This window comes from Peromyscus leucopus, chromosome 11 (assembly GCF_004664715.2).
Source record: "Peromyscus leucopus breed LL Stock chromosome 11, UCI_PerLeu_2.1, whole genome shotgun sequence".
NCBI lineage: Eukaryota > Metazoa > Chordata > Mammalia > Rodentia > Cricetidae > Peromyscus > Peromyscus leucopus.
In genome coordinates, this window is record NC_051072.1 from 20,918,813 (window position 1) to 21,062,991 (window position 144,179).

The window sequence follows — 144,179 nt, forward strand, 5'->3', positions numbered from 1 at the left end:
GGTTCCAATAGCACTGAAAAATTTAAATTCACATATAATAATTATATCTGTGTATGAGCACATGGTGATATTTTGATACATAAATACAACGTTCATGTATCAAAAAAGAGAAGGTCAGGGTATCTTCCTCAAACAATCACAGTTGTTTTACTGGGAACACTCAAAATCCTTTTTGGTAGGTATCTTGAAATATACATTAAATTGTGATTAGCTACAATTCTCCTATAGTATAAAGCATTCGAAATGATTCCGCCTGTCTTGAGTGTGTTTCCGTACTTGTTAATCTCTTTCAATGTCTCTTACCTCTTTACTCTCTCCAGACTCTGATCATTCTTTTACTCTTGGCTTCTACGAGGCCAAGAGGACACTGTTCTTGTACAAATACTGCTTTGGGCAGTCGCGACTCTGTTGCACCCCGATGCTGGCACCTCCATGGTCTGTTTCATCTAGAAACATTATTCATAGACCCCCTAAAGACATCAGACGGGGCTTCTGTATCAGTACACTTGCTAAGTGGGTTATTCAATTCTCTGCAATACCACATAGCATAAACCATAATCCTGTCCAGTCCTGATGCTCCAAGTGACGTTCCTTACTTAACACAGCCTCTCTTATAGCATGAGGAAGGACAGTTCAAGGAGGAAAGAAAGGGAAGGATGAAGAAGAGTTGCATGTACTCTTTAATAATAAAACCCCAGCCTCTCTAGATACACATTGAGCCATTTAAAAATAACGCATTGACTGGAAGACATCCCACAACACTAGCTTCTTAAGACCTCTTTGTATCACCACCCAACCTTGGCTGTCAGACTCTCTTGTGTACATCATAGTTCCTCCTCTCTGCACAATCCCAAAGAGATAGGCTTCTCTCTGTTTCCTTTATGTTTCTGGGTTTCATTGTAAAAATGCTCCATGATTTCTCTTTATTTTCTGTTTTAAATGCTCTCTCATCCTGTTCTTCATGTTCTAAATCTGCCTACTAGGAATGACTTGGGCTTGCTGGAAACGAAACTCTCAGGCTTTCCAAAGAGATATGTAATAGTGAAAGTTTGCTGCTAGAATTTCTCAGGAACGTGTGAAATGCATGCTTGCTTCTCAGCTAAAGGGCGGTTTGTTTTCTTTTGGTGTTGAATTTTTAGACTTGGCGTAATCTCTGGTTTATAACAGACAATGGATGAATGCTGAGCATGTTGTAACAAGTGATCTGGACCGGTGCAATTCCCTGCGGTGGGATGCTTGATGAACTGAAACTAGAGAAGATGTGATTTTCAGGCTCTTAATTTTTTTTTTCTAAAGTAGAAAGTTTGTTTGTACCAGAAAACCAGTCACCATAGTCCTTTGGTATTGGAGTGTGGAGCAAAGGCCCTCTCCTGGAATGGAGTGGTGTGAGCAGATGTTTTCACTAGTTGTGTACACAGGGGCCATTTCTGAGGGCAGAAGCACCTTTAGAGCAAGTTTTTATATCACTAACTCCCAGGCATGTTCCAGACACTGCAGCCATGGAATTCCTTGTTCTTAGACAGAAAGCAGAGACCCAAGAGTCGCAGACAAGGACTGTGAAGGACACAGTCTTTTCTTTCTTTGTGCTGGAGGAGAGAGAGTGCCAAGGAACACTGCTTAGGGAAAAGGGACTTGGATGGGGTCATGGTGCATCCTAAGTTGTGAAGGACTGAATGGTCTTTTTGGCAAACACATGCCAACACAGAAGTTGAGGGTCAGTGTGGACAAGGATGACGATCATGATATCACAGTCAGCAAATGGCAAAGTTTCTGTTCAGTCCTCAACCGGGTTGGCTTCAAAATGTATTCATTTCATCCTATTACTTGGTACCCATAAACTTCCTTGTACTCAGATAGTGAAGCCCATGGCCTGACTGGCACTCTGCAAAACTCTCTACCCATACATTAATACCAACAGAGGCTCAAATCATTGATTTGCTTAATGTTTCTGAATTCTTTCAACCTTTTTCATAAGAGGTACTAGAACAGATGACATTTTAAAGTGAGAGATAATGCGTAAGTATCGTTTTGTTGTAACACAATTACTAACTCATTTTAAACTGTGCAAATAGATTTGCCCAACTCCATATTCTTTCAGTATGACCAACTTCATGGAAGTTTTCACACAGAGATATAAAATGTTGACAGAACGTTTTACTCTAAATGTGTTACTATTAAAGAAAAATTCTTTGGATTTCTGACCATGGAAGTTAAGGCTAATTATATCTTATTTCAGATGAAACTAAACATTACAGAAAGGTTTCTGTGAAGCCAGCCTATACAGACTAAGTACATTAGTCAGTGTTCTATTGCGGTGAAGAGACACCATAACCATAGCAATTCCTATAAAAGAAAATATTTAATTGGGGGTTGCTTATAGTTTCAGAGGTTTAGTTCACTATCCATATGGCGGGGGGCATAGCAGCCTGCAGGTAGACATGGTAGCTGAGAGTTCTACATCTGGATCCACAGGCAGCAGGAAGAGAGAGACTCTGGGCTTGGCATGGGGTTCTGAAGACTCAAAGCCCACCCCTAGTAACATACTTCCTCCAAGGCCATGCCTCCTAATCCTTTCAAATAGTGCCATTCCTCATGACCAAGCCTTCAAATCTACGCGTCTATGGGGGTCATTCTCATTCATACCACCACATCATCCAATCAGAATCAGCTTGGTATTGGAATGAATATATTTAAGGTTGCTTTTTTTTTTTCAAGGATGATATGAGAACTATTCTCTGAAACATTCCTAGTACTATTTGTTTATTTTCTCCACTGTTCTTATAAACAAGACATACTTATAAATCTAACAATGATAATTGAAATAATTCTCATTGGAGACTGGAAAAAAAAGAGGCTTTAGGGGAAGGGTGGAGAAGAAGGAGGAATACTTGAGGGAAAAGGTATTGCAGGGAATTGGGGTCAAGGAGCTGAGGGAGTGGGGTGGGGAATCAACCGAAATGAAATATGTATAGAAATTCCTTGTGGAAATCTGTTACCCTTAATTCTGGTTTGTTTGTTTGTTTCTTTCTTTATTGGCCTGTTTGTTTTCTAAAGAGAGAAAGAAATCATAGCATTGGATGGATTGGGTGATGAGGAGGATCTGGAGGAGATAAGACATGATCAGAATATACTGTTTAGAAAATATTTTCAATAGAAATATATACTCACAAAAAGTTTTTTTTAAGTAGTTATCATTGTTATACTATGAATGGGCACCACTGTTAGTCCACAAAATGCTGGTTAAAAACAAAAACAAAAACAAACCTCAAACAAACAATGGAGATTCTTCTAGAAACAAAATGAAAATTTAAACATTCTTACAGAATTCCTACTTTTATAGCATATAGGAAAGTATTTTTTAAATAAGATATTTCTTTTCAATTGTAAGTTTTCTGTCCCTGTTTATTAGATGCTACAATTCGTCATCTGACCCAGCCTTATAGTTTAGAATGATATTTGAATTAATTAATGAACTCAATGCATGAAATGTCTGGTTTTGTTGAGTTCATCTTTTTAGATAAAGCAAGACTTCTCCTAAGCCTTCAGAATTATTTTAGTTAAGAAGGAACATTTAATTACACTTATCAGAAATCTAGAAAATGATTAGCTATTGATTGTTATTGACATGCTTATTATTCATCACATACCTCACAACTGAAGGCATTATCTGAATCCCAGGAAGGACCATGAAGGCAATTTATGTGGTTTTTCATACCCTTTGACATTGATGTTAAGTCATTTTACATGCAAATGTGTTAGTGGAAAATAAAACAAAAATGGATATACTTACAGAGTCAGGAGCTTTCAAGCATTAAATAGAGACTGTCAAGAGACTAGTGGGTGTGTTCCCTCTGCAGATAACAATATGCAGAACACCAGGGTGTAGGAGCTATTAAAATGGCTATGGAACTTCTACACCAGCTACACGTCAAGGAACATATAGCTCTAAATGGTTCTAAGACCCTTCGAAGAGTTCCCCTTAAGAGGCCCCACACTGATGAAGCCTCCTTGTGAATGTTTCTAATGTGCACCTATGGCTCCAAGTTGATCTCAACAATGGAATGTCAGCGTGTTATAAACCATCCGGGTGACCATTTCACAACTGAGTCTTGCCGGGAATTTTTAAGGCCGCCCTCTTTGCTTTTATGTTTCCAGTTCGACATCAAATCATACGACTCTAATTATCATGGGTTAATAAGAAAAGAGTGGAGGCTTGGTGAGAAGAAGAAAAAAAAAAACTGAACTAAATAATGACCTAGTCCTGAAGTTAGCAAGGCTCCAAGTGGACTGATGGGGTAAGCTGGTGGGAAAATCGAGTCCTCACTGCACCCAACGGCACAGCCCATCCAGCTCCTCTGCACGCACATCGATGGCAGCCCCTCAATTTCCACATCACCTGTCATGTTAAGCTTATGCAGAAAGTTTGAGTGACACCGTTTTTGTCACTTGGTTTGAATTGCGTCTTAAAATTTATCGTGGCTTTAAATTTTATGTGTTATTTCCCGCCTGGTTGCACGTTTATACACACCGAAATTCCAGAGCAATAAAAAGTAATTTAAGGCAATATTAAATGTCTGCGAGAGCTTTTTCTTTAAATTTACTTATTTTTCCATTAAACGTGACCGTTTGTGAAATAGGGCTTTACGTACCTTGGACCTTTCCTTTAGTACGGCCTCTATAGTGCATTCCTTTGAATGTTTTTGGTAGTATAAATCTGGCTTCTCAGATCATGGATACATTAAAGTTACTACGACAGACATCTGGGTTTTTGTGCCCAGCACCCATAAAACCTCTTGGTTTTTTATCCTCTGTTTTCCTTTCTGGAAAGCAGTCTTGGTGACCTGTCAATCATAAATACCTCCACCCCCACCCCAGGCCCTGTCCAAGGGTAAGGGCTGGACAGGCATCCCAATGGTGTCAGTCAGCCTCTCACTGGAATGTGAGGCTCGAGGAGAGTGACCTAAGAACTGAAAATAGTTGACGCTGATTCATTCCAGTGGTGGAGGCTCAGAGCCCTGTCAGTCGGCTCTGGCTACTGTGTTTTCTGGTTTTGCCTGGATTCTGTTTTTTTTTTTTTTTTTTTTTTTCAAGGTGTGCTGACCACCTGTTGCTTTAGTCCTATGAGCCCACTTTTCATATTTTAGCAAATGTTTTATTTCCTATTGGTTTAGCCAGAGTAGATTGATGTTACACACCACTGTTGACTGAATCATGAAGAGAAGACATCTTTCGGAAAGGGTTGGTGATGAGACTGGGGAACTTTGAGTCAATAAAATTAAGTGGGAACAAGGTCATAAGAACTTAAGAAAATATGTAGCCCTTCGAGGGGCTTCTCACCTCACCATTTCCCACAACACCGCTGAAAGAAGCTTCACAAGCTTAAGGATTCTTAAGCCCACAGCTTAAGAATCAGACAGAACTGGTTTTGCCATCAACTGAATACAACTTTGAACATGATACATCAATTCTTGAAGCCTCAGCTGCTGGTGGTTTCTTCATAATATTGGCGACAATAAGAGTTCAGGAGGCCATTTATATTATCAGGTTCCATGTTCTTGGATTCAGGCAACCTCAAATTGAAAATATTTGGAATAAGAATGACATTGTACTCAACATGTGTAGACTTTCTTCTTGTCACCATTCTTTAAATGATAGCACTTATTTACATAAAAATTATTTTGCATTAGGTGAAACAGTGATATAGAGATGATTTAAATATCCAGGAAGATGTGTATAGGTGTATTAGTCTGTTTTCTGTTAGTATTGTAATAAATAACTGATTAAAAGAAAAAATAAAAAGAAATTCATGAAAGCTTTCGTTTGATTTTAGCAATCAGTTGAGTATAGTGTATAATGATAACCCTGAATGGTAAATAAAGAAAAGACTGTAATCTTTATACAATGATGTAACTTCTCAGAGCCTCATTAATGTCTTCACGATACTCAAGATAGTGGTGGAGAAGTGAAGTAAAGGAGTGGGCAGGACACAGGGAGATGACATGGTGGTGGGACTCAGTTGCTACAGCAATAGGAATGTTCTGTAAAGAGTAGGCATGGTGTTGGGTTTCAGAGACACTTCCTTTCAAGTATGTCATGTATTTTGACCATAGTTATTGTGACCCTAAATGGTACAAGAGCAATGTGATGAGGCTACGGACACAACATTAACATGCACACAAAGACCTTCCTTAAGCAGAAGGTCTCCAGATATCTTTGGAGGAACCCTTCATCTTCTGTCATTGGGGGGTTGGTGCAGCTGAGGAGTCAAAGGAAAGGAACAGTTGTAGCACCAAGTGAACACTCGAACCTGCTAGATTTCTTCCCCTAGGATCAAGGCCCCAGGGGGATTTTGAATAGGACATCTGTGCAGGCATGGACAAGGCTGAGAATGTTGGGGCTGCGCCTGCTCAATAACTCTCTTGTCAGCAGAAGAACAAACTCCTCCCCAGAAGACCTTTAAATAGGACACTTGGCACTGGTCTCGTTGCTATTGGTACCACTCACCATCTCTGTGTCATAGCAAGCTCCCTGATGATGGTGCCATTACTTACTCCTGTGTCCATGATAAGAGCTCAGATGGCTCAGCCATCAGCTGGGTACCAGCTACAATGCCCAGTCTGGGAGGAGAATGTGTAGACACAGTTTACAAGAAGTCCCTGATCAGTGTGGCAAGAGTCAAGGAAGGACAACAGTCTTGTTAAGGGACAAATGGAGATGGAAATACAGTGACTTTGCCAAGAAGAATGTCCTAAAGGAGCAGCCTTATTACACCTTCCTCCCCACTTTTTAATGGTAGTAGAGGAGGAGGGCAAAATTCCATCTGTCATCTATCTTTATAATAATGTAAGAGTCCCAAAGTTAGTTTTATTTCTGCCATGTAGGTGACTCATCCACTGACCCGCCTCATTGGCACTTACCAATGTCTCGTACAGAACCACACATAACACACATCACTGATAAAAATTTCTCTTTGTGTTTTTTTTTTGTAAGACTTGACAAATCAAATGATAGTTTCACTGTGAAGTTTTGTTTTGGTTAACCCTGCTTAAGAACCCTGCTTGATAGTTGTATTAATAATGCTTATTTTACTTACAGTGTTTTACTCTGGTATGTTGCGGCATTTAGAAAACGATTCCCATGTTGGCATACCTTTCACGTCCAAACCTAACAGTCCCAGACATGGATTCAAACACATCCTTTCTCCACATCTTTCTCAGACCACTGCGAGGCCAGGCACCAGGCAGAAAGCTATCACGCCAATAGCCCAGAGCGCTCGGAAATGGTTCCACCTTCTTCAGTTCCAAACTCACCCACGCTTGCTTCTCCTGCCCCTCCCATCCTTTCTCACAGCAACAACAAAAAGAAATCAAAGAGATGGGGTCCAGCAGTGATGACTCCCTCAGAGAACATGCCTCATGCTCGCCGAGGATCTCCTCCATCTCTCCTGGAAGAGGAGAAGAGGAAACACAAGAAGAAGCACTCGGTGCAGAGCCCCAGTTCCTGCTTCAGGACCATGAAGTGGCCAGGATACCTTTTAGCCATGCGCAAGAGGTAGTCCTGTGTAGTGCCTGCAAACTGTCTTCTGTCAGCTGATGGGAGGAAGCAAGGCCAATAGAGGATGTTCCTTCAGGAAGAGGCATCACTAAACGCACCTGGGTCAAGATGAGTAGGAAACTATAAACACATTTTTGATATATTTACATCTGTCTGTCTGTCTGTCTGTCTACCTATCTATCTACCTAAGCTCCAGGCTAGCTTTCTTCACTGTTCCTTCAATTTCTGGCTGGTTTGGTGTCTCCCTGTGTGGGCCTGCATGGTGCGGCATGTCTCATTTTCTTGGGAAATGTAGGTAAAGAATTCTTTCAGACACATTTGTCTTCGAATCTATCTCCTTATCATATAGGATAAAAGCAAAACCCCGGGGACATTTTATAGCATTGTGCTTTTCTCCTTAAGCATAAACACTAAGACTTCTGGGGGCCTCCCAGGCCTCTGCTAGTTCTTTGCATGGTCTCCCAGCATGCAGTCTTAACCACTCTGGGCCGGTATGCATCTGAGGTCTTAGATGGACCCAGTCTGTGGTTCTGTGCACTGTGCGGACAACGTTTTCTTCCATAATACAGAACATCCTTTGAGTATTGCAATTTATTTTTGTTTTGCTTGGATTTTAACTGGGTCTGCATAATGTTTCCTTGTTCAAAAGAAGAAAACAATATATTATTTTGCTTCATTATCTTTGAATGGCTGCCTGAAATAAGAGGCCCTCTGGATTTTAAATGATGAAACTATGTCTGCAGCCACCCAAATGCAAATTTTAAACAATGTGTATCATTCCCCAAAGCCCAGTAACTGGATGTGTAAAAGATGTGTCAACTAGTGCCTCTTTGAGCTCCACACTTTGACAGCTCAGAAATAACTTCTGTCGAGAAATAGAAGAGTGTCTGCTCCAAGTGAGGCTCCCCAGACAGTGAGTGATTTACTAGCAAACAGTGCCTTAAACAGCAGAGTCTAAGGGACTAAGTGTTAAAAACGATTTTCCTGAAAACTATTAGAAGATTCACTTTACTGGCTTGTCGGCCATAATATCGTCTACACACTTCAGACACCATGTGATAACTCCGGAAGCTGCATATGTTGAGGCGTGATAGGCCCATGAAGTCTTAGTTTTTGGCTTGTCTGTGTTTGGTGGCAGAGAGCATTCGCTTAACTGTCTAGGTCCCTCTTCACTTATGAATAGATTGGATTGACTTAATTCTCCCAGTTCTAAATTGCTAATAGTTTACTTGGGATTTCTTACATGATCTTTTCGAGTGACTTCCTTTTGATTTTCAAGTAGAAAATCCCACTGGTTGAAACTTTTGTTGTTTATTTTGGTGTGCCATGGTCTCAAGCCCAAAGCCTCGTGCCTGCTTGACAAGCACCCCAACACTGAGCTTCACCCCCAGAGACTTCTTGACTAGTAGTACCTAACAGTTTCAATTTATATCGAACCAGGTCCTTTCTGTTTTGTTTTGTTTTGTTTTTTTGTAATAGAAAGAAAAAGCTCCTTGACAATGGTTTTCTAAAACATAGAAGAAAGATGACCCCTTGCTCAGTAATGGAGAAAGAGAGCATGTTGTTAGCAGGCAGATGGAAGTGTGAGTTGTTCTCCAGTGTGGGGTGACAGTTGATGTGGGCAAATTCTATTCTAGTGTTGGCTGAATTGAACCCCCACCCCCACAACCCCATGGACCATTCTTTAGGTAATTGGTTTTAGAGTTGGATAAAATCCAGATCCCATCCCTGCCACACACTGCCTGGGTTGTTACAAATACATGATTCAGGTTTTGGAATGTTTGGTTGCAGCATCTCGGAACTGGAGTTGATAATAATGCTTGTTTCAGAAAGCAGCCCTACCAGTTGAAGGATAATGGGTGAAGACTATCTCACAGGGCCTTCTACTTAGTAAGGGAATCCTTCAGAAGTAGTAGGGGCTGGAGGTATAGCTCAGTGGTAGAGTGCTTGCCTATCACGCACAAGGCTCAGTTACTAAGAGGTATTAAGTGCTCTGAAAATGCAAATTAGTTTCTTGGATCTCAGCTTTATGCCCTAGTAATCTTGCAGGATTAGGTAAAACTCAAGAAAAATGTGAAGTCTGTTTGATAAATAAGCTAAAGGAACTTGAGTGGAAAACAAATCCAATAAAGGCAAAGGTGAGCTGTTCTGCAAATAGAGAAAACAGATCATGGTGGGTTTACAAAGGCAGAGGGGTGGACTTAAGGAGTGTCAGCTTACCAAAGCGAAATAAACCAGTGTTATATTGAGAAAGAACATGGCATTTTTGTTCCCTTGAAGCTTAACTACACAGATACCTTGCTAAGCACAGGATAAAGGATGTGAGAATCATTTTGTTGGCATCACGGAAAACAGCCAGGTGGCTTCATTATCCTCTTCATGATGACGAAGGTTCTTGGCATGGACGGCCTTCAGTCAGGCTTCTGGGCTTCTAGATGCCCATCTGTGCACTGTCTTGTCTAATCCAGTTTTAGCAAAGAGCCCAGCTAAGTCAGTGACTCCCCTTGAATATGGCTGATGACCAACCTGCAGGCCATCAGTTTTTGATCTATGTATCTCCTCAACCCACCCCCTTCCTCCCCAGAACATGTCTGATCGCCTAGGCCCATTTCAGCAAGATGGCCATTAGGCCAGTTTAGCCAGAATCTCCTTCCCCTGAGCTGCTTCCTCAGTCACATTCTGTCCACACATCCCTACTCTGACCTTTGGTCTGCATTCCTGTACCTGCTGCAATGCCTTGCATATAATTTGCCTTTCTCTGCTTTAACAAGAGCCAGTGACTAGTTCTTCTATATCCATATCTAGAAACTAAGGCACCAATTAAATTATTTTCTGCTTGGAGTGGATGTGTACCATTTTTCTTTCCTCCCCCACCACCACAGGAGTCCAACCCTTCATTATAACAGCTGTGAGCTGACAGAACAGATGTTCCCCAGTGCATGGTCTTGATGGGATATGGTATCCACCAGCTCCTTGGAAGTCAAAAAGATCATTTTCTCTCTTCCATTTGCACCCATCTTGAGGCAGACTGTGGCTTGGACTCTGCCACTGGACACGTCTCTCAGTTGCTTCTTTGTGAGGGCCACTGACCCACAGACTCGGCTCTTCCACTATCTCTTCAGGCTTACCCTTCTAAGTGTGCACGATCTGCCTGTTTCTCCCCAGCTCTTGTTACTCTCAGCATCCGAGCCACCAGCATCCCCCTGTCTTGCTAAACAGAACATACTGAGTTCTCTTCCTCCCAGAGAAAATACTTTGGATGCAAGAAGCTCATTTTGGGGTCTTCAAGAGAGGAGAAATGAGATGGTGATGAGGAGGAGGCCGAGGAAGGGTATAATCACAGCTCTCACTAACTTTGCAGTTAGTTTTGAAGAAGGAAACTGTAGGGACCCATGTCTTAGAGAGCCATCTTGCTGGAGTTGAACAGCACCAGACATTTATGTGCTGGCTTCTGTATGTGCTGGGCTGAGGGCTGCTCCCGGGCTTGCCCACTGTCCCGTCTGTGCGGACTCCATTAGCATGGGTGGGCAGCCTCCTGCTTTGAGCAAAGACTCCATTCAGAGACGCAGGTTCTGACAGTTGGTTGTTGACCGGCAACAGAGATGGTAGGGCCCGGAGGACATGGTTGAGTGGGGAAAGCGTCTTCCACATGGCCTGAGCTACTCGGAGGTCCTTGAGAGCCAGAACTGTGAGACATGTCATAGCAGAACTACAGCTAGGCCTGCCACTTCCAGGGAAGTGACACCACCCTATTACTGTCTCTTGGCATCTCCACATTCTCCTAATAGTTCGTTCACCTAGGCGTCCCTCTTTCTAGGCTCCTGGTTCCTAGTAAGAATAGATCGCATAGCTTGTGTGCTGGCTGCCAGGGCCTAGGACAGGGAAGGCTGTCTCTGATGGGATGTCCACAGTGGGATGTGGAGTACCGCATCTCTCTTGCATCATTCTGAAGCTGAACAAGAAGAGTTGGGACACAGCAGGGGGAATCCTGATCTGTACTCATTGCAGCAGTCACTTTGACAGCTTGATTTTCACTTGCATGTGTACTATACATCCAAACAAAAAAGTCACATGTCCAACATGGTGCATTCCTCAGTCAGTAGAAATGCACTAACCAGCCGGGCGGTGGTGGCGCACGCCTTTAATCCCAGCACTCGGGAGCAGAGGCAGGCGGATCTTTGTGAGTTCGAGCAGCCTGGGCTACAAGTGAGTTCCAGAAAGCGCAAACTACACAGAAAACTGTCTCGAAAAAAAAAAAAAAAAAAAAAAAAAAAAAAAAAAAAAAAAAAAAAAAAAAAAAAAAAAGAAATGCACTAACCATTCACCCTAAAGGGGGACATCCATAACTAAACATTTGTAAACAGCTTCTGGGTCAGCATTTCTTTGTAAGGACATTATTTCTCTATTTTTCTAGTGATTCTATTTTATAATTCATGGACTATATTGCAAAGCTGCCAATGAGAAATCCACCTTAAATACTTGTGTATCCTTATTTATTGCTGCTCTGCTCACAGTAACAAGGAAATAGAATCAGCCTGGATATCCATCAATGGATGAGTGGATAGTAAAAATGTAGCACATTTACCCAATAGAATTTACTCACTGGTAAAGAAAACAAGAATGTTTCAGGAAGACAGATGAACCTGGAAATTATTATAGTTAGCAAGGTCATCTAGCCTCAGAAAGACAGAAGCCACATGCTCTTTCTAACCCATGGCTCTTAGCTTTCACTGTTTAGATATGCGCGCAGAAGTGGATATGAGTATGGATAGAGGTTAGAAAACTTGCAGCTCATGTGAATGATGTGAACTTTTGGCCAAAAGCTTAGCCATCTCTCCAGTTCCTCTAATATTACTGTTACTATTTTTAAGTTGGAGTAGAAGCAATTTCTTTTCAACAATACAATCACTTATGACTTGCATGTCATTACAGTGCAGGTTAATGCTAATTAGATAAATGTAGCACAGGTTGGAAAACACAACTAAAACAATCTGTTTCGCAGGGGCTGGGACAGCATCAGTCTAGAAATCTGGCTTCTCTTTTCACTTGCTCTAAATTACTGGTGTGGAATGTTTCTGGCCCAATGCCTGATAAAAGTCCCTTGTGTTTGAAATACCTGTAGCAAAACATGACTGGGGCATGGAGGAAAATCAGTCTCAAAGAGAGAAGGGTAAGAAAGAAGATACATTTATTGGCTTTTCTGGCTTCCAGTTTGTGAAATCTAATTGACACCCAAGAGAACCATCTAATAATTGCAGTAGCCTTGGCTGTGCATCCCGGACACCTGCAGGGGTAGAATGTGGGAAATACCATAACTTTGTTTTCCATTTTAGATAGAGAGGAGGAGAAACTTGACTTCAGGACCTATGAATTCTAAGCCCAGTTTTCTCTTTGGAAGTAGGGTGGGTGGAGAGCTTGGGAAGGAATTAGGAGGTCAATTTTCATATTCCTCTCAGGCTGCCGTAGAGACAGGAAAGTGAATGCTGGCGGGATGGTGAAGGCCTCATAGATCTGGAGGGATTCTAGGAGAATATTTTCTTTCTTATTCTTTTTGCTGACATAGCATCTCACCTCTGTCACCAAGATGGCCTGGAACTCACTACATAGGCCAGACAAAGAAATGGAAACTTAGAGCCTATTGTGGAGGGTGGGGTGGGTGGGGCATAGGTACCTCAAACTAGGGTTTTCATGTTCCCCCTCCTCCCATCCTAGAGACCTACAGTCTCAATTCCAAGTGCTTGGGTCTGAGGAAGAACTCTTTAGCATAGATCTAACTGGTGTTCTTGTTCTCTCATATCTACCAACTCTAAGAACTGGCAAGCCAATGCCCCATTTCTGGCTTTTCCTGCCCAATCAGAGGCTAACAAAGGATGAACATGTAACTCCATTGCAGAAACTTTCATGTTTCAGTGGAGTTTTTTGTTTTAGGCTTATGAGAGAGGAGATTGTTTTCCAACAATGAAATCTTACTTTGGACCCTGCCTTGACCAGAAGATCCACAAGTTTCCTTAGTCATGTGTACCCAACTTGATTATCCCTAGTTATTGATTTCAGTGAAACTCTTTTGACTTGGCATTTTAGGGTTATATCTTTTAATTAATTTTGATTAATAAATTGATTATTTTTGTGTACAAACATGGCTGTGTGTGTCCAAGTGTATATGGAGGCCAAAGGACAGCCTCAGGTGTGGTTCCTCACATGCTATTCACCTTCATTTCTTTTGAGACAATGTCCCTTATTGTCCTGGAGTTCTCCAAGCAGCTATCCTGACTAGTAAGCATCCAGGCATCTGCCTGCCTCTGTCTCCTAGTGCTGGGGTTATCTGTTAGTCTTATTTTTATGTGGGTTCTGGGGATCCAGTTTGGATCTTTATGCTTGTCAGGCAAACACTTTACCAAATGAGCCATCTTTCCCTGGGTTGTATCTTTTATGACTTAAAAGGCATTCTAGTTTTTTTTCTATTGATGTGATAAACACTGTGACCTAAAGCAAGAAAGAGCTTATTTCAGCTTACTGTTTCTAGTCCATCATGAAGAGAAGTCAAGACAGAAACTTAAGGCTGGAATCTGGAAGTAGGAACCAAAGCAGAGGCCATGGTGGAATGCTACCTATTGGCTTGGTCTCCATGGCTTGCACAGCTGTCTATATATATGTATATGTCCCAGGATTTTCTGTCCAGGGGTGGCACCATCCACAATGTTCTTGGCCCTCACCCATCAGTCATTAATCAAGAAAATGTCCCACAGATTTGCCTACAGGTGATCTTATGCAGCCGTTTTCCCAGTTGAGGTTCCTCTTTCCAGATAATTCTAGCTCGTGTAAAGTTGTCAAAAACAAAACAAAATGCAACACTAAGCAGGACAGAAGATAATTCAAAGATCATCCAGGAAAACCCTCACGAAAGCAGACATTTGCTCTCTGACACTTCAGGCTATGTTCTTGTGAATCATGCACAAAGTTCTACCTCCTACTGGTTAGGCCTACTCAGTCAGGACCATTACCTTTTTGATGAACTTGAAACAACTGATTAGGAACTGTAATTGCATTTGCTAGATTCCTCTGATGCAGAGAAAGAGTTAGGTTTGCTACAGGGAAACCCGGCAAACAGTCTTAGCTCACCAAGGTTAGTCATGTTAGTTGAATGCACCCCTGAAAACACCGTTGTGGATTCTTTATAAACACACAACTCCAATATAGTCATGAGAACATCAGAAAACTAGAAATTGAGGGACATTCTACAAAATACTTGATCAGCATGGCTTGAAACTGTCATGATGATCAAAATAAGGAAATGAGAATTGGTGACAGCTAAGGGAAGCCTGAGCAGACAAGGGTACAAATGCCTTGTGCAACCTGAATGCATTCTTGGGGCAGCAAAAAAGCATTAGGTAGAAAATAAGGAAATCTAAATAAGGTATGGACTTTGATTAATAATGATATATAGATATCCATTCATTCTTTGGTAAATAATAATATTTACATATAGACCCATTTCTTATAATGTGTGTCAAACCAATGTAAGATGTTACAGTAGAGGAAATGGTGTGGGCACTGTAAGAACACTCTGTCATATCCTTGTAGCTTCTCTGTAAATATCTGAAGATGCTAAAATAGAGTTTATTATAAATAAATGTGCTCATTTAAACAGCTGGTTTATATGAATCACATTCCAAACTAATTGCATCCCCCTTGTTATAATAAAGTTGCCACCCTCGAGTCATTTTTGATCAGGACTTGGTGAATTACTTGGGAACTCTTTAATAAAAACCTCATTAACACCCCAAGAAACAAAGCTGAATGTCACTGAACATCATCCCATGTGGAGTGCCGCCCACTTTTCCTACAGGAGGCCTGCACTTCAGTTACTCCTTTTGGTTGTTGTTGTTTTTTTTTCATTTGCAACTACAAAAATTACTTTTATTGTTGACTTTTAAAAAATGAAAACAAACCCCAATCAATGTGACTTCACAGGACACATTTGGAACACCGGTGATGAGAGGTCACAGCATCTGTACCCCAACAATTCTACCACATTTGGTGGCACCCTCCTCACCAACCTGAAAGAGGCTGGATGTGAGGCCAGGACACTGAACAGGGAAAGGAGGAGCCGTGAAGATGCGACAGCAGGTTCCTGTCTTCTCAGCCCACCTTAACATGGAGCCCGGGATGCTTCTGACCGCCTTTGTAGGAGAAACCTCTCCTTCCGGTCACAGTTTGTCTGGGTCACCTTGTCCCACACCATTCCCACACACCCCTGTCATTTAGGGAAGTTCAGGATATGCATAACTCACAATATGTTTCATTACGAAAAAGAGGCAAATGTTTTCACCACGCATCTCTTCAGCAGCCTGGGTAGGACAGTGGAAACAGAAGGCCAGGGGGTCTGAGTAGATCATGCTGCAGCACACAGTCAGAGTCTCTGGAATCAGTCCAAGAGCAGAGCCAAAGGCAGAGTCTTGGGAAATTGGGTATCACTGAACTGGTGGGCGGGCGCACTGGTACCGTGCTAGACGCTGAATCAATGAGGGATAGGCAGGCTGGCATAGATGGGCATTTAAGTCAGGGACATTCAAGCCTTACAGTGCAGCAGCCAACTCATTCAAAACACTCCTGAATCACTGTAGGAGCCCTGCTGGAGGAGGGATGAAAAGTCCCAGCCCAAGGAAGATCAGCCCCAGCACGAAGCCTCTGATGCCGCTCAGCATCTTGCTCTGGGCAGACTCGGACTGTGCACGCCGCTCCACAGTGACAGGGCTCTGCAGGCTAGGATGTTCCACATGGCAGGTGTAGATGTCTCCTCGCTGAGGGGTCATCTCCAGCATGACCAGGACCTGGAAGGTCCAGTCCCTGTTCTTAATAAGCTCCGTGGACACGACCTGGCCATTCCGGAACCAGCGCATTTTGATCTGGCCTGGGTAGAAATCTGTCACCGAGCAGACCAGCAGGTTGTGGTGGTTGATGACCTCTGTCCTGGACAGGGAGATGGTTACCTTGGGCTGCTCGAGCCGCCGCAGGGAGGTGGGGGCCTCCGTCTCCTCGAAGTTGTGTCTGCACACTATGTCCACTGTGGCCCGCGTCTGCTCCAGGAAGTCCTCCAGGCTGTTCCAGTACTTTAGCCCACGACTGCCCCAGCTCGGTCACCACGCGGTGCTTGCCCACGTTGCTGTCGTAGCGCACAAACTCCTCCTGGTTGTAGAAGTATCTGGTCACCAGCTGCATGTGCTGCGTCCTGTTGATGGAGTAGCCGTAGGGCTTGAATTGGTACACGAAATCCCCTGCGGACAGATGCGGTCAGCATGGGGCGGCGCTGGGCAGCAGAGACCCCCGGAGCCCGCGGTCTGACGACGCGCCAGCGCTTCAGGCTTCCCTTTTTGTTGTTTTTAAGGCTTAGGAAAAACATTATGCTTATTATCCGACTGACTGGTCAAAATACCGATCCAGTATTTTGTAGAATGTTCCTCAGTTTCTAGTATTCCGATGTTCACATGACTATATTGGAGTTGTTGGCTTATGAAGAAAGCCACAAAGGTACTTTCAGGTGTGTATTCAACTACCATGACTAACCTTGTGAGATCTGATTGACTCCAAGGCCTGTGATCTTTAAAGGCTGGTTGTGGTGAATTCAAGACCAGCTTGGTTTACACAATGAGTTCAGGACAGACAAGACTTCATTGGGGAGGCCCTATCTCATAAAAACAAAAATCCAAAAATCTAAAACTGAGCTAACCAATCAACCAACCAACTCCCATCTATACAATTCCCCACCTTTCAGTTTTAGAATAGTTCCAAGAATAATCCAGGGAGCACTGGTGGATCCAGCTTTCTGACTACTCAAATCCCATCTGACTGTGGTCCGAAACTATGAGATTGTCAACATTGCTATTAACCCATCCCTGGACTTTGCTAATTTTTCAACAGGGTTCCCACCTTTCTCACCTTGGGAACCAATTCAAGAGAGCCCAGTTAACTTAGTAGGGCTTACCATTTTAACTACTCTTGGTTTGTTCCATAGAACAGCTTCTACACCAATAAAACGGTGTCAGACGTGGGTGACAGGGATTTTTAAGGTTAAATCTCTTTCATTTAAAATAACTTTCAGATATGTGTTGTGGTACCTGATGTAAACACTTGGATTTGGCAACAACTTCCATGGTATCTTTTTAGTTCTTCCTTTAAAAAAAATTCCAAATAGTTACAGCAGAGTGAAAAATTACTTAGTAGTTTGAAGTCATTGATGTCCATTCTCCTTTCCATTGTCATCCTGTCATAGGGATGTTCTCTCTCTCTCTCTCTCTCTCTCTCTCTCTCTCTCTCTCTCTCTCTCTCTCTCTCAGATTTATTTATTATGTATACAGCGTGTATGACTGCAGGCCAGAAGAGGTTATTACAGATGGTTGTGAGCCACCATGTGGATGCTGGGAATTGAACTCAGGACCTCTGGAAGAGCAGTCAGTGCTCTTAACCTCTGAGCCATCTCTCCAGCCCCCAGGACTTCTTTCTTTAGTGTTCCTCTCTTGTTCACCATTGCTGTTGCCACCACTTTAGTCCATCTGGGAAAATATTATTTCATATTTGGAATATTAGAAAAAGCAAGATTTTCCATATGGTTAGACTCCGTTAGCTATAAACACTCTACTATCAGGCTGATATTTAAAATTCATTAGTTTCCTCATTCTATCCTTTTGCTCAGAAATTGTCAGGCTCTGCTCTGTAATTCCAGGGGGCGTCAAGCTCCAAAACACTACACATGCCTTCTCTATCTTCTTTCTGCTCTTCTACACGAACAAACTTCTCATGGCTTCCCAACATGAACCTTTTCTCCTAATGAGTTCCATTCTTCAGCGTCCAACTGACATACCACACCGATACAAAGCTCAGTGCTATGCTAACAACCGTATTTGGAGTATGTTTTGTTCCCTAGTTTCTGTGCTTTCTCATTTCAGGCTTTGTCCATAGTTTGTAGAATAGCTCAAGGCTTATCTGATGATTCCCTGGAGTCCATAAAGAGCGTTTACTTCTAGTAATTCAGATGTCCAATGTTTGCCCCGCAATGCATTCAAGTGAAAAGAAGAGTCCACTTTGTGGTCTTAATTATGCTCCCTCATGTGTCTTCTCATTTTGTTATTCCCACCACAAGACTGACCCCTTGACAAGCTACACTCTTTGTATAGGCAAAGTCCTCTCCCCTTGCACTCCCTGGGTACAGTGAAACAATTGCAGAGTTTCAAAAGACATTTCTATGTAACAAGAAAGAACAAAAGAAAATAAACACCAAGTTTCAGGAAGCCACGGACAACCCAGTTTATATAATACAAGTAACATCCATCTTCAGGCGTCCCATCAGTCAGGGTTAGGATCCGATGTGTTGGCTTCCAACTCAAAGAATAGCATAAAAATCTATGAATTTATCCATCCTTGTAAAGAAGACTATAGATCAATCAATAGAGGATCAAAACACTGGTTTTTCTTCTATATGACCCCTAGCAGAGGGCCCGTTATTCCTATCAGGTGAGAATAAGACCACGACCATGATTTTTGAGCCAAATTTGAATCAAATTTTATTAAATACTGGTCAGGTCCAGGACCCCCGGGGTACAGCACTGAATTTCATCTGTCAGGGCCTTATAAAGGCAAAACTCACAAGGCTATATACTTCCTGACTTTGTCCAATCAAAGGCAAGCACACATCTTGACGTACTTCCTGCCTACACACCTCCTGCCTATGTATGATCAAGCACCTCCTGTGCCATTGGGGCAATCAAACTTGTTTATAGAAGTGAAAACTTGGGTTTGTTATCTTACATTAACAGCAGCCCCCAGCATTCTAGGAATTCATCTGTCCTCGGTCAGGTGATTATAGGTATTTTTGTTTTGTAGATCTCTTAAGCATAGTAATTTAAACTTAACATGTAACTTCAGCCACCACAGGGCAAAATCCCCAAGGTAATTTCAGGATATAATATGACTGCTATGGTTCCAGCTATCACATACACATTCCAGGAATGAAGAAGAAGAAGAAGAAGAAGAAGAAGAAGAAGAAGAAGAAGAAGAAGAAGAAGAAGAAGAAGAAGAAGAAGAAGGGGCCAAAAGGCCTTAGCGACTGTAGGCATTTCCTGAACAATGTTCACTTCATTTGATTAGTCATATTTAGTATCAAGGGGGCATGCCAGTAAAGTTTGTAAGCAGAGTATATTGTTGCCCTGAAAAAGTGAGATTGTCTCCTAGAAATGACAAGGAAACTACATACATGATATAGTAACAATATGGCTGCCTAAATAAGACCTGAACAATGATGTCACCAGCATAGAAGGTGGGAATCTCATGGTGTCCTAGCCCTACCCTACACAATAAACTATAAGCAATTATTGACTGCTGAGAGAGAGAGAGAAAGAGAGAGAGAGAGAGAGAGAGAGAGAGAGAGAGAGAGAGAGAGAGAGAGAGAATATTAGCCTTTTTCTGGGATGAGCCCCCTAATTGGTTATTCAATACTCAGAGAGGAAAAATTAGTCTTTGCCAAGGATGAGCCCCCTAATTGGTTATTCAATACAGAGAGAGGGAAAATTACTCTTTGCCAGGGATGAGGCTCCTAATTGGTTATTTAATACTACGTGGTGAGTCTTGAAATCATATGGATATAAGTAATACCAAACAGACTCAGCAGGTTGTGTTCATGTACTTATGTGTTCATATATATCTAGCAATAATCATCAAAGGAAAAGAAGCTATGAATTTGAGAGGGAGTAAGGGGGAGCATGGGGAAGTGTCAGAAGGAGGGCACATGGGAGGAAATGGAGGAATGGAAGGGAAAGGGGGAAATGATGTGACTGTTTTTAATTAATTAAAAAAAGGAAAAGTGGGATTCTGTTCAGCAAGTATAAAGGGGAGAACAAGTATTGACTGAATGTACAACTAGCCATTTCTAATATCTCTGACTGTGTCTATAGACGCCTTCCTCAGTAGATGTCTCCAGCTCTAAAACTCTGGTTCAACCTAAAACACCCATTGTCTTTGTGTTTTGAGTTTTTTTTTTTTTTTTGCCAGTAGCTATGTGGCTACATCACCTTAGAAACCACTACCTTGGTGGCTCCTCTTTATACTATGTGTTGTCTCGAAATAGGAAGGCCAAGTGTTTGTCTGGGATAGTCACAGCTGTTTTCAGTTATTGGCTTAGCACTCAGGCAGTATCACTGGTGACTTTCTGTAGGTTGATTAATTACTTGTTCTGTTGTGACAAAATACCGACAAAAGCGACTCAAGGAATGAAGGAAGAGTTTATTCTGACTTACAGTTCCATGGGGAGTACAGTCAACCATAGCAGGAGATGTATGGGGGCTGGAGGAGGCAGTGGCTAGTCCCACGGTGTCCACAGTTGGAAAGAAGAGAGTGAAGGATGCTGGTACTAAGCTAGCTCTCTCTTTTACATGCAGTTGGGACCCCAGCCCATGGAATGGTGTCAACTACATTTAGGATTGATCTTCCTACAGTGATTAACCTAATATAGATAACGCTTGACAGACACACCCAGAGGCCTATTTCCATGGTAATTCTAGGTCATATCAAGTTAATAAGATTTACTATCACAGTGGAACTGGCCATTCAGTGCAGGGGGCCGTGGAACTGTCCTCCATGGTATACTGTTATGTTAGTGTTCTCCACGGCATCTTGTTGCTAACACCTTTCTACTTTGGGTCATGTGATGTGTTGTGGCCAATGAGACATTAGCTAGTGTCATGCCAGAGGCTTGAGAAGCACTTGTGCCCCCTAAGTGGCCTTGCTGAGTGGCGGCACCACTCTGTAAGAAACCCAGGGTAACCGGATGGAGCAGCTGCCTGGCTGAGAGCTGGAACTGTGCAGTTGCTTCTCCTAGCAGCTTCCAGGCAGTTCAATGAGGCTCTCTTTGACTTCAGCCACCTTCAGCAATCTTAGAGGAGACTCCAGAAGAAATGGACCGCTCAACTTCTCTGCTGAAGTCATGTAAATAGATATAATTGATTATTGCTGTTTTAAGACGCTAAATGTTGAGGCGGTTTGTTATGCATAAAAAGAAAATGGAGACACCTTGGCTATTGCTCAGAGAAGTTATGGTTTGGACTAGGTTATGGGCTAGTCATATAGATGCCTGAGTACAAACTGTGGTTTGAAATACAGACAGCTGCCACTTTCTACCGCTGCTTCTGTACCTGTGGGTTCAGCCAACGATAGATAAATGTACGCAGGAAAATACTGCATCCAGGTTGAACGTGCACATGCTTTTTCCTTGTCATTATCTCCTAAACATTGCATCACAACACTATTTGCACAGCGTTTACATTTTCATATGCTACAGGTAATCAGGGGATGATTTAAAGTGTATAGATGTGTGGGTCAGATGACAGCATTAAATCACTCTCTATGGCGTTTGAGAAGTCCCAGGACCCTTCACTGTGGGCACAGAGGGACCATTGTACTCAACAGTCAGCCTTTGGTTTGGGTCACTCATCATTCATTTCTTCATTTTTTTTTCCTTTGTAACTACTTAGGGCAATCAATTATTTAATTACTGTATGGAATTCCTTTGGCTCCAGTTTTTGAACAGAAAGAGGAAGTTGACCTAATTCAAAACAATTAAAGGTCAGGGCCAGGACTCAGGATCAGATTCTCCTTTCATTGAAGCTTCAGTGGTGTAGTCAGTCAGTTAGTATGTGGTGCTTACACAAAGTCTCTTTTCAGAATACAGACGCTGGAGTTCGGAAGGATCTCAGGAGAATGATTCCTTCCTTATCTTTGATACCGGGGACACCCTCAAATCAGAGAGACCCTGAATTCAACATGTAGCAAATGGTCATGTAGAGCTTGGGATGTGCCAACTGATGTGCCTGTCTTCAGAGTAATCTGTCTATGCTCAGCAAAATAAAAACAGATGTCCCCAAAGCAAGCAGCCACTTTCTGATTGGAACTATGGCCTACTCACCAGGAGGGAGTTCATATTTAGGACCATAAACCTGGTTAAAAGTCGATGAGGTCATAGAGCCTAGTGAGGAGGCTACAGCTGTTGCTTTGTTAAATGGACATGTTGCGTCCATCAAATTGCCTTCTAAACAATTATGCTAATCCTAGTAGATGGATGGGATTGTCAGTTTTGGTAAGAGAAGTTTCCTTTTCCAGTTGGCAGACGTAACTGCTGAGACCCACATCTGGCCCTAAGAATAAATGGCGGTTGAATACTCAGCCACAAGTGAGGCATCCATCTTGTCTCTTCAAGGCCCAGGGAATATTTGGAAAAAAAGATGGAAACAATGCAAAGAGCCAAAGGATGGAGTAGACTGTTGTGCAGTTCTGTCTTCTGTGTCAAGCGGCCTTTGCGCTCTTGACTTCACAGTGGCTGTGATGACCTGTACAAGATTAGGCCCTTCAACACCCAGTCATAGAGTTGGGAGAGGCTTTGAGACTCCATCCTTCCCCGAGGATTTATAGGCAGTTAACACTAGGCAGGGGGAGTAAGAGATCTTTCTTTTTAGTGGTGTAGCTACCGGTAAGGTGCCCATGCTCTCTGGTAAATAATCTCTACTTTACTTCTGTAATCAACCCTAATAAAACTCACAGGCTCATCGACCCCCCCCCCAAAAAAAGACATGAAAATAGAAGGGGGATAAGTTGGCAAAAAAGGGGATTTGCAGGAGTGGGAGAGAGACAAGAGACGGTAAGTGGAGCACGGGGGTGGTGGTGGTAGTGGTGATGGTGATGATGATGATGGTGGTGGTGGTGGTGATGGTGGTGGTGGTGATGGTGGTGGTGGTGGGTGATGGTGGTGGGATGGTGGTGGTGGTGGTGGTGGTGGTGATGATGGTGGTGGTGGTGATGATGATGGTCATGGTGATGGTAGTGGTGGTGATGATGGTGTAGTGGTGGTGATGGTGGTGGTGGTGGTGATGATGGTGACGGTTATGGTAGTGGTGGTGGTGATGGTGGTGGTGGTAGCAGTGGTGATGTGGTGGTACACCTTTGTTCCAGAAAAATGTTTCTATAAGTCCATAAAGGAGTTCAAAGAAGTCTTCATCAGGGCAGTTTCTGGTAGCCTAAAATTACTGCAGGTGTCAGCTGCTGGAGAATGTATGAATAACCTGTGGTAGAATATTATGTATTTTGTAAAAGATGTAGATTTTACATTGAACATTAGTGTGAAAATAAGAAGTACTACAGTATAATTTCCACATCTGAATGATGCATGCACAAGAAGCACACCCTCTCAAGAATATTGATTTATTTGTAACACATATTAAGCATATTTAAAAGGGGGAGGGATATGAAGAGAATTTAGAGCAATGAAGGAAAGAAGTCAAAATAAGGAATGAACCTTGAACTGTGGAAATAGAGTATGCTGGTAATTGGGGTTGTGATTGATTAAAAAGTTTGTAGCTGAAATTCAAGAAGAACCCCAAAGAGTTCTCGAGGGCATGAATGGTTGGTGAACTATTTGCCATTGGAGGTAATTTGTACACTTGCATTCACTTGATCCTGAGTAACTTCCCAAGCAGAGGATCATTTACATGTCAGATTTCAAGATAACTAATAGTGTGCAAAGCAACAGGATTCATGTTCAATGGAACAGAAAGCGTGACAACTGGGTGAAGCAATCCTCTCCACTAACTCGAGGGTGAAATTCGATGTCACAACATGATTACCAAAAATATGAGAGGGCAAATGTCAAGAATTTTCCTGATGTTTTCCTCATGGCATTCTCTTCTATTTTAGTTTCGTGTATCAGCTATCCATGTTTTAATCCCGAGTGGAATGGACTTGCTGGAAAGAAATAAAAAAATCTGAGAATGTTTACACATTATAGTAACAGATATTTTCCATATCATCCTTAATTCCTGGTCAGAGCATGATAAAAGTGCATAGATGAAAAAATATGCTGACTAACTTTTCTCATTAGTGAAGAGGGATCAAGAACTAAATCTGAATGATGAGGTGCTGGTAGCTCAATGCACTAAAACCACTTGAAGCTGACATTTAGGATCTTTGACCTCTTATGTCATTTGCACTGTCTGAAATCCAACAGGGCACCGTTGAAAACTATGATTTGGGGATTCTATGTAATTTGTGTTATATGAGCTAATTCTCTCCAAATTATCTTTTCTTTAATTGCTTCATCGTTTCTTTCCAAAATCTTCTGTGTAGTTGTCTTTACCTGTAGCTGAAAGTTTTTCTGTGTCCTGCCCAGCTGGTGGTACAGACAAATCTCTCCCATTTGTGTCCCTCAAGTAAACACACAGAGGCTTATATTAATTAAAACTGCTTGGCCATGAGCTCAGGCTTCCTACTGACTAGCTCTTACACTTAACTTCAGCCCATTCCTATTAATCTATATGTTGCCACACATGTTCTGTGGCTTTACCTGTGTGTCATACATGCTGCTCCCTGGACAGCAGGCTGGCGACTCCTGACTCAGCCTTCCTCTTCCCAGAATTCTCCTTGTCTGCTTATCCTGCCTATGTTTCCTGTCCTGGCTACTGGCCAATCAGCGTTTTATTAAACCAGTGTACAAAAGCATTATCCCACAGCATTTTCCTTCTTCAGACTTATCATCGTTAAAATGGAAATTTAAGTGGCTCAAAATTGTTCTTGAGTGGGGCAAGGATTCCTATCCCTATGGAGTTTATATTTTATTGGCTTAATTCTGGTTAGTTTTGAGTATAAAATGTTTAATATTATGATACAATAGTATCAGAAAAATGATTTTTATACGGTACTTTTGAAACTCAGGTAAATTTTTGTCCTGATACTGGTAATCTGAACCCTAGGGTATTTGACTGTTGTGACATGTCTGCCTATAGCACAGGTTTAAATATAACGGGTCAAATTATATCTCTAAACAAAAGAAAAGATATCTGGAATAATAGAGTAAAGCTGTAGAATGCTAACGTTTTTGACATTCATTATTTATTTTTTAAGAATGATTTCTTTATTTTTTGAAATTGTAGTATAATTATATCATTTCTTCTCTTTGCTTTTCTTCTTCCAACCTCTCCCATCTCTCCCCCTTGCTCTCTCTCAAATTCATGGCCTCTTTTTCTTCAGCCATTTTTACACACACACACACACACACACACACACACACACACACACACACACACACATCCTCCACTCAGTCTGTATAATGTTACTTGTATGTATGCAAATTGTTCCAGGGCCGGTTACTTGGTATAGGCTAGCAAGTTGGAGGAATTTTCCCTGGGAAAGACTGTTTCTCCTGCTCTCAGCATTCTTGAGTTATCTAGAGTTCTTTGTCCAGGGTTCTTTGCATTTTAATGGGCTGTGGTTTTCTGTGATGTTCTCCATCTGTTCCAAATAGAAGTTTCTTTGATGAGGGGTGAGGATTTCAATTGTCTGTGGGAATAAGGATAAATATTTAAAATGTAGTTAAAGATTATGCTGGCTCAGTAAAGTGGTGATTGTAGGTTCTCTTCCAAGTTCTGAGTTCTCTAGCCTTGGGTAGTTGGCTAAGCTTCCATTATCAGACATGATTTTATTCTTGCTAAGTGGGTGGGCCTTAAGTCCAACTAGAAAGCTGTTGGTTGCTGCCAAGATGTGAGTGCCACTATTTCATCCTTGGGGTTATTGTACTGTGCTGGTAATTGTTGTGGTTCATACACGTCTTTATTTTTTAAATCAATTTTTTTGGAGAATTTTCATACATGAGTATTGTATTTACATCAATTCCAATACCCATCCAACTCCACCCATGTCCCCTCCCACTTCTTAAATTATTGACCTTATCTTCTTTAATTATTATTACACACACACACACACACACACACACACACACACACACACACTTTATTCAGCAGGTTTATTCAGTATTACTTGTATATATATATATCTGTTTTGGGTTGACCACTTGAGATTAGGTCACCTATCCGGGATCTCATCTCTGGAGAAGACTGAGTCTCCTTCTCTGAGAAGCCATTAATTGTTTATAGATCTTCACCTAGGGGTGGATCCATATGAAATTTACACCATGCATATTGACATTTTTTTTTTACATCCTTTAGATGTTTGAAAGGTGTATCTTTCATTGAACAAGAGCAAAATGTTTGATGCCCTAAATTTTTATAGTTTGGGCATTTAGTACATTGAGATACATTCTAATCTTTTCTCATTATTGTTACTTAAAAATTTAAATACATTAATTTATTTTATTTGTGTGTGTGTGTGTGTGTGTGTGTGTGTGTGTGTGTGTGTGTGTACTTATGTGCATGTGTGCACAGGAATGTCTTGGCAGGTGTGTAGGTCAGTGGACAACTTGTGGGAGTTATTTCTCTCCCTCCATCTTGTGTATACTGGGCATTGGAATCAGGTTGTCAGGCTTAGTAGCAAGCGTCTTTTTCCACTGAGATCTGTCATTATTTATGGCAATGTCTATGATGTATGAAGTAAATCCTCCCAATACAGTCTTGTTTGCATCTCATGCAGTTTGCTTCCTGAACTCTTTCCCATCCTGAAAATCCTGGGCCTTGTACTTTTTGTCTCCTCCATGTTCATTGTTTCTCGGTTAGTCCCTGTTTTCTCTAGTTCTTTGAATTTCTGAGGAGTGTTGTATCAGTTACAGGAAGTTGTATGGCGGAGGAGCAAACGAGCTCCTATAGAAAGGATATTGAACAAAGCTCTTCTCAAGCTTACCAGGAAGTATCTGGGTTGGGAATATCAAAGTGATATTGCCAAACAGTTCCATCCATTATAAATTAGTCATTTGTAGCAGTAGGTTATTTTAGATGTTACACATAGGCTAGATATTTTAGCGTTCTGAACTGATTTCTTCATCCTTCCACAATCACTAATTAAGGCATTAAAATAAATTCATAACAAGAATGACAGTTTAATAATTTCTAAGTGTACATCAAGATTTAGTTTCTCCTTTCCCTCGATCTTACTTATACAAAATCAGAATAATATCTACATTTTAAAAGCAAGAAAATTGCTGTGTGTAGTAGTGCATATATATGATTCCAGATCTTGGTAGACAGAAGCCGGAGAATCAGGAATTCAAGGTCATCTTTTGCTACATAGAGAATTCGAGGTCAGCCTGGGTTGCATGAGATCCTGTCTCAAGAAATGAGCAAACAAGCAAACAACCAAATGAGAGAACTAAAGGTTTAATTTGTTGGATGACAACGTTCAGGTCTGTTTGTGAGGTTTCTAAGTGCATGCTCTTCCCATAGTACACTAACTACCCTGGAGACTGAATCCCAACCTATACCTAAATAAATAAATCAGTAGATAGCAATACAACTTAGTGTGATCACAGACCTGAGGAATGCTGTGGAACTCAGATGAAAGAGCAAATATCTCTGAGGACCAGGACCAACTCTAAAGGCTTAAGGAGAAGAAGGCCCTTAGATAGCAAAACCCAAGAGAGGAGGATATGTATATGCCTAAAATTCCATTTTATATATTTATGCACTTTCTCAGATTCTTTTCCAAAGAACACAATATACAGCTAAAAGGAAAAAAAAAAAAAAAACAAAACAAACCAAAGCCCCAACCAAATATAGTCAGTATTGCTATGTAAGAATTTAAAGCAAACATACTTTCCAGTTTTTTTTTTTTATATTTACATATTGTGAGCCGGGTGGTGGATCTCTGTGAGTTTGAGGCTAGCCTGGTCTACAGAGCTAGTCCAGGACAGGCTCCAAAGCTACAGAGAAACCCTGTCTCGAACACCCCCCCCCACAGAAAAAAAATACATTTTGTGTGTGTGTGTGTGTGTGTGTGTGTGTGTGTGTGTGTGTTGTGTGTCATGGGACGTTTGTGGAGATCACAGGGCTACTTATGAGAGACTATTGTCTCCTTCCACTATGTGTGTCCAAGGGTATTGAATTCAGGTCATCAGGCTTGGTGGCAGGTACCCTTACACACGTCTCCCTGGCCCATATACTTGTTTTTACTACGTTAGACAAGTTGTCTTTAAATTAACAACACTATATTGTTTGCATATTTTATGTCAATCCTCGGGCCAAGTCACAGATGGGCGATATGGGTTTCAGAAATCTTTCTACTGTCATTGAGCCTCAGAACATCTTCAGAGAAATGAAAACAATGTTGTAATACATGGAAAGCTCTGTCCTTTCAAGAGAAGCCCCTGAAGCCACATTTAATTATAGCTTCTAATTAAATTGAGTCATAAATTTAAGTAAAATACATACTATTATTTGTAATATTGGCAAAAAAAAAATCACAGATTTGTGTAATAGAAAGGGTCAAGTTAATAGAGTCCCCCTAAGGAAAGCTGAGACCCAGAGGCAAAATTTTAATTTAAGTTTTTTTGTGTTCACTGATTTCTTTCTCATTTCTTGAATAGCTTCCTCTAAAACACCAGCTGTGGGTTAAAACATGAAAATCTCAGTTCTCATTAAACCACAGAAAGCTTCTTGGGTTGTGTGCCATGCCCTTTCAGCTTTCCTGCCTCTAGGGGGAAGTGTGTTTTCAACAATTCTGTCTCCAGGAGGTGAGTTCTTGTGCGTTAAGGCTTCACTGTGGTGTTATCTAGTGTGACTTCGGATCGGCTGGACAGTCTGCAAGGACCCTCACTTTACAGGTGTTAGCCAGGGTTCTGAGGCAGGGGGATTGTAAAGAAAATGCCCCAGATATTTTTACTGCGTTTCAAAATATCATGGCAACGTCTCCACGTGGCAGTCTTTGCTGGAGACAGCGAATAAACATGTGGACACGAACTTCACTCCATAGAACTAGAAACACAATAGAGCCTGGATATTGATGAAAACATCTCTGAATTCTAGAAAAGCCTATGAGTGTCTGTAATATCATATTTAACAATAATGTGTTTAGGCTTTCGACTGGCTAATCTTATCCCTTTGTTTTCTTTGACAATTGAAGTTGATAATTGAATTCTGAATGTAAAAAACATGGTCCCCTCCCCCCAAAGAGCAATACTTCAAACCTGAATTCAAGGCAATTTCTGTTTTTCCCTTTTCTTTCTTCCTTCCTTTCTCTCTCTCTTTCCTTCCTTTCTTGTTTTGTTTATAATTATGATTAAAATATTATAAAAGTTATATTATCAAGTGGTGTTATTTTCAGTTTTACTCTTCTGGAAAGCCTGAAAACTTATTTTTACACAAGTGGGTATATGTATGTGTATGTGTGTGAGTGTATGAGTGAGCATGTGTGTATGAGTATGTGTGTATGTGTGACTGTGTGTTACTAGGCACTGAACTTATCTCAGGCAAATTCCATATCCCCTGCTGTCTCTCTCTCTCTCCTTCTCCCCCGGCTCTCTTTCTTTCTCTCTTCTTCTTCTTCTTCTTCTTTTTTTTATTTTTGGTTTTTTGAGACAGGGTTTCTCTGTGTAGCTTTGCGCCTTTCCTGGAACTCGCTTTGGAGACCAGGCTGGCCTGGAACTCACAGAGTTCTGGCTCTGCCTCCCGAGTGCTGGGATTAAAGGCTTGCGCTATCACTGCCTGGCTCTCTCTTCTTTTTTAATCTTTTATTTGGTGACAGGATCTTATAAAATTAAATCGCACAGGTTGATCTTGAATCACTGTGTGGCCCAGGCAGCCTTTGGATTTGATACCTCCCGAGTAGCTGGAGTTTCAGGCCCTGGGTCACCAGGTCCGGCTATAAGTGTGATGATACAAAGAATGCCACTTACAGTGGGAATCAGCTTGGTTACCAAAAAATAATCCTCAGGGGACAAAGAGGCATTTAAACATACCTTGTACACCCTTTGAGCCACGGTTCTTCAACTATAGAAGCAGAGCTGTCTTTTCTGGCCTCAGAAGGCAGAACTACCTGATAGTCACACATGTTAGTTCCCGCCGGTGCCTAAAGAACTCTCTGAAGCAAATAAACCCTCCTTTCTTAAACCCATAGGCTTGTCTCACTGTTTATAATCTCGTGCTTGTTTGCGTTTGAAGACTTTGTATTTATTTATTATTTTCAAATCCCAGCTTCTGTTCTTCTGGAATCTGCAAGGATGTGTTGAACACAAGGCCAGCAACATTGTGACCCCCTCCCCGCTGTTTCTGGGCGGATCCACAGCTTCCTCTTGTCTGTGCTCTTTAGTAACAAGTTGGAAGCTGAGCGCTCCTACCCAAAGGCCACAGGGAGGCTATGGCCCTAGCCATAACGTAATCGCACTGCCCTGCTGTTGACCCAAGGGCGAGGCTGGGCAGCGCCTGAGATGTGAGAGGCACTCACACAGGGTGCCACTGAAATCCCAGACTCTTCTAGCGAGCCCACACCGTACCCTGCAGAATCATATCACTGTTGGCTGGTGTTCTCCAGACACAGGGCATACCGGGTGGTAATAGGAAACCTCCGTCCCTCATGTCTCCTGGCAACCAGTTGGAATCCACTAAGACCCTTGGAATCCAGGATTTAACTGTTGTCTTTTTTTTTTTCTTAAATAACTATGAGCCTATAAACAAATGTTTGCTCTCCCAAGAGTTCAGGAAGGATTTAATTGCTGTAAAGCGCTAAATGTCAGCTTCCACTGTGCGTGGATAACTCTTCAGAATTAAATTTTATATAGAAGCCTCTTTTAGTACTTGTTAGCAGCTCTAATTAAATAAACAAAAGCTCACTCAGGATTTAGAAACTCCTACTTAACAGCGAAGGTTTAGGGAGCATAGTGCAGAACTAAAATCTTAATGGCTCCGGGTACGCAAAGTTACCCGGAATTACATTTTTACTGCTAGAAAGGGCGTTGGAGGTCGGAAGTGCTGATGCCCGGAGTTGCCATGTCCCCAGACACCTCAGTTTGCCATTTCATAGTCACAGATGAGAGCAAAGACACTTCGGGAACGTGTGTGTGTGTGTGAGTGTGTGTGTGTGTGTGTGTGTGTGTGTGTGTGTGTGTGTGTGGTGTCTTGGAATTAAAAAAAAAAAAAAAAGCACCCGGGGCAGCGGGTGAAGAATCTCTAGCAAGTTTCTGCCGAAAGAGGGCGTACGTTTTAGCCTAACAGAATGCTTGCACACACCGACGCCCAGCTAAATGAAGAACTTTTAAAAACATTTTACATTAACTTTAGTCTGCGGGACTTTAGTGTCAGAACTACCTCGTGCAACCCAGCCTGTTCCCACCGCAAATGTCTTGGCTGCGTGACCACGAAAAGAGGGTGCACGTCCTTTTGGACCTGCGCAGCTGCGCGGTCCTGCGCGCCGCGCCTCTGGTCTGGGACATCGCCACAAGCGTTTTCTATTCGGTCTGCATCGCTGTGGTAGTTGTGACCAGTGGGAAGATTGGGTCTCCCAGGCAGGACCTTTCTGGGCATCCTGGAACAGAAGCGGCTGGATCTCCCAGCACTGGGGTTGGAGCAGACTGCTGTTCGGTACTTAGGGATTCTCTGGGGAAGATTTTTTTTGAGGGTGGGGGACGACAGTCCCTTTTAGTTACCGGATTTAGCAAATAGAAACTTGGGGGGAGGGGGGGTGCTTTTTAAGGTCTGTGACACTTCCTGGAATGGAATCATTTACCCACCATTGGAAGCAACAAGTTTCGCTTTTCTGGTCTTGGTGACCCTCCCTGGAGAGGGTCTGTGCCCTGAAACACGGCGACGGCTGCGGTCGCTGAGATTTTAGCGTGCCCCAGCAGCCCGGAGGGAGAGGACCCACGCCGGGTGGGGGAAAGACGGGTGCGGAAACCGCCCAGGCCAGATGGGCATACCAGGTCGGCAAATGAATCTTCCTGCACTGGGACCGTGTTCCTTGCTCCCCGACCTTGCTCCGGGGACCTGTAAGGTCAGGTGTGGGACAGGACTGGGTGCATCCAAACAGAACGAGGCCGGAGCAAGAAAAGAGGTGAGAGCGAGTGAGACCTATGGAATTTGGCACCGAAGCCACCAATTTGGAACCCCCCTCTCCCGTTTTTGCAGCGCGTGTGTATGCCTGTGTGTTTGTGCATGTGTGCGCGCGCATTTCTTTCCTTTCAAACATTTATACATTTTTTTTTTTTTTTAAAGCCAGAGGCTAGAGAGAGCAGAGCCGGCGAGAGGCGGGGACCTTAGAGTCGCGCCGCGCCGCGAGGGCTCCCGCGGGTGTAGACGTGGGCGGCTGCGGCTTTGAGCCAAAGCTGAGAGCACCGGCAAGGAGTGGGGCTTAGGGACCCGGCAAGCGCGAGTAGGCCAGGGGTGCGGGGAGGAGCCCTGATGTAAGAATGTTAATGAGAGGCTCCCCCAGCCCAGCCCCCACCCCTCCCCACCCCCACCCACCCCACCCGCTGCAGAGACAAGCCCGGCCTCGGCGCGCCATGTGTGGTAACGCGCTCCGCCGCTGCCACGCTATTTAAACACCGGCTATGGATCCAGGAACCCGCGCGAATCAATGGGATCAAACGCGAAGGAGGTGCACCGTCAATTACAAGCACCTGGACAAGTCTAACTTTTATTTTTTCTTTTACAAATAACGCCTTCAAACGCAACCTTAGCAACGCCCAAATAAGAAGCCACCTCTAAAGCCAAATAGCCTATGAGCAAAGGGAGGGAGAATATATATTTATAATAAGTCTATATGTATATTACAGACGCACAGGTTTACATTCGGTGAACTTTTCTTTTTTTTCTTTTCTTTTTCTTTCTTTCTTTGCTTTTTTTTTTTTTTTTAAATTTGAAAACCCAGGGACACTGCAGAGGACTCTTCCTCTCTCTTTTGGCGCGTTACTCAAGGGGGTATTCTGTATTTTTTTTTTTTTTTTCCGGAGCGCCCAAGGGGGCGCAGGGACAGAGAGGCAAGAAGAGTAGGGAGGAAAGAGGCAGGGTGGGCGGGGGGCAGAGGGCGAGCGGGCGGCCAAGGCGAGGGCTTGCTGGCCACACGATGCGGTCCGTGCTGCTGCTCACTTTCTCGGCGTGCGTGCTGCTGGCCCGGGCGCTGCTGGCTGGCGGTGCGGCCGGTGGCGGTAGGGACCTGGGGCCAGGCAGCGGGCGCCGGGAGAGAGAGGCGCTGGCGGCTCAAAAGATCGAGGTGCTTGTGCTGTTGCCCCGGGACGATTCGTACTTGTTCTCGCTGGCCCGGGTGAAGCCGGCCATCGAGTACGCTCTGCGGAGCGTGGAGGGCAACGGCACCGGGAGGAGGCTGCTGCCTCCGGGCACTCGCTTCCAGGTGGCCTACGAGGACTCGGACTGCGGCAACCGCGCGCTCTTCAGCCTGGTGGACCGCGTGGCGGCGGCGCGCGGCGCCAAGCCGGACCTCATCCTGGGGCCGGTGTGCGAGTACGCGGCAGCGCCGGTGGCCCGGCTGGCGTCGCACTGGGACCTGCCGATGCTGTCTGCGGGAGCGCTGGCCGCCGGCTTCCAGCACAAGGACACCGAGTACTCGCACCTCACGCGCGTGGCGCCTGCCTACGCCAAGATGGGCGAGATGATGCTGGCCCTGTTCCGCCACCACCACTGGAGCCGCGCTGCCCTGGTCTACAGCGATGACAAACTCGAGAGGAATTGCTACTTCACCCTCGAGGGGGTCCACGAGGTTTTCCAGGAGGAGGGTTTGCACACGTCCGCCTACAATTTCGACGAGACCAAAGACTTGGACCTGGACGACATTGTGCGCTACATCCAGAGCAGTGAGCGAGGTGAGCAGGAGCGCGACCTGGGCCCTTGGCTCCGACCCAGCGGTTCTCGGTGGCTTCCCCCCACCCCCCAAACCCCATCAACTCAGCCTTTTGCCGATCTCACTCTGCCCCGAAACCCCGAGGGCCCGAGGAGGGTGCGCGCGGGGACTTGTTCAGGTGTGAGCTGCCTGACCCAGGGGCGGGTTGAGGATAGTCCGTCGCGGTGGAAGGGGTGTGCCTAGCGAGTCTTGGGGAGGTGGACCTGGCCATTAGAGGGAACGTTTGAGCCTACTGCTAGCGCAGTCCCAAGTATGACAGGTGTTGTCAAACACCAAGGATTTCCCCCTCTTCGACAGCTCCGGGGTCCCAAGCCGTCCAGGAATTTGTCACCCTTGTCCATGGCTGTCGCGCGCCCCCTGATAGGGCGACGCCCGGCAGGGCGCGCAGCTTTCTGACTACCTGGGGGTCTCCTGGCTTCCCTGGCTGCTCTTTCCACAGACCCCAGGTCTCCTTTAAAGGCTCTTTGTGTTACTCTTCCATGCCCCTTCTAGTCTCATATAAACAAGCTTCTGTGGTTTCCACCAAAGTGCGTCGCTGTGTCTGGACGCAGGCGACACTCACTTCCCCTGGGTGCGTTGGGCTTCGCAGACTCGGAAAGAGCGCAGAACTGGGCTTGGCCCGAGCGCGCGGCAGCAGGATCCGGTGCTGAGCCTCCTTCCCACGGGTCCCCTTCCCGGGCTTTTCTCTCCGGAGTAGCTGAGGGCTTGGAACAATAGCTAAACTAGACAGAGAGCTTAGGACTGGAGGTTGCGTGTCCGTAGTGTAGACAGCTGAAGGACCCGAAATCCACGCACAGGGCAGTGAGTTGGGGTGTCCCGGGTGGGGTTCACAACATTGGGGGAAATCCCGCCTGTGTTTTCCTTTGGTGCGCAGGCGCCCGGAATGTCCGTGGTATTCCCCCCTCCTCCCTTCCCTGCAAAGCTTCCGATGCTCCGGGGTGCTGTCCGGGTGAGACCTAGGGGGACCCGAGCCAGCTAGGCATCCGGCTTGTCCGCAGTTTGGACGCCAGGGAAGCTGGGTCTGCCTGTTGTGGGACAGCTTAGCATGAAGCTTGGAGACTCAGAACAGGTGAGGTGGGCAGAGAAAGCTTCAAGAGTGGCGCCACAGCGGCCCCTCTCCCGGACAAGTTTGACCATATAGAACTCCAGGCTGTCTGCGCAGAATCATGGTTAGGTGCTCAGGCAGGGCACTGGTTATGTAAAAGGCGAGTTCTGTCCCATGGTGGCAGATTTGCCCCTACTGGGCGAGAAAGCACATCAACTTTTCTCCCATTCTCAGTCCTCAGGTTACTGCAACCTCTTACAGTACTGGTGCTCCTTCAGTTCTGGGTTTCCAGAGCCTGGAGACTCCCTGGGCCAGGCTGGGCATGGGGGTGTGTCCTCCTCCTGGCTAGATCCGAGGTCTGCAAACCCTGTCATGGCCTCGTTGACCCCAGTGAGGTGGTGACCTTGGCACGGTGGCCTGCGATGGGAGGCCTGGCAGATCTGTCTGTCCTTGCTGTGTGGCCCCAGAGCTGCCTTGGTGCTGGGAGGGCCATAGTGTGATGGCGGGCTCAGGGACTGCTGTGTCCTGGTTTAAAAGGACTCCAGCCTGCATGCTGCCCATGTTATTATTTTTAAACACACCAAGCTTGGTGGATATACTCAGACCTCTTCGCTTTTATTTCCCCTTCAGTTTAGTGGCCAAAGTTTGCTAGACAGGTGTGGCAAGGTTATGATCGTATGATTCTTTCCCTAAAACCTGCCCTAGCAGTGATATGGCAGATTTTCCAAAATCTAAATAAAAATAGTTCCCCCTTACCCTCCTCTCAATTTCCTACTCTTTTGTAGAGAAAGTTGTAAGCTCTCAGGGTGCTTCCTGTAGCTCTGAATCTTTACTTCACCACGGGCAGTCAAGGTGTTCACTAGGGGTTTAGTGTATGCTCTAAGTAGAGTTTGTGGCTCAGCCACTTGATAGCTGCCAGGATCTTGGGCTGTTAAAGTGTACCCCAGACGTTCAGGTAAAGCAGGCTTCTGTAACAGCCACATCTTGGGGATTCTGGGAGGGTTTAATGAGCTAAGCCACCAGAATGCCCTGAAACAATGCCAGACCCACGAAGGAAATGTGTGGCTTCCTTGTAGGGGGTGTTGTTTTATATATAATAATCACCTTCACCTAGAAGGGGAAGCCATATCCTGGGAAGCATGCTAGGCCAAGAAGCACACATCTCTGGATGCAGCTTCTCTGCCTTGCAAGGCGTTGAATTTGGAATGTGTTTCTTCTGCGAAACAAGGAGCTGGATGAGAACTTGGGATTTTTCCAACTGATATTGAGGTCTGGGTTGTGTTTACCCAGATGTAAAAATGTGACATAGCATCCTGCCACAGAGGAGCTTCTGTCCTTAGGAGCCCTCCCCACCTCCTCTTTTTGGAAAGAATATTTCAACATTAAAATCAAATTATGGATATCTGAGTATCTTTACTGGTAAAAAGTGACCTGTGGCCATCTCAGTAATAATGTAACTAAATTTTCTTGTGGCTACATGATGCCCTTTAGAAAGGAAAACTAAAAACCAACCAACCAACCAACCAACCAACCAACCAACCAACCAACCAACCAACCATACTCTTTCTCTCTCTCAATCCAAGTAATTCTTATCTCCTAGGGTTTACCATCTAAGTCAGTAATTGAAAAACTTTAAAAAGTTTAATATATTTAAAATACATATACCTGAGCGTGTGTGATTTATTAAAACACCAGTGGGATCTTACAGCATGCATTTATACTAGTGGCTAAGGAGATGGCCCAGAGTCATTCTCAACTCCTAGGCATGAGGGCAACAGAGAATTTATCAAGAGCTAGCTAGCTTCAGGTGGCCTTGAGAACTTAGGGAGCAGGAGATGAGATTTCATAAGGGGTCGTTTGGCCGTGTATTGTATTTATCACAAGATGGTGACCAATTTTTATATACATGGTGTGGGGGGGTGTGTGGCAGAGAACACTGGATAGTAAAATTTTAAATATCCAAGTCTTTTTTATAAAGTTTCTGTGTTTAGTTCCAGATAAAAATTTGCGTGTAAAGGAGACATCATTATTTTTTCCCCAGAAATTCCAACGAAAACTGGTCAAGATGATTCCTTAGGCAGGTGGTGATGTCTTGCTAGCTTTTTAAAATGCTCAGGATTCTTCTATTTCAGGTACTAAGGATATTCTAAAAACACTTTAGGAAATAGATGTCTGTGGCAGAAATACACACACACACACACACACACACACACACACACACACACACACACTTAGATGGGTGTGGTGGCACATGTCTGTAATCCCAGCATTCAAGAAGCTAAGTCAAAAGAATTGTGAGTTCAAAGTCAACCTGGGCTATAGAATGTACCCTGCTATCCCAAAGTACAAACAAAGAAAAACAACAGACAGATGTGTTTTACTTATTACTGGATTCACTTGTATAGCTGGCTACTGACCTCGATATGTCAGATGAAATGATACATTTGCCATCAAAAGGACAGAGAGATGCATTTTTCAAGCAGTAGAAGGTCATAGTTGTTTTGTTTATGTGTTTTCCAAGATACAGAACTAGAAGTGATCTACACACAAATGATTTTGTGTGAAAACTAGTTTTATTCTTTTAGTGATTGCTATGTTACTTCCTTGGGCCTACATAATGACTATAGAGATAGAAATATTTAAAGAATACAGGAACAACTTAGTTTTAGTAGTCTGGTGTAAATGACCAAATAATTTGTCAGCAGAATTTTTAAGCAAAGAACCCATCATAAATCTACCTAGCACACGGTACCAGGATAGAAAGTGCTACAGTCCACAGTGTAGAAACTACAAGAGCCTTGGGAGTGGATAGAGCTTTGTCAACAGCAGAAATAAGGGCGTGGTCTGTATTTTGTAAACAACATCCCTTGCTATGTAGTGTAGAAACAGGAAAAACTGCTTTAGAAAGAAATCAGATTTTTATTCTTATCCAAGTTAGGTATCTGATCTTACATCTCTATAAGATCAAAAATGACACGTCTTAGCTGGAAATAAATTCCTTATCACTTACTCCCTGTTTCAGACTTACCATCGTTTCTGACTCTTGTGGATGCTCTATAGCAATTTGCCTTTAGAACTCCAAATAATATGCTACTTTTGGTTTTATTTATTTATTTTTTTTTTTTTTTTTTTTTTTTACAGTTTTAGGTTTTATCTCTTGGAATGCCGGTGGAGAATGGTTGAGTTCTCCACTAACACCTACTACGCACTAACTACACATGCAAGTGTTTCCCTCGGTCCATCCCTCTAATACAGTCATGCCAGCCATTTTTGCTTAGCTCTGCAGTCGGTATTGATATTTACATTACCTTCTAAAAGCTGTTCACGGTTGATCCAGTTGGAGTTATTTAAAAAAGGCCTTTTTTTTTTTTTGGTTCCGTCTCCTGTGGACTGACTGCTTGAATCATCTGTAAATTCTCTATTCCAGGCTCCTGAGCTGCTTCAGCTTAGTCATTTTCTTGGCATCCTGTACCTATCATCACTCTGACCTCTCATTTTTGAGCCTGTTCCCTGCCTTGTTTTGGTGGACCACATCCTTCCAGGAGCTTTCTGACAAAGGATGGATGAGAGATACATTTTGAAATGTTTCACGACTGAAAATGTATTTATGTTGCCTTTATACATAATTGTAAAACTGCACAAAAATTCCATGCTATAGGTAATCCCTCCCCCTCAAAATTTGCTATCATTACTCCTTTGTCTTCTAGAGTCTGAAACTGCTGTTAGTTTGAATTGGTTTAGATTCTGGACTTAGTGTTTATTATTCCTCCCCCACCCAGAAAATGTTAGACTCTTCTTTTTGCCCTCTGTAGCCTAGCACTTCACCACGGCACACATTGCTGCCAGTGTTTTGCTTATGTCTTGGTAGGCCCCATGTCCTCAGAAACTCATGTCTGTTAATTCTAAGACAACTTCTTAAATGATTTCTTTGATAATTTTATTTCCTTCATCTTTACTATGTATTGTTAGCTTGATGTCAGACCATCTGACTGATTCTCTACATTTCTTCTTTCCTACTTTTTGCCCCCTTAATGAAAAAAAAAATGCCTTTTTGTTTGGCGGATTTCTTTGGGCTGCTCTCGAAATTACTATCCCATTTAAAATGTTTAGATTTATTTTTGTATTATTTTATGTGCATGAATGTTTTGCACGCCTGTATGTTGTATATCACACGTGTGCCTGGTGCCTTGGTGCCCGAGGTGGTGATGAGCCTCCATGTGGGTGCTGGGAATCAAACCTGAGTCCTTTGCAACAATAAGTGCTCTTAACCACTGAGCTAATTTTACTTTTCATTTCTGTGATCACACTTTCAGTGTGATTAAATATTTCTATCTCTATAGTCATTATCTAGGCCCAAGGAAGTAACATTTCAACTTTAAAATCAAATTATGGATATCTGAATATCTTTATTTAGGATCCCAAGGAAATATCCTTGGGCCTAGATAACTCTGCTCTGCCTCCAGGCAGTAGCTCCCGTCTCCTGTGTATGAGTATAGACCTACAGGAACATGAGTGTAAGATTCAGGTGGAGAACGTGGGAAATGCCCTTTTTATTGTTCCTTTAAACTAGTTGGAAAGCATGCATTTAAAAATGCTGCCAAAGAGGTCTCCTCACCATCCACTGTAGGTAGGGACAGCCACACACCATAGAGAGTGTCACTTACTTGAAAGTCCTCTTCCAGGAGCAACCCTTTACCCACATGTCAACTGTAGCCTACCAAGTGTGCTGTGTACAAGTGGAGATACCTCAAAAGAGAAGAAAGAGCCCGGCATACCTCTCCTACTCTTCCAGACTCACCAATAAGATAATTCACTACTTTCTCTCTTGCTGGGACTAGTGAGGGGACACATGAAAGCCCTTGAGAGACATGCAGATGCTAGTTCTTTGACCTCAGGGTACAGTCTGTTCTATCCTAGGGCAGATATAGCTCTCAAAAGGATGCTTAGGGTCCACATCCGGTGCCTTTGGATACTTGAACCACCTCACCGGCTTCTCTGATTCATATTGCCCCCTCTGTAGCATCCCACTACTTATAATTTGGCTCCCCAGTTAGCATGCCTGAGTACAGGAGATATTGACACAAGTGTGTTCATGATCTTTCTGGCTCTCCATAGGACGTAAGCAACCCACAGTTCTGACAATCTATTTATAAATATCATGCAGGCTGTGTGCCCAACATACCAGCAGAATCAGTTTCTACAAGTGGCTACTGAGAGACACTCAACTCTAGACAACTGATGCAAGTTGATAAGGGCTCCTTAGTAGACAGTCAATCAGAGCTTCATGGGTCGCTCTGGAGATGCCCACTCTCAGAGTCCATGCTCTTCGAACTTGCTCAGCAGTAGCCTCTTGTTGGCTATTTTACGAGATACCCTGCCTATGATTTTTCCCATGGAAGGGGCTTGATCTAAAATGAGGGCCCAAGTTAGTAATTAGGAGTTTCTTTGAGAGCTTCTTTATTGAGACATCACGGGATTTTTCTAAAATCCCAAATGTATAATTATATTTCCAAAAGAAACAACACCTACTGTCAGTGTTATGGACTTCAGGAGTTAGGCATTGTCTCGAAAGCATGTTTTCTAAAGTGCTGGTGCCCTGTGCATGAAGGCTGTCTGCGGTTAAAAATGTCAGCCATAGCCTGACACTCTGAGCTGGTGTGTACAGTGAATGGTGTATATCAGCAGGAGTCCAGGCCTCTGTGCAGAGTGTCAAGGCTGTTCGGGCACAGCCTGCAATCTGTTTTATGTCTTTTAGCACCCCTACTTTTACAAAGAGCACACACATCTCAGAGGGCTGGCATGCATCCTGATAAGGCCATTTGCAAGCACCTAGGCTTCTGTGGGTCTCCTCACACTCTGTGTAAGAGGCAGATACGGTTCTCCTGGTCATGGGGCCTGCGAGCCCAACACCAGCAGATCGACTGGACAGTGGCCACGTCTCCACTTCACTCTGGCCTGTGTCACTCCTAGGTCACGGGCAGCCATCTCTTAAAGCTATTTAGAGCCTCTTATATTTGACAGTGTGACTACACACTGAGAGAACATGGAAAGCGAATGTGTGTGTGTGTGTGTGTGTGTGTGTGTGTGTGTGTGTGTGTGTGTATGCTGAGATTTTTTTTTTGTTGTTGTTGTTTTGTTTTTTCGAGACAGGGTTTCTCTGTGTAGCTTTGCGCCTTTCCTGGAACTTGCTTTGTAGACCAGGCTGGCCTCGAACTCACAGAGATCTGCCTGGCTCTGCCTCCCGAGTACTGGGATTAAAGGTGTGCACCACCACCGCCCAGCTGCATTCTGAGATCTTAATATCTATTTCCTCTGTGTGTTGGGACTCCTTCAGAATAATGTCTGTAAATGAACACAGAAGAAGGTGTACATCCATGGCTGATTTGCCAGAGGTTCCTTCTGAATGCACCCACCCTGCTTTCCCTGGAGAATGTGTTCACTGTGTTACTGAGAATGCGTAGTCACCATTCTCTCCTGTCTGTTTTCATTTGCTTTGTTTTTGAAGCAGTGTCTTACAATGCAGCTCAGGTGGCCTAGAGCTCACTATGTAGCCCAGACTACCCTGAAACTCATGGCAATCCTCCTGCCTCAGTCTCCCTTGTACTGGAATTACAGGCACAAACAACCATGCCCAACTCTTCTTGCTTTATAGACTTCACTCAAATTTCACCAGTTGTTAATACTTTGTCATTTTGTCTTAACATTTTGCATATCTCCCCTCTCTTTCCTCTGTCTTTTCTGCTTTACTATGTATGTATGTATATGTATATATATATATATATATATATATGTACTAATAATCAACAAACCATCCATCTACTCATACATTCATTGTCTATCTATATCTATTTGTTTTTCAGACAAGGTCTCATTATATACCCCTTGAACTCATGATTCTTCTACCTCTGCCTTCAAAGTTCTGGGATTACAGACACGAACCACTATTATATGAATACTATTGGTATGCATTTGTATAAACATACATATATACAAAATTACAAATATTATGTTATGAAATGTTTGAGAATAATTTACAGGATCATGCTTCTATATCACTAAACACATTTCCTTTTTTGAGACAAAGTTTTATTTAACACAGTCTGGCCTTAGATTTTAAGGATGACCCACACAGAGCTGAGGTTACAGGGGTATACCACTGCACCCAGTTTTCTGTGGTGCTGCGGACCAAACCCATAGCTGTGGGTACTCTAAGCAAGGACTCTAGACTGAGTCATACCCCCAGCTTTCTCAAAACATTTAACAACAAGGATATTTACATAAATAACTGCAGCAGTAGTCCTGAAAGACAAGAGCTTTAACGCGAACACATCCTGCTGTCTAGCTACCAACCTTAAGTCAAATTTCACCAACTGTGAAATGTCTCATGATATCCTTACAGAAGATCTTTTACTTGTATTTTAAGGAGCATGGATGAATCATTCATCCTACCATCTCTTAGGTTGGATTTGTAGCTGCTTCCCCTTGACCAGATGCACTTTGCCTATTTGTATATTTCTGGCCTTCTGTGTGTTCCACCAGGAGGTTACTGTGTCTGTGTTTTTGTAGGGATGCTGGCTCCTAATGCTTGGTTATGGTGTTGTTTGCTAAGTTTCTCTAAGTTAAAGTTATTGTGGATTTCTTTTATCTATGGTTTCATCTTAGGATTTAGCTACCCATAGCCATGTGGTTTGAAAATTTTAAATGAAAATTTCTTCAAGCAAACAATTCATACATTTTAAGTTACTTTTGTTGTAGTACATTGTTATAATTGTTTTATTTTATTATTAGTTACTATTGCTAATCTGTCACAGTGTCTAACTTTGAAGTGAAGTTTTATCATAGGTATGTATGTTGAGGGAAAAAATGGTATATTTTTCTAGCAAACTTTTGGGAATGCTCTGGGATCTGGGATTGTACCTCCTGTGGATAAGTGGTGACCATGAGTTAGGTAGTTTATGAAGAGCTCTTCAAGACTATATAGATGTCCTAATTCTGCATCTGTTGTAACCTGGCTGTTTGGGGCCGCTTGTCACCTGATGTGTTTGGGTGACTCACACGCTGTTTCTTTCCCCAGTGGTGATCATGTGTGCCAGCGGTGACACCGTTCGGAGCATCATGTTGGCGGTTCACAGACATGGCATGACCAGTGGAGACTACGCCTTCTTCAACATTGAACTCTTCAACAGTTCTTCCTACGGTAACCGTGTCCAGCTTCTCCAACTCTGTTAAAATGTCAGAAAGAGGGATGAGAAAGAGTCAAAGGCTTTAGTGAGGTCTATAGATATGATTTCAGTTACTATGGGAACCACATTTGCTTTAGAAAATTCACGATTCTGAGCGCTTCTACAATGCCTCATAGTTTCTCAAGCTTTTCATCTTTTCCAAGAACCCAGTGGGAGCAAAAGACACCATGTACCTGGGGTGTCAAGGAACTTCTGTGTGGGTCAGCATAGTCCGTTCCTAACTCCACAGGAATATACAATACATGCAGGCACTAAATGTCCTTGTCATAGTAGATTGCCAGAATAATTTAAGTGTGATTTGGGATGGAATTTTAGGTAGCAGGAACAGATTAGAACATAATGCTGTAGGACAGAATATGTCAATGTGTGCCATAGTTAGCATATGTATTGCTTTATAAAACTTTTAGTAATATAACAATATATAAATATACATAATATTTATTCATATTACACATGTGTCTCTTATAGGCCACAATAGGAAAATAAAATAACAAATACTTCAAGTTTTGACAAAAGCACTTGGAAGTCACTTGGAACCCTCTCTTCTTGTAGCTTACTACACCTTAATCCTCTCTTAAGTAGAATTTCACGAGCCACTTACATATAAGGTGAAGACATCTTTGATTCCTTATAATGGATTTAGGGAAACTCCCCAGGTCTGTGTAATAGAGGATTAATTTTTTTTTAAATAAAATAAGTATTTATCTGTATCTGTTTGGGTGTATGTCTGTGCATCACATGTCTGTCTGTGCATCACATGTGTGCAGTGTCCAAAGAGGCCAATAGGGGGCATAGGATACCCTGGGAACTAGCGTTACAAACTGTTGTAAGTCATGTGGATGCTGGGAGTTGAATCTGGGTTCTCTGGAAGAGCAGCCAGGGCTCTTAAGCCCTGAGCCATCTCTCCAGTCCTCCATGTAATGGAAGAATGCTTAAGGGGCTCATCATGATCACAAATACAAAGCCTTTTCCTTCCACTGTAGTTAGGATGCTCTCGGAAGTAGACACTTCAGGACTACAGGACATTTCCTCAAACATACACACTGGCTGCTCAAAGCCACACAGCTCTAAAGCTGCAAATGTGCAGATCACAGATGGCATGTTTATGGCGAGCTCTACTTCCGAGTGCTTGCTGATGATATATAGTTATTTAGATAGGCTCCAAGCCTTTAAACATTCACTCTGGTTTCCTGCCCTGACTTCCTGGCTTACTTAAGCAGTGATCATTGTTTATATACAGATAATATAACATACTTCTGGGGAATAAAGAAAAGTTGATGAAACAAAAGTAGCCACTGCTTCCTGTGATGGATAGCCCTGGAGATGTGGTGCTTGAAGGATAAATGCAATATTTTGTGCTGTTTGCTGTCGTTATAGTCTTTCCCTTCCTCCTTTCCGTTAAGTGGGATGCTGCCCTCGCTCATTGACTTAAGACCAGGATGTCATAATACTAGCAGCTGCAGCATCGAGTTCTTTAACACAGGGGTCAAAACAGGTTAAAGGGAAAACATCTGTTCTGTCTTACAGGATGAAATACAGAATTTAAGGTGGTGCATAAGAATGCATGCTATCAAGAGACAAGCACATTTGCATGCATTATGCATGCAGTACCTAATAACAAGTGTAACAGATAAACTCGTGTTTTGGCTTTCCCCTGTTATTATAATAAATGACCATTGCAAAAAATTTGGAAAATCTATAAAAACAACTGGAAGAAAGTAAGTTAAAATTCTGCCACTCAGAGAAAAAGTTACATTGTAATTTCTTAGAAATAAGTATCTTAAAGAAAAAAATATATATTTTGTCTATTATATGTATGCATATTTCACAAGAATATTTTTCAATAAAATGATCATATTATGTGCACCTACCTAGTACATCTTTAATTAATCTCTATTTATTAACACTGCTCCCAGCCTCTTGTTATTAAGAACAGTATGTATTGAATAGTCTGATGTGTATATACACTAATAGTCACACAGTTAGACATATATTACATATTATACAATATAAATTCTTTGAGGTACAAATGTTGGCTCAATCGTTATATGTAACCATTGATAGGATTGGTACCTTTCCTCATACAGAGGTTTTACCAATTTATATTTTTGGATAATGAGGAAATTTTCTATATTCTTGTATCCTTTATCAATTTTGCAAGTTATAACTTTATTTATTGACATTTATATTTTTAGTTTTTATCCTAGTGTGTGTGTGTGTGTGTGTGTGTGTGTGTGTGTGTATACACTTGCTGTGGTGTGCATGTGGTGGTCAGATTACAGTTTTATGGAGCTGTCTCTTTCCTCCCACCTTCTTGTGAGTTCTGGGGACTGAATGCAGGTCATCAGTTTGGGTGGCAGGTGCCTTTACTTGCTAAGCCATTGTACAGGCCCATTATTTATTTATTTATTTTTAAAATTTTATCATTATCATTTTAATATATAGTTTTTTTTCTTGCATGTATGTCTGTGTACCACTTGTGTGCCTGGTGGGTGCCTGGGGGGGGGGCTAGAAGAGGGCATTGGATCTCCTGGAACTCAAGTTACAGACAGCTGTGATCTGTCATGTGGGTGCTGGGAATCAGACCGGGCTTCTCTGGAAGAGCAGCCAGGGCTCTTTATTCTGTGCCATTTCTTCAATATTCCCCTTCCAGTTTTATTTTTAATATACACATTGTAAAATTATATTTAAAATTTTTAGAAATATAAAATTAGCCACTTTTAAAATTTAAATTAAAAAAAAATTTTTTTTTGAGACAGAGTCTCTCTATGTAGCCCTGGTTATCCTAGAACTCACTGTGTAGGCCAGGCTGGCCTTGAACGCACAGAGATCCACTGGACTGTCTCCCAAGTGCCAGTATTAAAGGCATATGACACTATGCCTGGGAAAAACTAACTACTTTAACCTGTGACTTTTAGACTTATAGAAAACTTGCAAAAGTAATACAGAGCTCATGCATATATATCTTTACATTTAGATTATTTATTTATACATTAATAACTTCTTATTAATAAACTTCTTATTCCATGGATTCATTTTTGTTTTCTTTTCAATATTTTGTTTGTTTGTTTTAGATCTATGTCTTTTATGTTATGTGTGTGGGTGTTTGCCTGGCATGTAAGTAAGTAAGTAAGTATGTATGTATGTGTGTATGTATTTATGTATGTATATGTATGTATATATGGCGCCCACAGAGGGCGAAGACCGCATCTGGTTGTGAACCACCATGTGGCGCTGAGAACCAAATTCAGGTCCTCTGCTCTTAACAAGCCATCTCTTTAGCTCCAGTTTTGGTTTCTTGAAAATTTAGTTGCAAAATGGTTTCACACAAATCACAATGCATTCTTGATGTTTCTGATAACATCTGCCTTACTTTACATTTTACTGTACACTTGCTCAGACTTTGGGCTCTGATCCCAATTAGCCTGAAAGACTGACCCATATGCTAAGTCTTAATTGCTAAGACCTAAGAGTTAACAGCTACAAGTCAATCTTTGAACAGTGAGTTAACCTGCACTTCCCTGCCACCTTAGTCTCTTCTGGTGATACATCAGGCTGAGCAACAAGTGAACACGTGAGAGGATGTTTGTTAACTACCCGGCAGACCTGAGGAAATGCGGAAACTATGTAACAAATATTTGCGGTTTTCATTGTTAGTCTTGCTTTGCTTTGACCACTGCACATGGAACTTTAAAAATGGTACTTAAGTTTGCAAACTTTTCTCTGATGGTGGTTCTGTTTCATGTGGTACAATCTGCTACTGATGTCACTGACTTTCAGCTAATCCACCCGAAGGGGCTGCGTGCATTATGAATTATACCCGCAAGTGAATAATTGTTACACTCAACTAGAGTGACGAACATGTAGAGCTTTCTTCTGCCTGAAAGAGCTCTGGAGGAGGGAAGTCCAGGTTAGGGATCTGAGTCTATAAAGTCATTACTGTTACAAGTTTCTTATGTTTCCTGTCTCTGTTTCCATTTATCAAAGACTGTGGCCAGGGGTCATGCCTTAATTCTAGTCAAGGTAGGTCAAGGTTAGCAGACGAGGGATCCTTTCAGGTGACTCCGTTCTCTTTGTTGGCTACCATGGAAGCTCTGCTCAACTTCCGGTTGTTTGAGGTTGGCTACCGCTGGATAAGAGCCAGGTCAGAAATTGTATTCTCAGTTGGACTCCAAAGCCAAAGTGGGATTCTGTGAGTAAGGAGGGAGAGATGGTGGGTGTAGTGTGGTACCTTTCTGTGTCTTCCACAGACCCTGAAGCATCTTCTTCCTCGGAGCAGGAGTGACCGATGGAATCCTACAGTGGGCAGGGTCACCTGAACCAGCATTCCAGAGGATCCAGATCCTTCTTTGATAATTTAAACCCCCATAATCAGAGCTGTGATTCCAAAAGCTTTCCCTATGGCACCTCACACAAACTGTATACTAGTTCTAGAGCAGTGGTTCTCAACCTTCCTAATACCGTGACCCTTTAATACAGTTCCTCATGTTGTGGGGACTCCCTAACCATAAGATTATTTTGTTGCTACTTTATAACTAATTTTGCTACTGTTATGAATCATAATGTAAATATCTAATTTGCAAGATATCTAATATGTGACTGACAGAGGGGTCACCACCCACATGTTGAGAACCTCTGTACTAGAGGCACGTCATCCGTTTTCACTGGTACTTTTAGAAAACATAGTCGACAGTGTGTCTATTTTCTTTGATTACTAAATGTCTCAATCTTGGTGAGACCTCAGAATTTATCTCCAGACTTGCCTAAATTCTATGGCAACAAGAGTTCCGTGTATAATACGATACGGGGGAATTAAAGTGCTTGAAGGGATTTTAAAATTGGACTTAAAAAAAAATCTGGAGGGTAGACAATCGTATTGCCTTACAGATGTTTTCACAGCATCGGCTGGCATTTGTCTCTGGTCCTATTAGCTTCCTCATGACCTTCTCCAAAGGTATACCGTGGGAAGCGACTTGCACAATCCCAACTGCTTGAACGGTCTCTGCACTCACCTCGCCTTCCTGAGAGCTTAGATAGCAGGACTTTAGGGGAGAGCTGAAGGAAAGTCGAACACAGACACAAGAGGAGGGATTGGATTTATAACGCTTAGCCCACAAGGATGATATATGCACGTTAACGTCAATTTGGAGCAAAGAGGAAAAACAAAGGAATTCTCATATAATCCTTGGGCTGTGGTGGGTGTCTGGCAGCATTTCAGGACTTCTCCTGTTTTTCCTGAACTACCATTTTCTTTCGAACCCATGTGTTGTGCACAGCAGATGCAGTCTTAAATCCTGGAGAGCCTCCGCTTGGAGGAGCTGAACATAGTTGGGACAGGGATGAAGCACCTGGGCCCTGGCTTGCATTTGCTCCTATTTCTGTGATTACTTTCCTAGCCCCTTGGTTTTCTTATTTGTGAGGCATCCCCTTTCCATCTTTTTCATAGAACTACTGTGAGAATAGAAAAATTCATTGCTGCCGGCAAAGCGGCTGTATGGCACTGAGCTGTGTGTGGTACTCTTGGGCGTGTCTGGGAATCTAGCTCCTGGCACTGTGTGACGCTGGGACAGTGTTGAGTGGGTAAGATCGGCACTTTCCTTTCACTCACCGTCACTAGAGCTGAAGAGCCACAGTGGCAGGCAGTCAGGGTAGGTGAATGACAGGCACTCAGTTCTTGGGCAGATTGTGTGACGTTCCAGATATTCCTTCGTTCCAGGTCACACTCACTGAAGGCCTACTGTGTGCTCAGTCCTTGATAGGTGCAGGTTGTCACAGTCATTGGAGCCAGCTTCCTGGCCACAGAATTGCTAAACACAGACCGTCTCCCATGTTCTGGGTTTTGTTCACTCAGTGCAAGCTGAGTTCCTGTAGTAGTAAAATCAAACAAAACAAATCCAAGCGCATACTTTCCCTTACTCTGAAACGATGGGGAAGAGCCCTCCTCTTTTCTACCCTACTTCTCAGGATCAGACTTCTTTTTCTTCTTATTAATTCTTTGGTTAGGACAGTTGTGAAAATGATACACACTAGGGCCTGAAGAGATGGCTCAGGGCTTAAAAGCCCTTGCTATCCAATCATGAGGATTGGAATTTAGAGCCCAGCACCCACATGTCAAGCCAGGCATCCCTCGTATACCTGTAATTCCAGTTCTGAGGGTTTTGATATCCTCTTCTGGCCTTCATGCATATGCAGGTGTGCACAGACATGCATGTATGCCGACAGTCACATAGACAGGCACACAATTTTGTTTCCTTTTGCTGTGATAAAATACCCTGACATTGTTGGGAAGTCAAAGAGACAGGAATTTAAAAGTAGTTAGTCATTACATTCACAGTCAAGAGCAAAGAACGATGAGCTGATGGGTACGTGCTAATGTTCAGCCCTCACTCTTACACAATCCAGAACCCCATGTCCAGGTAGTGATGCCACCTGCAGTGCCTGAGTGTTTCTACTAATCAAGATAATATCCCTCAGACATGGGGGACCAAACCGAATCTAGACAATCTCTGATGAAGACTTCATTGACAGATGATTATGGCTTCTGTCAAGTTGGTAATTAAATAACCACTAATATGCACATAATTTTAAAAAATATCAGTGCATACTGCTCTCCTGAAAGTCATTCCCTCAAGGTTACGAGTAACTTTATTGACAGATTTCTTAGCCTTGGTGAGGGACATGCCTCCAAACAGTGCTGTTTAATGGAACTTCCTGTTCCATTGATATGTTTGATTAGAATGGTATTCTCCTCATGTTCTTTCTTTCTTCCTTCCTTCCTTCCTTCCTTCCTTCCTTCCTTCCTTCCTTCCTTCCTTCCTTCCTTCCTTCCTTCCTTCCTCCCCTTCCCTTCTCTCCTCTCTCTCTCTTCTTTTTTCTTCTCTTCCTCCCTTTCCTGTCCTGTCTTGTTCCATCCCTCCCTTTTTTGGTACATGGTCTTGCTTAGTTGCCCAGATTGGCCTCAAACCTGTCATCCTCTAACCCAGCTTGTTGAGTCCCAGCATTATAGATACACGCTACCATACTGGGCTAGCTACATTCTATTTTGTATTGCCTGGGTAGCCACTGGTCACATCCCACATGCGGCCGACTATTGAATACTTGAAATGTGATGAAGGAATTGAATTTTCAGTTAATTTGAATTTAAACGGTAGCACATGCAACTGGTGGCTGCTACGTGAGATGACGTAGCTCTAGGGCAGCCCCAGATGGTTTCTAGCTACTCCTTTCTGGAAATCTTATGCTCCTTGCTTTGAGACCACTGTTCATTTCCTGGTTCTGTTAGTGCCTCTTTATCTCCTAACTATTTCTGCGCACTGACAACAGTCTGTGCTCAGCCCTCTCTTCTTCCTCCTGCACTTTCTTCTTTAGGGGAGACAGCCCCTGGGCTCCAACCCTGATCTGTGTAGAAATGGCACCTAGTGCCTTTTCTAGCCCATCCTCTCTCTGGCTTCAGAGCTGTTTCTAACCTTAGCCTGGCAGTATCCTTTGGGCATTCTGTAGTGACACAAACACACACCATCATTCCTTCCCCTCCTCCTCTACATCACTCGGCCTTTTCTTCTAAGGATGACTGGTTTTCTTCTTCCCTTTGCCGTAACTCTCTCTCTGTTGACCACCCCTCCTTAACCATTGTAGAGTTTGGGATTCCTCTTGTACAGTTGTCTTGTTTTCATTCTCGTGGGTTCTATCTCTTTTTATGATTATAAAAGTAGAAAAATACTTTTGAAAAAATTTACTAACATATCAAAAATGCCAAAAAAAGAAAAGAAAAGAAAAAGAAAGAAAGAAAGGAAGGAAGAAAGAAAGAAAGAGAAAACAAAAGGAAACTTCTTAGTGAGCTTGACCTCCTAGAGGCCAGTATTGTGTTTCTGGCCTGTGACTTGCCACACATGACCTCTCTTACCCTCGTGCTTGGATTACTGTGGCTGCGAATGCTCAGTGGCTCCCCACACTAATCCTATTTATTTATTTATCTAATCCACTGCTATTTCCTAAGGCATGGTCCTCATCCTGTCATTCTTCTGTTCCGCTCATAAATCTCCAGAGGCACCTAGTTGTCTGCTGAATTAAATTTGTCTCCACTGATAGGACACCACACCAAATCAATCTTTACTTTCCTCAGGGTGTGGGAGAAGAGCTCACTGAAGAAATTATGGCTGTGAACAGACACCCGCTTAGTTTAGTTTGAATTTATTCAGCATTATAATTTCTATTTTTTTTTCTAGAAAATAAAACTCTCTAGTTATTATATTTTAGGTCATGTTTGCTGACATTATTTGACTGGACTTCACTTATTTTTGAAACATATGTTCTTCCTGTTTTATTTACTGAGATAATTGCTATTATAATTCTGTACATATTTTCTAACACAGCCTAAGACCCCCACAAGGTTAAGAATTTCCCTTAAGTCCCTGGAGAAAACTGATCAATTTTTCTCCATTGATGAAAACTATAATTTTCTTTGTCTAGGAAAATCAGTACTTATAAGCACCCCTACTTACGCCCTCTTAAACCGAGTCTGGGGTCAAATTCAGGCACTCATGTACCATAGGGAAGTAGCATATGTTGTATACCAGCTTCAACAGAGTCTTGACACGTTGATTCAATTAAAAATGAGCCAGTAGGGCCTAGAGAGATGGCTCAGCAGTTAAGAGTGTGTACTGCTCTTGCAGAGGATCTGAGTTAGGGTCTCAGCATCCATATTTGGCAGTTCAACCATCCCCTGTAACTCCAATTTGGGGAGATCCAATGCCCTCTTTTGTTCTCTGCAGGCATGTATATATATACATACACACACACACACACACACACATATATGCACCATATATATACATATATTATATATATATGTGGTGCATCTACGAACAAGTAGGCACATATACATATAATTAAAAATAAATAAAATTGAAAACAAGAGAATTATTTAATTATTGCTTATTTTATGTCTGTAGGAAGTGGGTCCCTCCATGGGGACTCTTGGAATTTGGGGTCTTTCATGGACAGCGACTCCTATGTTGTCTGGGTCTTGGGGACTGAGAACCCTTTCGGGTTCTCTTGCATTTGACAGAGAACACAGCTCACTGGCTCCAATGCCAGGCATTACTTCTTTTAGGCTGTGGTCTCCTAAGGGTTTGGGAGAGATTGCAAAAGAGGAAGAGCAGGAGGAAGTAGAGGAGGAAGAGGGAGGATGACTTTTGTCAAATTTAGTTTGGTGGCTGAAACTTATTTTTGTGGTCATTGAACACAGATTTAGTCTTTAACACACTAAGTTCTCAGCTCTGTCTTATTTATCTTTTAGTAGCTCCCAATTGCTTAGTGGTAAGCAATGAATAAATGGTTGCTATTATTAGAACGCTGATGAAACAGAGAGCTTCCACAAACACATTCTCCTCTTCTGCCTTCTCTCATCTTCTAGACTGAGATCCACCTTCCATCCACTGCCTGCTGGATGCTGTGCACATTTGCACCTTTGTCTGGTGGTGTGGGTTCTGCCAGACACGCCTTTCCACTTTCTTCTCCACCTATTAAAATCCTATTTACACATTTAGGACTGGACTAATTCCATATGAGATGGCTCCTGGCTGGAGCTCATTGCCTCTTTTTTCTGCTTTGTTTTTCTGTTCCCCACTCTGATAGTATGCTATTTGGTTGTTTACTTGGTTCAAATCTCTTTCTCAAATTTGGTGGAAACTGTTGAAGACTTTTTACGATGTTGTCTCTGGCTGTTGTAGAGCTATGCATGTACCATGCACATAATTCGGATGCATATGGCTCAAGTTGAGGTGAGATCCCAGAGTCATTCATTCTTCACTGACCTTCTGGAACTGTAGAGTGAGTACTATAGACCTGTCCACATGCTCAGAGGTCCCATGAGGTTCCACGAGGTCTCATTGGCATTGAGCTGTGAGGTTCGAGCCATCATCGGAGACTGGGGCTTAAGGTGTACAGTTAACTTTCATGGTACTGTATCAGGTTGCAGCCCTGTTTTCAGAGAGCTCCAGGGTTTATTATGATTATTCATTCGAAGAGAAGCTTTTATCATAAGATAGAGGTCTACACTGTCTTCAAGCAGCAAAGATGAAATCAAGAGAAGAGAAGGATACTTACTCAGGTGATAGCATTCACTTTTGTGAGGCAGGAGCTGTGAAGCAACAGGCTCCTCAGTGTCTCTGTGCCTCAGTTTCCTTATCTGTCATGTAGGAAGGATATCATGAGGATTGAGTTTATGCATAAAAAGTGTTTAGGATAGCTATCATCCATCCATCATCTATGTATTTATGTGTGTGTGTATGTCTCTATTACCTATCATCAATCATCTATCTGTTATTATTTATGCTCAAAATATTCATTATACTTTACACACTGATTTAGCGTTGTTTCATGAGTAATTTTGGTGATGCTGCCAATACCATACAGATATAAACCCTCAAGTCCACGCAAGCCACTTTTCATCCCAGGGTGATGAAAGAAGTTGAACAGTCCTAACTCAGTTGCATGCAATCCATCCTCATGCCTTACTGTAACCTGCCATTCCAGGACTGAACAGTGTAATAATAGACTTAGTTCACCTCCATAATGGATTGAAGGGAATGAAAGTATGTATGAATGGAAAGGAACCAACACTTTCCTTTGCTTCTGCCATGTCGCAGCTCTGGGGCTGGGGTGAGGTGGGGTGGGGGCTGACAATTGCAGTTCCATGGTTATTCTAAGACAGTTACATCAACGGAGCTTGTCTGTCTCTCTCACATTTCAAAGGGACAGGTGTCCATAGAGACTCCTTCTCCTTTAATGATTTTGACATTGTCACATCACACCCAAGTGCAAAACGATGACAATACCTCTTTGCCTCAGCTGTCAAAACTACCATGTAGGGACACATTGCAGTTGAGAAGAGAGAATGGCCTCTTTATGGTGACTGGCTTGGAATTATAAATATTTTCATTTCTCCCGTAGGAGATGGCTCGTGGAAGAGAGGAGACAAACACGACTTTGAAGCTAAGCAAGCCTACTCATCCCTGCAAACAGTCACCCTACTGAGGACCGTGAAACCTGAGTTTGAGAAGTTTTCCATGGAGGTGAAAAGTTCTGTTGAGAAACAAGGACTCAATGAGGAGGATTACGTAAGTGCTTGATTATGAGCCTCGCCCTTCAGCATCCTGCAAACAAGCTTCTAATTAAACCAGAGGTGACAAAGTATCCCATTCTGAGCCATTCAAAAATTCCGAGTTCAAGTCTGAATGCCGCTGTTGCCTTCTGTGTGTGTTTCTTTCCTGGCCACTCCCCCCCGCCCCCGCGCCCCCTCCATCCCATCATCGCTGCTGTCACTCACTCACACTTCTTTGCAGCAGCTGCAGGATGGAAAACTGCCTTTTCCTGGGGACCTGTAATGCAGAGCAGGGTGTCTGTGGACTCCCGGCATTTACTAAGCAAGAAGGGTGTTGGGAGGAGGCGGTTGAAGGGATGCCCAAGTTTTGCCCGGCTAATTTGCCCAAGCCTTGGTGGCAGAGATATTTTAGGTTTTTCAGCCTCTTTCTTTTGACAATCTGTGTCCTCTTCTTGGTTGGTTTGCTCATGTCTCCTGCAGGGCAGTGGAGTTTTTTTTTTTTCTTCTGCGGCAAGCTGCTTCCTACTTGGGTGTTCTAGGTCTTCCCACTCCAGTAGTGTTCTTGTTACTAATTCATCTTAAAGATGCTTGGTCCTGGGCTAAGGGTCAAGCCCCTCCCTGGGGGCTATTGTTTGGGCAGCCTTTGGAACTTTTAGTTATGTTTCTGAGATGTCCACAGTGTCATAAAGGCAAACTCTTTCTCAGAACAGGACGAGTAGAGGACTTTTGAGTTAGTGGCCTAGGGTGGGCATGCTGGTCTGTCTTCCCTTCCCTGACAATAATGAAAATATAAAGGCAATTTATGTACTATTTTACCTAATGGTCCATATTAACCATAAGATTTGAAAACTCAGGGACAGTGTTGATTGGTTTGGATTTCTCCCTGAAGTTGTTAAAGTTCAATTATTTCATCATATGTTATCTGACATTAATGAGACTCACTGGACAACAGTTGGCTTCTCAATATACTTCTTGGATATTCAGGATTATCCCTTATTCTTGGTCAGAAAGCTAAATCTCGTTTCAATTGTAGTCCAAGCAAGGTCTCATTAAGAAGACATTGTTACTGAAAAAATTCTTAGTATTTTCCTAACCTGAGTCTAGTGTTTTCAAAAGTATTTGCATCCATGAATTATAATTCTGCCTTTCCATGCTGCTTGGCTTTTAAAATAAATAAAATCTATAATTTTAAGTAGAATTGGGGTAATTATAACAATTTATTCTAGTTCTGAAGATACATTCATTTTCCTTTTCTTTCTTTTTTCTCAGTTTTGGGAGTCAAATCCAGGTCGCTCGCTCGCGCTCTCTCTCTCTCTCTCTCTCTCTCTCTCTCTCTCTCTCTCTCTCTCTCTCTCTCTCTCCTCCCTCTCCCCCCAACACTCCACTTTACTTTTCCATGCAGTGCTTTTGAGCACCAGTGGCTTCTAAGTCTGTGGTGTGTTGTGGGAGAGAGCAAAAGAACCAGAGTCAGGAGCCTGGGCCCACAAGGCGTCTAGACCAGTGCCGTGGGAGATGCTTCTTCAATCTGAATGCATTCCGCAGACTCAGCTTTCTTTCAAGACCTTTAGCTTCTCATGTTTGCATCCACGGGCTGTCCTATCTGTCTGTCTAGAACTGAGTTCACAGAGCCCGACATGGGCTCTGCACCTCTGTGTGTATCTCACAGCCAGCAAGTTTGGTGGACCCATTGGTTCTCATCTACACTATGCTTTCCCCCGACAATCACGTGGTTTGGTGACCCCCATTTGCACCGTGCTTCTCCCCCCCAAGCACGTGGTCTGTGAGCAGGGTCTGATTTGTTTCCTTTTAATGCTTCTATTTCTTAACGCTTATGCTGATGTGTCTACAGCTTCATTAAAATTGTATTTAGTTGAATTAAATTAAAAGTATGTTGAATGCAAATAAAATATATTAAATGATAACTTTTAGGGCACTGGTGAGCATTCCAACATGTACTGAGTTGTGTAAACTTTAAAATGAAAGAGCATGCAACAGATTTCTTATCTGTTTGTGTCACTACAGATGACATCATTTTTCTGGCTGGTGCTTACTATGTGGGGCGCGATAGAGCATCTCAGATTGAGAAATTCCCTTTTATTTTTTCTTTGGTGAAGGTTTTCTGCCTTTCTTCTTTCTTTCTTTCTTTCTTTCTTTCTTTCTTTCTTTCTTTCTTTCTTTCTTTCTTTCTTTCTTTCTTTCTTTCTTTCTTTCTTCCTTCCTTCCTTCCTTCCTTCCTTCCTTCCTTCCTTCCTTCCTTCCTTCCTTCCTTTTTTTTTTTTTGAGACAGAATCTCACTGTGTAAACCAGACTGCCTTGAACCCAGAGATCCTCCTGCCTCTGCCTCTAGAGTGCTGGGACTAAAGGCATGTGCCAACATGCCTGGAGGTTTCCTGCTTTTCTTAAGTGACATGTTTTCTTAGGATAACTGAAACAAAAAAATGGCACACACATGGATTGCCTCGTCCAGGGTGAGGAAGGGCCTTGTGCCTCTGAAGTTTTGTTTTAGCATTGTAAATGGAATGAAACCCCTGATCCAACTTTACATTTTTTAGTCACATTCATATTAGCATGTTGCCAGCACCCCTGTAAAAGATATGATCTTTTCAAAAATGGAAATATATGAAAGTAATTTTTTTTGAAACAAACTATATGGCAGCATTGGAAGGACAGAATAACAATGATTTCTTTTAATAGCAAAATGATTTGACTATTTTATGGTACAATGATTTTATATTTTTGCTTACTAAACTTGGATGCGTTAATTCAATTTTTTATGTGTATGTGTGGCATATGTGTGCTCGAGCATGTGTGTCTGTGTGTGTACATGTATGTTGAGGTCAGCATGTTAATGTAGGACGTCTTCCTTACTCTCCATCTCATTTATTTATTGAGGCAGCATTTCTCACAGAACCTGGTGCTCGTTGATTCGGCTAGACTGGCTGGTCAGTCACTCCCAGGCGTCTTTCTGTCTCTGCCCTCCCAAATCTGGGATTGCAGGTGCATGCTGCTATGCTTGGATTTTTACATGGGTGCTAGAGTTTGAACTCAGATCCTCAAAGCTTTTGCGATAAGGACTATCCCAGCCCTGATTAATACAACTTTGCTTTTGTAAAATTGGTCTTCATCTCCATCACTTGCTCCCTCTTTAAAGAATATTAATTAAGAAAAGCAGGGGAAAGAGAGCCATTTCCTGTTGAGGATGTGGCCAAGAGCAGGTTTCCCAAGCTCCAGTGGAGGCATGTATATGTAGGCAGCAATAACTGGATTTTAGTGGGTTATAAAAAAAAGGCATGAAGTTGGGAAGGAGCATGTTTGCCTCCAAGCATGAAGAGATTGGAGGTGGGTGGAAGCAGATAGGATCACTTTTCATTGTACGTATGTATGAAATTTGCAAAAAATAAAGGAAAACAATGAAAAAAAAATAAATGGAATGGAAGAAACCATACAGAGAGATCCGTGCATAGAATGCCCAGTTTCCCCATGGTAACATCTGCAAATTGTGTATAAAATGCCAGTCAGGTTATTGACACTGAAAAGTGCACTCAGAACACTTGAGATTTCTTGTTTTACTTATGCTAGTGTGAGTGGTAAGCTCTATGCTTTATTACCTCTGTTGATTTTCGTGTTTGAATTTCCATCCAATGCCTTGATTTCTTTCTTTCTTTCTTTCTTTCTTTCTTTCTTTCTTTCTTTCTTTCTTTCTTTCTTTCTTTCTTTCTTTCTTTCTTTCTTTCTTTCTTTCTTTCTTTCTTTCTTTCTTTCTTTCTTTCTTATGTATTCTGGGGAGTCCAGGCCATGGAATGGTGTTGCCCACACTTAAGGTGTCTTTTCACGTCAATTAACTGGACCTAGAGGGAGAATCCTTTGCAACTATGTTCAGAGGCTTGTCTCCTAGGTAATTCTAGGTCCTGTCGATGATTACATCAACCAGATTTAAATCGATGAATCACACTACTAGAGTTTTCTTGGTTAGTTCTGCCTTCCTGGAGTAACTCCAGTCTCCCCTTTCCTGGATCATACTTTGGAGAAGTATAACAGCTTGGTGGAACTTTTCAAGCCTAGTCCTTTCAAAGGCTACTGGAAGCCTGCAAATGAGCCACCCTGGACCAAATGTCCCTTTATGGTCTACCAAACTATGGTGGGTGGTTGAAAGGTGCATGTGTGGTGTGATAGAAATAGGATTGCTTAGGCTGGGCTGCCATTGAGAATGTGGGTGCTGAACACCTGACTAGTTGTTTAGTTATTACTGCATATGTCTTAGATCCCCCATATGTATTCTTTAAGGTTAATATAATGTTACAAACATACACTGTCCTCTTACTTATGAACCTGATAGAAGCTTATGCCATGTCCATTATCATGCTTTAATGGGGCCCAGTGGCCATCACTGAAGGCAGTATGGTACAGTGATTAAATATGCATCTTTGAGTCCCAGGTTGTAATATCAGCACTTAGGGGGCAGAGGCAGGACAATTTTCAGTTTGAGGCCAGCCTGGGCTACATAGTAAGACCTTATTTCAAGCAAAATGACACAAGTAAAACATGGAGTTGTATAGATGTGGCCCTGTCTTTAGATAATTCTTATCTTGGACATGTTTGTGAACTCTGCCTTAGTTTATTGACTAGATCATGAAGAAAATAACTAGTAAAGTTACCAAAAGACCCAAGAACGAATATAAATAATATCCATCACAGCACTAGGCATCTAGTAAGCATTCAGTGCATGGTAACTACTATTCTTATTTCTTACATTCCTAGCTTGATGCTTCTGGTGCCTCATGCTTTTAGTGGTTCTACTTATCTTTCAGATATCAAGCCAAATACCACTTTCCCAGGATGGTTTGTCCTGATAGCCATACTACCTCCCTGTACAGTCCCTTTCCATCAGAGTACTTCTCTCAGCTGTGATTATACACCCATGTGTGGGATCTTCTGGTGGACTTTGGTCTCTGCCAAGCTCTGTGAGTAGGAGCCATGCCTGTTTCTGGTTATTCTTACATCTTCTCCTTGTATGCTTGGCACATAGGAGCAGATGACAAAGGCAACTGTTATAAGCTATTTTGAGTCCATAATGCAAAACTTTTGAACTCCGAAATTGTCTAAAATCAGAAACTTTGAGTGCTGGCCTGATATCACAAATGGAGAACTCACATCTTGTGGTGGCTTCCAGTCAAAATGCAGGGTCAGTTAAGATATTGTACAAATTTGCCTTCAAACCACATGTATAAGGTGTATAGGAATCATTGTATTTTGTAGTTAGACTTGGATCCCACCTCCCAATGTGTGTGTGTGTGTGTGTGTGTGTGTGTTGTGTGTGTGTGTATATATATATATATATATTTTTTTTTTTTTACCAAAATTGAAAAAAAAAATCCGAACCCTGAATCATACTTATGGTCCTAAACATTTTAGGCAAGGGATACTCAACTAGTATTGTGCTTACTGTTTTTAATGAACTGGAAAGTTATTAATGAACTGGAAAGACATTAATCCCAACCTCTTCTCCTTCCAATGGCCAATACCAAGGCTCAGGGAGGTGTGTTAGCCTTCCCCAGTGTGTGTCTTCGTACAGCGATGCCCATCAGCCATGGGTTTGTGTATTGACCTCCTTAGGAATACAGAGCCAGGGGTTCCTATTCACTAACGCTGTAGGAGATGGTGTCAGAGTGGTAAAAGGGTCCACCCCAGGGCTTCTGAAGACTCCTTGGGGTCACTAGTAATCCCGACTGACAAGTCATGTCCCATTGAAGAAGCCCTTGTGGCTCAAGATCTGGCTCAGACAAGGTTTTGCCAAGTGCCTTGCCTGGCCTTTGCCATTGGTTTGTATTGAGTCACCTACGTGTGCATTGGCTCTCACTCAAGGGCATTTTAATGGAGCTGCCTAGTCTCTGCCCTAAGAGTGGTTCCAATTCCGGAGTGCTGGTATTTGGTTTTAGAATGCGCTGTGTGGCGGCCAAGATGAGATTAGTTGTGTCCCCTGACTCCGGGGCCAGTGACTTTCTTTTTCCACTACATCAGTCTGATCCTTTTAACAACGATGTGCCCAATAAGGAGGTAAACTTATGACCCAAAGATTAAGTGTATCAGGCCCTCTGTGTGAGCCTGGCCGGGTCCACAGGCTGAAGCATTTCCTCCTTTTCTCTGTACCCACAAGTCCAAAGCACACACTTTGAACGTATCATTTTCCCTTTACTCTTTCACGTGTTTGACAAAGTGTGGCTAAGATTCAATGTCCTCTTCAACTGCAGTCACCCTTTTCCCTTATTTTCTTGATTATCAGATGCTGTCTATTAAGTTCTCTGGGGAGCACTTGATCCTGGAAAGTGAGTGCTCCCAGATGGAATCCTGAGCCTCTAAAAACTCATGAGTAAGAATAAAATACCCACAGCTTTGAGCTCTGGGGTTCCCATAAGAGATGCATCTTTGTGTCAGTACACAGAAAATGTCATGTTCCTCAGCACGGTGACATACGGGTGGTACTTGTAGCAGTCTGGACAGCCTTCTCCAGAAGAAAAACCGAAACTGTGGGCCCTTTCACAGGCTTCCAGCTTTTCATAAGCACTTTAAGGGGATGAAGGTTTCCTGCCTTATTATGTGTTAACTTTTTGTGACTACATATCAGACCTTGTAAGTGCACAGTGTATCTATCTGGAGAGAGGAGCCAGTGTTTCATTGATGGGATCTGTGTAGAAAAAAGGTGGAAATCACGACCATGGCTCTGGCTGGTTAGTATATCATTTGTCCTGAGTCCTGTTCATTCACATGGATAAGACTAATGTTCGTGCAGGGTTACACTGAAAAAAAAAATCATTTTCCCAGATAAAAATGAAGAAAATGCTCAAGTCATATCTAATCATATATTAGAGAAATCATTAGTTTTATTTCTGAGATGAAAGAGGAATCCACTCACTCACTCACTCACTCACTCACTCACTCACTCACTCACTCACTCACTCATTCTGGACTAGTGAGTCAGCTGACTCAAGACCTGCTCTCACTACTGTTTCTTAGGACTGTGTGAGCCAAAGTTGCAGACACTTTTTTGGCCCTGGCAGCATCCTGGGGTTCTCCTTCCTGTAAATCCCACTCCTGGCCTCAGTCCATTCTTCCTATTGTGTTTGGCACTTTTGAGACCTTATTTACCCACTGGCCCTTTAACAGTTGTCTTTCTCCTTAGGTGAACTTCACCTTCTTTCCCTGAAGTTGTTTAAATAAAAATAACACATTGCTTTCCAGACTGAAAGGACATGATACAATGAATGAAAAAAGTAGTACATTTAATTAAAGATAATTTATAGTACCATAAAAATTATAGACATACACGAATTCTGCCCTCGTTCCTCCCTCCTGGGCTTCTGACTACACAGAGATGATTATTGTTAATGTTTTCCTGATGTTGCCTGCGTGCTTTTAAAATTGACTATATTGTTGATCTTGATATTGAAATTTTGGTGTTATATCCTGATTCCTGAAATGGAGAAAAGATTAAATTATTTGACATACTCTTTTCTGTTAGTATTTTCTTTTCCTTCTATACTCCCAATATTTTATAATACAGTTTCCTGTTAAAGAGGTTTTTACAAAACAAAGTGAAGAAAAGCTAAAAAATGATTTTCAGGGCCTTTTTTCATTATGCCCATGTATGCTTACAGCATAGTTATATATTGCTTTATGAGTACCTGTTGTTTCTCTAGTACCTTCTCTGGAGTTTAATGACAATTTTCTTATTTGCTCTCATATAGTTCTCACTATTTCATTTTTATTGATTCAGTAAAATATTTTACATAACAATATTAACATTTTAACCTTATTTCTCTGCTCCAGTTTGGAATAGTTTATTTTATAACATCAGTTTGGAGCTGCCTTTTTCTCTCTTGCATTGTGTGACCCTTTTCTTGGATATCATATCTCCTTTTTTGTTCTTAAAATACTTGTTTGTTTTGAAGAAAACAGGCATTAATGGGATTTTTTGATACTTTTCACATCAGAAAACATTTTGTATGATAATAATATTATTATTATATTGTTATAATAATAATTATTGAAACGTTCAGTTGACAGCTTAGCTGGGTATAAAATTATAGGTTGAAGATTATTTTCTCTCAAGACTTTGATGTCATTACCTATTGTTTTTGTAGCTCTTATTGTTGCCATTCTGATTTTTTTAAATGTTATTTTCTTTTTCTCCTTAGAGGCTTTTAGTATTTTCTCTGTATGATTGATTGTATCATTGAGGATCTAGTCAGAAATAGAGCAATTCAGCAGGAGTTTAATAGAAGGAACGGAGTTCAAGGTGTTGGAAGAGTTGAGATTCCAATGGAATAGTAAAACAAGCCAGAGATTAGAAATAGCAGAAAGTCACTAGATCCTAGAGCTAGAAGGACCAAGAAAGAGAGATTTTCAATAGGTCCCCAAAGTTAGGGCTGCCTCTAAAAGCAAGAAGGATGGAATAAATACAGTCTTTGCCAGAGGTATTACTCAAGACAAAGAAAGAGTGGGGGAGACATATCCTGGCTTTCTTCTTCCTTTTGGTTCTGTGATCCATATTGACCAAAGTAACCAGGAGCCACATAACAGTGACACACAACCAGGAGGAGTTATCTTTCTGTGTGTGGAGCAAAGTGAAGCAGAAGGAGGAAGGGAAGTGAATTAGAGGGCAGACAAACAGAAAACTGGACTGATGAGTGATCTGAAAATTTATAATGATGGGTCCTGGGTTGAATTTGTTTGTTTATTTATTTTTTACATTTTGTTGTTTGGGGACAGAGTCTGGCATTGTAGCCCTGGCTGGGCTGGAACTCTCTATGTAGCCCAGACTGGTTTGGAGTTTGTGGCGAACTTACCCTCTTAGCCTTCTGAGTGCTGGGATTAAATATGTGAGCTGCCATGCTGGGATTGGTGTGAGTATTTAAAAATCTTGCTGCTGTGCCTTTAGTACTCTTCTTCTGTAACTCTTAGAATTTAGCTTTAGCCATCCATAGCTGGTTCTGTTATTTTCTCTTTCATCTTCTAGTATATATGCTGTCAAAGCAAGTGTGATTTTTCCAGTTCTGCCTTTTTCTTTTCCTTTTTGAGAGATTATCTTAACTTTATCTTCCAAACTACTGGATTTTAAAATGTCTGCTATAGTTTTGATTTTCAGGAGCTTTTTAGGCAGGTGTGGTGGTGCATGTCCATGATCTTGGTACTTGAGAAACAAAACAGGAGGATCACCACAAGTTCCAGGTCAGCCTGCGCAACATAGTGAGTTCTGGGCCAGCCAAGACTGTGGTACAAGACATTGTCTTTAAGAACCAAAAATTAAAAAGAAATTAGAAAAAAGAAAGACAAAGAAAAACATCATATCTTTCTCTTGTTTCCTGAGAGGCTCCCTAATTCAAAGCAGCACCTTGACTTTGATTCTTGGATATGGAAACTCAGCTCCTTGTATCCCTTCCATTAATCCTAGAGCATATGTTTTATTCATTTAATTATCTAAAGATGGGGCTTATTTTGTAATTGATTGTCATAATTTAATAGACAACTTAGGTATATCTTTTTCTATCCAAAACATATTAAATGACATTCTGTCTTTTTCTTTTTCTTTCTTTCTTTTATTTTCAAAACAGGGTTTCTCTGTGTACCTCTGGCTGTCCTGGAACTCACTCTATTGACCAGGGTGGCCTCAAACTCACAGAGATCCACCTGCCTCTGCCTCCCGAGTGCTGGGATTAAAGGCGTGCGCCACCACTGCCCCTCCAGAAGTGTTTCTTAAATGTTGTTCTGAGTGCTTCCTTCAGCACTTCCCAGGGCTCTGGATACATAATAAACCTGTCTAATGGTGGACTGTATTGTAATTCCAAGAGTATCAACTTAGCCATCCCGAAGAATTATCCCAAATATTACTACTTTGAGTCCATCTTCTCTCAGGTTGGTCAATTTCATTAAAAAATTCTCTTCTAACCCTTCTAGAAAGTCATTAGGCCATATTACTTTCTGGGAGCTAGGGAGGAGTATCACCCAAGATCCCAGACTTACAACTTTTAACATCATTCTCAACTTTGTACTTCACCTACCCTCCGTCTGTTCCAGGCACAGTCTTCTGCTCTTACATCTTTACTCAGTGACACACTTGTCTACTGCCAGGATGGGGGAGGAATAATTTCTTTTCTGTGTAAGCTTGGGGAAGGATCTGACTCTTTGTGTGTGTGTGTGTGTGTGTGTGTGTGTGTGTGTGTGCGCCGTGTGTGTGTGTGTGTGTGTGTGTGCAGGTGCAGGTGCAATATATATGCATACATGCATGTAAAGCCAGAGGAAAACCTGGGATATCATTCTTTAGGTACCATCCACCTGTTTTTTGAAGACAGGGTTTCTCACTGGCCTGGAACTGGCCAACTAGGCTAGACTGGCTAGACAGAAAGCCTGAGCGATGTCTTTGCCTTCTTGGTCATGCTTGGCTTTTTCACCTGAATTCTTGGGATTAAACCCAGGTCCATATGCTTACAAGGTAAGTACTGTACTGACTGAGCCATCTCCCAAGCCCGGATGTGAATTTTTAAGCATTTGTACAGACTTCCAGTAAGTCCTGTTGTTTTTATCCCCACTGTGCACTGCATTCAGAGCTTACCCATGTCTCCAGTGCTTGGAGGCTCTGACCATGCTCCTGTGCACGCCTCGACTTTGGTTCCTTAGGTCTATTGGCCAGTTTCCCTTTCCCCACTTCTGAAACTTTATGTTTCCACCTCCAGTTTTCTTCATGTACTTGCTAGACTTGCAGGCTCCATAATGTAAAAACCTACTTGTCATTTTATGGGGATTCTGAAGGGAGTGTGTGGTTTACCGAAGTCTTGCCTTCATTTTTGGATCTCAGTACAAGTGTCAATGATGTTGGTATCTTTTATGGCAGAGAAGAGAGAGAGAGAGAGAGAGAGAGAGAGAGAGAGAGAGAGAGAGAGAGAGAGAGAGAGAATACTTTTCTTTTTGGTCTAGAATTCTTTTTTTTATTACATTTGGTTATATTTAATGGCTACTTTTTTTCTTGACTTACTAGATTATTTTTTTTCTCTTCCTCAAAAGCACACCTCCATCTTCTATGATTGTGTGTGTGTAACTCTTCGTTTTGAACTTAAGACCTTGTGTATGTTAGGCAAGTGCTCTAACACAGAGCTCTATCCTCAGCCCCCATTCTACTTTCATTTTGCAGCAAGGTCTCTCCAAGTTACTCAAACTAGCATCGAACTAACTCTGTAGCCTGTGTAGGCTTTGAAATTTCAATTTTCCTGCCTCAACCTCCTGAGTAGCTGGAATATAGACCTGTGCCACCAATCCATTTCTTCTGTGTTTATGTGTATATGTATGTATATGCATCCATGCCACATCACGAATGTAGAGGTCAAAGGGCAAGTTTTGGGAGTTGGTATTTGATTTCCATCTTTTTAAAATTTACTTTTATTTTATGTTCATTGGTGCTTTGCCTGCATGTGTGTCTATGTAAGGGTGTGAGATCCCCTGGAACTGGAGTTACAGACAGGTGTGAGCTGCCACGTGGGTGCTGGGAATTGAACCTGGCTCCTCTGAAAGAGCAAGTGGTTCCATCTTGTTTTAAGACAAGGTCTTTCTTGTCTTTGCCTCTTGGGTGTGTCCTCTGGGTAGGCCAGATGCCCCAGTAGCTTCTGGGTGATTGTCTGGTCTTTCTCTCCCGTTGTGTGGTATGAATGCTGGTGTTACAGATGGTTCCCACTTTTTACACTGGCTCTGGAGGAGACCTGATCTCAAGTCATCAGGCTTGTACAGCAGGGATCTTTGCACTGAAACATCTCCCCAGCCCCACTTCTAGAAATCTTCAGAAGCAATTGTACACAAGCAATAATTAACACACATTAACTCTAACTCATGCAAAAAGAACTGTCTTCTTTATAGGCTCATATTGATATATGAAGACTAAAATTTATTTTGCTTTATGTCTGAGGCTGGATTGTTCCTTCTATTTTAGTTCTTATGTTGGCTTCTTTTTAAAGCCCCCCTTTTGGGTACTTGAATAGGAGCAATATAGGAACCCTGTTGTTGTCTGTGGAAGCAGAATTTTAGGTTTTAAAGTACGTTTTCTAAAAGCTCAGATGACTCAGTTTTAAAATTAATTATTGAATGAATGCTAATTGCAAGATAATTACATAAAAGTAAGTGGAGATGTTCGTGTCCTGGGAGGCTATAGTAATTATCACAATGTGAGGCAGTGTTTGTAAACTCTTTCTAGATGCTGCATTGTGAAATAAAAAATTTCAGGAAAAAAAGTCGAGACATATGGGAACATAAACACATCTTGAATGCCCTAGTAGAGCGCCCCACCCTTCCAACACCATCTGGGCTAGCAGAGGGCACCTCCTTAGTAATCTTGAGCTGTAGACAGTGTCATCCTTGTGCCGGGAGGAAGAGTTCTGGATCTTGAACTAGCGCAGTGGGTTCAGGCTGAGAGAGCATGTATTCACCTTGACTGCTGGGGCTTTCTCTGCTGGACAACTAGAGATTCTAACGTCACCTCAGAGAGTCTTCCCATTTCCAGGTCTCTGCCATTTAAAGCCCAAAGTGATTTCTAACTAGTCTTAGTTTAAAGGCTATGCCATTGTCCTTATCTGAGTATGGAATTTATTTATTCTTTATTGTAAAATTATCTCCCAGTCCCCACATGCACACGCCACTGTAGGTTTGCACACACACACACACACACACACACACACACACACACACACCACTGCAGGAACACTTTATTACAGTGGAGTATTCTGCTGTTTGTAATACTACATCGTAAAAGCTTTGTGGAAATTTTATTCTACATTTCAAGTGTACAGAACCAGCTTTTCTTTAGCTCTAAGCTGGCCACCAGCCTGTATTGTGTGACTGCAAAGGCAAACTCCAGTGTTGGACACACGAGTTAGGGAATTGCAATGCTCTGTGTCTCGTATGAATTTGCAAAGACAGAGCTGCAAGGCTTGCGGATGTAGAATTGAAGCTTAATTTTAAAGACTGGATCAGGATTCCTCTAATTAATTACAACCATAGCTTCTTCTGGGGAACAGAACTTGATTCCCAGAATGCACTTGGTGGAAGGACTCTTGCAAATTGTCCTGATTTCCATATGCAACATGCCTTGTGTGTATCCCCTCACAAACAAACAAACAAACAAATGAACATTAAAAGAAAAAAATAAAAAGAATGTGTGGTGTCCATTTTATAGTAAGACAAATTCTGGATCCTTAGTGCTTTGGGGTTTCAAATTGAATTTTACAGTTTTCAGTGTGATCTGTTTTTAGCTTGGGGTAGAATTTGGTAAATACTATTTTTATTTCTAACCAGGTATTCTGAGCAGGAGGTGATATTATGACCTGGGGGTATTTGCTCATTTGTGGTTAACAGGCCACCCATAGCTTGCTGTTCCTCCTTATTTAAAAGTTGAAAATTTGACTAATTAAACAAGCGCTGCAGGAGAGTCTGATGCATAACAGTGTTTTGGGGCAGGTGGGGTGGAGTGTACTGGGGGCATGCTCCCTATCCTAGGTCTCCCTCTGATGCTCACAAATGATTGTAGGGCTAGGGGATGGGAAGCTTATCTAGGCATAGTATTTGAAAGAGGCAGGGTTTAGTAAATAATTGTTTAAAGAGGCTAGGTGCGACATATTGGGACATTCAAGATATTGAAAAATAGTATCGTAATTTCTCTGAGGGGAAAGGTCTAGCCACCACAGTATTTGATCTAAGTTGTGTTTTGACACTAATTTTGGACAGAAGCTATGTGGGAAGTGACATTAGTTGAGAATTTGTCAGGTCATCAATAAAATCTTGACTAGACATTTTACCGCCTTCTTGTCTCACATGACTTAATTAGATCTGAATACTCTTAATTGAAGATTTAAAAAGCCAAACTAATGAAAGAGAAAAGAATGCAGCTGATGCAAGATGCATCTGGCTCACTTCTGGCAACACCACACAGTCAAGCCTTTCTGTGAGGGCTGCTCCAGAATAGAAGGGAGTGCCTAGAAGGGGTGCTCCTTTCCCTTGCTCTCACCCTCTTTCTTCACAGTCAACCAGGGAATAGTTTGTCCCAATAAAAAGGCCTTTTCAGACACAGGAGGGCCTTGCTAATTTTATTTGTGAGAATAAAATCAAACCTCAAGTTTTTTTTTTTTTTTTTAAGCAGTATAAGAATGATGAGTCTGCATGCCAACATTTTAATAAGATTAGTCTTATTAGGAAAATGTAAGCAGGAGGATGGAGGCATTGTGAGGGGTTTTCTCTAGCTAAAGAAATATTGGTTGGCCTTCAAAGCATTTAAATGAAGATATATTGAACTTAAAAAATCACTTTCCTTTAAACCAAGGAAAAACTTGTTTTAAATTATCTGGGTAACTTGGAGATAGCATAGAATAGCACTAATAGACTATTTGAAGAAATTGGAATATTCTGGGTTAAAATGTTTTTTTTTATTATAAATAAGTATTCATTTTCTTGTGATTGTTACACATTGGTAGCTTTCTAACTATAAAAAACTTTTGACCTAGCACACTCTGAAAATGCATAGTAGAGGCATGGGACTTATGCAAAAGGACTTCCAAGCCAAACATCCTGCTTCATCCCTTTGAAGAGGAATCTCTGTTTTGTGTTGTTGTTAGTATGTGTAGTGATACAACTAACTTGAGCCACAAAGACATTTTGCAGCAGTGGTGACACCACACTCAAATATTCAGGAGTGAAATAACATTGTAGTGTGCAAAAACCATTCACAACTGAAGGGCTAAAGTGAAATAGCATTGTGGTGTGTAAAACCACCCACAACTGAAGGGCTACAGTGAAATAGCATTCTGTTGTGCAAAACCATTCACAACTGAAAGGCTAAAGTGAAATAACATTGTGGTGTGCAAAACCATTTACAACTAAAAGGCTAAAGTGAAACAGCATCATAGCATGCAAAACTATTCACAACTGAACGGCTAAGGAGTTTTTTCTTTTACTAAGTGGAGTAGAAACGCATGCCTGCTCATCTGGGCAACTTCCTCACAACTGAAATGCAATGTTATTCTTTTTAGAGAAGTCTAATCACCTCAAATCCATACTGTAGACATAAGACCAGTTTGACCTGTAGGAAGAATGTGCATCAGCTTGAAGAATTGAGTGTGGGAAGGACTTGGAGAGAAATACTAGAGGATGAAGCTCAGCTTATTTTTTTTCTTGTGTCTTCCAGGGTCTTGGTATCCCTTCTTCCCTTGGTAAGGATTCCTTTACACCAGGATGTTAGGGCTGTAGATTAGCTTCACCAGAAGACTGAATTTAAAAGGAGAATCTGGAAAAGGAAGGTCTGTGGTGAATGAATCTAGAGGTGATATTGTGATGTTCTTTGAATGTCAGGGCTTCTTCCTCTATCAGAGAGAACTACACATAAAGTTACCCAATGGCTAGAGGCATATGGTACCTTCATAATTTAACCTTTCTTACCTGAAAGTTTGATTTTACCTCAGTGTCACAGCAACAATAACTCTGCTCATCAAATCATTTGACAGAAGGGAATGCCATATGTTCAGACTTCCAATTTGGAAGCAAAGGAGGCTGACAGGCTACTTCCAGCTTCCCTGGCCACTGGGCTAAGAGAAGACTCTGATATTGGATGCTGACAATGGGGTTTTGTAGCTATAGGCCAGAGATCTGGTTCATGAAGCCTAACCATTGATGCTGTCTGCATAGGTACATGTGGTGGGGGAGCCCAAAGTTGTGGTTCAATCATGTTGGTTGACCTTGTTCAGCTCCTGACGAGGCAGACATGTTTGTGAGACTTTAAGCTGTAGCTCCTAGGAGACATAATCTCACAGCAAACTCTCTGTTTCTCTCACTCTTACAATCTTCTTGCCCCTTCTTTCACATTGATCCCTGAGCTATGTTGACATGGAGGAGGTTGGAGAAAGTCCAGGAATCTCAACAATATCCAAAGAACTGTAGGCAGTGTTGAGAGTGGGAGAAATAGTCTTCCCTAGGGAAGAACACACCAATTGGTTTTACAACGCCAAATGGTCAGCCCTGAAAACACATACAAGTAACATTTTACAGACTGACTAGGTTGTACTTACATATTTAAGAATACACACACATACCAGCATACATACATACATACATACATGTGTGTATGTTACAACAATTAATGGAAACAGAAGCCATGAAATTGAAAAAGAGCAAGGGGTGTATGGGAGGGTTTGGAGGGAGGAAAGGGAACAGGGAAATGATGGATTATATTATAATCCCCCCAAAAAAAAACCCAAAGAAATAATTTTAAGAAGTTAGTTGATGGATAGTCATTTTTAATTGCTATTTTGACACAACGTAGACCTACTTGAGAAGGGAGATCCACTGAGGAATATTCTAGGTTAGATTGGCCTATGGACATGCCTCTGAGGGATTTTCATGATTATGTTAATTGATGTGGGAGGAGCCATCATGAAAGTGGGCAGCACCGTTCTCTAGACCCTCAACTGTATAACTAAGAGGGGAAACTGAGCTGAGCACAAGTGTGCATGCATCTGTCACTCTCTTTTGACTGTGGATTTAACATGACCAGTTTTCTCAAGCTCCAGTCACTGTGACATCCCTGGTACTGATGGACCATTGGATACTGATGGGCCACAATCTGGAATTGTGAGTTTAGCAATCCTTTTTTCCTTATTTCATTTTTGTCAGGGTATTTATACCACAGCAACAAAAATGAAACTAAGACAATGGCCATTAACATGACCTATGACATAAGGGCACCTATATGCCAGAGACTTTCATCTGTTAAGTGGATAAAAATCATATTAAGTTACTCTCAAGAGTTAGGAAAAATGATTGGAGAGGGGTTTTATAACTTTAAGTGCACTGTGTGTGGGTGGCCAAACGAAAGAGCCTAGCAACTGCAAGCAGAAAATCCCCAGGCCCTGCAAGCAGCATGTGATGGCAGTTTTAGCTGATATTTTTCCTGGGATCCAGCAAATTGTTAAACAGGAAGAACAGAATAACATACTACTCAGGATTCAACCCTCTTAACCAGCTTGCAATTTGACAGTGGGCTGAGCTTTGGGATATTATTATAAATTAGTCTGTATGTGCTCTTTCCCCCATTGGAGCAAACTTATTTAATTTGATAATGATCTAAAAATGTTGGCCCCATGGATTGTGATTTAGAGGTAGGGATTTTTATATTTGATATAACAATTTGACTTTTGGCTTTAATTTGAGACCTTTTATCAATTACCTCTTCCACTCTGCTATCTCTATGGGGGAATAAAGTCAGATATCTGTGCTGCTATCATATCCTAAAGATCTTAAAGAGATTGGAGTTATTTATTTAGAAGTCCTGGATCATATTAACATATTAATTTGAGCCCTTTAATAGTATAGACTCTATACACTGTGATCTTTGGGCATTTCTCCTTTTCCATACTCAGAGGTGGCATATATTGATGGTAACCATTTGACCTCTCCTTGGATTGACCAGATTGAGGGCTGTCTCATTTATTGGGTGTCCTCTAAGTGCCTGAACCTTTGTACCAACCACCCACTTGACCTATGTGTCCCTAGGGATATGTAGTTGAGCCTGAAGATGTTTGCTGACTGGGCCTTTGTGGACACCATTGAGCACTTACTAAGCTCCTCCTTGAGACAAAGTGTCGCCCTGGGTACTCTGAGGACAGCCCAGTGCCTGGGCGGGTGGCTTTTGATTGGTAAGGACCAGTAAGTCTTTTAACTGAGACAAATAAGAGGAGCACAAACTTGCAGGAATGCATTAGACATGGCTGGGGGACAGTGATATAAAAGCTCCTGTGAAGGGCCTCCTCAAAAGAGTTATTTGGAAAGATATTTCTCTAATTTGGAAACTTGCTCCTTCCTCGGCTGCCCGAGCACCACTATGTGCAAGTTTTCTAACTAGATCTGTGTGTCAAGTCTTCTTTGATGGATTTTTTTTTTAACCACTTGCTCCACAAGTATTGCTATTTTGCAAGCTTCTTCCTCTGGCCCCTTTCTCTGTAAACACATTGTGTGTGTGTGTGTGTGTGTGTGTGTGTGTGTGTGTGTGTGTGTGTAGCACATGTATTCATCTCCAGGCAGAGGTGACATTTTCTCTATGGATGACACTCCATTTCTGTGTCTGGCTGCACCCCATCACCTGAGTGACAGGCTTCTACTGGTAGTTTGCCATTGGCAACTGGGCCTGAATATCATCCACCTGCCACTTTGCTCCCGTGAGATAGCTTCATTCAGAGCTCCTTACTTGTGGCTATTTTACTACTTTACAGTGGTCTACTCAATGGTTTAAAGAATTCATTAAGAATGGATTTAAAATGAGATATGATCTGTTGGCCTATTCTTTTAAGTTGATACTTGAGACCTGTAGGTATCTTTAAAAAATGTTTCAGCACAGAAATGAATGAAAAGAGCTGACCTTATTGTTAGGATTTTCAAATGTTTTAAACACACCCATCACCTAAAGAAAAGCTTTCAGAAATTTCTGGGCCTTCCCCCCCACCCCCAATTTGGGAATTGATTAATAAAGAAGCCTTGTAAAGAAGGCTTGGAGCCGGGCTGTAGTGGCGCACACCTTTAATCCCAGCACTTGGGAGGCAGAGGCAGGAGGATCTCTGTGAGTTTGAGGCTAGCCTGGTCTACAAAGTGAGTTCCAGGACAGGCTCTAAAGCTACACAGAGAGACTCTATCTTGAAAAAACCAAAAAAAAAAAAAAAAAAAAAAAAAAAAAAGGCTTGGAGTGGTGGCCTGTGCCTATTGTGTTAGCACTGGGGGTACCGAGGCAGAAGGATTGCCATAAGCTGAAAGGCAGTCTAGGCTACACTGTGTGTTCAAGGCCAGCTCTGGGTACTGAGTAACGTTCTGTTTCTAATAGCAGCAGTGGCAATGGCAGCAAGAGCAGCATCAACCCAAACAAACAAAAGCAAAAAGTCCTTCCAAAAATAGAGAGCCCACTAATGTGAGATTCTGTGTGCTCACCACTTAGCATGCTCCTGCAGTGAGCAGACATCCAGTTTCCAGTGTAATGCTAACCCACCTCAGACCCCGGTAATCTGAGGCAATGCCAGCATTACACCTGTGAGTATCTTAGTGTGTGTCTAGAATATAAACTATTATTTTTTAAAACTTATGTAAAGTTAAATCCATAGCATACAATATACATTTGATACATACATATAACTACCACTCCATTGAACACAGGACATTTGCATTTGTGTGTGTACGGACACACACACACACACACACACACACACACACACACCCTTCATGTTGCTTTCTGCCTACCTCCCACCATTATTATTTTCGTGCTTTACTTTTGCTAGTTTCTAAATTCGCACAGCACATACTGTAGGCGTGGAATCCTGTATACTTGTATGGCTTCCTCTGTACCATATGGTGCTTCTGAAGTTTTGCATCCTGTCACAGGAATTTATATTTTATTCTTCTTGTAATGGCCACATTACATTCTCTCATATAAACACACCATGGGTTTGCTTATTCTTTTAGTGGATGTATTTTTTTTTTTTCCAGCTTGACACTGTTTTGGTCACACCTGTGGTGAGCATGTGTATGAATCTTTTGGTGGATGTATGTTTTACTTCTGTTGCATAAATCACTTGGAATGAAACTGCTGGGTTAGTAGCATTGATACATACTTAATTTTGTAAGAAACTGACCAAGGAGTTCCATTTCACATTCCTCGAAGCAGTGTGAGGGCTACTGTCATTTTGCAGCTGCAGCCACACTCCGCGGCACCAGCCTTTCTACCTTAGCGATTTGATGGGTGTAAAGCTGTTCCTCATGCGTTTCGGTTCTGTTCCTCTGATGCCCTGAGGCGTGGGGTCTCTTTGCAGGCGCTTGCTGGTTGTGTCGTTTCGGTGACCTGTCTGCTGATGTGGGCTGCTTGTTTAAACAGGTTGTTTCTTTTTGCTCCTGGCACAAAAAGCTGTTCTTAAATTATTCTGCGTGTAAATCAGATGTCTCTCTAATGGATATTTTGTCTCAGTTTTTTGTTTGCTTTTTGGCAGTATTTATTTTCAAGCGTTTGTTTATCTGTTCATTGTATATGGGACATGTCCATGTGTGTGAATCCTCGCATGTGTGTGCTCTGGGGTGTGTGTGGAGGTCAGAGGGCAACCTCCAGTGTAGGTCTTCCCCGCCCCCTTGTCTGAAGCACGGTCGTTTATTGGATCGCTGCTGTGTCCTTCAGGCCAACTGGCCAATGACACAGATCCTGGGGATTCTCCTGTCTCTGCCTCCTCGTAGGCATGTTGGGAGTACAGGTGCATACTTCTGTGTCCTGTGGGTTTCTGGGGATCTGAACTCAGGTTCTCACATGTGTGTGACAGTCACATAACACCAAGCCATCTCCCCAGCCCGACTTTTTTTTTTAAAGACATTTTTAAATGTTTAGTCCTTTTGTGCTTTCTCTTTAACAAAAATTTGCCAGCACCAAAATCACAATGACATTTTATTTTCTTTCAGACTTGATAAAAGTTTTAGCCAGCATGCTTATGTCTATGATTCATCTCAAATGAGTTTTTGTATCTTCTGTGAGAGTCAGATTTTAGTTTTTTCCCATCTTTTTTTTTTTTAGTCCTACTATGTACTGAAAAGATTCTCATTCCCCCACAACCCCATTGAGTTGCTCAAGTGCCTTAGTCAAACTCAGATGACTGTATAAGTCTGTAGGATTTTAGATTGCTTACTTTGTCCTATTGTTGTGTTTATCTTTATACAAATCTCACACTGTAGGCAAACAGTCACAATGTAGCATGCTCCAAAGCTACCATAATTCTTTTACTTCATTTATACATAATTTCCAAAATGTAGACCACTGGGATTTCTATGGAGGCAGTGGTAATTAATTTGGTTTTATTATTTTGGTAGCAAACTTGATGGAGGAGATCTCTTAAGTAGAAATTCAGCTCCCTAATTCACCAGTTGAACTTGCTACTTTCAGTACGAGCCTCCCAGTGTTGCTCTAGAAGTCCTTCCCTTCAGCAGCAGGTGTAGAACCAACACCACAGCCTTCTCAACCAACAATGTGAAAAGAAGGCCTTTGAACAGCTAAAACACAATGTAATTTATTGCTTTGATCATGAGAGAGGCCCTCAAATTCTAGCTGTGAAACCATTTATTCTGTGTCTGTTCTGATTTTTAAGATGGGCTCTCACTATATTGCCTAGACTGGCCTCAAACCTGGGGGCTCCAACAGTTCAGGGTCTCAGCCTCCAGAGTCCCAGGGACAATGCCTGCTTTACCCTCATGTTAAACATGTAACAAGCCCTGTGACTTCTTCCCCTGGTTTACAGCATTTAGTAACCTATAAAATATTAGCAAGCAACCGAGAAAAGTGGCATGCTAGAGGCAGGCACAGGTGAGAGGAGCAAGAAGTGACAGGTGACAGTGGTGTCAGCTCGAGTGAGTGCAGTTTCTGTATCAGACGCTGGGCCTTGGACCTAGGAAAAGAACCATGCTTGCGATGTGCTTTGCACACTCTGTGGCTGTGTGGTGCTAGGTACACAGCCACGCACACACGCCAAATTTGGAGACTGATGAGAGAAACAATACAAACTTGTATGTCATGTAGTCGCAGAAGAGAGGAGGGGTTGACTGGCCAGAGAAAGTTTCAGTAAGAACAAGTGTAAGTGGACCACAGAAGGTAGGCACATCTATGGTGTCCCCGGGAGGAAAGAGAAGACATGGAAAATAACAGAACTTAATAAAGGCACTGTTTGCACACAAGTGGGCATGGAGGAGGAGGGCTTGAGGAAAACCAGTAAAGGATGCCAAGCTGCTGCAATCCTAGGCTGGCAGGGGTGATGGAGGAAGAGGTCACCAAAACTGTTAGTCCTATAGCAACTGAAAAGACCCTTCTGTGGTATTTGTGGAGGACAGCAGGCCCTGGCACCTCGACCTTAATCTCTCTCTGACCTTCCTGTCTGCCTCTGCCCGGTCTCTCCTCTCTTCCTTTCTGGGTATCTTTGTCACGGCCTTGCATGGTACCTGTTGTACCCATCTGAGCGTCCTGCCTTGAAAAGGACACAGATCATGTGGATTCCACATAGTCATGTGGGGGCTGAGTCACCAGCTTTCCAGAGACGTCTACCTGTATATAGGTGAGATATCAAGGCTAAGGAAAGATATCACTCACTGGCTCATCTGAAAGCTAGTGACAATTATGTCATTATGGATATTCCTTTTCAACTAAGCCTTCTGGTAACATGAGTGATGAGATACATCTATAAATTGTGTGTGTGTGTGTGTGTGTGTGTGTGTGTGTGTGTGTGTGTGTATGATACATTCAAAGGACAAACATATCAGATGATGCAGTTCCCCATGTGAACATTGGAAGTGCATAAAAAGGTCATTGCCACTGGTGGCCTGTGTCTGCCAACTCCCAGTGTGAAGCCCTAGAATCCCATTCATTGCTCTTCTTCTGCAGACCTGGGTAGATTTCCTTGCTAGTGTTTGTTCAGGTCAATGAGTTCCACATACCAGTCTTGTAGCCCTCAGGATAAGTCCACACTGTCATTCCAGTCATTATGAGGGATGAATGGGGACATTATTTTATGGTCTTTCAAATTCATTTTTTTTCTAATCCGTTGTGTTCTAGGTGATGGGGGAGAAGAAACTCTCCCCCTGTAAACAGGCAACTACTCTCTGGTAGTTGGTCAGAAGAATGGACGAGGTAGGAAGTCACTGGTGGCTGCTCCTTTGCTTCTCTGATCTTTCAGGTTTTACCCTGATATCTGACTCCTGGTTTTTATTGATAAGATTAATTAGATTTACACTTCACCTTAGCTCCGTTGTTGGTAAGATGTCTGAACTTCAAGAAGCTACATGCGTTATTTTCTTAGAATCCATGAAAGGTAAGGTGTGCAATGTTTAGATTAACTTCCCCAAGGCTGAATTAAGTCAGCAAGTGATCGAGGGTGAGTTTTATGAAGACAAGACTGGCACAGAAGAGTAGGGCATCAGTCAGTCAGAGCGAGAGTGGGAAGAGTCTGGTAGTCGGAACATGGTACTTTCTACCGTTGCAAGGCTATATAGACTTTTAGCCTCATGACTTAAAGGGAAATTGAATGAAAATGGATAATACATAGAGTACGTTTATGTGGTGTGTGTATGCATGGAGGTAAACATGTGTGTTTGCATATGTGCACATACGTATGTATAGGCCCGAGGTTGATGGCAGAAAGTCTTCCTTAGTAGTTCCCTACCTTATTCATTGAGGAAGAGTTTCTCAATTAAACCCAGAGCTTGCCTAAACAGCCAGTGCAGCTAATTGGCCAGGGATCCTGCTTCCATCATCTGAGCAATAGACTTACAGGTGAGCCACCATGTCCACCCAGCATTCATGTGGGTTCTACAGATCTAAACTCTGGTCCTCATGTGAGCAATAGACTTACAGGTGAGCCACCATGTTCACCCGGCATCATGTGGGTTCTGCAGATCCAAACTCCGGTCCTCATCTGAGCAATAGACTTATAGGTGAGCCACCATTTCCACCCGGCATCATGTGGGTTCTGCAGATCCAAACTCCCGTTCTCCTGCTTCATTTTATCCACTGAGTTGTCTTTCCAGCCCTAGGTAATGTATTTTTGAAATATAAAGTGTACATAAAGTTTAAAGTATAAACAATAAAGAAGTGATGTATCAAGTGTTTCTCAAACGTAAAGTGATCTTTGGCCTTTGAGCTACCCATGTAGCATTCCCAAGCCACTCCTGATATCTGCTGTGTCAGTGGTACATGGGCATTGGACAAGACCCACTTTCAAGGTCTCACTATAATGTCCATTTGACAAGGTGATGCTGCCCTTGTTAACCGTGAAGGGGGAAGAACAGTCCGTGGCTCACCTCTTACTAACTCTCCTTCAAAATTCCACTTCTTTCCTCTATGTCATCTTCAGCTGCACGAGAGCTTAGAAGGCATGTCTTTTTTTTTTTCAGAGACATTAACACCCACAGCTTTCCTCATTTGCATTGAGAACCAACGGTTTGTGGTAAGGAAGACAGAACCACCTTGTGACATGCTTGAGTTCATGTGAATGCCACAAGCAAAACCCCAGGACAGTCTAGCTCAACCCTTGCCTCTGGGAGTTTTCTTCCAACAGCTTCCACCTGAGAGCTTTACGGACTTTTTCGGTATCCAGGCACTCTGATTTTACAGGCCTCTCTCGTGATACACAGCGTTTGAAGCAGGCAGCATGCTCTCCTTACTCACAAACATTCAGGAATTCGCCTAAACATGAGTTTGCCTCCCCAGAGAGAATGGGGAAGATGCTGTGCTGTGTAATAGAGGGGGCCGTGCTATGAATCCCAGGTCTATCTACCCTCATTTGAAAAAGGACAAATATGATCCCTTTTATTCGGCTTCCTCCATTCGGCTTTCTTCTTTCTCCAAAGAATGTGGCTAACATTGCTGGCAGGGCAGAGGTCTTGTCATGACTTCCATGTGTACAGCCTCTCTGTGTGGGACAGTGAGTCCGTCTGGTGGGGAATTGTAAACTGTCGTGTTTTCTTAATCCATGTTGTTCATTATCTAGCCAGGGAGTGGCTGCATTTAGGAATTTAAGACCTCAGCAAGTGGTGTGAAGGGAGGATTTTCTGGCTCAAAGGGTGCTGTGATGGTGGGTTTTGATTGTCGGCTCCAGAGGAGCTGGAGTCTCTGAGAGACAAGCTTCTGGGCATACCCGTAAGAGATTATTTAGATGAGGTAAGCCTCTAGACATGCCCGGGAGGGTTTGTCTAATTGAGGTGGGAGAAGCCGCACTAAAGGGGAGTGTCAGCTTCCCTGGACTTGCGCACTGGGTTACATCCAAAGGAAGAAGCTAGCCCAACACCAGCACTCATTGCTCTCCGCTTCCTGACGACCACCATGTGACTAGCCGCCTCATGCGGCTGCTACCAGGACTTTGCCTCCGTGATGAGCTGACCCCTTGAACTCTGAGGCAAAATAAATCCTTCCTTCCCTCAGCTGCTTTTGACAGGGTGTTTACGTAACGAAAACAGATGACGAACACCCAAACAAGTTGCTTGGGTAAGGGAATCCCATTTCCTGTGATCGGTAACAACAGTGTGCTGGGTCCCAACCAGGGCCCTGAGGTTCAAGTGTTGTTCTGTTCGGAGTCAGGGAGGCAGACCAAGTTGACCTGGTTCCTTCTAGTCTGGAGGTCCAAAGGAAAGTGTTCCTAATACGACTTAATACTGTCTCCCCCCACCCCCACCTCTATTTTTCTCCTTAATTTGCACTTGCGATTTACAGTGGTTATAATGTGCTAACGGGCTTCCCTCCCACTGAAAACAAAAAAACAAACCACATGTGAGAGTGAGAATGTTCTCCTCGAGAAAAGACAGACTCTGGGGTTTTGCTCCTGACTCAAGGGCCTATGAGGTAGGTGTGATGAAATCTCCTCCGCAGCAGGCCAGGGTGCCGGCAGCCTCGACAGGGTCAGCATCCTCCTCCTCCGAAGGGAGAGGGTGACACTCAGCCACTTCGAGAGGGCAGGAGGTAACTGTAGTGATCCACCTGCAAATCAAGACACTAGGAGACTTCAGACCAGAGTTTATGTCCAGAGTCTGTCTGTCCTGTTTCGGCATCGAACTTGTTAGGACAAACACAATCCAAGTTCATCCTTCTTGGGCAGACGATTATTCTTCCTGTTGTGCTTGATGGGAGAAGATACATCAAGAGGGAAGGAATGGGAAGGACCAGTTAGGGCATGGGCATAGGTTGCATGACCAGTACTCTGAGTAGCCAATATCAGTATCGTGTCCCTGGGTGAGGATTTAGAGAGGAGGATAGAAGGATGATGATGAAGGATGGTGATGATGATGACAAGACCCAGGAGCTCATGTCATATTTTAAGCAGGAATGCCCTAGGTACCCCAGGAACAGGAATTTACAGAGCATGACATGCAAGAATAAAATTCAGGAAGACTGAGCACAACAATGGTCCTCCCCTTTCCAGTACTTACTACTCTGACAATTTCATGCATATATTTAATGCATTTTGGTCATTTTCATGTCCATTGTTACCCCCTCTTATTTCTCTCCTATGACTGCTGTGCTCCCACTTTACCGAATACATTCCCTTTCTAGTTCCACATCTTTTAAAAAATTGTAACCCATTAAATTTCATTAAGGCTACTTGCATGAGCAGGGTTGGGACGTTATTTACTGGAACTTGGCAGTGGTTCTGGCACTGGAGAAACGACTCCTTCTCCTGAAGTCAGTCATTAGTAGTCAATAGCGTCAGGAAAATAAAGAAAACCTAGAGCTTCCTTGAGGCATCTACATCCTCCATGTGTCGCAACTATGGTTCCATGACTTTCCGCTGCAGCAAGGTGATTTCTATAAAGCTATGAAAGAGAGGCTAGACGTGTGGGGGGAAATGATCATGTCTTGAGAATTAAATTTAACAGCTTAAGTCTACCTATTAAAATTCACCAGCATGCGTGCTTTCTCAAATCATGATGACTTCATGGTCTAAGTGAAAATTTTGTATTCCTTTGGAAAATTAAATTAGCATATTCAAGGCCGCTGAAAATTATCTTTGACTGGTTGATGTTATTTCTATAGCATTCTTTGCCTAAGAAAATAGCATCTCGGAGACTTAAGTTTGACAGCTCAGAGTAAGAGCCAAGATCTGCCCAAGGCTTTCATCATCTCCAGAACTTTCTTAGGTGTCTTAATACTCTAATTCATTTAGTCTCCAGAAAAACTGTCAGGTGATCCAGTGCTATGTCAAGTCCTTTACTTCACAAATGAGGAATCAGGAGACTGAGAGACTGTGTGAGGTACCTGGGTTAGGAGTAGACTGTGGATCCAGCTAGTTGCTAACTACAAGATCTCTGTGTACTTGAACCTGTCCTATATTCCACCTCTCTGTCTGGGACAGACCATCTTGGACAGTGCTATTCTACTAGGCATCATTAGGATCATGATGTTATAAGAGATCTGTCTGGGGCACCAGAGTGCGAAAGAGGAATCCTACTTTCCATTAAGTATAAAATGGGTCATTAAGGTAGGTCACTTTTTGAATGTTGCTATTTGGAATTAGAAGCTAGGCAGAATCCCTGGGTTTGGAACTCCTCATCTCTAGACAACGGCGACAATAACAGTGATGGCGGCAGAAGCTGTTTGAAGTCCTTTGCGTTTCCCAAGTCAGAGAAAATGATAGCAATCTCAGGAGGAAGGTCCTGTCATTCTTTCATTTCCTAGAAGAGGAACTGAAGGACCAGAAGGAGGTAGGAACACAGCTAGGAAAGGCAGAGCTGGAGCAGCCCAGGCTCTGGGCTTCGGCAAATCTGAAATATTTGTTCCTCTAGCGCAACACAGGACTCAACAAGGGTTGGGATGAGGACAAATGAAGCTGAACATTGAGCTGCTCTCTGTGAGTGTGCCCTTGAAATAGGGGACACTGTGAGTGTGCCCTTGAAACAGGGGATGCTGTCTGTGAGTGTGCCCTTGAAACAGGGGACACTGTCTGTGAGTGTGCCCTTGAAACAAAGGATGCCGTCTGTGAGTGTGCCGTTGAAACAGGGGACACTGTCTGTGAGTGTGTCCTTGAAACAGGGATCGCCGTCTGTGAGTGTGCCTTTGAACCAGGAGACACCATTTGTGAGTATGCCCCAGAGTCAGGCCACACAGAAGGTTAGTGGAGGCACTTTTCCTCTGGGTTCCTCTGAAGAGTGACAGGACAGGCAGTTTCTCCCAGAAGCATCTCCCAGTGTCCTCTGAGGAGTCCCCAATTCTTCCTGTAGCCACGACTTTCTGTCACTAACTCGGACTTTTGAAACAAGGTGTGAATATTTTGTGCCTTCTGTACAGAGTTTGTAAGTCACCCAGTGTTTCAAGGTGGATCTTGCTCACTTCCCTCCAGTTTATGTTGTAAAGGTGTGAATGTGGCAGCAGGACCTACTGGAAGGGACTCACCATCTTTCTAAGGAGGAGCATTTAAGTCAAGTGATCAGATGCCTACTAAGGACAGTCTAAGTTCCCCAAGGAGGACTTGATCTCAGGGGTCCGAGTTTCTGCTGCTTGTCCATGTAGCTTGCCCTTCTTGCTTCAGGCCAACAGAACAGTTGTTTTTAATGTAGCAGTGGTCAGGACAGACCTTTGCCACATGACTCTACTCAGAGTCTTTTCTCCAACCTTTCGCCCTTCCAAACATCTGTTCATTTTCAGAATTACATTCAGCTTTTGCCACCACCATCAAGTTTCTCTTTATCATCCTTCCCCAGTCTATAACACTAACTGCTCTATTTTATGTCTTTTCACTGTATTCTGAATAAGACTCAAGTACAGTACCAAGAACATCACACGATCCATGAAACTAGTTGCTGAATACTTGATACCCACCAAACACTTTATGCTGTGATCCCATATGATTCTTGCAATTATCCTTAAAGAAGGTTCTACACCATGTGCACGGGTACCAATTAATGAAACAAAACTCAACATGATGAAGAACTTCCCTAAGTTCAATGGACAGTGTTTCCATTCATGAAACTAAGTATATGGAGAGCAAGGATACCCTTCCTGAGCCAGAGATTGAACAAAATGTATCAACGGTCAAGATGCATCCATTCTGCCCTTGGAGCTTGGCAGAGGATAGAAAGAGAGACTGCTGCGTTATTGCCAATAAGTTTGAACAAATGGATACCTACATTTTTGTTTTGTTTTGATAGTTTGAGACAAGATCTTTCCATGTAGTGCAGGCTGGCCTCAAACTCTTGGACTTCTCTGCCTCAACTTGCCCAGTTACTGCTGTTCTGTCCATGTGTCCTACACTCAGAGTGTAAAGAGATCATATAGGTGGTGGAAGTTGGAGCAGATTCACCAGGGAGCTGGACTCATGCTGAGTTGAGGCTGATGGAAGATGTGGGCAGAAGGGGAACTGCATGAAAAGAGGGTCGAAGTTCCTGGAATAATTAACCTGGACAACAGGATGATTGCTTTGACTTCTGTAATGTCGTGTTTGCTCTGTAAATTCTCAAGTCAGGAAGGGTTTTTTCCTACTTAGTGCCAGGAAAACATGATAAGACTCTTGGTAGTTACTTTTCATAGCTCTGCCCACTTCCTCCATTGATCTCACACCTGCAGACTCAGGGTGGACCATTTTGCTTGCTGTGCCATTGATGACCATGAATCATCAGGTTCCCAGGCTTACTCAGTGGGTTTCCTTTGCAGGTGAACATGTTTGTGGAAGGGTTCCATGATGCCATCCTCCTCTATGTTCTGGCTTTACACGAAGTACTCAGAGCTGGCTACAGCAAGAAGGATGGAGGGAAAATCATCCAGCAGACCTGGAACAGGACTTTTGAAGGTAGGGATTCGGTTTCCATGGCAGCAACGCCGCAGCCAAATGAGCCTCTGCTTCTGTGATTGCTTTCTGCAGCAACAAAGACCCTTTCTGGAGACTTGCTTTTTCCAGGTTTAAAGCATGGAGAATAAGCCAACTCACCTCACAGGCTTGTAAAAATAAGATCAAACAATGTAATGCATGTGAGCATGCTTTGAGCAAATTTTACTTCATTAAAAACTGTTTCATTCCTTGTTTATTTAGACAATACTTATACTTACTACGGTGTGTGTGTGTGTGTGTGTGTGTGTGTGTGTGTGTGTGTGTGTGTAAGCTAGGGCTTCACGTCAGGTTTTATTGTTCTCTGACTTAGTTTTTGAGGCAGTGTCTCATTGAATCTGGAGCTCACTGTTTTGGCTAGATTGGCTGGGCAGCAAGCTCCTGAGACCTACCTGTTTCTGCCCCTGCCAGCACAAGGGTTACAGATGTGAACCACTGTGCCCAGCTTTCCACATGGGGCTGAGAGTCAGAACTTGGATCATCATGCCTGTACAGTAAGCACTTTACCAACAGAGGAATCTCCATAGCCCTGTGTACTTAAAAAAAAAACACATTTAACATAAGCTGTATTCACTGTAGAACAATCAGTGTGGAAGATCTGTAGTCAGGCTCAAAAGCGTGTTAATCCAGGTGTACATCCCCGTGTTCAGACCATGTCAGTTTCAGTGAAATGCAGAAGATGTTAGCTGTCATATTCAACCTGGCAGTTAGAGCTGGTTAGAAGGTCCATGCCCTCTGCTTTTATTGACTTTCAAAGTAGTGAATATTAATTGCTGCTAAAAAACAAAAACAAAAGTAAAACAACAAAAACAGAAAAGTGTAATAATAAAAACAAAAAGCATATTATCTCATCATTCCAGCAACCTATGCTGACATTTAAAGATGAGACTATTCTTGGCTGGAAGCTTAAACAATATAAAAATGTACAAAATAAAAAGTGAAAACTTCGCTTCTCACCTCCTTTCTCCAATGCAATCGCTGTCAACAATTTTCGAGATGACGCCAGAGGTGTGCTATGCTTTCTGATAGCACACAATAACACTCATAGATCTAACATATTTTAAAATGAGAGTTAAATGTGATTCTGCTGTATAATAATTTCCTTAATTCTTTTTGTTTATTTGTTTTGAGGCAGGGTCTTACTACGCAGTTCTGGCTGACCTGGAACTTGCTTATATACATGAGACTGCCTTAAACACGAGGCCCTCCTCCTGCCTCTGCCTCCTGAGTACTTGGATTACACCACCCTCAGCTTCTAATCTACCTTGGACTGGTGTTTCTTTCAGTTAGTTATAGTTTTTGTTATTCTGCAATATGGTGTCAAAGGCTCCTGCACACCTTGATGAGTTTTTGTGGATATTTCTCACAGAGAACATTTCTAATGGTGAGGGATTTGAGTCTCAAAGTATGCTGGTGCTTTATAAAGTGTATTGAATATTGCCAGTCTTCTTTTTTTTTTGATAGGCCTTGTTGATTAATTTACCACCCAAATGGCCTCTTTTAATTTTTTTTGGGATTATACTCTGGTTATCCTTTGCTTTACGTCTAGTATCCACTTATGAGTGAGTACATACCATGTTTGTCCTTCTGGGTTTGGGTTACTTCACTCAGGATGATATTTTCTAGTTCCATCCATTTGCCTGCAAATTTCATGATGTCATTGTTTTTCTCTGCTGAGTAGTACTCCATTGTGTATATGTACCACATTTTCTTTATCAATTCTTCAGTTGAAGGGCATCTAGGTTATTTCCAGGTTCTGGCTATTACAAATAATGCTGCTATGAACATAGTTGAGCAGGTGTCCTTCTGGTATGATTGAGCATTCCTTGGGTACATGCCCAAGAGTGGTATCATTAGGTCTTGAGGTAGATTGATTCCCAGTTTTCTGAGGAACCATCATACTAATTTCCAAAGTGGCTGTACAAGTTTGCATTCTCACCAATAATTACAACATTTTCCTTTTTCTTTCTTTCCTCCAAACTCTAATATATACTCCTTCCTGCTCTCCTTCACATTCATGGCCTCTTTCATTTTTCACTAGTTATTACTATATGCATATCTGTATATATCTATGTACATATATGTATACACACATATTCTTAAGTATAATGTGTTCAGTCAGTATAATGTTACTTGTAAGTATGTGTTCAGGGCTATTTGTCTAACATCTTATAGAAAATTCTGCTAATCTATATTTTTTGTCAATAGTGTATATAAGGGCAGCGTTGTTTTCCTTTTACCTCACCAACATTCCAAACTGGCACGAGCTGGTTCCTGGAGCATGCATCAATTTTCTATTCATTCGCCTGATACATTCAACAGGCATCTATGACATCGCAGGCACTGTTCAAGGAGCCGGAGATGAAGCAGCGAACACAGATAATCAGTTTATCTTACATGCAAATGTGTGTGTGTAGGAACAGGCAATCTCCTCACCCCCACTGCAGGGCCTGTAAAAGGAAGCAGAGTAGGGAGACAAAAAGTGGTGGGGTGAGACTGCTGGGTTAGAGCTGTCAAGGAAAGGCCTCTGAACATGGCAGCTGATTGGGACCTGAGGGTGACAGAGGTCATCTTAGGAGACTATGCCCCAGAGGAGGCAGCAAATGCATTGCAATCTGAGTGGATGTGGTAGGAGATTGTTCCCCGAGGAGCTGGGAGATCTATGTGATTGATTGACATCTGAATATATGGGGCGGTATGATGGGACCCAATGTTCAAGATGCCCTGGGGCCAGACCCATGGACCCGGAAACCTGCTGACACAGAAAGCCACTTTAGTTTCCATGGAGATGATATGTCTTATGGCTGCTCTGTAGCACATAACCTGTAGCATGCTGGCGAGCATCTTCTGAGAACTCGAAACACAGAGTGCAGACTGGGGAAACAGGAAGCAGGAGTCTGCATCCTCCGGTACCCCATTTGCTCTGTAAGGAGGTTGGTAAGTTAAGTGAAGAGGGCCTTTTCAGTTCTGCATCATGCCAACTTGTCCTGTGAGCCCTTTAGTAGGTAGGAGTATACCTATACTTACTTGTAATCACACGAGTGAGACGTTTCAATGACAAGAACAAAGCCAAATCTGGATTTGAGAGAGGAGTACAGGATGGTCCCCTCTACACTCCATGGCCTCAGCTTGTCCTCAGATATTAAAAGGGAAGGACAGCAGGAAGGAGTGGAACTCTAGCTAGGGTTGTCTGGGTAGTAGCTGTGGTAGCTACTGGTAGGTTTCTTTTCTCTACAGTGGTTTCAGTGAGCACCATGTATTACTCTAGACAAGAGCGACAGCTTTCATTTTAGACAAGCAGTTGCTTGGGGTGGAAAACCTTCCTTGATGAACTTGTTTTGCCTCTTCCTGATTCAGCTGAGGGGCAGACATCAAATAGGGGGCATATTAGGACAAAGTCACATTTCCCAGAATTGGTGCACAATACACCGAGAAACTGGTGTGTGGGGACACAACCTTGGTCAGGCACATCCCATTCTTAGCTCTTACTCACTGCACGGTGTGGTCATTTGTTCTTGGTCTCCTGACAGCGGGACAGGAGCCAGCGTTGGGGATGAGGAGAGGCCCCACTGAGGGAGGTTGTTCAGAGAAGGGCAGGTGCCCACAACGGCTGGGATACAGTTTTGTTTAGAGCTAGGACAGGCGCTAGATTTTCTCATACACCATCTTGATGGTTCCATTTGGGGGCCAGAGCTACACAATCAGTATGCACCAAGAGTATAAAAAAGTGTATAGTTGAGTCTAAAATTAGAGTCCTATATGTCCAAAATATAAAGATTGATGCCAAGGTGAGTTTGGATTTGAATGGTTCAGAGAGCCCATTTTATTTGCTAAGCAGCAGTCCATTTGGAGGGAGCCCCTCAAAGAAGTCTAAGGTGGATGTGCGAAGAAAAACTCAGACCTTCCTAACATTAAAAACAATTTTAATTTTAGTGGTGGCTGTAAGTGACCATTAAGTTGTGAGGAGAAAAAAATACCCTGGATGCTATTTGACAAAATTGGATTTTATTGCCATGAAACCTATGATCAGCTCTCAAGACTTTCAATAAATGGTCCAAGAAGAAGCCGTGTTTCCTCTGTGAGAGAGGTCGGAGGGACAGGGTAAACAGGACTGTGTGTGGCTCAGGACCCAAGCTCCAGTCTAGGCAAACAGAAACCAGGTTAGAAGGAGTCACTGCTGATATACAGGAAAATTCTGCTGTCTCCTAACAAGTTCACCTTCTGCTTTATACTCTCAGGTGAAGTCTCACTTTGCAAAGCAGCCACCCCGAGAGTTCTCACCCCATTTCTTGGCGGAATTGCAATAACTTAAAGGTGTAATGAGGTGTTGGATTACGAGGGCCACTGCATCTTATAAAACATTCTGCAAAACACTCAGCAGGACACACCTTCCTAAACACCTCGGAACAGAATGACAAGTGATTTTGGATAGCCACATGTTTGGAGAACGAATATGTATATGTATATGTATATGTATATGTATGTATATACATATATGTACTGGCATATGCACATTTACATATATATGTACACACACTATATATATAATTTGAAGTTTTATAGGTTCTCAAGGATGCACAAGTTTGTGATAGGTGCATCCTTTGTAACCTGCCTGTATTAAGAAGACAAAAAATGAAGATGAATGGTAACTCCATTCTGTTTCCAGCAAAGTAACCCAAAGTCTGGAAAAATCAGTGGACCTTCAAACCACAGCCCAAAGGACAGTAAACCCAAACGCCTGCCCTCTCCAAACCACACAAGAGGATGGAACTTTCCCTTGGGATGCTTCTCGGCAGACGCTCATTTTACAGGGGCAGTCATTACTTCTGGGGAGAACCAAACTGATGGCAGCACCAATTAAGAACGGCACAGACTTCTCCCACAAAGAAAACAAATGGCTTGTGTTAATTAGAACATGGCTGGTGCCCACTTCCTGCTACTTAGTGAAGGAAGACGCAAATACGGAGGACGTAATATTGGCCATTGTTCTCTGGTGACCTTTTGGGGATTAGCTGCTGTGAGCAGCCACCATCGCTGGTCAAGAGGGGTGGGTCCTTAGTGCTCTGGCTGCTCTGTCCCAGCCTCATATCTCACTGGCTCTGTTCATGAACGTGGATCACTTCATTAGAAACTTCACAGTTCTCTGGTTCTCTTTGCCTTAGGGTCTTGGTAAATTAAACCAAGCTAGTAACTTACACTCTTGATAGTGGTTTGAACCATAGGTACCCTTATAAGAGACTTTATAATCCTTGCTATTTTTTAAAAATGAATTCCAACCATCGTGCTGAGTTGTCCGAGTGGTCGAACCCAATCAATGCTTTCTCTCTACTGCAAGCACAGTAATGATAATGGAATCTTTAAAACAGCATCCTCCATCCTCTAATTTTAAGCTCAAAAATGCCTCCACATGGGAATATTTTATGTGTCAAAATGAAAACACAAATGGAATGACTCCTCATAATGGATGTTTATCTCATGCAAAAAAATTACCAAAAGTACTATATTAAGATTACTTTCTGGCTATATGTGACAGTGTGTATAAAATGAAAGATCTTGTGTCCTATCCCCAAGAAGTCTCATTATGTGTATGCAGATATTGGAAAATTTGAAAACATCTGAAATCAGAAACATGTCTGGTCCCTAGTACCTGGGCTAAGGGCTCCTCCACCTGTAGGGATAATAATAGCAGCAGTGACACCGGGAGAGGGAAACAGCTGGCGTTGCTTAAGCAGCTGGTGGAGATGCCCCACGTGTTTTCTCTCCTGCAATCATCTCTACCGCCTCTTGGGAGGAACCTGATCTTATGCCTGTTTATGGTAGTTGTAGAGACGGAGGCTCAGAGGACTAATGCCTTGGCCAAGGTCGCAGCGGTAGGGATAGACAAAACGGCAGTTCAGTATTCTGATTCTTTAAGAAAAAGAAAAGAAAAAAAGAAAAACAGTCCAAAATTATATTTTAAAATTTATTTATTTATTTATTTATTTATTTATTTATTTATTTATTTATTTATGTTGTGTGTGTCTGTGTGTGTGTGTGTGTAATCAGAGGACAACTTTTGGGAGTCAGTTTGCTCATTCTACCATGTGGGTCCCAGAGATCAAACCTATGACCTATGTTCAGTTTGGTGGTAAGCATCTTCACCCACTTCTCTGGCCCCAACCCGTATGATTCTAATGGGAAAAGCTGAATCCTCAGTCCAGGCCTCTCCTTGAGCAAAGAGTCTGTCTGCTCTAACTTAACCTTTGCTACATCGCTAATTCCTCACCCAGGAATCTTGCAGATAATGTTTGGATAAGCAATGAGTGAACACACATTGGGCAATGAAGAATTGCTCTTTAGACATTGGCTCCAGGGATCCACCAACTAGTCTTCCTGCTCTCCTGTGTATTAATGCAGCCTGTATGAAGCATGCTCAATGAATCCTGGGCCAGACTGATTTTCCTTATGAGAGTTGTCCAATGATCACATGAACATATATATGAGAAGACATCTCTATTTCTCAGCTACTTTTTAGAAAAAAAAAAACAAAAACAAAAAAACTGTGGAATAAGCACACTGCTTTCAGTATTAGCCTTAATCTGTTTTTTTTTTTTTAAAAGTATTACCCAAAGATCATTTCTTTCTTTCTTTTTTAAATGGAGAAATGTTAAGAATTTAGGAATGCAGACACAGATGAAGTTACAATGTCTTTCCAAATGCCAACAAAAATGCTTCCAGTCTGATGTGATTCCCTGTGGCATGAATTTGTTTTAAAAAATCCCATCAATTCCTTTTCTTGGCAGGCAGAGTTACCGTAAGTAACTAACGCAGAGTTCTTTACCTCTCCTGTAGGTATCGCTGGGCAGGTGTCCATAGATGCCAACGGGGATCGGTATGGGGACTTCTCCGTGGTTGCCATGACTGACATGGAAGCAGGCACCCAAGAGGTGAGCAAAGGAAATGCCTGTACTGGTCACTCTTGCAAGTGGGGACTCTGGGAGAGAGTGTCCTGGTGTCCAAAGCACCCTTCCAAGAAAAGTGAGCCTTCCATGTCGAGAAAGCTCGCTGTGGATTGAGGGGACAGGCAGAAGGCAGGACACACTGCCATGTGTGTTCTCAGTAGAGAAGTCCTGCCTTCAAGCTGTCAAGAGGCATGCACTCCTTAGCCCTGGGTAGTAAGGGCATCAGTGGACACAGGAAGTGCAACTTATTCGCCCCTTGCACTTCCATATTTTTTTTTTCCTTAGTGGTTGTTACAAATTTTCAGGTGTTGTTTTATCAAAAGATGGAGTTTCAGGACAGAGACGTCTGTCCTGGACTGAAGATGAGTCTGTGACAGCCACCAGGGGCAGGGGTTCTCTGCTTCAGTTTCTTCCGCTATAATATGTGAATCATAATATTGTCCTGGATGGTCTCATGACATCATCCGTACCACATGAAATGAAACCTAGAAAAGTAACACATGACCTTGAATTGACAAATAAAGAGAAAGAAGGAGATATTAAATAAATATTCAGTGTTTCTGCTGAAAAATACATTTTGATATTTGATAATGATAATCATCCTGTTTCCTTGCAAGGTCATCACTCTTTTCAAAATATTTTTTTTAAAAAATGTATTCTCTATGTCTTTCACATCATGCATCTCGATTCCATTCATCTCCCCATCCCTTCATACCAGCCCTCTGCCCTCACACTCCCCCCAATAAAATAAAATAAAATAAAACAAGATAAAATTTAAGAGGAAAAAAAAAAGAAGAATCTTGTCATGGAAGCTGTAGTGTGACACAGTGAGCCGCACAGTATATCCTTTTGTCATTATATTTTTACTTGCAAGTGTACATTGCAGAGTCTGGTTTGAGCCTAAACTCTGGTTTATGCTACACCATCAAACTGGGACCTCACTGGGGTTCCTCTTGGATACCCTATTGTTGCCCTGTGTCCTGGAGGTCTTGCAGCTTTGGATCTGCAGGGCATGTCCCTTCACATGCTCCAGCAGATCATAAATGGGGTGGTTATTGAGGTGGGCCAACTCATAACTCTGTTTTTTTTTTTTAGGCCTGGGTTTTAGGCAGGTTTGGTTAGCCCACCAACTACCCCTGCTTCCCCTCCCCCCACCCTCACCACCAGGGTGAGCTCTCAGGCATTGCTCCAGCTAGCTCATCCTATGCAGCAACAAGCAGGGGCTAGTTCTCCTCCTTTCATGCCCTCAGGGTCTGCTTACCCACACCTACATCATCAAGGCCAGCTCTACTGTGATGCCCAGGCAAAGTGCCGGGGCCCCTCTCCAGAGTGCTGCAGCTGGTGAGGGGCAGACACAGTTCTCCCACTTTAATGAAGATCATCAGGGTTGTTGCCTTTGTGGGCACTGGCATAAGATACTTGCTGTTTTCCCTCTGTGGGGTGAGTCTAGCCTTTGTGGAGGGGGTGAGGGAGCAGGACCCTCTAGCTATATCTCCCCAGTTCTAGGTCTTGTCCGAAGTCTAGTTTCCTCCTCTGGAGAAGGTGGCGAGTGATAGTCCATCTCACCTCATTGTGAGGTTGCAGTGCCCTTGGGATGTGCTCAAGCACGTAACAGTCACTGTCATATTTTATGAGGACCTAGAATGGTTTTGACCCTGAGCAGATATAGCCTGTGCGAGACCCTGCTGTCTCTCAGTCAGGAGAGAGCAGAAATGTCACAGGCCACCCAGGAGCCACAAGTTTGTGTCCGGACAAAAGAAGAGAATCCCTAGAAACTCTGTGTGAGAAGACACTGTCAGATTGGCTCATGTGACTGATCTAATAGTCATTTAACTGCAGTGTGACCAATGACATCATGAATGAATGAGGATTTTCTAGGGGTCTAAGTAGACAGCTGAAACAGAGTTCAGTTGGGTCATGGCAGAGTACAAGAAGTGAATTCATCAGAGACAAATGTGACCCCTAAGGACATAGCACTAACCAAAAGAGGCTCAACCAGAAAGCTCTTCAAAGACACAATTTTTAAAATTGTATGTATGTATGTATGTATGTATTTATTTATTTATTTATTTATTTATTTATTTTTTTTTTTTTGTGTGTGTTGTTGTGTGTGTGTGTGTGTGTGTGTAGGTCAGAGGACAATTTGTTGGAGTTGATTATCTCATTACAACACGTGGGTCCTGGGCATCAAATTCAGGTCTTAGGGCTTGGTGGCAAGGGCTTTCATCTCCGAAGCCATCTTTCTTTACATGTTATTTTTCAGTGTTATAATTATATGTCAGTTTATGTACCTGTCATATGCTTAACCTAAGTGTGTATGCAGTAGCATTGACTCTGTTGCATATCCCTAAGGGAGAGGGGCCTTACATGTGGTTAACGGTGTGGACTGCTGTGTGGCAGAAGGTCAGACAGAGCCCTATGGAATGAGCCAGGACAAAGCTGTGAATTTGTGAATTTGTAGATTATTGTTTCATAGGGAAATGAAAAATCCACCCTTCCCACTATCCAGTAGCAACTGATGAGTAAATACCTAGGGACAACATTGGTAGGGTATAGCTCCAGTGTAGACAGGCTTAGGTGGCACTGTCTTTGTCTCGCCCACACCTTTTCAAGACTATATGACCCTGATTCTTCGCTGCTGTGAGAAGCCTCTGTGATAGTTCGTGTGCACAGCGGGGGAGTCCCCCTCCCACTTCTCATGTTTTTTTTGAAGCGCTTGCTATCACTTCCTGCAGGTGGTGATGTGCAGAGGCAGCCTGTGTAGATCAGGCTGTGTTTTGGGGGAGCTCCTGCAAGGCTGTGAGCTTTATGCCTCCTTTGGGAACACATACCTTTGGCCTTTCCTTTTGTATATCTGACTTTTGCCTTTCTGTAGGTTATTGGCGATTACTTCGGAAAAGAAGGCCGGTTCAAAATGCGATCCAATGTCAAATACCCTTGGGGCCCTTTGAAACTGAGAATAGACGAAACCAGAATTGTGGAGCATACCAATAGCTCTCCTTGCAAATCATGTAAGTTTAGAGACTTAATTCATTGTTCCTTCTCTTCTTTAATCCCAGGTTCATGTGAGTCTGACACATGTTGCTCTCAAGGACTCATGTTCTGAAAGCTCCTTGTCTTTTTCCGATGTCTTCAAACTCATGGGAAACAACTTGCAAATGGCCACCCCGTCTCTTTTCCCAGAAGCATCCATCTTTCTTCCTTTTATTTTTTTCTTCTGAAAGGGATTTATATTTCTTTCTACAATTTCTTAGTTATTAAAGGTTTTCACTTCAAGGAAAAATAAAAAATATTAACTGTCTCTTATTCATCTACTGTAACAAATCTCATTGTTGATATCAAAGTTTACAGTTGACCTCCATATCCTCAGGATGGGATAGGCAATGCTCTTAAACACCTGACAGCTAACAAAGTGGAAAATAAGGATTGAATATATTTTTTATGGCCAGTTTCTGGATGCAGAGAGAGAAGCAATTGTATCTTCCTCAGGGATAGGAACGTTTTCAGAGATGATTGTCTTTGAGGGGCTTTGGTAAACAGGAAGAAGAACAAGAGGTATCAATCTTGCAAGCTAGTTAGTGATTTTGAGTGAGTATATGAGTGGTCATTATGTCTCAGAACTGTCTTTCAATGATGAGGAATTTATATCTATGCAATAATTATGAGAAAGAATTAATGGAGAAATGTGTTGACCACATAGTCTCTCGTCCTGGATCCAAAATCTGACTTTGCTTCTTGCCTGTTTGGGGACCCCAGGAGAGTTCCTCCAACTCACCAAGCCTTGCTTTTCCCACTTGTAAAGTGAAACGTACCCAGCTTTGATCTGAGGAGCTAACGAGACCCGAGAAGCCCATGAGACGGTGCCGTGCAGGCTTACTCTGAACTCTGCAAGGAGAGTAGCCGTTGACTTCTCTAGAACTGAGTTCCCAAAGAGAAGGGCTGATCCAAGTGGCTTACATTTTCATAAAGCTATGTAGGACATTGAGATGGAACTCTGGCTCTGGTGAGAGAACATCTAAAAACGGAATACTGACCCAAGGCAGTTTCCCCCATACCTTCCAGCACTTTGAAGTGTCACCATCCACCTGTGAAAAACAGAAGAGCTGGGTCAGTGCCTCTGTCCATCCATGCATTTCTTCCTTGACTTTGAACTCAAATAGGGTACGGGTGTGTCTGAAATCTTCAGTTTCCAGCCTCATCAAATCCTTCCTGAATCTGTTGTTTCCACATCCGTCATCCCTTTGAACCTGCCTTCCCTTCCCCCTCTTCTTTCTCTCCCTCTTCCTTCCCTGTGACAGATCTTGCTATGTAGGTCAGGCTGGCCTCAAACTTGAAATCCATCTTCCCAAATGCTAGGATGACTGCCATGTGTCCCAGGCCCAACTCAGAACTTGTCTTGCTACTGTTCTCTTCACTGTTGTGTGACAGAGCTTTCTGAAGAGTCTTTCTTAGCCTTATACCAAGCAAGGAAGGAAGTCCAGGATTTCTCAGAATATCTATATCTATATCTATATCTATATCTATATCTATATCTATATCTATATCTATATCTATATCTGCATGTCTATATACACAAAGAAAGGAAAAATTGTTTCAACTGGGAGATAAACACAAATCAAAGTGTTTTTTACTTATTTCTCAAAATGAGCTCTGATTATTGATGTTTCCTTTTCAAGCAGGTGGCCTAGAAGAATCAGCAGTGACAGGAATCGTGGTGGGGGCCCTGCTGGGTGCTGGCTTGCTAATGGCCTTCTATTTTTTCAGGTAGGGACCATTCATGAAGCTCAAATTCACTCTGCCTTTTTTTTTTTTTTTTTTTTTTTTTTGCCTTCATTTCCTGTCTTTGCATAATACTACCTGTGATTTGCCCACACCTTTTTGTTTTTTGTTTTTTTCAAAGAAGAAGGATGGTGGTTAAAATATCAAAGCCATTCTTTGGTGCCATCTTGGGTCAGGTGGTCATCCTGGGTTAAGGATTTCTATTGTCCTCTCACTACCATGGGCCAGAGAGTTGTTGGGATCTCCAACCACAGATGTGTTTATGAGAATCCCTTCTACCTACCAAATGTGAACGCAAAGAGGAAATCTGGACAAAGAATGAACTTATATTCTCTGACTTCTTCAGTTCAGAAATAAGTGGCATAGTCACCTTGAAGGGCTGGAGGGAGCTCCCAGTGGGCTCTGATCCAGGCTGCAATGTGTTCTGTGTTTGGAGAAGTCACGTGCTCAGCTGTGGTGGCTCAGCCTCAAGGCTCGTAAACTGGTAATATGTACATGTGTTCAAGGTTTTGGTCGTTTGCTGCAGTGGTGGTGGTCCATTCTTTTGTAATCTTTGGTCAGATTCATGTCTTGTTTGTAAGGTTTCTTCATTTTCACATGGAGATGTAAGTCTGGGTGTATGCGGCTCTCTGTGGGAACAATCGTGTTCCTGTTCCTTTGGTCACAGTACACTTGATCTGATCTTTATCTGAGGGCATATCCTGGGAGTCAAGTCCAGCTTCAGGGGCAGAATAGATAAGACTGAACCCACAGGCTCCGGGGAAGAAGAGGAAGGCTTGTTCTGCTGGATTTTGGAAAGCATGCCAATTTTCCTCCCTGAATAAAGGACACGATGCCTCGGGGCACACTTCTTTAATCTCTGACTAGGGCTTCATATTGTGTCACTTCCAATTCATCAAACCTAACCCAGATGTCCCTGGAAGGCATTCTTTGTGAGAGGAACCATAGTATTTTATTGTCAAGTGAGGTTTTATTATTGCATTTTTTTTCCTGCTTTTACCCAGGAAGAAATACAGAATAACCATTGAGAGGAGAAATCAGCAAGAAGAAAGGAATATCGGGAAACATCGAGAGTTACGTGAAGATTCCATCAGATCTCATTTTTCGGTGGCTTAAAAGAACCCACCCCCTTTTGTCCGCTTGAGAGATAGATGGAAGGACAGACATCAGTGGAACAGAAAGGGCGTGCATGGAGAACTCTTTGTTTTAAGCAGTAGTCATTTCACTTTAAATTTCCTTTAGAAGCTCAGGAATGATTATTAATCACTATCTGTCTCCCGGCCTTCCATCTCACGGCAGCAAGAATAAGGCTAGAACGCCATTCCATTAGGTGTTCTGACTGCTGCAAGGGCATAGGATTAGATTTATGTTTTGAAAATCTGGTGTCTCCATATCTTGATGGCTTTGGGGGGCCTTTCACACGAGGATATAAAAATGTGGTTTTTCTGAAATGAAATGTTTTGTAGCTAGAATAAAACACTTTTTACGAGTAGAATATTCTTGGAAAGAATTTAACACCCAATAGAGGGCAATGGAGTGGAAAAAATCTCAAGGCTGCGAATGCAGGGCTCCCCTCTCTGGAGCCGGCGGACAGGTTTGTGGTAGACAAGGGCTGCGTCTAATGTCCACATTCAGGTCTGACTTCATATCTCCAGAAAGGATCCTCCCTGTCTCTTTCAGTGTCTCAGAAAAGCTACTCTGGAAAATTGTAAATATTAGTGAGCTAGGAGGATTTATACAAGAAAAGCAAGTCTAAAATGTTTCTTTTATGATGTAAAAAAAAAAGCCCTACTTCACACTAACATTTTATTTTTAAGTATTTTAATCTTATATTTTGGTATTAGAAATGTGTCTATTTTTTCATTTGGAAGATTAAATTTCACTTATATTTTAAAAGCACGGAGAAAGTGTGTGAGAAATCCATGGTGGCAATGGGGGTGGCCTCTCTTTCTCTACTGTCCTCTTCCCCTTGGCTGTGGCCAAATACTAACTGCTCACTGCTGCTGTGACTGCAGACATCGAGACACATGTTGAGCTTAGAAACTCTAAAGGCATACGTTGATGGTAAGCCATGTTTCATTTTTAATTGTTTTAAATGCTGGAGGGCTCCATCCCTTCCAATTATGGCCAAATGATGCACTTCAAAACCGAGAGAGGGAAGTCAGTAGAGTTAAGCAGAGGTTACAGATACACAAACCTTTCCCTCCAGAGCAAACTGAGGATGAGAATTTGACAGTGAGGCACAGGAATGATAAATTCAAAGGAGTGTGATTTATCAAAATGTGGTTAAAAGAGGGAATGTTGAGATCTGCTGTGACCCCTGAGCCCCACGGAGGTTTACAGCCTCCAAGAATCACCCACAGTGCGTTAAGTGTATCCTGGGTAGGACTGAGCCAACTTTTGCTGGGTATCCGATTTGCACTCAGTTCTGTGCACTGACTAAGGTTTAAATTTGGGTTCTCACTTTATCATTTGAGGAGAGAACAAGGGCACCATCTTGTAATCATGCCTTTTTTAAAGGGGGAGAAATAGCATCATTCCTTGGAGGCCATGTTCACTCAGGTTCACTCAAGAGGAAAGCCGAGTGAAAGTGCAGGAAGCTGTCTCATGCTTGCTTCCCCGGGCAGGACTGTTGCACATCTGATCACATCTCTCTCTCTCGAGTCAAAGTGAATGGGCCGTTTCTGGGCGAGGTGCGCTTCTTCTTCATGGTTCAGGAAATGAGATGCAAATCATCTGATAAAAGAATTTGCTGTGAACATCAGGAGCAGCTACATGGTGGTTCTGCATTTGGGGATGGAAAGTGTTGACTTCAAAAAGAGCCAAGAAAAGTAGGAAAGAAAGGTAAATTTCAAAATTCTAATGCAGGAGGAGAGTTTGGGAAGTAGGGCTCAGGAAAGCAATTGGCAGATGGTCGGGGACTCACATGACGAGAACAGTGTGGACAGATCGCAACCGCTTCAGTTATCCGAACCAGAGAGCTAGTTTCTCTCTTTTACCTTTTCAATAATCGTTTCCAACTATTTCAGAGATATTCATTTTCTAATGTTCATTTTTTGAACCTCTGTGTTAATTATAGGAGGGTGATGTTGGGGAAAGTCCTCTACCTAGCTCTTTGGTGTAAATATTTCTAACCTTCCTTGAATTTATATGGTGGCCCAATTAATGGCAGCATTATTCCAGCAAATGTCTTTTATTTCTACTTCAGCTAGGGGAATTTTTCCAAGTTTAATAGCATACCCCCAGGTAAGATGTGAACGATGAGAAGGGAGTTAACTTTTTAAAAAAGGCAGGGTGACTTATGACATCTCTAGAATATGGAGTCATTTCCTGTAATTTTAAAGCAATTCTACTATTATTAAGGTCACTTACAGGTCCACTATGTAGTTTTCCCGTCTTAAACATCTTTACATGGCTAGGAAAGGTGTCTTTAATCCTGGCACTTTGAAGGCAGAATAGGTAGATTTTTGTGAGTTTAGGGCCAGCATGGTCTACATAGTGAGTTTCAGGTCACCAGCTGTGTTTACATGGTGAGACCCTGTCTCAGAAGAAAATAAATCTTCATATGAGTTTCCCAAGCTACATTAAGTTTTGAAAATGCCACTAAGCTAGTAAACCTTTGCTGAGAATATAGATGTCAGTTCTGTGGTGGCCCTGGGTTAAGAACTCTTAGTATTGTATTGTGGAACTTAAATTCCTAACTGCGAAGAAGTAATCTGCCAGCAGCCAACTATTATATAATAAACTAAATGAGACTTTAGATCTTAAGCCAGTCTATACATTTTTACTCTTAAATCCAATGATTAAGATTTCAAAAGGGATATTTTATGAGTATTTTTCTCATCTCGTCAAATATAAGTTCATACACAGGTTTAAATAAGCATATAGTTATGGTGTTGGAAATAAACACAAATTTTATAGCCAGTAGGTTTGGAAGAGAAGATAAACTCAGAAATAAAACTTTCTGTGTGGAGACATGTCTCCACCCCAACAGAGGTTTTAGAAGGAATCCCTCCAATGTTATATTGCTCTTAAGAGTCACTGGTGTGTCTTTTCCTGAAACACAGATATAGTTCTACAGGCCTTAAAATAGTTCTTTACATCTCAGAACTCATGGGAGAGAGGAAGAATCCCATGGAATGAGAGCAGATCACCCCCCCCCCCCCCCCCGTCCCTCTCTCCCGTGAATGAAAAGCTTTGGAATGCCAAGTCACTTCCCCCTGCTCACAGGTTTCCTGTGCCTTTGCAGATGGCACATGCATCCTTCCTGTCCCTAACTTTCCTCTTTTCTTCTGATTGGAACTGATTGTAGGGATCTATGACAGGCAGTGGGAAGTGAAAAGGGAGGCCTTGTGTATCTCAGACATACAGTGAGTGGGTTCAGAAGCTGTTTCCAATGACACCATTGCTTTCTCAAAGCTGTTACTTGTGCAGTTCTTTTACACACACACACACACACACACACACACACACACACACACACACACACACACGAAAGAAAAGGAAAGAATAGTGTTTGTAAATTGGAAAATACTAGTGCCCATGTTCTTGAGACACAAAGAACTTGGATCCCTAGTGGATGTGGCTAGGAAAACAAATGCCAATTGAAATTTGGCCCCTCTACCTACAGATCATAGGTTTGGTTTAGTTACACCCTGTGGTTCCGGACTTCAGAGGAAGCTGGTAATGAACTGAATTTCTCACTTAGTGGAAAAAAGGAAACTGTCTAGAAACACAGGATGCTTTAGGGACAGCATAGAAACAGAATGAGTTGGTGGCACCGGAGGGACCGGTCTCTCTTTGAATTGGTCTTTAGAACTGAAGAATAATGAATAGTTTAGACCTTCTGCAATAGCCAGTCTCAACAAGAAGCTTTGGACATGCCCAGTGAGAAGAGTCAGGAGCTTATTTCTGCCAAGGCGACAGAGGAGAACTTCGCGGCTGACACTGTCTCCACTGCTTTTCTTCCCAGAGCCCCACCTACCATCCATCATAGCTCCTTAGATGTGTCAGCATCCTTCTCATGCAGGTGGGAACTTGTGAGGAGGCCTCCACACTTACTCAGAGAAAAAGACAAAATAGCACTGGCCGTGAGGAGGTAGCTGGCTTCTAATACAGTAACCTGGCCAGTTCAAGTCTGTGCTTTTCCTGTACACTAATGAGCCTGGCTTTGGTTCTCATTGTACAGATTTTTCAAATGTCTCCTGCATACTGATGGGATGAAGGTAACTCTCACAAGGTGCTGGGTTGGAGGTTGTTCAAATCTCTCATTAATCACTCATGGAAATTCATACCAAACTCCGAGCATTCTGAACCAGCTGATGCTGGTGTTTATGTTTTAAGTCAAACACAATGAAAAGGATTTCAATGAGAGTTGAATCTCAGGGGTTAAAAAAATCCATATGTTACAAAAACTCTTTGGTGTATCAGGTATGAGATGATTCTTTGTGGAGAGATTTGAACAAGTAGACCTCAGAGTTAGTGAAAAAAAAGTCACATTTCTTTGATTCATATTTAAAGGCATACATTTATATGCACAGGAACAAAGGGTCCATTTACCAAGCATGAATCACAACAGGCTACCAAATTCATTTTTATTTTCCAGAACAAAGCTGTCACAGTATATAATTATTATTGGGTAGAGAAGGAGTTATTTCTGCAAAGAAAGAAGAAAATGTGGATTTTGACATGGAGTATCTTGTTCATGATTCAGTGCCTGCGTTTGAAAATGTTCAATGTAGTATGGCATATAAGTCAGCAATGATGTGCCCGCAACAGGCCCGAGGTGCTGTGGCTCTAAGAATTAGAGCTTTGTTCCCTGGGCATAGCTGAAAGCAGGGGCCATGAGCTAGGCATTGCAGAGGGCCAGTCCTGGAGCCAGTGTCCTTTGAGCCATATTGTTCATGGTTAATGTAAACCCAGGACCACCAAACAATACAAACCTACCATGAATTTGGTAGGAAGGTCAAAGCTGCACTAACTACATACAGCTTATTATTCTAATGTAAGTAGAACTATCTGCATATAATGTGATTTAATTTATTGTCATTTTGTGTAGAAAGTGATTAATGACTGTGGATATAGCCCTGTTTTGTATAATATATTTTATTTCTGGTGCAAAACTGGTCATTTAAACAATCTACTTCATTTGGTGTTTGGATATAAATTTGTATGTGTTCTTGTAAACGTTTATATTAAGCAAGAATAACATATATTCCAAATATAACAATATGTTCTCATTAAAAATAAACTTACAGAAACAGTTGCCTGTTTATAATTCGACTAACATATATTGCATATATCCGAGTTTGCTGAGAATTTTCTATTATCTTGAATAAGCTGAAGTAAGAGACCAATTAGTAGGTATCATGGATTATAAAGTTTGAATGACATTCATGAAAGGACTCAAGAATTTCTGCCCCACAAAAGGAAACTCCCAGAGATAATATGTCATCAGAATGAGTGCCAAGCCCTGAGTACGTAGACTGAGCAGGTGCAGGAAGAAGGCATCATGGAGAATAACCACTCATTTTAAACCTGTGCATCTAGAGACACCATGTGCTCCAGCGGATGTCACTGACTCATGTGATTATGCCCATCACCCACATGACAGAGACCTTCAGTCCTATTGTCCAAAGGGCTCTTAGGCTCCTGTGTACCAGGCAGAGTGACCAGCAGAGTGACCAGCCTTCAGTGTCTCTAGCTTCATCTGGGCTGAAAAAAAAAAGTCTCTCTCTCTCTCTCTCTCTCTCTCTCTCTCTCTCTCTCTCTCTCTCTCTCTCTCTCTGGAAGTCACCATAGTGATTGGTATGGCTGGAGCCATGTCCCCTTGGTCCTGATACCATGATCAATGAGGTCCCTGAATGACGCCACAGATGTTGCTCACACTGGGAGTGTGTTTGAAGTGATGGGGTAGCGGGATGTTGGTTGGAGCGAGGCGGCATGGAGAGGCAAGGGAGGCATAAAGGGTAAGCCTGCAGATGTCTTCTAGGAACAGGTACTAATTCCTGCTGCTTTCCCATTCATCTTGGGGGCCATGGATTCTTTGATCTTTTGACCTCTATCCCTACCACTCAGTCCCCTCTAAACATCATATGCAGCCAGCAACTTTTGACAGGCCAAGGATGCCTTATTGGGACCATGGAGCGATGTCTTATCAAGGAGCCCCCAGGACACCTAAACACCACTGATTTAGGGCTCTGACCCAATCCTAAACCTAGCGTTGACTTAAGTAGCAACTATTAATGTGACAAATACCAACAGTTGTACATCTTTAAAAAGGAGCTTTCCCCCAAATCATCTATTAGCATCAGAATAGAGCCACGGAAAAGAATCACTGTGCAGGTTTAGTGTAGCCCTCACAATCACCAGAGGTGGAAGATTCAAAGCATCGGAGATGAGAAAGACCAGAAGTGGGTGTGAGCAAAGACCTGTGTGCTACACACTTTGTAGCAGATAAGCTTCCGGATCACTTGTGTCCTCCCTGTTTCATAGCCTGGCTCTCGCCCTTGAGCTGTGTGATCTTGCATGGAAAGTGAAAGCAATACGGGCACTAGATTGCCATGACCTTCGACTTAGCCACCTGCCTGGCACACTGTAAAACATCCACAAAATTGTTGTATTTGTCTGTTTCCCCGGCCTTAGGCAAACTGACAGCAATCTGGAAGACTTTCAAGGCGAGGAGGGTCCCTTCTGGTAAAAGTCACAGTCAGTTTCCTTTCTTTCTAGTCTGATTTGATGGCGAGCGGCCTCCATGTCATGATGGATGGCCTGAACCTCTGAAGAAGGCACAGAAAAGAGCTGAAAGGGGAGACTGATAGCTAGATGCTTTGAGAGGGCTAGAACACTCATCCAAACATGGGTTCTCTCATTGGAGTGAAGGAGCCAATGTGGAATGCTTGGGTCATGCCACACCTGACTTCTGGCCCCTGTTCCCTCCCTTCCCTGCTGCTGAGGTAGTCTTCTGGATTGCCTCTCAGAATTCACTCCTGGGAAGCTGTGATTTGCTGGAGAAGATCCTTGTCTCTCAGTTGTCATTAGGAATAGCTTTCCTATTAGCTGTCCTCAGCCCCAGGTCGTCTGTGAGTATAATGCTTTTGGGCAGCTGTGACCAACCAAATTACCTGATAGAAACAGAGGAAGAAAAATTTATTTTGGCTCATGGATTCAGAGGGCTCAGCCCATGGTTTCTTGGAACCATGTTTCTGGACTTGTGCTAGAGAGAACACCATGGCAGAGGGCACATGCAGAGGAACAGATAGGCTATTCACAGGAACCAGAGGAAAGGAATACAGGGAGGGACCGGGGGAGCCATAGCCCCCCAAACACACACCCAATCACTTACTTCATCCAATTAGACCCACCTACTACTTTTAACGAACTCTCAACAGCATCACCATGTTCTGACTCCATCAAGGGATCAATCTATCTGCAAAAGCCCACCATCTGGCAATCAAAGCCTAAACTTGATCCTGTTGGTGATACTTCATCTTCAGATAAGAGCAAATGCTGCCAAGTTCTTTTATATGTGACCGCTATACCTCATGAAGAAGATGAGGCCCCTAACTGGTTGTCCTGTGAAGAGTGGTCAGCCTGGAAACTACATACACACAGACAACACAAGTGGACGCCACAGATTACATTTATATGCATGTGTGCATATACATACATACATACATACATATATATATATATGCATGTAACAATAATAATAAAAAATGCTGTCGAGGAGTTGGGGAGCATGGGAGGGATTTGATGGAGGGTGGTTGGGAGAGGCTGGATGGAGAAAAGGGAGTGGGGGAAATTATATAATTTTATTCAATTAAACATACTTAAAATTTTTAATAAAGGAAGAAAAGGAGAGTTTTACCAAGTAGTAGATTTCTCAGTGTAGACAAAAGGGCTTCTTTTTTGCATATTACATTCCAAGGGACCAAGAGATGTGAAGCAGTATGCAGGCTGGGAGAGACCACTCTCTAGGGGAGGCTGTGTGATTCCTGGTGGCCAGAGAGCCTTTCCTTTCCTAGACCCAGCAGCCCCAAAACCAGGGTCATGATGACACATACTCTTCCAGAAGTAGCCCCAAACAAGGCTGCATTCCAGGCCATAGCAACCCCTCTGCCATGAGCACAGTGGCCAGTGCCAGGCACTCTCTGGTGATACAGAGGTTGGCCTGAGGGAGGCTTGAAAAGGACCAGCTGTTCAGGGAAGACATCTCCCATAGCAGGAATGCCCTGGGTGGTTTTAAAGGTATTTCATGCTTCCAGGCAAACATCTAGCAAGACAGAGCATATTGGAATAGAGTTTGCCACCTCGTGTCTTAACTGTACTTTACTTAGAGTATTCTCAGCATTTTATTCAGAAGGAAAGTGAAAAGTGTGCAGAGTCCTGGCCATTCTCTACTGGATGTAGCTAGAGTTTTCCTGCCTTGCCCACAATCAGGACAAATCTTTGTCACCCACCAGTCCCACAGCCGCTCAGACCCAACCAAGTAAACACAGAGACTTATATTGCTTACAAACTGTATGGCCGTGGCAGGCTTCTTGCTAACTGTTCTTATATCTTAAATTAATCCATTTCCATAAATCTATACCTTGCCACATGGCTTGTGGCTTACCGGTGCCTTCACATGCGGCTTGTCATGGCGGTGGCTGGCAGTGTTTTTCTGCCTCAGCCTTCTGCTTCCCAGAACTCTCCTCTCTCCTTGTCCCACCTACTTCCTGCCTGGCCACTGGCCAATCAGTGTTTTATTTATTGACCAATCAGAGCAATTTGACATACAGACCATGCCACAGCAACTGGATGCTGCTAAATGTCTACAGAGGGATGTCTGCAGGCCAGGGTTGGGCTAAACACCTGTGTCCACTCATTCAATTCCCCCAGCTCTGTAATAAGGTAGGGGGGCACTTTGATTTTCTTCCTTTCCTCAGAGATATGTGAACTGAGGCTCAGAAAGGTGAAGTCACCTTTTCTGGGTCTTAAAGTGATTAAGTGGCCAAAGTTACAGTCTCAAGTCGGGTACCTAGATGGTGGCATCACCAATCTGTGTAGTCCAGTAAGCGATGGTCATTTTCTGTTCTCTGTGAGTGACCTCTCTTCCTTTCAGTCACCTTCCATATTCAGTCAGACCATCCCCCCCCATTTCACCACCACTAAGTAAGGTCTTTGTCTCCTGATCCCAGATAAGCAGGAAATAGACTATTCCTTCACTTTATTTCTAAGCATTCTTTTTCCCCTTCTCATTTCTCACACAACTGCTGTATTGGCATTCCTAAAATACTTGATGCATTTGATACTGTCAGCCTCTCAACTCCCATCCTCCACAGGCCAGACTCCATGTTCTGTCACTCTGATACCTGCAGTCTCGTGGTACTTATTGATTTATTATTTCTCTGGTTCAGTCTAATTGTACTGAATTTGATTACACAAACTGACTTATTTCTTGCCCAGAGAACATCCTTTCACTTTCTTGTCAGAATTTTTATTTTATTTTTTGAAATGACCTCACACAGTCTCGGCTGGCCTTAAAGATGCTATATAGCCAACGACAATCTTGAACTTCTGGTCCCTCATACTCCCACCTCCCAGGTATTGGTATTGCAGGCCTGTACCACCATGCCTGATTGCCTGTTAAGATTTTATTTCCCACTGCTCTTCCTGCCTAGGAACTCTTTGCTTCCTAAGCTAATCCATCCTTTATCTGAAGTTCAAATACAATTTCTTCTGTAAGCTTTCCTGTCCACCAGAGTCTCTAGGGAGAGGTTATGAATGGGTGGTCTGTGGGTTCATTTTGTTTGAAAAGACAGTTCTTAGAACAGAAAGGATGCCTGTGTATTGGTGAAATTATTAAGGCCACTACATGTAGTTAAAAGGGAGATTTACTTAATGGCATAACTTACAAATGAAGGGATAGGTAGGTTACAGGGTCTGAGAAAGACGCAGTGTAGTCTGGTGGTGTTCTCTGGAGAATTCTGCTCCATTTGCCTCTAGCATCCTGGGGCCAGGAACCAAGAGAGATGGCACATCCGGATCTCAGGTCTTCAAGGTCCTCTCTTGGCCCTGCTTTGTAGGCGTGACAGTTACCAATGGGGGTTGGAACTTCCAGATCAAGGTTGGAAAGGCTACCCACTACACCTGTGGATGGAATCAGTGCTCTTCAATTTGCCAAAACCCCTGTGTTCCTAATGTTCTGACTCTTTTCCTTTCTTACTTATATTAGGGCTCTGGGGCTTATAAACCGAGTGCATAAATAATTGGACAAGTACGGAGGCCTTCGCGGCATCTCTTTGGTCTAATTTTTCCTCTCAGCATCCTGCATTCAAGCTGCTGGTTGCCATAGAATTTCCTGATGCTGCTTCTCTTCCTTCAGCTTCTCTGTCAACTCAAGTTCTGGTTCCAAAAGAAAACATTTCTTATATGTGGGGAATTATGACTCAAATAAAATCCAATACGGTCTTTGTAATGCTAATATTTAACCTTTGGAGCTGGGAAGATGGCTGGGGGGTAATGATGCTTGTTATCTAAATATGAGGACAATTTGTTAAAAAACAAGAATCCAGGCATGGCTGTGTGTGCCTTTAACTCTAGCATTGGAGCACAGAGGCAGATGGATCCTGGGAGCTCTTTTCAAAGCCAGCTTGGCTGAAATGACAAACTTCCAATTCAGTGAGAGACCCATGACACCAAGATGGAGCGTGATTAAAAAAGAAAAGACATTCTATCTCTATCTTTCTCTGGCCGTTACACCTGTGTACATGGTTGCATGTACCCACACACTCACACGCATGCAACACACACACACACACACACACACACACACACACACACAGCCACCCAATAACATTTCTGCTCTGTGAACCCAGTTCCTCAAGAGGGCCTTGAGAGCTCTAACTCTCCTCCTTCTGTTTACTAGCTAGTGGCCTCTCAAACATAGCATCTTCAGATCCTCTGTTTTCCTCTTTGTACAATCACAAAGATAATGAGGACATTGTAAGGCTTGGAAGCACTGTACTCCAAGCTCAGTGAATGGATGGGCTCGGATTTCCCTGGGGTAAATCTTACTAACTGTTCCTCAAGTTCTTGGGCTCCCCAGTGTCAAGACTGGCTCATCCGTGGGGCACTGGAGCCTTGTTAGTGTGTGGCCTTGGAGCATGGAGTCTCTTTTCCAATTTCTAGTTTCATTCTTCAGCTGGAGACAGCAGGCCCACCCAGATTAGGTTCAGCTTTTCTGCTATGCGGCGCTCTAAGTTCTGCATGGCACACGGTACTCACTTTTTTCTTGGGCAGCAGGAACTGTGGCTACCTCTGAGACACAGTGAGAGGACCACTCATCCTGGTCATGTGATGGGGAAATGAGAGCCAGGACATGCCAGTGAAGAGTGGAGTGCCATGTAAGCTTTGGAGCTTACATGCCTGCCACTCTGTATGTACCTTCTTGCTTTCTATGCCAGCAGCTGAGAGATCTCTGTAAGGTAAAGCCTCCCTGGCTGGTTCTTTCAAGGGCTACACAAAACTTATGTCACCCTTCTTTTTATTTCTTGTTTGTTTGTTTTTTTATTTATTTATTTATTTATTCATTCATTCATTCATTTATTTATTTAACTTCCTGGCCACAGTTTCTTAGTTGATTTTCAAAATATTGATTTCTGTGCTTATGTGTGGTGTATGTATTCATGTAACACTTGCGGACCTGTGCACGCTTGTGTGTTACCTGAGTGTGGAGGCCACAGATCAATGTCATGTATCTTTCTCAGTCTCTTCCCACTTTTAAAAACATTTATTTATTTATTTATTTATTTATTTATTTATTTATTTATGCGTGTGTTTATCAGCATGCACATGCCGTAGCACATTAGATTAGAGGACAACTTGAGGAAATCAGCTCTCTCTTTCCATCCTTTGGTTATCAAACTCAGGTTGCCAGACTTGGCAGCAGGAGGCTTTCCCCTCCGAGCCATCTCACCAGCCTCTCCCCACCACCTTAGGTTTTGAGGCAGAGTCTCTTATCAAACCCAGAGCTCATTGATTTGGAAAGAACAGTTGGTTAGGGAGTCCCAGGGAATCCTTGGGGGGATGTCTCTGTTGTCTCTGGGCTAGGATTACATGTGCCACCGTCCTCAGCTTTTTATGTGCGTCCCAGGGCTCTGAACTTAGGTCCCTGTGCTTTCAAAGCACGTCTTTATTAACGGAACCATCTCACCAGCCCCACACACTGACCTTCTAACTACAACTTTCAAGCAGATTCTATAACAGACTAGATCACAAACGAGCTGATTTGAATGATAGCACTAAGTAAGACACATCCGTCATCTGTACTTGGCAGACTTTCTAAACCATGACACGATGGACACATTTCTAAACTTGGCTCCTTTGGCTTAAGAGCCCAAAAGAAAAGTCCCTGATTTTAATTCCCTGCATCTCAGGGTGGATGCTTTTTGTATTTTCTCCACATTTCTACCCATTCAACACCCTATATCCTCACATCCCAGGAAGCTGTGTTTCTAAGCTATTTGTCAGAGTTTATTTGAGAATTAGTTGGTTTGGATCATACTACCTTATGACTACAAATGATTATAATTTCAGGAATTTTGTGAGCTGGTGAGTAAGCAGTGTTTTTTTTTGTAAATTGAAAATTATACTTATAATGAAATAAATTTTATGAAAAGCCAAGGTAATAAAAATTCAAAACACATTGCTTGCTAATTTCTATTTTCCTACTGCATTTGTTGTATGAATGAGTCCCATCTACCAATATCTATGGTAGGAATACTAAGTGACAGTCCATCCCCTCCCAACTCCATGCCAGCAATATCACATTGCTATCTACCTTTAAACTGGCCGTGGTATCAATATTTACACCACAGGAATCAGCACTGAAAAATCATGGCACTTCCCCTCACACCTGGTCATGGGGGGTTGATTAGCATACTGTGGTCCATCCTCCTCCTCTCAGTACTAGCTTGACTCAGCATGCCAAAGACATCCATCTTTTAGAGAAGAGGAAAGCTGTGGATTTTGATGTTGAGTGATCTGTTCATAGGCTTTCAGTTGGGAAGCAATAAACTCAGGTCTACACCCCAGAGCTTCAAAGCCTGTCTAGTGTTCAATGAGCTGGAGGATGAGAGATTCTTCCAATTTTGAAAAGAATCTTCAGATTTAGGAGGAATGTCCTACTTCTGCGATAGCTGGAAAGAGAGTTTTGTTGTAGGGCTTTGCCAAGACATCAAAGATTTTGATTCTCCAGACTGATATCCTTAAACACCAAAATGCTTTTATGGCCTCAGTTGAGAGTCCCAAACTTTTGTCTTGGCAGAAGCTCTTGGGGGACAAGAAAGAGAGAGTAACACAAAAGGACCAAACTTACCTGGAATACGGCAATTGGAAACTACACTGTTGAGTCTTCATGTCTCCTAACTCTTCCTAAATCTAATGACTCCCATCCCATAGCCAATACCCCACATGTATAGTAATGGTTGTAAATGTGATAAAAATATAGGAAATGAAAATTCAAAATTATTGAGACATAGTAGACTTTCTAAGTAAAGCCTCAGTCCCTATCACTTGAACACTACTGTTGGGTATTTTAAATATTATGAAATTATATAATATAATTATATAATATATAATATAATTATATCACTAATATAAGTGCATTGTTGAGCAGAGACATTTTTTTACAGGCTTCCCTGAGATTAAGGGTAATGGTTTCTTTAAAAACAAAACACTTCAGCATTAGCTTCCATTTGGAAACTACTGTATATTAACCAACCACTATCAACATTTCTTAAAGAGCAGAAAGTTTTTAATATACTTACTTTCATTTCTATCAGATTAGTAAAATGAATGTAATTGATAACAAATTAGTGACTTACCTCATATTTTTAAGATGTTGTTTCATAGTCTAGCTACTGTCCTCAAAACACTGGCATTTTTGTTAGTGTTGTTAAAGAGATGTAGGATAATGGTCCTTCCATACTTTTTCAGTGAACAAAATGTTGCTGTTGTGACCCTTTCATTCATGTATAATATGTACCTAACTCACAATTGCCCGCACTGCCTTCTCCAGACGGTTGATACCCCCTCCTCACTAGTCACAGACACCGTCTTCATAGACTCGTCTATGCCTCCATCATGGTATTTCTGACTCAGCACACTGTATTTAAAACCAACTTCTCACCACTCAAGTCCTACCTTCTTCTCTGCCTGAGGAACTCAGGCATATGGCAAATCTTTCTAATATGGCTTTGGTGTTTGTCTAAATGCCATGCTATACTAAATTTAAAAAAGGACCGAGAATGTGCTTTATGCCAAGCCATAACCTTGGACATTCAAATTTCAATGATTCCCCAAATTATAAAGTATGAAAATGCTTTGTTGTATACACATGCAAGCCCAGGAATAGTCAAGAAAGTGAGACGAATCCACCCTGGATCTCACTAACCATCAGGTGTACTGGCATGCCATACACATGTACACACGATTCTCCTAGCCTTACATACAAACCTGTACTGGGCAGTATGGGAAGCTTAGCTTGTTACACTTAGCACAGAACTTGCCTTTAAGAGAAGACCTATACAGATAACCTAGGTAGATTTTTACACTGCTGTGCTCATGTCATTTAGAAGATAAAGAGCACATGCCCATGCCGCCTCACTAAGATCCTTCTTTAAACAATCACTATGTTTGCTGAGGAGGATTCCTCGTATGATCTGGAGCTCTCCCATCTTTTGCTTGGAGGTGCTCAAGGGCTTCATTCTTTAAACCCCTTTCGGGCACGCACAGGGGGCATTCCTGCAGCCTACTTAGGAAACTATTTCTTGAGGAGCAGTCGTCACATTTCTGAAAAATTATGGTGGCAGCTGATCCAAAATCTTGGCCTTGAACTCCAGCCAATGTTTTCTTGACTCCAAAGTGTCCTGCCAAAACAAAGTAATTGCACAGCTGACAGAACCTCTCTTGTTACCTCTTAGGAATGACCATAATTTACAGCCACTAATGCCAACGGGGGTCTCCTGGTGAGCTTACAGCTACTCTGAGTGCATGGTGGTGAGTCATCTCGGGCTAACTGACCTTCTCATATTTATCCTCTCAGGGAAACATGGGATTCTTTGTGTGAGGAGAATGAATGCCACCGATAAGGAACTCTGTTTTTGCACTTAGCATGGACTCTTTCCCTCTTGCATGTGTGTGCTAGTTCCCTGACTTAATAATGGTTTGCTATCTTTTCCTGAGACTTCCAATTCCTCCAGTTTGCTGGCCCCAGACTTGACATAACCATGACCCAAACTACTGCTATTGAGATTTGTTGGAGGAAAGAAATAGTATTTTGCTTCAACAAAAGGCAAAATCCTTCTTCTAAAAGGAAGAATTGAATGATATTGCAGAAAGAACATCCAAGGCTTGACAGGAAGCTTCTTTTATTGCAAAGTAGATTCTAGACTATGGATTCTAGAATCTAAAATAATTTGTGAAAGGCAAGGAAAGCAGAAGATTTATTCTTAAACTTTGTTAGTCTAGATCTGTCGAGGAGATATGAGTATTTGTGGGTCACCAGATGCTGCCAAGGCTGGAAGGTACCAAAGTCCTCCAGTGTGTGTTACTGTGGCTTAAACAACCCATGCTCCAAAAGAGTAAAGTGTGCCTAGGAGAAAGGTCAAAGTAATTCCATTGTATTTTCTCCACTACGACTTAGTAATAGTAAGAAGAATCTGGGACAGGTTCACATCAGGAAGCAAAATGCCATCTTGAGTCACGCACAAGAGATACCTCATCCTGGCCAATTTTCTCTATTTTAGATGTCTTTGTAAGTGGAATCACACAGCACTTGTTCTTATATGCCTGACTTAAATTACCATAATGCCCTCAAAATTCATCCATGTTGCAGTAATTGACAGATTGTATTCTTTTCAAAGTGATTAATATTCATATATACATACATACATACATACATACATACATACAAATACCAATTTCTTCTCATTCATTATTTTTTGTTTGGCATTTGAATTATTCCATCTCTGGATTATTGTGAATGATACCACTGTGAACATGGGTGCTGTTAAGGCTCTCAGACTCTCTCATTTCATTTTTTTTTTTTTTTGCAATATATTCTCAAAAATAGGGTTGCTGGATCATGTAATAGTTCTACTTTAGATATTTTCAGGAAACTTCCACTCTGTGTGCTGTGAAGGCTGCACTTTTTCCAGGCTCTCAAACAACAGACAGGAGCTCCAGCTTTTCCTTCTTCTCACCACCACTTGTCATTACTATTACTGTTTCCAATGTGGGCATCTTGATGAGTATGAGGTAGTAACATCTTTCTTACATGTCTTCCTATAATCCCTGGAATGAAGGATGTGTGCAGGTAATCCAATTAGTCACCCGTGGGCAGCTCCCTTCTACTTTCAAAGGCAGTAGGAGATTCGAATGATACTCAGGTTGCAAAGGCATTTTGACAAATTAAAAATTTTCTGATCAAGAGCAGAAAGCATGCAGAATATTCACACTTGGCTCTCTTCCAAAATTGTCAGTCAACTAACATTTATCACCAAATTCCACCTGGTTTCATTACCTAAACTGTTGAGCTGTCCTTACATGTCTTTTATTACTACCCCCAGTGATTGGGGAGTCCATTGGAGAGTCGTATGTCACATATCCTCAGCTTAGACCAGAGCTACAGTCATGGACTCCCTCCCGATCCCACGTCTTCATCATTTCTCAAGCTCAAGTGGCTAGCTTAGTTTGGAGCTCACAAAGGCCATTTTTAGTATCTTTAAGGAATGACCACAAACATTTTCATCTCTAATATCTTTCTTGTCTATCTGATTTTATTTGCAGTTGACATCGAGTCAGAACGTAGAATGTTTAGTTTGGCAACTTTATGTTCCTGTCAGCATCACAGAATTCCTAAAGAAGGAGAGAGGGACATACCTTTGGTTGTCTTGTGTTTCCAGTCAGCTCAGTGTGCCTCTCCTCTGTGTACTCTAGAACAAGGAAATCATACTTTTATATTCTCACAGTGGGCCACAGATGCTTGACCAAAACAAGTAAATAGTTCAGTTAAATATAGTCAAATGCTTCTAATCTTGAAAAATGTCTTCTGAAAATAAATTAGGAAGGAACTGTGATACTTTTTGGTCATGTGAGGAGGGTAGTTGTTCTCAAAATTGTGCACCCTGTTGAGTCAGTTGAATCCATGAATGTTATGTATTCATATTTGAAAATTCCTTGAAAAAAATATCCCACTATAAATTAAGGGATAAAACAAAGGCATTTTAGGTAACAGTTCAGTGAGGTATTGATAGGGAAAATATTTTTCAATATGACCAAAACTATAATGAGCCCAATTGAGAATTCTTCAAAGGTGGAAGGAAACTGGATTGTTGTATGTTGATGATCTACCCTGAGCCACCGTTGAGTGGCACCGTTATTATTGAGCCTAATTGAGGGTTGTGGGCAGGGACATTCTGCTGTTTTCAGCACAAAGCATCTAAAACTGTGCTGTCATGTGGAGGATTTAGCCTTTCACTGATGAGCAGTGTGAAGATGCTAAGGGATTTTAGCAAAACTGTGCCTTGGAAAGATGTGGATTAAAAGATGCTCTCGTTTCAGTTGGGGAAGATGAGATCATAGAGTTTAAGGATGGACGCAGGATGAAATAGAAAGTGGAGCAGGTTTGAAGGGGAAATTATGAAGTACATTTATAGATATGCTTGTAAGTGGTCTTTTGACTTTCTAGCGGTGATGCCAAGAAGTCAGTGACATGTCTGGAGCTCAGAAATGAGGACTAGGCTGGGAAGAAAACAACAGTGCCATTAGTTACATGCCTACTTGTTATCAGTGTGAAAGCTGGTATTGATTGTCACCTTCATTGGATCCAGAAGTGCCCAGAGTCTAGACAGCTCACTTCTGGGTAAGTCTTGTAAGAACATTTAGAGGCGACACTAAAGGAGAAGGCTTGGGACTGGGTGGCACCATCAAGAGGTTGGGGATCTTGATGGAACAAAAGGGATGGAAAAAGCTGCCTTGTGTTGCATGGTATTTCTTTGCTCCCTCACTGTCCCAAGGTGAAAAACTGTGCTCTGCCACACTCTTCTCCCATGTCTTACCTCATCACGCACAGACACAATGGAATCAGATGACTACGGAATAAAGCTTCCAAAGCCAGGAGCCAGAGTGCTTGGTATGCGTATGGCCCTGGGGTCAGTTGCATACACCAAGCATGGCCGCACATACTTGTGATCTTGGCACTCAAGAGGTGGACAGGCAGGCGGATCAGAAGTTCAAGGTCATCTCTGGCTATGTAGTCTGAGGCCAACCTGGAATATATGAGACTATCTCAAAAAGTATCTTCCTTTTAAGTTATTTTCTCAGGTTTTACCATGAAGAAAAATTGTTTAACATACATACCTATGACTTGAACAGTTGAATAGACAGTTGATATGGGTAGGTTGAAAATAGTGCAGCAGTCAACCTCTGTAGCTAAGTTAAACTTTGAAGGGAAAACAAGGATTTAAACAATTTTCAAGTTGCAATGAAGTTTTGACAAAGAAAGTCCTCTGATCAATTACAGAAAACATCCAGAGGATTCATTCTTGGTTTTCACCCTACATCGTCACTCTGCTAGAGTTTGCCACCAAATTACACATGACTTTATTACAGGATGAAAGGTATGAGTGGATGTGGGTGGGTGGGCCTGGAACAAGACAGTGGAACATCAGAATCTTACGGTAGAGATTAGAGGGTGAGTCTCCAGGGGCAGTTAATTAGCATTTAGACTTCACCTGGCCGACCCTTTGGGGACCCAGCCAGTAAGCAGGCAGTACCTTGGCCAGCTCAGGGTCCTGACAATGCCATCCTACATAGCCCATTTGTGCATGCGCTAAGCCTGCTTTAAGTGGTTGCACCTTGCCCTCCCACTCCCTCTCCCTCTCCCTCCCTGTGAGGTCACATCTCTTTCCCCCCCTTTCCTGTCTTCTCTCTTCCTCTCTTCTCTCCAGAGGTGTGCTCTGCGTCCCTTCTCTCCCCTTAATAAAATCCTCTACATGAGCGCTGTCTGCATGGCGTGAGTGGCGTTCCACTATGCCCCTTGGTCCCCAACCGCCAAGACCACACCCCAGCCATTTTTAAATTTTTTTTTTTTTTTTTTTTTTTTTTTTTTTTGTCGAGACAGGGTTTCCCTGCGTAGCTTTGCGCCTTTCCTGAGCTCACTTGGTAGCCAGGCTGGCTCGAACTCACAGAGATCCGCCTGCTCTGCTAAGGCGTGCGCCACCAACGCCCGGCCGTTTTTAAATTTTTAAGTACAACATTTGGTGCCAGTGAGGGAGCCATGTTAGCATTTCGACACCGCCTGGCCAGAGCCTTGGGAGCCTTGCCAGGAAGCAGGCAGTACCTTGGCCTGCCCAGGGTCCTGACGATGTCATCCCATGTAGCTCGTTTGCATAGCCTGTTTCTGCACGCGCTAAGCCTGCTTTAAGACGTGGCTTTGCCCACGTTTCTCTCTCTCTCTTCTCATGAGGTTGCGTCTGCACCCCCTCTCTAACCCCCTTTCCTGTCTCTTCTTTTTCTTCTTCTTCATCTTCTCTCCTCAGCTCCCCGCCCCCAATAAATTCCTCTACGTGAGCGCTCTCTGCACAGTGTGAGTGACTTTCTGTGGTGCCCTTCGGCTCCCACCTGCTAAGGAGGCCCGCTCCTTGCCATTTTTAAATACAACAGCAGTGGCGGTGTACGCCTTTAGTCCCAGCACTGGGCAGGCGGAGGCAGACAGATGTATGAGTTCCTGAAGCCAGCCTGGTCTCCACAGTGAGTTACAGGACGGCCATAACTACACAGAGAATGCCTGTCTCGAGCAGCATCCTCCCCCCCACCCCGCCCAGAAAAAAAGAGGTGAGTCTCCAAGAAGACTGAGAGGTAATATAGGATAGTGTAGAGACCTGAACATCATGAAGCCAGGCCATGGATTCCCACTTCAGAACCCACAGGATGCAGAATTGGACTTGATTTCTCCAACTGGCTTGATCTTTTGGAGGTCTTGTGCAGGCACCCACAGTTGCTGTGCGCGTTCATGAGTACAGTGGTCCTGTCATGCCCAGAAGACTATTTCGTTGAATTACTAGATATGATCTAGAAAATATGACTGAACTCAATGATAAGTAGAAAACCCACTCAGAGGTGGTACAGCATGCCTCTGAAGTTGTCTACCCAGTGAGAATACCCAGGATCCAGACATCTTGCTAATATAGTAAGATCAGGACCAATCCCAGACGCCTCAGCTTTGATTCAACCAAATGATCACAGTATATAGAAGGTAAAACAATCCATCTTCACCAGGCATTCTTAGACCCTTCCCTCCCAAAGCCTGCCACTTTTCTTTCTCATATAGTACTCCAAAGCAGGGTCCCTAATGAGTCGAGGGAGGAATTCTGCATTGACGAAAGCTTCAACAACAGATTGATCATACAAGATAGTTAGTGAACAGCTTGGTTACTATAGTTCAGTTTTGTTACCGTGTTTTTGGTATGTTCAACTCAAAGAATGCATTCAGCATTTAACTGAGTTAATCACAAAACCCAACAGTTGGCAAAGTGTTGACCCAGTCTTCCTGCATGTCACTTGACTAAAGAAGAGAATGGGAGATGAAATTTAATGTACATTTATTATGCCCTTCTCTTAACTGGCCTCTTTGACTTGTTCTTTTATTTGATAAGAGGAAAGAAAGGTATATGCACATATATTTTTGTTTTACATTTTAAGTAATTAATAATTTGAATATTAGAATAGTTACAAATAGCTATGAATTTAAGATGGGGAGAAATGCAATTCAATGATTTTTTTTAAGTCCTAGGGTGTTAGGAACTCGAGATTGACTTTTCTGTTTTTGCATTTCCAACAGTCTCTCAAAATTCCTTTTCTTAAGTCATCGGCCATCAAGTTACTCTTAAACCCACACTAAGTGCTATTTAACTCGGGGACAGAAAGCCAGATAGGTCTGGGTTCTGGTGTCAGTAGTGTCTTTGTTGTAGAGAGATGTCAGCTCCCAAATTCTCTCTGCACTGTACAGATCTGTGTCCCCCAGGCAGCTTTATAGTCAAACCCTGCTCCTCAGGGACTTATAGCAACTTGTAAATCCATGAGGAATGTTTCAGCAAACGTCTATTTCTTAGTTTATTCATGGATTAGGCTTGTAAGAGTAGATTCATTCTAAGGGCCTAATGAGCAGCATTTTTTTTTCTCACACTGCAAAGAACACTTCTCTATTTCCAACATTCAGCCGCACTATGGTTTTAGAATTTATGCTGTCAGTTATATCCCCCAGCACCTTTGAAATCTTAAAACCTACTTACCATGGCTCCATTGAAAGCCGTTCTTTATGTAGCATCAGAAAAAGGAGACCCACCAAACTATTTCACATGAGTGAGCTGCTCCGGCTTCCTTCTAAGAACATTGGCTCTGCTCTTCCTGCTAGCCAGAAGTCAGGACAGCGGTCTAATAACGAAGCCATGCCTGTTATTAGGGAAGGGGTGTGTGTGTGAAGTGGCATTCCATGCTCTTTTTCTCAGAATTGGACTGAGGGTAGAGCTTTTAAAAATTTCACTAGAAAAAAAAAAACCCTAAAACTTGAGTTAGACCTCCTTCAATAAAAGGTTTCTTCAGAATATTGCCCACAAAAGAAACTTGGAAGTGCTGGTATCCCCTTCACCCATTTGGATGATAGGCAAATATAGACTATGGCTGGTCCAGGCCAAGACATTTCACTGTTTTTAAGGGCTATCTCTATGTGTGTCGTCCGGCTGTCTCCTCTGAACAGAATTTGTATAAGTCTTCAATACCTGCTCATTCCTCTTCCATTATTTGCATGCTAATTCCCAGCTGGATTCCACGGGTATCATTTTCCTCTTGAAGCACATTGCACAAGTCCTCTTGACCTGACAAGTTCCTTGGTGTTGCTCAATCACAAACCCCCTGTTTAACAGGTGAAGAAACCTAGATGCAGAGAAAGAAAGGGCGCTGATGGACATTAAACTGCTCTATGGGGTTTGCCTGGATCTCAGCTAAGTCAATATTCAGCTGAGGAACGAGCCAGCATAATATTTCACAGGGGTCAGAACAAACACATCTGGACAGTTTGTTCTTTTCCTATTATTATTATTATTAGCCCCTGAGTTAGTACTCATTGCTATGCAAAAATTGTCACAAACACGGTATCTTAAAACAACATATGTTTGTGTCTCGTAGTTTCTGAGGATGGGAAGTCTGATCAAAACTTGCCTAGAGTCTCTGGATTCAGGACACAACCATCAATGTAGCAGCGGGGCTGTATTTTCATCTGTGACTTGATGGGAGAGGATCCTCTTCCAGGCTTACTCACATTGTTAGCAGAGAGTGTTTCCCAGTGGCTGTTAAACTGAGTGCCCTTAGCTACATTCTGGTTTTTGACTAGAGGTCACCTTCACATCTTTGCCATCTGCATTTTATAACATGCCCACTTCCTTCTTTAGGCGACACCAAAACCCAAGGAGAGATGATTGAGGACACAGATACTGAAAGATGAGGCTTACTGGCAGTTGCTTTGGGATCTGTCCAGAGGGCCCAAAGGACTGACTTCTCTAACAGGAGTGAGTTCCAGGCAGGTAATATTTTCACTGTAGATCACTGTTAAGCTGAAAGCATATTTCTAGTGTGCTGCCTTTCAGAGCCTTGTCTTCCATGCTTAGTGACTTTATACCAGCAATCCCGTGAAGATTCAATAGGCAAATACTTGAAATTGTTGAATGAATGTAATCAGAGTATGAGCAAGTCATTTGGGTGCGCAATTAGGCTCCAGTTTTACTTCACTGCTCATGTGAAGGGGGTAGAATTTTTGATATATAGTGAAGTGACTTTGTATTTTAACGTCTCTCTATGTGAGTATCTTCTGTTGAGCCAAAAGGACCCATTTATTTTTAGACGAAATTAGCACTATTGGAATAGAAATGCAAAAAGCAATGATTGACCTTTACATCCTAAATGGAAATTTTTGTGTTTATGGACTTACAATATTTTACAAAAGGCAGAGTTTGGTGAAAGAATTGACTTCCTGACTTGGCAGCTCTCAGTTCTGCACCCCTCCCCCACCCCTCCCTCCTCTAGTCCAAACTGGGCCTTGACCTCCTTTGTATTGGAGGATGATCTTGAACTCCTAGTATTTCTGCGTCTACTTCCCACGTGCTGGGATTACAGGCATGGCAGTCACTCCCCGTTTATGTGGTGCTGGAGGTGGAACCCTGGGCTTCCTGCATGGCCTATAACCAGTCTCCCAACCGAGGGTCACCCTCAGCTCTTCACTGCCATCCTCTGGTTTATTTGTCTTTACTTCTCTGTTATACTTTGTTACTTCTGCGAGGTTTTTCCCCTGTTCTTTAGGCTTTTGTGCATAAACATGTTATAGCTGAATAGAAATTGCTTATTTGTTTCTATGCATTTAACTCTAGACAAAGAACTACAGGCACTTAAGGAATGCTAGAGAAATAACTGGGAAGAACCTACCAGTTAGTTATTCAATGCCAGATGGTCACCCTGAAAACATATACATACAAGTAACATTATATGAACTGAGCAGGTCATATTTATGTATTTGGGAATATACCCATAAGCATATATATATATAACAACTAAAGAAAAAGAGGTCATAAATTTCAAAGACAGCAAGGTGGGAGTACATGGGAGAATTTGGAGGAAGGATGTAATTATATTATGATTTGAAAAATAAAAAATTAAAATATAAGTTAAGTTTTCTCAAAACTTTATACAGTTATAATAAATTCTGATAATTCTCAACCATTCTTTTTTTTATCTTCCTCCCACCCTTTAACATCTCTTCCTTCCTACAATTCCCTTTCCTATGTTCGTGTGTGTGTGTGTGTGTGTGTGTGTGTGTGTGTGTGTGTGTGTCCCATTGAGTTTAACCAGGATAGTCTATATGACCACAGGCATGGAATTATCTACTGGAGTCTGGTGGGCTCATCTGTAGGTATACAATACAAGATTCCCCTCCCCAGAAAGGCATCCATAGCCAATAGTTCCCATGAGGAGGGCTCAGGCCCTTTGAGCCCCTCCCCAATCCATTACTGATTATTGACAGGAAGGTCTTCTGCAGGTCTAGCACAGGAAACTGCAGCTGCCGTGAGTTTATGAATGAGGAGGCTGTGTCGTGCAGAAGATGGAGTTTCTTAGTCATTCTCCCTGCCATCTGGCTCTTAACATCTTTCTGTTTCTTCTTTCATAACGTTCCCTAAGCCTTAGAGGGGATTGTATAAGTCCCTGTCTATCAATACCATTCTTAATCACAGAGTTTCATTATAAGTTATAAGGAAGAAAGAACTTAGCAATGATGCTCAGAAGCCTGTGCCAACTAAATGCAAATGGAAGGTGGAAAGGAGGAAGTTGTCAGAACAAGATATGGGAGTCAGATACTAGGGTTCTTAGAGACCTCCATCAAGGTAAATTTTAGGGCTGCAGAACTATCCAAATACGTTACACTTGGACTGATGGACTTGTTTCCTTGGGTGTAGCTGGGAACTAGCTAACTTCATGGATGAGTCTTAAGACTGGTTGCATCTATTGTGGGAACCCGTTTTCAGGTTCCTCATGGCTTTACCCAGCAGATCTGCATAGAGAGGATGATTGTACCGTGGTCCCGAGTGCAGGTGTCTGAGATGGTCTGCACTTGGCTGTGCTAGGGGGAGGCCTTTTGCTCCACCCCTTGGCGTCTCTATAAATACCTGGGGCAGAGACAGTCAGGCTCATTGGAATAGGTTCCAGGCCCTCTCGAGGATATCCTTTATTTTCTATCTGATTATTTCCACAATCTAAATCCTTCTATCTAATATTTCCTGCTGCTTGCACTCAAGAAAACTCTGGGGAACTGTGGAGTTGGTGGATAAATGCCCCGCAATCTATACAATTTCCAACATGTTGTATCACTCACAGGGAGGCAGATTAAGAGTTCAAGGAGCCATTCTACCATCCTGTGATCTCACTGATCTCCAAACCTGGGCATTCCCATATGACCCAGAGAGGCACACAGATGCCTACAGTTCTTGGAGTCTCAAGTGAGGTTTAGAGAGCCTCATACAAGTCCTGTGATTTCAGAAAAAGAGGTTGTTTTAGAAGTCTGTTCCTCTTATGTATTGTGAAGAAGTTCTTGGGTAAGGAACATCCTTCCCCTTATGGCTTAGGTTAAGCGTCATGGATGCTGTCTGTTCACTCAGGACAAGGCCAGAAACAGACTCTCCAATCTCCTATTTGGCCATAATTAGCCAAGCTGTGTGTTCTTGGGTGAATTAGAACAAGACACTTGATAATCATACTTAGGATTCTTTCCTAGCCCTAGGTTTCTGAACTTTGACCTCCTGGAGTCAGAGGCAGCTTTAAAAACCTCCCCTCCCCTGCAATCATCTGGCTGCAGGACAAACACGCTTTGATCATCTGGTCTACCACCTGACTCGACTCTTCCACTCTACTTCCACATACCCAGGGTTTTTCAGGCTTGTTCAATTCTCTCTATAAAACAAAACCCTTGGCCTAAGTTCTGAACTTTGCAGGAGGTCTGGTGCCGGCCTTCTGATCACTGGCATATTTCTTTCCCTCTTTTACAAGAATATTTTGAATAGTTACTGAGCCTGGATTGGTTTTTGTTTCCTGACAGCATATAGAGACTTTGTGACTGAGGCAAATGACTGGATTCTTAAGTCCAGCTGTGGATGACAGTATGAAGCCTGCATGTTTAGAAGAGATGTCTATGTCCAGGTTGAGATCAGAAATGTAGCCCCATGGAATGGGCCTGTATTAACCAGACAATGTCACTTGTATTTGGAGCTCTCTTGTCCTCTTCTTGAGGTCTCAATCAGCCCCTCTTTTAGCCAGTTAATATTCTGGAGAATAGGGCCTAAAGTTCTCCAAAGAACTGATAATTTACTCAAAGGAATTCGAGTCAGTTTCTTGCAGTTTAAAAATTTATTTTTTCTGAATGAGATCTGATCTCTGCAATTTGTTTTCTTGCCATGGAGAAACTAGCTATTTCCAAAAATTGACTAAAGTCATGTTTTCTCACCACAGTGGACAACAATGTATGCAAATTTGTGACCAGACACTCCAGAAACAGGAGTCAGGTTAAACAAGACCTCATTCACAGCAGTAAATGTAAGACCCTGCATTTGAGTTAAAAAACAAAACATGTAAATTTACAGAACATGAATATTTGGTTTAAGAACAACATGGTAGCGCCCAGCAAGAAACAATTAAGGGTTGCATTAGTCAGGATTTTTTTTTTTTTTTAGTTGCAATTTACAGTAACCCAGCTGGAATTAGGCAAAAGGCAGAAAGGGAATTTATTGGCTCTCAGAATGCAGGAACAACCAGGCTGAGGGAAGGGAAGGGAATGGATGCCGCTGAGGTTTAGGGACAAATGGGACAAAGGACAGAGCAGCCCTGCCTGGGCTTTCTCCACTCCATCCCCAGTCTCAGGGCCTCTCTTTGGGTGGCCCTTCTCTCTCAGGGGTTTTCATCTCTGTCACTGCAGACAGATAGTCTGCCTAGCTCAAGATCATGGCCCTCAACTGCTCAAGGCTCCTTCCTCTGACATTTGCTTCTGGTGGAGAGAGGCTGTCTGTTTCAGATACAGCCAGAAAGATCTGTGTGAGAATTCTGATAGGAACCCCGGTAAGGGCTCTTCTGTAGTCCAGGAGAAGAGAGGGGAGGGGAAGGGGAGAGGGGAGGGGAGGGGAGAGAGAGAGAGAGAGAGAGAGAGAGAGAGAGAGAGAGAGAGAGAGAGAGAGAGAGAGAGAGAACCCTGTTAAAATGGGAGTTGTTAAAGTAGCATTTTAGACATAAATGACCCACTAGAGGAAAGCTGAACGGCTGTTAAATTTCCGGATGTGAATGGGGTTTCTGAAGAAACAAGCCCATCAAGTCCATGCCTAAGTATGTGATCAGAGATAGGGTTAAGTCAGTGACTGTGGTTTTTAGAGCTTTGGGCATGGTAGGTGGCTGCAGGGGAGGCTGTAAGGACTGTGGGGTATAGCGTGATCAAATGCCTGCAGCTATCTGCTGGACATGCGCACTGAAAGACGCAGAGAGGGGCTGACAGCACTGCTGGAGTAAGAAATGTGAAGACCATTCCACAATGTGGAACAGGGTCGCGGAGGGAAGGAGGTGGGGTCGCATCCACATAGGCCTCCTGAGGCCTATGTGGTTCTGGCTCAGCCCTTTTCATTTGTCCAGAGTAATTTCCATTCCTGCCCTTGACACAAGGAATGGAAAGGGACAGCTAGGTATCCCTGGGTGGGCGCTGAGGAAGCGTTCAGCCTGGATGTGCTACACTCACATATGGGAATGGGACCAAAGCCTAAGACACTGAGGCACATTAACCATCCCTTTCTTAGAGCTTTCATGAGCTCATCATCCCTCATCCACCCTCATCCACTCACATCTCCTTTCTCCACTGGGATGGAATATATGGTGTGTCAGATGCAACAGAATACACAATGCGGGTAGTCCTATTTCATAAATACAGTTTATTTAAATTTTAGTGAGAATATCTTTTGACAAAATGACATCCCCGGTTGTATTCGGTGTCGCAGAAGTGAGAGGTTTGTGGGATTTGTGATACATATACCTTTTCCCCCTTCCACAGTGTTTTATATAGGTTGGGTCATGGAGAAGAAAATCAACTTTGGGAGTCACAACTAGTAGTTTTTTGTTATGGTTGTTCTGAGGATTGAATCCAGGGCATTGCACAGGCCGGTCAGGCTCTCTACCACTGAACTACACACTGCCAGCTCAACACTGGTGCTTTTGTAAGACCAAAATATGACTTAATAGGATGGAATAGGACAAATAAAACATAAAATTACTAACATGAAGTAAGGGTGAGTTATTTCTGTAGATACTTGTGTTTGGATCATATATGCAATAAATATTATACTTATGTATTTATATTGTATATTATGCTTATATAGTTTATATTACATATGTTTGTCTTATTTTATATATGAGCATTTTTTAAAATGTGGATTAGTCAGACAAATGCCTGAAAAGTGTTATCTTAAATTCAAATTCTAGGAAAGAATGATTTGTGTTATTGAATGGAATAATTCAGCTTTTTTTTTTTTTTTTTTTTTTTTTTTTTTTTTTTTTTTTTTTTTTTTTTAGAATCAAGATAGTCTTCACTAGTCCAGCTTGCTGGATGGTGGCTCAGAAGAACACTTTTTGAGTTTTTCCATATCTGTTTGAGAGGAGTGAATGCTGCTCATATTTTCCAAGTCATCTCAGGAAACAAAACACAACACTTTTTTACTGACCTCAGGAAATGATTTTTGCTAGGGCTACCCCCCCCGCCCTGTGAAAACTTGGCTCTGGATTTGTAAGCAGCTTTGAGAATTAGAGTCATCCGTAGTGCCTATCTGCCATCCACAACAGCAAATGCGGATTTCCTACTGGACTTTTCTCTTTGCTGTGGGCAGAAGGCTTGTTTAAGTTAAACAAGGTTACTGTTTGAAGATGTTATCTTCCGGAAGAGAAGTGGGGATCAGTAATCGTACTGTTGGACTCCCGAGTCCAGGGCAGGAGGTGAGAGGTCAGAGGAATGCCCACGTGTGTGCTCATTGACGATTACAGTTTGGGCATGGGGTGCGCACGAAAAAACTTGTTGCCACAACCACCTTATGAGCGCTGAGGAGAGTTATAGAGAATTCCTTTTCAACCAACCAAGAGGCTGGTTATAAAGGCCAAACTGATTAGGTTTGAGATGAAACAGACTTTATTGGAAGTTTATAAGGGCAGATGGAGAGTTTCTGCCCCAGAGAAACCACCCAGGACTGTAAACTTATTGCTAGTGTCATGAAATCTGCCCGGAGCCTGTGCCCACCCAGATACAAACCAAGCAAAACAGAAAACATCCTCCAGCCCACAACCGTTCTTTGGCCAAACTGACAATGAGTAATGATTAACAGAATGTTCTCTGCCTTGGCTCAGTGCCTAAGAGAAAGACTGTTTCTTGACGGTGGCTTCCAGGGCCTTTGTACACCTCCTCATTCCAAAAGGGATGAGAGCTGGCCATTTCCTTTCCTCCCGACGCAGCTCCATGGTAGGTGCTCCTACAGGTCCAGCTGCATCCTCGTTACGCCCTGATCATTTCAAAAGCGAAACTCTAGGAAGCAGTGGGCCAGTGAGCAATTCCTGAGGATTCTGAGAGTGGCCAGGCTCACAATCATTAGTGGATGTCATAATACATTATGTCATGATGCATTAAAACATATCTTTGATGCTCCCTTCATGAAATTCCACACTCATTTAGCACCAAGTAAAAGTCAAGGCTGAGGAGACAGCATGGTTCATAAAGCAGTTGGCTTGCAACATAACACCCTAAATTTAGATCCTTACAAGCCCCATAAGAGCCTGGATGCCGCAGCCTGCACATATAATCCTAGTCACGGCAAGATAGGAGTAGAAACCAGCAGAAGCGAGGACCACCATTTGAGGCTGTACTTTGATCTTCACATGCACTGCTTGTGTGCACAGGTACACACACACACACACACACACACACACACACACACACACACACAAAGTTATTGCTAAGTATAGTAAGTGCCAGAGGCACATTGGGTTAGCTGTGAGATTGTGTCTCTTAGAGGCTACACCCATGAAATCCCACCAACATGGCTGCCTAAACGTGAGCCAAACAAAGTTGACACCAAACACAGGCTTGCATGGACTGGGAAAGCTCAAGAGACCTCAGTTCTACATGAAGAACTACAGGCAACTAAAGAATGCTGAGAACAGGAGGGATAGTCTTCTCCAGGGGAGAACGCATTGATTGGTTATCCAGTACCAAACAGTTAGACTTGAAAACATACACCTAAAAGTAACATTATGCAAACTGAGCAGGTTGTATTTATATATTTAGGAACACATACACACACACACACACACACACACACACACACACACTCACTCAAATGCAACAACAAAAGAGGCCATGAATGTGAAAGCTCAAGGTGGGGGTGGATGTACATGGGAGGGTTTAGAGGGAGAAAAGGGAATGTAGAAATTGTGTAATTATATTATAATCAAATAAAAATAATATTAAAAAAGAAAAGACAAATAAAGCATTATTAAAAAGAAAAAAGAATAGTTGGGTAAGTCTGGGAATCTCAAATGTTCCTAGCATTCATCTTGGATTTAGCTGTAGGAAATTCATGTTGGCTTGTTCAATAAACAAGGGTTTATTAAGGAGTGATGAAACCAAAAAGCCGTAAGCAGGGTCTCAGTAGCTGCAATTTTTAGAAGATGCAGGCCACCATGGTTATCAGAGGGCACAGGGTGCTGTGACTGAGGACCCCGACAGAGACTTGGCATAGGAAGTTTTTCTTTCTTTTTCATTTATTTATTTATTTATTTATTTATTTATTTATTTATTATTTTACAATACTATTCAGTTCTACATAATAGCCACAGATTCCCTTGTTCTCTCCCTTCCTGCCCCCCTCCACTTCCCCCCAGCCTACCCTCCATTCCCACCTCCTCCAGATCAAGGTCTCCCCCGAGGACTGGGTTCGACCTGATAGACTCAGTCCAGGCAGGTCCAGTCCCCTCCTCCCAGACTGAGCCAAGCGTCCCTGCATAAGTCCCAGGTAGCTAGCTCATGCAACGAGCCCAGGACCTGGTACCACTGCCTAGATGCCTCCCAAACAGATCAAGCCAGTCAACTGTCTCACCTATTCAGAGGGCCTGATCCAGTTGGGGGCCCCTCAGCCTTTGGTTCATAGTTCATGTGTTTCCATTCGTTTGGTTATTTGTCCCTGTGCTTTATTCAACCTTGGTTTCAACAATTCTCGCTCATATAAACCCTCCTCTTTCTCACTAATTAGACTCCCAGCGCTCCACCAGGGGCCTAGCCATGGATGTCTGCATCCAGATTCCTCAGTCTTTGGATGGGGTTTCTGTCCCAACTATTAGGGTGTTTGGCCATCCCATCACCAGAGTAGGTCAGTCCAGGCTGTCTCTCGACCATTGCCAGCAGTCTTTTGTGGGGGTATCTTTGTGGATTTCTGTGGGCCTCTTTAGCTCTTTGTTTCTTCCTTTTCTCTTATGGTCTTCATTTACTATTCCTTGTTCTCCCTCTCTTTTCTTGATTCAGCTAGGATCTCCCGCTCTCTTTCCCTCGACCCTTGCCCTTCATTGCTCCCACTCATGTCCAGGCTGTTTATGTAGATCTCATCTATTTCTCCGTGTCTTTCTTGGGGTCCTGTTTTCCAGGTAGCCTCACTGGTGATGTGAGTAGCAGTCCAGTCATCCTTGTTCCACATCTAGCATCCTCCTATGAGTGAGTACATACCACATTTGTCTTTCTGAGTCTGGGTTACCTCACTCAGGATGATTTTTTCTAGATCCATCCATTTGTCTGCAAACCTCATGATGTCATTGTTTTTCTCTGCTGAGTAGTATTCCATTGTGTATATGTGCCACAATTTATTTATCCATTCTTCAGTTGAAGGGCATCTAGGTTGTGTCCAGGTTTTGGCTATTACAAACCAAAAGACACACAGAGAGAATCCAAATCAACAAAATCAGAAATGAAAAGGGGGACATAACAACAGACATTGAGGAAATCCAGAGAATTATAAGTTCATATTTCAAAAACCTCTACTCCACAAAACTGGAAAACCTAAAAGAAATGGACATTTTTCTGGATAGGTACCACATACCTAAGTTAAATCAAGACCAGATAAACTATTTAAATAGTCCAATAACCCCTTAGGAAATAGAAACAGTCATTAAAAGTCTCCCAACCAAAAAAAGCCCAGGACCAGATGGTTTCAGTGCAGAATTCTACCAGATCTTCAAAGAAGAGTTAATACCAATACTCTCTAAATTGTTCCACATAATAGAAACAGAAGGAACATTACCAAACTCCTCTATGAGGCTACAATTACCCTGATTCCTAAACCAAACAAGGATGCAACAAAGAAAGAGAACTACAGACCGATCTCCCTCATGAGCATTGATGCAAAAATGCTCAATAAAATACTGGCAAACAGACTCCAAGAACACATCAGAACAATTATCCACCATGATCAAGTAGGCTTCATCCCAGGGATGCAAGGGTGGTTCAACATACGAAAGTCCATCAATGTAATACACCATATAAACAAACTCAAAGAAAAAAACCACATGATCAACTCACTAGATGCAGAAAAGGCATTTGACAAAATCCAACACCCCTTCATGATAAAAGTCTTGGAGCGATCAGGAATACAGGGAACATACCTAAATATAATAAAGGCAATTTACAGCAAGCCAACAGCCAACATCAAATTAAATGGAGAGAAACTCAAAGCAATTCCACTAAAATCAGGAATGAGGCAAGGCTGTCCACTCTCCCCATATTTATTCAATATAGTACTTGAAGTTCTAGCCAGAGCAATAAGGAGATTAAGGGGATACAAATTGGAAAGGAAGAAGTCAAGCTTTCCCTATTTGCAGATGACATGATAGTATACTTGAGTGATCCCAAAGATTCCACCCAGGAACTGATAAAGCTTATAAACACCTTCAGCAACATAGCAGGATACAAGATCAACTCAAAAAAATCAGTAGCCCTCCTATATACAATGGACAAAGAAGCTGAGAAGGAAATCAGAGATACATCACCCTTTACAATAGCCACAAATGACATAAAATACCTTGGGGTAACACTAACCAAGCAAGTGAAGGACCTATATGACAAGAACTTTAAGTCCCTGAAAAAAGAAATTGAAGAAGATGTCAGAAAATGGAAAGATCTCCCATGCTCATGGATAGGCAGGACCAACATAGTAAAAATGGCAATTTTACCAAAAGCAATCTACAGATTCAATGCAATCCCCATCAAAATACCAACACAATTCTTCACAGACCTGGAAGTTTTTCAAATGGAGAGGTTTGCTTCAAAATGAATGGTTGTCTCAGAGTTAACAGGAATCAAATCAAATTCGATCCAAGTTTCACTGAAACAATTTACGGACCAGAGAAGTATGTTTGGAGACACAGTTGAAGAAAATTCAGTAAAAGGTATGAAATGTAAATGAAGCTTAAGAGGTCGGAGCCTTCCATGAATGTCTGTAAGGATTCCTTCCCTAACAGTATGCTGGGGATGCCAGACTGCAGTTGTCAGTATTTGCAAGTCTGAAGAATGTGATGATCTGAGTGCTGGGATTGTTATATATAATGTGCCTCTCTGACCTCCTGGAGAGAATGCACATGATTTTCAGATCTGTCTTTGAGGAAGGAAGGAAAATGGAAGAGAAAGAAAAGCAAAGGGTGTAAAGGCAAGAATGAAAATGAAGGAAGAAGAAAGAACAGAAAGAAGAAAGGGAAGAGGAGAGTGAGTGATGGGAGGTAGGTAGGTAGGTAGGTAGGTAGGGAGGGAGGGAGGGAGGGAGGGAGGAAAGCAATTTGAACCAGAGTGTTGGAAACAGAAATCAGAAGTCAGAAATCAGACATCAGACAGGGACAGGCGTCCTGTGTCCTCTTCTCAGCCCCAGGCTGGGACAGGCACTGGTTTCCTTGTTCTAGAGCTGGGGAGAGATCTCTGCCTGGTTTTGGAGTGAGGAGGAGAGTGGAATTCTAAGGGTTCATTTCCCAGGAGCCCCTTTGAGAGCTGATCAGTGGAAGCACATCTTAGCTAGGTACAAGGGGTAAGAGGAAAGCAAGGTCCCAGAGGCTCCGTGTGTGTGTGTGTGTGTGTGTGTGTGTGTGTGTGTGTGTGTGTGTGTGTGTGTGGTGGGGGGATGACTCGAGGGAGTTTATTTCTGGTCTACACCGCACGAGATCTGTAGGTTATGCTAACATTACATACCTACTTTTGGGCATGGCATAAAGTAGGAGCTGAGCAAGCAGTCGCTGCTTGTGGTTGAATTAAAGAGCCTAGGGTGGGCAGAGCATTAGGTGCTAGGCTTGGGTGATTTTTCAAGCTCGTTGGCATCTTTTAGGTCTCAGATTGATGTACAGATTATAACTTGGTGAAGCTAATCCTGTAAGGATTTGTGGGCCACATATTCTTTGTCTTTTGGTTTTACTGTGATCATGATATGGGTAACTTGCTCTCTCCTTTCTACTCCCTTCCCCTCCCCTCTCCTCCTCTTTTCTTTCTCTTCCTCTCCCCTTTTATTCCCTCCTTTCCCTTTCTCTCCTCCCCCTCCCCTCTCCTTCCCTCCTTTTCTTTCTTCTCTTCTTTTTCCCCTCTCCCTTCCCAACTTCATAATAGAAGCAGAGAGAGTTTATTAATGAGGGATTCACTTCTAAGGGAGTACATGGCCCTGAGCTCTGAGGAGGTTAGAACTCCGACTGCCCTGTTCCCACTTGGTATTTCAAGACTCCCAAGTTTTTTTTTTTTTATTGTATCTTATTTTTTGGTGGATCATGACTAAGGCAGGGGCTTTGCTCATTGCCACTGGCATCCTTGCTTCTGAAGGCAAATTGCCTTTATTTCCTCCTGTCTCCACACCCACTCCTTACCCACCATTGTCACCCAGCAGGGACTGGAACCACCCTGTAATATGTGAGCACCTGACGCTGTTTCCCATGTTTACGGAAGACCCGGTTTTCCGTCACCCTATCACTTGCTTTCTCCCCTGGAGAGTCTCCATGCTGCCTCTGGTATCTCCCCCCCCTACCCTAACCCATTTTTTTTCTTGTTGGGATTCCTGCCAACGACCACCATGACTGGATGAGGAGGAGTGAAGGGGGCCCTGAGCCACCACACTCCAAAGTTCTGCTCTGTAACTTGGATGGTTTTATTCGAAAAGCAAAGTTGAAAACTGAGAGGTTTCATGGTATTCTTACCATCCTTCAGGCACAACAGGAGGTGAGAAGGCATCTGCGGATTGGCTCACAATCTGACCACAATGTTTCTATGGCAAATTGGTTATTAATTTGCTAGCAACTAGCCTATCAAAGACCTAGTAGAATGAGATACATTATGAATGAAATTGAGTGTATGCTAACAATTTAGTATTTTGTACGAAACTCAGATGGCTCTAACTGGCCCAAATCAGTGCCTTCCAATAAAAATCTATTGAACATATCCTATTCTGGCAGCTTTGCCCTCCTCCCAGGCGGCTCTGTCCATAGGGAGAGAAGCAATAAAGGCTAGTACTCTGTGGTACTAACACCTTCATGATGTTTATAGAAGGAACGACCTTGGGCCAACTGAACAAGACAAGAGGAAGTTCCCCAACCACTTCCAAGGGCTTGAGGCCGAAGAGCAGATGTCTTCAGGCTGCCCAAATGTCTGCCACATGACCCAGCAATGTTACCACAGCCGAAACCCCAAGTCTACAGCTCAGGGTGGTCTGGAAGGAAAGGATTGTTTTCCCGAGAGTGGTTTCAAGAATGTAGCTCCTCACCTAATAAAAGGAATGTGTGGTGATTAACCGGGCCTAATATTAGTATCTGCAAAATAAAGAGCAACTGGGCCTGGTACGAGAGAACAAGTACCGCTTGCACTCACTGCCAGGTAAAGTCTGTTCTGTCTCAGTCATAAATCTTTCTTGGACGCCAGAGAAGAATTTCACTTCCGCCAGAAACAGCGAAGGGACCAGAGAAAAAGAACATGTTGTTTTGGAGATGAAAGCATAATGATTTTAAAGTTGATGCCTTTTCTGTCCTCTTTACTGGCTTCTTTCTCAGGGCACACTTGACTTGGCTGTGACTTGCATTGTTTTGCATAAGATGGGTGAGCACTGAGGCCAGGTCAGGATGAGCCATTTGCTTCTGGCTTCTGCTTTAGTTACAGAGCATGCATTTGACACTGAACCTCACTGGCCATTGGTTAAGTGTCATTGAACAACAAACCCTTGATAATTAGTAGGGATACATGGATAGACTTTCGGGTGGCTTATACTTAGGAATGCCACCGACTACAGTGGAGAAATGGAATAGACCCCTTCATGAAATAAAGTTACCACTCTTGCTGAACCGAGGCTCAAATTACTATAGTCACTTTAGTTATATTATCTAATTAGCCTTCACGAATCCCTTTGATGTCAGTTATCAAATTATGATCCCTACAACATCAGCATCATCTGAGAAACTTGTGAGAAATGTGCATCTTTAGTTCCCTGTGCAAACTTACTAGGCTGGCAATGTGAGCTTTAGCAAGCCCTTCAACTATTTCCAAAGTGCCCCGAAGTGTAGCAGTGCCTGTGTAAGAAACATCCACCCTCGGCTTCATTATATATTGTACCATGAATCTTTCAAGTTCCCATTAGTAAAATTTTCAGTGTTAAACTTTGGTTTCTATTGGTCTTCGGTACCATGTGTGTAGGAGTCACATGTTACCCTGGGGCTGGAGAGATGGATGAGCTGGTAAGAGTACTTACTGCTCCTGCAGAGGACCCAGGTTCAGTTCCTAGCCTCATATGAAGGCTCACAACCATCTGCAACTCCAGTTTTAGGATATCTGATGCCCTTTTCTGGCCTCTGAGGCACCCAACACATCTGTGATGCATGTGCATACAAGTAGACAAATTATCATACAGATAAAATATAAATGCATAAATTAAAAACATAATTTTTTATAAATGCTGGGTATCAAGGCTGAGGCAAGATGATTCAAGCTTCAAGTTCAAGGCTAGCCTGGGATACCTGATATCACTTTAGGGACCATCTGCTTTCTCTTGGCATCTGGATTAGATGGGGCAGATAAATGGATCTCGTTCCCCTTGCTATCTGTGGATAACCAAAGTGGCCCTCTTTCTGGATAGAGAGATTGGTTCACAGATGAGGGGCACTGGGACTCATGGGGCAGAGGGGAACAATGTGAACCTTCTGGTGGAGGAACTGTCTATTCCTGACATGGTGAGCATCAGGGGAATTTGCAGTGTTGTGAGGTCATTGGCTTCTTCATGGAGAATGTCTGTCTGGCCCCGAGGCCTCCTCAGAGGATAGCAAAGCTGTTGTTGGAGGGAGAGAGAGACAGGGAGTCAAATATCTCTTCTGAGTCCATAGATTCATCATGTCATTGATGACATTGTCCGCCATGCCCTTCAACTTCATGTGATGAATTCAACATTCCTTGTGAATATTTTAACCTAAGAGCCTGTAGATATCAATGCTAGTACCTTTTCCCTTGATTACAAAAATAAAATTTTAAGTTCAGCAGAATGAGGTTCCTGTGGAAGACACACACAAAATATCTGTCATCACTTGCCCTTTCTTGAGAATGATTACATGAACTTCTACAGATTTCCTTCTGAATTTTCTGCAAATACATTAAGCAACATCCGTCTATATTATTATGCTGTTTTACAGAAGATTTACAAGTTCAGAGATTGAAGACTGGCCCTGCTATCATTAGCCCACAAAGGGGGCTATTAAACCCTATGAGCTCACAAGGAAATCGGGCTAATGTCAGCAGATCTTGTAACCATAGAACAGTTCCAGTAAGGTGTGTCCTGAGGGTTGGATGAGGACCACTCTGTGTTTAAGACATTTGACCTTCAAGACATTAGAGTCCATAGACAACGAAGCTAGTTGAATTTGAGAGTAGAGCCCTTGTCTCTTCATTCATCCTGAAAGCCGGCTCATAACACTTGTAGGGCAGAAGGGGAAAGAAGCAAGACTAAACTCATCGATTTAACTTGGCTCTCTTCCGCCTGCCCACTGTTTCCAGCTGGCATCACAAAACAGAATCAGATTGTCTACCTGGTTTAGTTGACACTCAGGAAAACTTTTCTTAAAAAAAAAGTCCTCTGACAATTACACACACACACACACACACACACACACACACACACACACACACACACACACACACACAGACCCTCATTCTGATCACCATACCTTCATCCTCTCTTATTTCCTTTGAACCCTCACAACTCTCTTCCACAAGTACTTTTCCCACATTAATGACTCTGCTTTGTTTGGGGGAAGCTCTGTGCTTCACCAGGATTGTCTGTGTCCATGGGTTTGACACTATTCATTCCAGCATGGTGAGTTCATCAGTGACTTCTGTGAACAACATCTGCTCCTTCCACAGAATCCATCAGTGGATTGTATTTTAGTAGGGAGGAGTAGGGCAATTGGGCTGCTCCTTGACCTATGTGTGATTGGCTGTCAACAGGACCAGTCTTGATACGACATTATGATTGCATTGGCTATGTCATGCCAAAGGATAGTATTTCACAACTCTTCTCTTTTATCTGCAGGCTCATCCACTCTTTCCATCCATCTTCCTCATTGTTGCTGGAGCCTTAAGAGGTGGTGGTATGAAGTCCTACTGGGCAATTTTGACTGTCACTTATTCTCAGGATCTTGAGCAGCCATGCCTCTGCATTTGCTGTCTTTAACTGCAAAGAGATTAAATCTGATTAAGACTGAGCGTACAGAGGGATGGAAGACACCAATGAAACCAGTTTCTAAACACAACAGGACCAATGCATAGTGAACTCACATAGATGGTGGCAGCATGCACAGACCCGCACCAGATAGGGTCCTGGGACTGAAAAGAGAAGTGGACACATGCCCCTATCCCTAATCCAGAGGCTGTCTCCAATTGATAACCATGTCCAAATGAAAATTTAGTTAGATTTCCGAAGTGGCTGCACAAGTTTTCACTCCTACCAGCAATGGAGGAGCATTCCCCTTACTCCATATTCACACCAGCATGAAGCGTCACTTGTGTTATTGATCTTAGCCATTCTGACAGGCATAAGATGGAATAGCAGTTTTGATTTGCATTCCCTTGATGACTAAGAATGTTGAACATTTCTTTAAGTGTTTCTCTGCTATTTGAGATTCCTCTATTGGGAATTATGTTTAGATCTGTACCCCATTTTTAAATTGGATTATTTGTGGGTTTTTTTTTTTTTGACATCTAGTTTCTTGAGTTCTTTATATATTTTAGATATTAGTCCTCTATCAGATGGGTAGCTGGTAAGAATCTTTTCCCATTCTGTAGGCTGCTGCTTTTTCTGAATGATGGTGTCCTTTGCTATACAGAAGACTCAGTTTCATGAGGTTCTATTCATTAATTATGAATCTTGGAGCATGTGCTAAATGGTGCTCTGTTCAGAATGTTGTTTCCTGTGCTAATAAGTTCAAGGATATTTCCCACTTTCATCAAGTTTTATGTGAAGGTCTTTGATCCATTTGGAGTTCAATTTTGTGCAATGTGATAAATATTGCACAAATATTTGCATTGTTCTACCTGCAGCCATCCAGTTTGACCAGCATTATTTGTGGAGGATGTTGTCTTTTTTCTTTTTCCCAGTGTGTACTGGATTCTTTATAAAAAATCAAGTGTCCAAAGTTGTGTGGGTTTATGTCAGATAGTCAATTCATTTCCATTGATCAATATATTTGGATAAGGGTTTGTCAATCTTACTGATTTTTTTCAAAGAACCAATTCTGTGTTTCCTTGATTCTGTGTATTGTCCTTTTTGCTGAAGGTCAGAAGGTCTTATTCTTCCAATGCTGGTCAAGGTTTGTGGAGCCTGAGTGAGGTGACTGCACTAGGCCTTTACCCACTGGCAAGCTGCTGTTAAGTGGGGATGCTGTGTACAGGGACAGGCTCTGTCCTTACGTCTAATGCCTGCTTTAACCCAGAATTACATTTCTTTCTTTAAAAAAAAAAAAAAAGCACATTTCTATCATTCCACACAGCATATTACTGAGAGATGGTAAACCTCAGATTACCAGATAAAGTATAGGACAGTTAATTTGAATTCAAGTAAATAATGGAGAACTTAAAGTGTAAGAATGTCTCATGTACTGTTGAAACATACTTAAACTAGAAAAACTACTACTGCAAATTTTAACTATGTATCTTATATATTTGTTTGCTAAATATGGCATCCCATAAGCTGGCATCCTGGGCAAGAGGCAGTTGGTGGCCTGGCCCCAGCTCTAGAATCTACTAATAACTATGGGACACAGAAAACAGAGAGGCTGGAGCTGGGCTCCACTGTTTGGGCATATCCTGGGTCCATTGCTTACTGGGTTCCCTAACATTCTCGAGCTGCACTGTTTTCCTTTGAGAACATTTCCTCAGATAATTTCGAGAATTAAGTAAAGTAATAGAGAATATCTCTGGCATGGAAGTGCTCCATACATTGTATGAGTTTTGCTCTATGCTCCTTTCTAGGGAGCACAGTGACAATAAATCTGTAAATATCTGTAGTTTATGTTTATATATCTATCTGTATCTCTCTCTTTATTATATAATAGACATAGACATTACATATCCATATACAAATACTACATAAATATGTTTATATATGTAAATACTAAAAGGACTCAGCAGCCAATCATAACTTGCAGTTAGTCTTAGGTCTGAGCCCAAGGGTTTCATTGTTGCCAGTGAACAGAGTAACAGCTCAGTGCAAAGTGTGCAAGAATGAAATAACTCATATCACAAGCGAAAGAAGATAAAAAGAGAGTACAGAGCCAGCTGGCATGAGGGTTTGATATTAAAGTCAGCCTTGGGACTAGGGCCATAGCTCAGTTGATAGAGAGCTTGTCTAGCCTGGACAGCGCCCTGAATCAGATTTCCAGCCCTACAGAAGCTCAGAATGATGCCATTTGCCTATAATCTCAGCACTCAGGTGGTGGAGCCTGAGGACCAGTTCAAGGTCATCCTTGGCTACACAAGGAGTTCAAAGTTAGAGATTTTGTCAAAAAAAAAAATAGATAAAAAACAAAGTACCCTTTAAAAGAAAAAAGGAAGTATATTATATTCAATTAAAAATTTAATATAGGTGTTATTAATTTTGTGCTATTTCATATTTGTGAACATACAGTATGTTGCATACTTTAAATACATATTTGCCAAGTTGAAAACTATTGTTTTTTCTCCTTTCTTTGTGAATACAGACTTTTCCATTAAGATCAACCCCAAAGGTCACATTTTAAAATACTGTTCCATCCATGACACTATTAAACAGCACATTTAAAGTTTTAAAAATTATAAGTTGTAAAATATTTCAGACATACAAAAGGTATGTAAAGTAGTATTTCAGCTTAAAGTAAAATAATTTTCATTTTAGATGTTTACTTTCAGATTAAATACAGAAAATCTCTTTATTTTTCTTTATTACTTTTAAAAACACTTCATACACTACATTTTGATCACATTCTTTCCTCCTCCCTCAACTCTTCCCAGACACCCATCTAACTTCATACTCTTTCTCTCTCTCTCAAAAAATAAGTAACTAAACAAAGCCAACCAAACAAAAAGCATACACTGTTAACAAAACATCATAGAATCTGTTTTGTTGGCCAGTGACTTCTGAGCATGAGGCTTTGCCCTGAAGTGTGATTGACATACCCAATGTCATTCCATTGAGGAAAACCAATGCTCTTTCCCAGCAGCTACCAATTGCAAATTGGTTAGGGGTAGGAGCGTGTGCCCACTGTCCCTTCTCCATGCTGGGCTTTTGTCTGGATTTAATCTGTGCAGGTCTTGTGCACGCTGTCACAGTCTCTGTGAGTTCACATGTGCATCAGCCTTGTGTCTGGAAGATGCTATTCCTTGGAGTTGCCCAATACCTCTGTCTCTAATCTTTCCACCTCTTCTTCCTCATAGACCCCTGAGCCCTGGGGAGAGAGGTGTGATAGACTTGCTCTCTGCATGTCCCGTTGCTCGGTTGTGAGTCTCTACTATCTACTGCACAAAGAAGAAGCCTCTCTGATGAGGGTTGAGCAATGCTCTGATCTATGGGTACAGCAATATGTCATAAAGAGTCACAGCAACTAGAGAGATACAGTCTACCTGTCCTGTTGGGATTTGCTAGTGGATATGGACGTCATGTCTTTGAGAAACCATCTGTTTGCATCCATCAAGACTCCTGAGGATGTTTCTACCTTTGCCCCAGTAATCCTGTATCTGAATAACCAGCCTAACAACACAAGAGCCAGGTACACACATCTAAATGCTCTTGTGCATATCCATCTGTTTCTCTAAACCTATATATGTTTTTGGGAAAACCGATGCATTTTTTTAAACATTTATCTATTGGTGTTTGTATTATGTATGTGGGTCGGTGCGTGAAATGGCACATGTATGCAGGTCAGAGGACAACTTGCAGAAGTTGATTTTTTTCCACCATGTGGCCCAGGGGATCAAGTCCAAATTCTCATGGCTAGCAGCAAGTACCTCTGCCGGCTGAGTCATCTCTAATGTCCCAACTTTTATGCTCAAATAAATTCTGCAGGAGAGGGAAACAAAGCTAGTGTTACAAATAGCTACCAGTCCAGTTGTGCAAGACCCCCCAGCCCCCCCCCCCCCCCCCCCCCCTCCCCCTGTGCTCTGAGAGGTGTTTCATTTTGGGGTCTAACGTGCTGTGGTGGCCATTCTGGAGTCAGTGCTAAGTAGGGAGACTGGTGGGAAGGCAGGCTGCCTGCAAGGGTTTGGAGCCTTGATCCACTATGCTCTCAATCCAGCTGCCTCTGTTCAGTGGCTGCTCTGCCTCCCTCACCCAGGAGCCCATTAGGTCACTGCTGTTATTGTCCACCTCTGCGGGGGGCCTGGGAGGAGGTGCAGGGCAGTGTGAGGTCCATACTGTCTCTCTTTATTGCTGCCTGAGGCCCCAGACACCCGTGAGGCTTTCAGTTTGGAAGTCCCTGATGCTCCCAAGATAGTGTGGTGGTAGATAAAATAAAAATAAACAACAAAGCTGAAAGGTGGTGGTACATGCCTTTAATCCCAGCACTCGGGAGGCAGAGGCAGGCGGATCTCTGTGAGTTCGAGGGCCAGCCTTGGCTACAGAGTGAGTTCCAGGAAAGGCGCAAAGCTACACAGAGAAACCCTGTCTTGAAAAACAAAAACAAAAACAAAACAAAATAAATAAATAAATAAACAACAAACAACACCTTCGTACACCAAAGAGGGAGCCACAGAAGGAGAAACGTCTCCCCTGTTGTTTTAGACAGGATTTCACATTTTCATTTCACAGTAGGACTCATAAACTGTGCAGTCACTGGAAGAAATACACTAGCAGATAAAATTTGGAGGCCGCGGGGGAGGACCCAATACAGCTTCATCAAGAAATGACTCTAGATAAAGTAGGAAGAAAGAAAATTCCTCCTTTTAGCTTTTAGCTCAGACTGCAGGAACCCAGCCAGCCAGGAAGAGAAAGAATGTCTACAAAAGTCCCGAGGACAGTTTATGGCTTTTCCCACACTGAGAAGAAAGCGACATTAATTCTTGGCTCTGGGAATTATTGCCCTTCTGTAGTACATACTTGTGTGTGTGTTTACATGGAGGATGGAGATATGGGAGCCAGTGTGTGAGTGCATGTGTGTAGTGAAGTATAGAAGGGAAGTATGGATCAATATATGTGAGTATCATAAGTGTGTGTATGTGCATGTGTGGAGGTATGGGTATAGAAAGAGGTATGGAAGCCAAACTGTGTATTGTATGTGTATTGGGGGGGGGTATCAGAGAGAGTTAAGGAAGTCAGTATATGTGAATATACATGAGTGAGTGTGTGTTTGTGTGAGTATATGTGTGCACATGTGAGTGTAGGAGAAGGAGTGTGTGTGTGTGTGTGAGGTTTGGAGGCAGGAGGGAGGTATGGAAGCCAGTATTTGTCTATATGTATCTGAGTGTGTATCTGTGCATTTATGGAACCATAGGTATAGGAGCAGGTGTGGAAGCCAGTGTGTGACTGTATGCATGTGTGTGCTTGTGTGTGTATCAAGGAGAAAGGCATGGAAGTCAGTGAGTGCCTGTATGTGAACAAGTGTGTAGGTGAGGTGTGCATGTGTGTATGTGTGCACAGGTATGAGTGTGTATATGTGGGTGTAGGAGGAAGTATGGAAGCCAGTGCTCCTGAATTGCTTTCTGCAATATGTCTTGCAACTTTCCTGTTTTCCTATTAATCTTCATTTAAAGGAACCATCCCATCATTTGTATCAGAGTTGTGTTCGGTGAGTTTTTTTTAAACAAAAAGGAAAAAGAGAAAAGAAAAGAAAAAAAAAAAAAAAAGAAAGAAACCTCGATGCCTCCTGAGGGAAGATGCAGCACTCCAGGCAGACCCGTCACTCTTGGGTGTAATTGGGTCTGCCATTGGTGAGTAGCCACTTGAGAGGAAAGTGCTCACCCTTGTGCGGTGAATGAGCTCTTTCAGGGCACTGGGGCTGGGGAGGGCTGTGCCATGGCCTCCTGCCAGGAGGCATCCTAAGAGCCTGGCATGGCAGCGGGCTCAGCTTCAGACCCGGGAGCACTGTGTTCCTCTGGCCGTGCAGATAAGCATCTGTTTGCTCTCCGTCTTCCTGGTCAGCAGGGCTGGGGTCCCTTTAGAGAGGCATTGACATCTAAACATCTGGGGGTTTGGGTTACAGGAATGGGAAATGGACTCACCAAAGGCTTGGGGCACTTTTGTTTGACGTGGGAAGAGGCAGCAACAGTGGTTTCTGATGTCAAGGTGAAGGCTGATGAGGCCGTTCCTTCTTCCAGCCCCCTCGTTCTCCGGGGCATTGGAAGCCAACTGTTTATAACAAAAGGCCAACTTCACTGGAAGTTTCTCCAGAATTGTTCTAGGAGATTGGCGCTACTTTTGTGTGACCTAGTCCAGAGAATGCCTTGTTGCCCATCCGCATTAACATCGCCAGGGGCCCCGCTTTCATCCAGCTGAGGCGTTGGAGATCACTGAATTGATAAGGAAGTGGGATTCCTGTGTTTATGCCTTCAGACAGTTAACTGAAAGAACACCCAGCTGCCTCTCCTTCCTGTTTTCCAAGAACCGACTGTTTAGGAGGCTGATGGCTGAGTTTACATCTTCAGCAGTGTGTGTAAGATTCGCTGTGAAGGCCTCTTGACCGGAACCCCCATGGCTGACATCATGTGAAATGTCTTGGTGCCATGAAGAAATCGTCCAGTGACTTTTCAATTATAAGAGGAAAAAAAAAAGAATACAATTAAGTGAAACACAGGCTTTCTGGGCTCGTCCACTTGAAAGGATAGAGTAAAACAGTCTCCCTGGAAAGGACTGGGCTGTTGCAAAGGCAACCCACTGAGGCGAGTCCTTAATTCAGCTGAGGACAAGATTGCTGAAAAATATCTTAAAAGCACCGTTTTCCAAATCTCTTAGCAATACTCACCTTGGATTGTGGTCTTGTACCGAGTTGCTGATTCCATTTGTCTAAATCCTCTAGGCTTAAATCGGGAACAAAGAGAATCCCCCAAGGCTTTGTAAGTGCAGGAGTGGATGAGAAGACTCATTTCTATATATTATGAAATACAGAAAGAAGAGGGGCGCTCAGGGTGTGGTGCCGTCCTGAGCCAAGCGCTGGATGTATTTTTAAGGCCTCCATCTCAAAGAAACCAAGAAAGCATCCAGCGGGGAGAAATGGTCCTTGAGGGGAAGGGTGCATGGGCAACACCCCGACTTGATAGATGACCAGGAATCTGGAGCATGGATGCCCCTGGGAAATCAGCCAAGTGCGCCGCAGGGCTGGGTATCTTCAACCCACACTAACAGCTTGGACAAACGGAGTTTTTCTCAGCCCTGACCCTCGCAGGGCCTCTCCTTGGCCAACGCTGCTCTCCTTTCCCTTTGGCGTTCTCATTTTACTCCCAGGAAGAGAGCGAACTGTTCCCATGAAGTTTTATCTTTAACTTTCTGCGGCCAGCGGGGAGAGCCCAAGGGCATGTGTCAGGGGGAAGTGGAAGGAGGCAGGTGTGGGAGCGGGGTGTGGGGGTAGGGGTTGGGGTGGTGGGGTCCTGTTTCACGGCACCAAACGCTTGACACTTTAATAGTCTAAAACGAGCAACAACAAAACTGAGGTCTTTGTCTAACTTTGGGAAAACATCAGGTTTTGAGGAACGATGTTTCGGCTCTCCTCGAGCCTGTTCAGCAGAATCAAACGCCTGCGTGTTTCTTCATCTGTCATCTCAGCAGACTCGAAAGGACATCCCAGAGTAACGATCTTCCACGGCCAACCTGATGGGACAGGAATGTTCATCAAAGAACAGAATTCACATCAGGCATGGGCATGTCCAGCTGCCTCCTTGACTGCCGTGATTAATTTTGTCGCAGCTCAGGGCTCGTCTCTTTTTTCATGGTTTACCCATTTTGACAGCTGTTACTGTGGGACCCTGACATCCTTCGGATTCCTCAGAGGCAGGTTAACCTGTCTCATTCCAGTTCCAGCATCATCCAGACAAGAGAGACACTTGGTAGGCGTGGCTAGCACAGCCGAGGAGGAGACAAGCAAGGGTCAGGACACCTTTTCTTCCGGCCATTTTCAGTGGGGCTCGTTTATACCTGAGAGGTTGGACGGAACAGAATGATCCCTTCTGGATGACCAGTAGCTCCCAGTTGTCTGTACCAGGGCTTCTCTGTACCATCCCCACAGCTGAAGGTAGCTCTAGTTCCAAAGACGGGAAGCCTAGGAGCAGCCCCACAATGTGGCATTTTTTTTTCTTCCCTCCAAAAGGGCATCTTTCAAAGGAGAGAAGATGGAGCTAGCATAAACATGGCTAAGGAGACATTGCAATTCCCCGAGAAGACCTTTCCTGCCAATGCAAACCCTCTGAGGGAAAAACCATGCCCTTAGGGGGCGTTGTGTCGCTCCGCAGTAGATTGCTTTTGCCTGTAGTCCAAAGCCTCAGTTCTTTGACATGGCACACAAAGTTTCCCTGCTATGGCCTTATTCACCTTTCTACCTTCATTTCCGGATGCTTTAGCCTGACTCTGTGCAGTGGCTTCTCACTTCCTTTAGGTCTCTCCCTTGGTTCACAATGTTAAAACAGTTCTTCTGCCTCTTACTTCCTTTGTCTGACTAATACCTCCCTTAGGCTTCACATCAAAGTGTCATCTTGTCTCTGAAGTTCTTTTCAAGACCCCAAGACATTGGGTTCTCTAAATACTTCTGCTTCTCTGCATGTCTGCCTTGAGAATTCTGGATGCTTCTCTGTCTCTCCTTCCTGTCCTATGGGGAACACCGATCTCCCCAGGGTGAAGAAGAACGTATCTCAAGATACTGGAGGTGTCAGTGGAGATAGCTTTCAGCTGTGAGCTCCCTTCAGGGATTGTCTTTGTTGCAGAGTCTGAGGCAAATCACCCCTTTGAAATGTGTGATGGCGCTCAGTCCTTAAACCCAGGTGTGTTCAAGTCTGGATGGTCATCAGAGCTTCCGGGAGCCCTGCTTGGTCAGTGGAGTGTCTCCTTGAAGCTGCTCCACAGCCCAGCCTCTCCTTGTAGCCATTTCTGCTTCTCTTATGTCTTTCCATGCTTGTGGGTGTCAAGGACTTCTTACATGCTGGCCCCCACTGCAGAGTGAGCTCCCAGAGTCCTGAGGAGAGAGGGATGCATGCCTTCAGCTGATGGAAGTGACTTGATGTTCTACTCGTCTTTATGTTTCTGGAACCCAGTGGTATCTATCATGAGGTACAATGGTCTCAAGGAATGTTGCTAGACAGATTGGCTAAGTGAGATTGAAAACAAGGGGAGCAACTATGTTTCTTCTAGAGGTAGATAGCTGTCCTGACTGGCAAAGTAA

At 42.7% G+C, this 144,179-nt stretch overlaps 1 protein-coding gene across 4 annotated transcripts; it reads left to right on the forward strand.

Annotated features, from left to right (window-relative positions):
• The first annotated feature begins 31,617 nt into the window (after positions 1 to 31,617).
• Npr3 (natriuretic peptide receptor 3) lies at positions 31,618 to 101,919 on the forward strand. Of its 4 annotated transcripts, none has more exons than XM_028884423.2 (8): positions 31,618 to 32,352; positions 43,275 to 43,397; positions 54,397 to 54,563; positions 83,763 to 83,898; positions 90,766 to 90,860; positions 93,751 to 93,886; positions 95,552 to 95,639; positions 96,659 to 101,919. In XM_028884423.2, the coding sequence occupies exons 2-8, from the start codon at positions 43,283 to 43,285 to the stop codon at positions 96,768 to 96,770; spliced, it is 849 nt and encodes a 282-aa protein (XP_028740256.1). In that variant the 5' UTR covers positions 31,618 to 32,352; positions 43,275 to 43,282; the 3' UTR covers positions 96,771 to 101,919. The 4 variants fall into 4 exon arrangements, with proteins under 4 accessions (XP_028740256.1, XP_028740253.1, XP_028740254.1 ...); XM_028884420.2 differs by lacking the exon at positions 31,618 to 32,352 and adding an exon at positions 33,333 to 34,117; XM_028884421.2 differs by lacking the exon at positions 31,618 to 32,352 and adding an exon at positions 33,333 to 34,117 and having other exon boundaries at positions 95,555 to 95,639.
• The last annotated feature ends 42,260 nt before the right edge of the window (positions 101,920 to 144,179 follow it).

What these genes read in the sequence shown, in the direction of transcription:
- Npr3 (XM_028884420.2), top strand. Translation starts at nt 33,364, where the DNA reads ATGCGGTCCGTGCTGCTGCTCACTTTCTCGGCGTGCGTGCTGCTGGCC. An exon ending in TAGCTCTCCTTGCAAATCAT is followed by an intron (nt 93,887 to 95,551) that starts GTAAGTTTAGAG and finishes TTCCTTTTCAAG; the next exon opens with CAGGTGGCCTAGAAGAATCA. An exon ending in ATGGCCTTCTATTTTTTCAG is followed by an intron (nt 95,640 to 96,658) that starts GTAGGGACCATT and finishes GCTTTTACCCAG; the next exon opens with GAAGAAATACAGAATAACCA.